General features: G+C 46.9%; 6 protein-coding genes across 16 annotated transcripts in view; 2 read left to right on the top strand and 4 right to left on the bottom strand.

Annotated features, from left to right (window-relative positions):
- Window positions 1-2,714: 2,714 nt before the first annotated feature.
- Window positions 2,715-14,158, bottom strand: LOC135258849 (MOB kinase activator 2-like). Its single transcript, XM_064342491.1, has 5 exons — window positions 13,702-14,158; window positions 8,061-8,212; window positions 7,088-7,184; window positions 6,383-6,507; window positions 2,715-6,243 (listed from the first exon to the last, which is right to left on the bottom strand). Exons 1-5 carry the CDS (start codon window positions 13,788-13,790, stop codon window positions 5,999-6,001), a joined length of 708 nt encoding a protein of 235 aa, XP_064198561.1. The 5' UTR covers window positions 13,791-14,158; the 3' UTR covers window positions 2,715-5,998.
- Window positions 14,159-22,600: 8,442 nt separating this feature from the next.
- Window positions 22,601-66,262, bottom strand: LOC135258565 (serine/threonine-protein phosphatase 6 regulatory subunit 2-like). The gene is made up of 27 exons (XM_064342031.1): window positions 65,999-66,262; window positions 50,111-50,261; window positions 47,627-47,872; window positions 42,723-42,909; window positions 41,602-41,739; window positions 40,383-40,448; window positions 39,543-39,655; window positions 38,796-38,909; window positions 38,352-38,478; window positions 37,708-37,860; window positions 36,603-36,782; window positions 36,206-36,547; window positions 34,844-34,908; window positions 34,042-34,157; window positions 33,272-33,357; window positions 33,039-33,119; window positions 32,838-32,935; window positions 32,629-32,686; window positions 32,222-32,349; window positions 31,707-31,882; window positions 30,541-30,712; window positions 29,740-29,828; window positions 29,241-29,451; window positions 27,582-27,596; window positions 26,006-26,029; window positions 23,246-23,401; window positions 22,601-22,754 (listed from the first exon to the last, which is right to left on the bottom strand). The coding sequence occupies exons 3-27, from the start codon at window positions 47,851-47,853 to the stop codon at window positions 22,706-22,708; spliced, it is 3,171 nt and encodes a 1,056-aa protein (XP_064198101.1). The 5' UTR covers window positions 47,854-47,872; window positions 50,111-50,261; window positions 65,999-66,262; the 3' UTR covers window positions 22,601-22,705.
- A 691-nt stretch (window positions 66,263-66,953) lies between these two features.
- dennd6b (DENN/MADD domain containing 6B) lies at window positions 66,954-82,363 on the top strand. Its single transcript, XM_064342489.1, has 20 exons — window positions 66,954-67,215; window positions 67,532-67,570; window positions 67,701-67,743; window positions 68,509-68,621; window positions 69,019-69,099; window positions 69,510-69,615; window positions 70,047-70,126; window positions 70,858-70,920; window positions 71,986-72,041; window positions 72,857-72,979; window positions 73,898-73,993; window positions 74,684-74,778; window positions 75,097-75,162; window positions 75,717-75,781; window positions 76,519-76,608; window positions 77,924-77,977; window positions 78,362-78,471; window positions 79,086-79,188; window positions 79,292-79,366; window positions 79,493-82,363. Exons 1-20 carry the CDS (start codon window positions 67,060-67,062, stop codon window positions 79,613-79,615), a joined length of 1,737 nt encoding a protein of 578 aa, XP_064198559.1. The 5' UTR covers window positions 66,954-67,059; the 3' UTR covers window positions 79,616-82,363.
- An 826-nt stretch (window positions 82,364-83,189) lies between these two features.
- si:dkey-30c15.2 (uncharacterized protein LOC558938 homolog) lies at window positions 83,190-93,358 on the bottom strand. The gene is made up of 12 exons (XM_064342490.1): window positions 93,106-93,358; window positions 92,670-92,713; window positions 91,431-91,494; window positions 90,272-90,412; window positions 88,938-89,039; window positions 87,706-87,755; window positions 87,467-87,598; window positions 86,744-86,789; window positions 86,438-86,509; window positions 85,693-85,846; window positions 84,866-84,939; window positions 83,190-84,024 (listed from the first exon to the last, which is right to left on the bottom strand). The coding sequence occupies exons 1-12, from the start codon at window positions 93,226-93,228 to the stop codon at window positions 83,875-83,877; spliced, it is 1,152 nt and encodes a 383-aa protein (XP_064198560.1). The 5' UTR covers window positions 93,229-93,358; the 3' UTR covers window positions 83,190-83,874.
- Window positions 93,359-102,109: 8,751 nt separating this feature from the next.
- On the bottom strand, window positions 102,110-114,186 carry tymp (thymidine phosphorylase). Of its 8 annotated transcripts, none has more exons than XM_064342471.1 (14): window positions 114,122-114,185; window positions 112,181-112,357; window positions 111,477-111,615; window positions 110,694-110,823; window positions 110,302-110,539; window positions 109,923-110,072; window positions 109,267-109,469; window positions 108,678-108,776; window positions 107,424-107,553; window positions 106,848-106,966; window positions 106,575-106,737; window positions 105,289-105,516; window positions 103,833-103,973; window positions 102,110-102,404 (listed from the first exon to the last, which is right to left on the bottom strand). In XM_064342471.1, the coding sequence occupies exons 6-14, from the start codon at window positions 110,059-110,061 to the stop codon at window positions 102,256-102,258; spliced, it is 1,371 nt and encodes a 456-aa protein (XP_064198541.1). In that variant the 5' UTR covers window positions 110,062-110,072; window positions 110,302-110,539; window positions 110,694-110,823; window positions 111,477-111,615; window positions 112,181-112,357; window positions 114,122-114,185; the 3' UTR covers window positions 102,110-102,255. The 8 variants fall into 8 exon arrangements, with proteins under 8 accessions (XP_064198541.1, XP_064198540.1, XP_064198538.1 ...); XM_064342470.1 differs by having other exon boundaries at window positions 110,708-110,823; XM_064342468.1 differs by having other exon boundaries at window positions 110,302-110,823; window positions 111,477-111,679.
- Window positions 112,835-114,594, top strand: part of cimap1b (ciliary microtubule associated protein 1B) — a 3,950-nt gene continuing 2,190 nt past the window's right edge. The window contains exons 1-4 of one of the 4 annotated variants that reach the window (XM_064342477.1): window positions 112,835-112,926; window positions 113,608-113,683; window positions 113,943-114,066; window positions 114,385-114,588. In XM_064342477.1, coding sequence (XP_064198547.1) covers window positions 113,949-114,066; window positions 114,385-114,588 — 322 coding nt within the window. In that variant the 5' untranslated portion in view covers window positions 112,835-112,926; window positions 113,608-113,683; window positions 113,943-113,948. Of the gene's footprint in view, window positions 112,927-113,607; window positions 113,699-113,725; window positions 113,851-113,942; window positions 114,067-114,384; window positions 114,589-114,594 lie in introns of those variants that run through there. The other 3 variants (XM_064342478.1, XM_064342480.1, XM_064342479.1) reach the window with 3 other exon arrangements.

Raw genomic sequence — 114,594 nt, 5'->3', positions numbered from 1 at the left:
CCTACATGTATGCAGCCTTCAGCTGAGTACCCCAATATTACACTCCCCCCCCTCAGGGCATTTCCTCAGTAGTCCTGGAGTGGGCATGCAACTAGAACTGGAAGTTCCCCCCTAAGCTATTCATGAAGGATATAAAGCGAGCCTTGCTTTTGGTCATCTTAATTATATGACAAAACAATCGTTTCCCTTTCTCGTTTTGAAAATCCCTTTTATCGCATAACCTGTCACTCACGCCAGTTTGGAGAGAGCGATGAAGACAACTTTCGGACATCGATTGGATTGTTTACAAAAGAGCTGTCGTCAGTTCCCATGTTATTCTGCCTGTTTTTTTTTTCTTTTATATATAAAAAAAATGGAAACCACTATTAATATTCAAAGGGAGCATGAGGGATATTTTGGTGGGATCAATTTGTACACGTGAACAAAAGGTTATGCAGCAATCGTAAAGGAAAGTATGGATGTTTGTGACTGGGAGCACAGCGTAGTTACACTTTCACATGCTAAGCTCTCGAGAGCCACTCTTCAGGTGAACATCTGTCTTGGTAAAGGGTGACCGACGGATTTCGACATGTGATGAGCGCCAGGCTTTGTGGGAGTCTTGCTGAGACTGCTCTGGTCCATAACCCAGCCACCATACCTCCCCTTCTCACCCCCCCCACCCCCACCACCCCCACCCCCCGGCCCTCCCGCTGTGCTTTTATTCACAGCCAGTGTTTTAGTTTAGATGCTGTTACATTACCCGTGTAATGCTTGTGTATAGATGAATCAGTGTCGTTTTCCTTTCTTTTGAAAGGGGGGGAGGGAAGGGGCTGTTCACGGATGCAGGAATCAGGCGCTCCCTGTCACTTGTTCAGGTGTCACGCTTGTACAGACAATGTTTTAGCCCTGCCCTGTTTTTTTTTTTTTTGTTTTTTTTTTTTTCAAACCGTACTTTCCAGTGCTGTCTGCCTCTGTCTCCCCGTCGATGTGAATCTGAAATGCCGTTTACAGAGAACTTAGAGAAAAGAGCCGTGTTTTAAATTTGATATACTATTCTGAGGCCAAAATCCGAATCTGCAGCCAACGTGAAAAGAAAACAAGCCCATCCACTGGCGTCTGTAGTTTAGCTAAAACATACTGCACCTATCAGCGAACTGATAGTGAGCTGAAGGGGGATGAAAACTACTTTAATCCCCGTTCCGCCAGCAGGGGGCAGTCTTTCCTCTCGACCGACTGGAAACCAGTGGCTCCGGTGCAGTAGGCCTATCGCGTCTAATGAATGAGACTGAGATCCTGAACCGCTCTGGTCCGCTAAGACCCCCCCGCGGCTTTTGTCCTGAAGGGCCGTGGGTTCCCAGTGGTTCTGACCCAAAGTCTCTGTTTGGCTCTTGCCCGTTCATCCCCTGCTTAACTGACCGATTTCGTTGACCACTAAATTCACAAATTCATTTCTGAATGAAGCAGGGCTGCTGAATGGCTAGCGTGCATCACTCTGGTGGGCGCCGCACATCGATGGCGATGGAGGCGAGTCCTCTCTCCCCTTCTCTTCACCGTGAAGCCCGTTAGGATCCTTAAAAGATGCTGTATAAATGCCACAGTCGTAGCCTCTAGTCGTTCTCTCTACTGTACACTCCATTTTACGGTTCGTACACACGGTTTTCCTTCCTGTCATTGACAGAGCTGGCGACGCAGACTCTTTCATCTGCAACGTGGGGAATTTATTTTCTCCCTGCGGTGTCCCAGTGACGAAATCCTACCCTGTGTGTCTTTCACATCGCATACTGTAGTAGGCATGGCGCAGCGTCATTGATTGGTGTAGAGCTGCGTCGATGCGTGTGCCCCATCTGTTGAGGTGTTGGGTGGGGGGGTGGGGGGGACCGCTCTGCTAGGAGACCGCCAAGGAGAATGGCCCCTTTCACTACCCACAGCAAAACCGTTTCCCTGACGACGGAGGAGGCTTTTTACATCTGGAAACACGCATACGACGCGCTTCTGTCTCTCGCGTAAAAAATCCAGTCAGTTAGCGATGGCCAGGGCTCTGTTTAGAATTTCCTCAGGATGAAGTCACCGGAAAACGTGGCATTGGTTTTCTAACCCAGATCGATGTACAGTCCCGCAGCGTGTTCGCGTGCACCCCCAACACATCGTCACCGTGACGACCTCCAGTCACCGAACGCAGATGTTCATCCCGACCGCCACCGCTTGTATATACAATTCAGATTTTTATGTAACGTATGGTATTAATTTATTTAACTTCGTTTCAAGTGTAAGAAGGTTGGAGAGAGGTAGAAGGTCATCGCCCTCTTAACTTCACTTTGTTTTTTGAAGTAGAAATCCAACATGTGCCATTGTTTACTTCTGTAATTAACACTGCTACTTTTTGTTTGTTTAAAAAAAAAGTAAAACCTGCTTAAAGAATGATAATTAACACAGTAGTCCATTTATACACGTTCATGTGAAAGTGAGGCAGTAGTGTTGGGTGGGGTTTGGGGTGGGGGTGGGGGGGTGTTAGCATTCTGTGACGTAGCGATAACTGGGTGCTGCTGAGGAACCGGGTGATCCCGTGACTGGGGCGGGTCCAAGGGTTCGATCTCATTTATAAATGTCTCAAAATGTCCTGCAGTTTTATCTGCTACCGTTAATATTAGAGAATCCAATTATTCCCATTCTTATAACATTCAACAGCAAAGTCAGAGTATCATTTCCAGCTTTTTAGGTTTTTTTTGTTTAGTTCATATTTCTTGTGTTCTTTCTTTTTTTTTTTTTTTTTGTACATTTGTTTTTTCTTGTTTTTTTTTTTTCCAGAAATCTCCTGAACCGGGTTATGTTGTCAATCATGTAATATATATTTTTTTTAGGATTAAACAACAAACATCCTGGGTTTAAATATCTCCAGTGTTGCCGTGATTTTGTGTGAACCTGTGTGCGGACAGTGTTAGGTGCATGATGCGCATGTGCTAGTGTGTGTACGCTTGTGGCCGTGTGAGTGTGTGTACATTTCTGGGCGTGTGAGTGTGTGTGCGTTTGTGGGCGTGTAAGTGTGTGTACTTTTGTGGGCGTGTGTGTGTGTACATTTGTGGGCGTGTGAGCGTGTGTAAGTTTCTGGGCGTGTGAGTGTGTGTGCGTTTGTGGGCGTGTAAGTGTGTGTACTTTTGTGGGCGTGTGTGTGTGTACATTTGTGGGCGAGCGTCTGCCTGTCTGTGTGTTTCTGTGTGAGGTTCTGCTTGTCTGCCACCCACACGCGTGCTCGTCTGCATGCGGTTGGCTCATGTTTTTAAACCTGGGTTTGTGATGCATGGTATGCATTCAGAAAAAAAACTAACACATTGCTGTGGCATTAAAACATCCCTCTGACCTTTAAACTGAGACCGTAAGAGTTCACACTGGGGGGAGACGCGACCACTGGATGGGATTCTTTGCGTGCTTTCCAGTGGCATGAAGGAGCATTAATGTGGAGTTTCACTTTCAGTTGCATTCATTCCATTAGTGGCTTGTAAAATTTTAATGAAATGTCCAAAGATATATAATATATAAGAACCATAATTATATATTTTCACCTTGAAAGGTGAGATTTGACCTTGTTTTTTGGGGAGCAGAACACATACTCAACGAGTTATTTACTTTGCGCATGAATCCTTATCTCACTAGGATAGGTTGGGGACAAGCACAGCACAAGAGATCAGCCCGTCCGGATAGTTTAAAAGGTCAGAGGACCACAAAGCAACAGGGAATGTCTAAGGGTTACCTTTTACTTAACCATTCAGGAAATAACTAATATGTGAATATTTCACAGAAATAGAAAATAATCTCTCTTTTATTTAATAGTTCCCCCCCCCCCCCCCAAGTTCAACATGGTAAAATTGCATTTGGGATCAGTGGTTATGGGTACATTCGGTTGGTGGCTGATGCACTCAAAGATCAGAATCCAGTTCAGAGGTCACATGCTTCGCTCATACTTCTTCTTCATGTCCCTCACTGACATCTCCTGTATCATTCAGACCCAGATATTAAAATAAAAAAATGCCTCACATATGGAAACATTCATCTGCATGGCCTCTGGGGTCAGAAATTCCACTGCGATTGGATTTTGATTATGAATGCGTGAAAATATGACGTGCTAAGTCGTGCTAAAGCAGTTGGATCGCTAGGTATTACTGCGATGTAAAAACTGACAGAAAACAAGATGTATGCTCTGTCTGTCAGACCATTTTAAATGGCATGCAGTTACAGCTCAAAGCAATGTGGTTTCCAAGGAAGTGGACGGCCACGGGGTCATCTGCTGCGAGATCAACTGTGAAATTACTTCGCACACTTCAGAAGTAATTAAAAGCAACGGCAAATTAAAAGTTAACCTTGCTGTGGCTGACCACATTTCATTCAGCTCCTGATATAGATATAGATATGATGATACAGATATTATGAAATGGTACAGTATAGAAACCAAACTTTTTTTTTTTTTTTGTTGCTGCCTGTGTACTATTGTTGTACAATTTTAAAAGATACTGTGATACTGTACATACTGTATTAGGTGTTCATTTATGACATGGTTCTTAACATTCAAATGCTCAGACTTCAAACGCCTGCTGAAAAAGCACTATACATGGTAATAACTTAATTCACATACGACGGTACGGGTGTGGTGCTAGGGGTCGGGTTTCTGGTTTGGGCCACGCGCAGGAGCAGGCCATGGGATGGTTCTGGGTCTGGAGTATGTGACTTGTCAGGACCTGAGAGAACGGAGATGGGCGTTTCTTTTTTTGTTGTTTTTCACCTGGAACCAGAAAAAAAGGAAGAGGAGCGAATTGCGTCGCGGCAGGAGAATCCAGTTGGGTCAGCTGTGGCATTCGGTGTCGACACACGCTGTAATCTTCCGATCTGCTGCCTGTCACCTCCTTACCTCCCTCCTCACTGGCGGGAGACTGTAGTGGATGCGCCAGAGAGATGGGACTCCCACAGTGCTTAGCAGGAAACACTGTGGTCTGCGCAAACTAATGTAACCTTCTTATTGCAAAACTTGGAGTGACTCAAGCTGCTGTGAGCAGGGGGGTTCCATCTCCTTCCCCGCCTTGGTACAGTCCAAGGTACAATCCAAATTCCTTTCACTTTGTGGCCAACCACGGAACTGCAGTTCTGAATCACCCTTCCCCACTGACGCAGTCCACCAACGCGCTTGTTGTCCTTCGGTTGGCTGACCACCCCCGTCGCTAAGATACCTCGGGTCTACGTGTCGGGGACGTGTCATCAGTGTGGCATGACTCTGTGAAGGTATGTATGAATGCATGAGTGAACATGAATGGCTACGCACAGCCAGTATCGCCGGGTGTGTTGGGAGTTTAAAATGTGGTAAGTGACACGTAACCACCACGGCTTTCTTTGAGGTCCTGTAGATGTGTGTGATCTCTCAGGTCTTTCTGGGGTAGGCTTTCAGACCAGAATGAACCGTGGCCTGCATGCAGTTCAGTCAGACCAGAATGAACCGTGGCCTGCATGCAGTTCAGTCAGACCAGAATGAACTGTGGCCTGCATGCAGTTCAGTCAGACCAGAATGAACCGTGGCCTGCTTGCAGTTCAGTCAGACCAGAATGAACTGTGGCCTGCTTGCAGTTCAGTCAGACCAGAATGAACCGTGGCCTGCTTGCAGTTCAGTCAGACCAGAATGAACCGTGGCCTGCTTGTAGTTCAGTCAGACCAGAATGAACCGTGGCCTGCTTGCAGTTCAGTCTTCTGGTTCCTCTCGTTTTGGCTATGCAGAGTGAAGGCGCGTGATCAAGTTCTGGAATGGCCATCTCTCTCCTTCCTCAAATCACGTTCTCCTGACGGGAGGGAGAAGACGGGCGTGGGGGAGAGGCCGAACCAATCGACCGACGAGTTCAGATCCAGCTCTCTGGGTAGGTAGAGAGAGAGAGAGGGAGAGGGATTCTGGGCCAGGCTCAACAGTCCTGCCCCTTTTTCAGTCTGCGGTAGGGGAGGCGCTCGGACCCCCGTACCCCCCCCCCCTGCTCTCCGTGGGGGGTGTGGTTCAGAACCGGTGATGCGAGCAGAGGGCGGAGATGAGGTCCTCCAGCGGGGCGGTCTCGGCCGGCTCCAGCAGCCGGAACTCGCGGCCGAACGTGACGAAGTGCGCAAAGAGCGTGTTGAGGTGCGGGTGCATGTCCATCCGCACCACGTCCCGGAAGTGCGCCCAGTACAGGTGCGCCAGCGTGCGGAACAGGTACTGGAAGATCCTCTGCACCAGGAACACGTGGCCTTTGGGGAAAGCGGTACCTGAGAACCACACGAGAGAACCTCAGTGCATACAGTCACAACTATACACAATATAAATAATGTATAAATAACTCATCATAAATAATACTCGTAGATGAGAGGCGTTGTGGATGTCCGCTTAACTAGAACTGTCACCCACCTGCACCTGTGGGGAACACGTCCTCATCCGTCAGCAGCTCGTGGATGTAGGACATGGTGTAGTCGGTGTAGAGCGGGGCAGAACACCTCACTTTCTTCCCCTGTTCGTCGCTCCAGTAGTACGTCCTGCGTGCGAAACGTAAAATGCGTCATCTCAACATGACAAAGATCGTTCTAAATGAAACGACCGTTTCTTTGGACGTGCCAATCGCTTATAGATCACCCTCAGAATTACTAAGTGGACTTCTTACTTGAAGTCTGCTTAGTAAGTTTGACTTCCACGTGGTTTCATTTTCAAATGCGTATCGTCTTTTTACAAACGCTTTAAATTAATTTCAAGCTTGGAACTATGAACTGATGCACATAGATCCTCACAATTGTTACTGCACAGATATCAGGACGTTTTGTTTTTTGTTGCAATTGACAGTGCATTGGACAGCTTGCCAGGCTAATAGAGACCCTCAGGTGTATTCAGGCGTTCAGGTCCAGGGCTGAAGCAGTGCTGGATGCCCTCTGGGCATGCAGATATGTAGATCATTTCGAGCAGATCATTCCCATCCTGGACTCACGGAGAGGTTTTCAGGCCAGAGCAGGTCACATAGACGACTTAATGGTGTCCTCGACAAGGGGCCGATTCAGTTGGGCTCCTATCAGAGCTGTGTGTGAGGGACCAGGGCCAATGTTCCCGCAGGAAGACGATACTCACACATCACCGGGGCCCCTGGTGGTGGGGCAGGTCTTGGTGGTGCAAAATTCCGACACGGCGCCGGAGAAGAGGTTGATGTTCTTGAAGAAGGCGATGGCTGAAAGGACAGAGGAAAAATAAATGAGATTTTTCAAAATGGAAATGTGCATTACAGCAGCGGTTCCCAATGCTGCTCATGGAGATCTGTCGTCCGGTAGGTCTTCACTCCGACCCTAACAGAGCACACCTCATTCAACAGTCCTCCTTGGGCTGCTAATTCAACGATGGAATCAAGTCTGTCAAATTGGGGTTGGGGTGAAAACCTTCAGGATGGTAAATCTCCAGGAACAGGGGGTTGAGAACCACTACTTTACAGCATTCCAGTATCCCAATGTCCACTCTCGCCAGTGTACAATGTAACGCTGTGCTTGTCCAAAAAGACCTTGTGCTTCAGCAATAAGCAACACCGTTCCACGAGATACACAGTATCTCATTTTATCGATTTAGAACGCAGAATGTTCTCTCTCTCTTCTGAATCGAAAACCCTAGGAGGGTAGCTACATATGTCAATAAACTACCACTAGTTATATGGATTAGCTGAGCAGCTCTAAGGGGATACTTATCTCTGCAGATTATGTGTGTCCTCATTTAAAGTGTGTTCATGAATATCACAGATCCTTTTTTTCCCCCGTTCTACCCAAACCCTTCTCCCTTTGTTATAAGCCCCCAATTTTGTACATTAATAAGGTAAAATGTTGTGTTACCCTGAGTATAAATGAATCTACACAACCTTTTTAAGGAGAAATCTATAAGTAAAGCCAAACATTGATACATCAGTTGGATATATTTAGCAGGTCGATTGGGGTAGCGGGGAGTTAGACATTTCTACTAGCTCTCTGGCACTGACCACTGACACCCCCCCCAGTACAGAGCTCTGCTTCCTTGTTTACTACTGGAGACATGGACACATAGCCTAATAGCACTGCACGCTCACTGTTGGTGGCCATCCACTCCGCCTCATCGAGTCCAACTGGAAGCGCGGAGAGGGTCTCTATGTCCATGTCGGCGATGCCCTCCGAAACGTATCCCTGCAGCAGGTACGGTTTCTCCACCAGGTAAGGGACAGTCTGGGTATTGTTGTTTTTTCTAGGGGGAGAAGGAAGGAAGTCAGATCACCATGTGTTGGGGTCAGGCATCTTGGATGTGTGGATACTGTACTTCAATATGCAATGTGGAACTTCAACTATTATGACCTCACAACAGTCAGGTGGCCCATTGGAGCAGGGTTTCATTTGAAATCCTCCTTTTCCTATTACAGCTAACTTCAGGTACCTACAGCCTGAGGCTTCGTTGCTCTACGCCAGTAAAATTTGAAGGCTTCACATGATGTACGATGAGCAGTATGAGGTAACGGATTTATTAAATCAGGTAAAAACTAAGGTGTGTGTTCCGTCCATATCCGACCAGCCCCACTATAACAGAAGCTGTCAGGCACCAGAAAGCTGTTCATAAAAATAGTACTATATAAATAGTGCTGTAGTACTTGTGAATTATGTGAAGTATTGGCTTGTACAGAGGTATTGTGGAACTAGAACACAATGCAACACAATAGGCTACACTGCTGAGATATACAGGTCAGGGAGCAACAATATAAGGACACCACGTCAGAAAGAAAAAAACAAAAAGCCGGAAAAAGTATCACCGTCACCATGAGCACTCGATGGTTATGATGATTCAGCACCTTGCGAGTAAGTCGCGGTGCAATTATTGACCGAACGCCAAGGACACAGTCAGCGCCAAAGTGAAAGGTTGAAGCAAAAAAACGTAGTAAAAAAGGGGAAAATCTCGCTTGCAAAACCCACGGCCTCCCTCTGTTCCGTGTAGTCATTGTAGTTATGTTTGAAGGCCGTGCGGAAAATGCCCTTGTGCAGCGTTACTGAACGAGAGCAGAATGTATTCTGCCCTGCTCTGTTCGCAGTGAGATGAGGAACACGTTGTGCTCCTGTCTGCTTGTTGTGCATTGGTTCATGTCCCCCTTTTTACAAAAAAAGTTTACTTCTGTAAATGAATTATCGTCGGCTGCCTGTTTATCTCTGTGATAGCAAAGGGAGTTAATGTTTTTGATAACAATTTTGATAATCCATGAAAACTAATAGAATCACCTTTTGGTGGTTTGTTCCATTATGTAGAAATAAAAAATAACAGCACTTTTTATACGTAGCTCATCCCCCCCCCCCTCCCCCAACCGACCCATTTCTGGACGCCAAGACGTTTGGGACTAAAGGCTTCACAGGTGTTTATGATTAGTCTGGCATCTTCAATTGTTTTTTTTGTTTTTTTTTTACTGCAAGCATAAACGTGTTTTCCAGTTTCTAGTCCTGATTCTAAGCTTTTTACTGCATTTGGGGTCTGTTTTTAGCATTTGTTAGCATAAGGACCAGCGTTGTGCCAATGAAAGTCAAGGAAGCCATTATGAGGCTGAGAAATATGAGCTGAGCAATCATACAGGGCCAAGGAAGTCCTCTACTGTTTATGACCAAATAATTCTCACCACAATGAAGAAGAGCACCCAATCGCTTGTCCCATTCTTTCTGCTGCTGCTGTCAGCAGTTACACCATCACTTGATGTAATTGAGTCAGTACATGTAGCAGCCATACATGCCCAAATGGTAACACCCCCGCCACCTTGTTTGCATTGGATCTTTGGCAGTTCCTTTTGGCCTCAGCTCTTGTTATCACTCTGATACAAGGGAATCTTGGTCTCATCCAGAATCAAGACTAGATACTGAAAGATACTAGGTCTCATCTAGAATCAAGACTAGATACTGAAAGATCTCACTCTTTCACTAAAGCAATTAAACACATCTGACTAATCAGAAACTCCTCTGAAGCCATTTGTCCTAAACAATATGGCACCCCGAAATATGTATAAAAGTTATTTCTACATGGCAAAACCAAAATATATTAAAATAACCCTTAATAAAAGCTGAGAATCTGCACCTGAACCACATTGTTTAATTGCTTTGTCCCAGACGTTATGGAACTCACTGTATATGATTCTTTTCTGTATACTAAATATTTATAAATTAATACATGCAGGACCAAATTAAGCTTCCTTCCTTTCCTGAGGCTCAGATACTTTGAATTCAACAGGCAACGCTAGGCTAGTCATCCAGCGCATAATAGCGCATTCCGCGAGGCCAGAAATCACGTAAATGGAGGTAATTTGCGTCGTCTGCGAAGCGGTATTTCAAAGCACCCGGTTCTCCATAAATGCGTTCGGATCACGACTCCAAAATGTCAGCGCACTCGAGGCAACGTAAAAAGCGCCCAGCTGGCTGTGCAGATAAGGCTCGCGCGCACATCGAGCCATAACGCTCCATCTCCACAAACGGCTTTCTACACCGTTTAATGCTCGTACGCGAGCGCCCCACCCACACATTCACTCTGATTTATCCACCTTTTGTCGTTATTTATGATAATTCTTCGGTTATCTTTATAGGAGAGATGATAGTTAGCTAAATTAACCTTTTTGTTGCATAGAGGGCAGTTTTTCTCAAAGAAAGCTTGGTCAGCAGGTAGCACTGTGATAAGCAATCTTACTAAAGCACTAAAGAGGTTTCAGTGTTCAGAGCAGCCTACACATGAATGAAAAGTTCTTGTTTATAGTTGTCAGGTATATATATATATATATATATATATATAGTGTGTTGGCCTGAACTCGTAATCTGACATTTGAAGAGAGTGTGTGGAAGTTATATTTTACTTTGCTGTTTTATTTCAACTGGCACCCGCCGTCACAATAAAAATATTAGTATTTATTTTGCAGTTTATCCCACAAAAAAAAATCTAGAATCTCCTCAGCCAAAGGAAGACCCTGGCCTTTTCCATGCTGAAGCAGGTTTGATTGTGATTGTATTTGCGGTGCACGGATGCTATTTCAGGATCGTTGTGGAAAAGATTCCGTGCACGCCGTCCGCCCTCTCCCTCCATCGGCAGTTCAAAGACGGGGGTAGCGGTGAGTTTTGGGGAGGTTCTGTCATGGAAGTCTGAGGTGTTTACATTCTAAAGCTGCCTGCCAGATGGAATGCAGCTCGGCTGTATCAAAGCTGTGGTCCAAGCGCAGTGTGTGAGTACTGAGTGTGTTTTGTATTTCTACTATTTTAAAATGTTACCCTTTTCTCCAGATTGGCCTGGTATATTTATACTCATGCAGCAAGTCTCAGTGCTCAGTTTCCCCCTGTGGGTATCAGGTCAAGAATTCACAGGCTTCGTATTCATAACTGTACTGCTATAAAATAATACGACTAAAAAAATATCTCAGTGCTTCTTCCTCGTTTGTTTCTCCTGCATGCCAGGTGGTTTCTGAAGCGGGTAAACAAGGACGCACTGCCCTCTGAAACATGAACAAACAGACCGTTTTCCCCCGAATGACCAGCTTTTGACAAAACACAGTCACCCCGGCCAACTGAACCCCACCCCCCCCCCCCCTTCCCCCCACCACTTGGTGATGCTACTGGCAATTATGTGTCGCCCTGCAGAAGCTGCTGGCACAGTCCGGATTCGATAACAGACCACAGGGATCATCTATGCACCATGAGGATGAGCCATAGCCACCCAGCAGCCCTATGTGTATTCCATTGTGCTGTAATAAATTATTGTTTTTCCCTACATGGGGATGACCGGGCTTGTGCAGAATTCCTGCGGGATAGCAGTACTGAGTGGAGAAACAAGCTCACACTGTTTACACAGCAGTGGATGCCATTCCTAGAAATGCAAATTTCTGGAGCCACACTGCATTAACGCTTCGCAGCACTTTATCTGTGCGTGTGTGTGTTCCTTTCCATCCTCGAAAGCACTGCCATACTGGGATGCTTTTTCCACACGCAGGGATATCTCGAGCGGATTTGCATTCCATGCAAACTGAGGAAGGCACTCTCCTCCACGTTCACCAGGGGATAAGCGATGCCGTGTCTGAACTGGTGGGGAGCGGTTGGGTGAAAACACCTGCCACAGTGATGGATTGTGGAACCCGCTCATGGCGTGGAAGGTTACGGTGGCTGCTGATGACAACAGCACTTTCACGCCTCGTCTGTCCTGTCTGTCTGTCTGTCTGTCTGTCATTCCCATGGAGATGAAGGATACCCCTGTCGTTCCGTGCCCCCCAGCCCCCGGCCCCCCAGTCTCTCCCCCCCCGGCCTCTCACGTCAAGCTGTGGCCTCTTTCCTGGAGCTCTCCCGAACGTGGAAAAAAATAAACACCAGCACATGCAAACTACCCGACGTGTGAAGTTGCGCAACATTTCCACAGGTGCCTGTCCTGCACAGACACACACTCGCACACACACACTGTCAGCTGGGAGGGTTTTTGAATTACGACTTGGGAGACAGACCAAAAAAAAAAAAAAAAAAACCCAAAAAAACATGGAGGCTGATCCCAATTTCATTTATTCTTCAGAAAACACACACACACACACACACACTAGGACCTCTCCACCCTCCCTTATGTAAGGCTATAATCATGTGTGATTTACAGTTCCTTTGAACCCAATAGCATTCTAAGAACTGGGGGAAGGCGAAGCTAAATTGGTTCACAGACAAAGATTCCCTGAATCAGGTTATTAAAAAGCCCCTCCTGACAGAAAGCCACAGTCATAGTCCCAGCACATATCTGAGCAGCCCTGAGATCCGGAGAGAGGATTGTGGGTGTTGGATGCTGTGCGTTTCTGTACTGGCTGTTCTAGCGTTCCTCGACCCCTCAGTCCAGCGTCCCTCCCCAGTCCACCCCCCAGGTCCCCTGCATGGGCCACCCCAGTGCGTGCACTCCCCCGCCCCCCCCCCCACCTCCAGCCTCAGCCAGCACTCCCATGCATCGCAGCCGAAAAACAATTCGCCAGGGCTGATGCGATCGGACAAATATGCGCCCTTCGCTGGAACCCGGGAGGTTGGGGGGGTGGGGGGGGGGGCGAGCCGGCCTTATCTAAACCGCAGGGAGCTCGTTAATCAGTCATCCGCGCGAGCGAGCGAGCGGGCGCTCCGCGTTTCTACCCTTCCGCCTCGCGGAGATACGGCGGAAAGCGGCGGAAAAAAAAACAGGAGCGGGGGAAGTTTGGCGCAAACCTGGATCGATGTCGCTTTTGACGTCTGAAGGACTGCCTGGCCTTTTTGCGTTTAGTGTTTTGTTTTCCCGCCCCTCCCCGTTTGGTTTCCGACCCCTAGCCGAGTGCAGAAAGCACGGCGCTGCGAGGTTCCCCCCCCCCCCGGTCAGGCGCTCGGTGAGAGCCCCGGGGGTACGAGCGCGCTCTCCCTGGAAACGCCGGGGCGTCGCGGAGCTTGTTTTCTCCGTTGTTGTGCAACACAGAATGTTTGAGGGAAGCAGAAGCTGCCAAGCGAAATCCAGCTCGCCAAAAAAAAAACACAAAGTAGCGCAGAGAGAGCAGAGCTTCTGCACGCTGCCTCACAGGGAGACAGAGTTTCTAACCGATAAGGCGCTGAAGTATTAAATGTCCTGCCGTTAAGCGGAACGTTTGTACCCTGTAAGTTCTGAGAAACAGACCCCAGGACAAGCCTTTGCTTGCGTCGCTGGGAGCGGAGAGAGAGAGCGCTTTCGCTGGGGAGGCGGCGGCCGCTACTCACAGTTTGTGCGCGTCGACGTCGGAGAACTCCACTCTCTTTTTGGAGGGGACTGCCTTCCTGGTGCGACCATAGCTGTGGCAGCCACCCATGACCAGGGGAGAAGTGGAACACCGGGAGCAGGGAGGCTTCTCTCCCCATCAGAGGGAGAGGGGGGTGGGGTGGGGTGGGGTGGGGGGGAGGGGGCGCGGTTTGCAGGCTTACGCAGATCTCCCCCGTGTCCCCGTTCGGGCCGAACCGAAATGAAACCGTCAGCCGAGTTCAGAGTCCTCCAGGATGGGCCGAGGCGGTGAGAAGGCGGGTGCTGAGCAGTCCTCTTCCTGAGCTCCGTGTGCCTGTGTGAGAGTGCGCGTGTGTGTGTGTGTGAGTGAGTGAGAGAGTGAGAGAGAGAGAGAGAGAGAGAGAGAGCACATGTGTTGCTACTCTCCTCTTCTATTTGTGTCTCCCTGTCGGTGGGGTGGAGGGGGGGGGTGGTGGAAGTAGAGCCCAGCCAAAAAAAAAAATCAGCTCCTGCACTTCACCATTGGATCTGCGCTCCAGAGCTGTAGAGCGGAAAGGCAGGTCCGACCGGTAGGTTGGGCTTGGGAAAATATTTGTCTTTGCTTGGGAGGGCTGGCCAATCGGAGAGCAGAGGCGTGGCAAAGGCCCGCCCCCTTCACACACCAGGAGAAAGCCCAGAAGCCAGGTGTTCATGACAGGAGGAGATTGACTGGAGTTGAGGGAAAATTCAGACCTTCTTGACTGCAGGAGCTGAGAGAGCTGGGTATGACTGCGTCAGGATCAAGCCATAAGGCTAAACGTGGCTGGGGAAAAATGGAAATCTATATGTAATTTAAAGGTCACCACAGAGCATGTATCTCACTAACCTAAAATTTAAGTTCATTAGGAAAAACCTTTTATTTTTATTTTTTAAATTTGAATCCAAGTAAAAGTGTTAGTTGAGCATGTCAGTAATACATTGTTAATGGCTCTCATTAGGCAGAAAATACTTTTCCCTGCATTTTATTTTCTTACAATACAATTATAGACCCCCCTGGTGCTAGGCAGTATGCATATACAGACTCAGACTGTGTGTAGAAACTCTTATCAGCGCAGTTGGTGTGTGCCCTTGTCCCTGCCAAACGGGCGCTCAGTCAGACCAGCAGCGTGTCTGCAGTCAGGTGATCGGCGTGGCAAACATGTCCCCTCGGTAACAGCGATGCGCCCTCTGCGCTCGCCGGCCTTCTCGCTGTCAGACGACGTCTGAAGGCTGCAGCGCGCAGCCATCCAGGGCCAGGGGGGCTGGGAGCTCACCGGTCAGCACAATACGGGAGGGAATGAATGAAAGAGAGCTGTTATCCGTGTGTCAGGGTTCTATACATTGAACCCCGAAGCCTCATCAGTATGTACAGGACGTGGTGGAATGAGCTTCCCGTGCACAGAAGACACGTTGGCCTTCTTCCAACGCGGACTTCAGACTGTAGCAATGACTTCTATACCCTAACCCTTCTCTAACACTTTTAACCTAGCCCTAACTGTGAGCCTCTTCCTTACTGTTGTTCGTGTAAGGTAATTTAATGCCCATCTGGGTAGTTTTGCTCACGTACATATACCTTCTTTTAATGTTCAACGGGATAGCTGTCAGTCAAGTCTGCACTTGTTCCATTTACTCTTAGAACTATACCTTCCCCCCCTGGAAAATTTCTAGTTTTTTTATTTTATTTTTTTAAATCCCTGAACATTGCGCTTGCGTAAGCTGCTCTGGTTACGGGTGTCTGCTAAATGCGTACGTATAAAGCACGTATCCCACACCTCGGATGTATTTTGGGTGGGGGCACCATTTGAACTTCTGCTACTGGGATTTAAATATAAGCACAGCAAACAGCAGCAATCAGTCAGGCGTTGGTTTCACAAAGTCCTCATTTAAATTAAGACAGTTTTCATATGAATTATGAGGAGTCTTTTTATATGTATATATATATATATATATATCCTTTATTTAACCAGGTAGAAGTCTCACTGAGATTAAAATCTCTTTTTAAAGAGTGACCTGGCCAAGAAAGCACCATAAACATTGTTACAAATATTGTTTTTGAGACACCTATAACCTCAGTTATAAAATAAAATGTCTATATGAATTTTAAACACAAAAGATTTAAGTAGAAAAGTCTAAACTTTCGTGAGAGACTGGATGTAGTCTCGGAATTAGCGGTAATTACTGCACATGTCCTTGCCTGCAATGAAAAGATGAAAGAAAGCAGCCGTTTAAAAAAAAAAAAAGATCAACCCATGTGACCTCATTTCCACCTCTAGCGCTCAGTGGGGAAGGTGCAGGTAGGTGTAACAGGTCCTTTCCGGAGTGATGCAGAAACAGCAGGTGTAGCGCAAGTGCTAAAAGAGAACTGGCCTTGCGGCTCTGATGCAATTGGCTCGACTCCCAGGCCGGGCCATTGTTGTTGTTTCCTTGAGCGAGATACTCAACCTGAACGCGAGCCCTGCAAGGCGCTCTGATAAGAGGCCGCCAAATCTGCTGAAACACAGAACGATTATTTTTAAACTGGCAGGAAGGACTGCCAGGGTATCTGCGATTCATCTTAATGTTCCGGAACTCTGAAAAGAGCTTCGGACCTGGGGTCAAGTACGATTGGATTTCGTACTTTTGTATTCCAATATCGATATTTAGGCAATGGGAGAATCTCTATCTCCTGCATGATCTCACTTTGCTTCTGAACTGTCCGTTGAACCTTATTAAGGCCAAGTCTGATCCCAGCGATCTTCATGCGCCCTACAACAGTACCATGAGAGGGTCTACCATGCCAACTGTACACATGTAATCTTGGAGCATTGAGGAAAATCCACCGTGCAGCTCTTCCGTCATTAATCTTAATAAAGTTTAAAGAAAAAAAAGTTATAATGTGTAATCAAACCACTCTGTGCTTAGGTGTCCTTCCTGTCATATATAGTGGATGATATATATTGATTAATAATAAAAATTATATAATAAAATTCTTTCAAACTTCAGTCAAAAGTAAATATATTCTTTCATCTCCCAAAAGGAGGCGGTGTTGTTTCGGGCCTTTCGTTGGACCCTGGTGTGATGAGAAGGACAGGCTTAATAGTTTGAAATATTTTATTCGTTTAATATTCGAATTTACAGCCTAGATTGACAACAAATAACAGGGTACAGTATTGTATTTATACAAAAAGGAAACCACCAGCATCAGTTTTACAATACAAAAAAAGGCTTTTTGACCAAGTAACAGAAACCTTGGATTCAGAAATCATAAAATGCACAGACTTTGAAGGCAGTACATATGAATGTTAATTCATTTAGATTTTTTCCAACACTTTTTTTTGTACCTCATATACATAAATACATACATACAGTACTTACAAAGATAAAATGGGACTCTAAAGCTACTACTTGGGTTTCTCTGCAAAATGGCCGACCGTGACCTTCCACTGTGTCCCAGATCCAGTCCGTATGAACAGAAAGGCCACAGAATAATAATATGATATGAATCTGTTGTCAGGGTTTGTACTGCTTTGCGTGACACAACAATGTAACAAAATAATGTTGCATTATGGGCCGGATCTCTAGAACACACACATCATTCAGCACTGATGATCAGAGAAGAACAGCTGGCAAAGGGGGGAAACAAAAGAAACAAAAAACAAAAGCCGAGTGGTAAAAACTGTCCATCTAATTTCCCTGTGGGATGATTAGCACGTACCATAGGGAAAGGATCTCAGTGTAGAGACAGGACTCTTTATATAACCTGTGGCTCTTGTGGTCAAGCGTTCCATACAAACTTGAGATTACCCCCCCAAAAAAAAACAAAAAAAACCCAACAGCGTCAGTCACAGAGGTTTCATTAATTTTTTTTTTTTTTTTCTTAAAGGAACCGGACAACTGACGTATTTTCAGCAACTGTGGATTCTCAGTTCCACCTGTGACGTGTCCGACAGCAAAAGCCGGCATCTGTTTTAACACCAAAGGATTAGAATGAGAATGTCCTGCAAGCTCCCTCTTTGGTTAAGCGTGTTTCACCAATACGTACTGCGAGCTGAGCTGTCATCCAGAGTAAGAATAGAACCTGAAGTCAGCAGGCATTGTCACTGTCAGTGTGTAGAGGCTCAAACGAGACTCCTAAAGTACATGTACAGGTGCTAGCCTTAGTCTGAACTCGTCTCTCGATTGGCTGGCTGATCTTGGATCAGCAATTGGGGGGGTTTAAAAAAAATAAAAAAGAAAAAAAGAAAAACTGTTTCTACTGAGCGTCTGTTGCCCTTGAGCTTCTATTGCCCTTACTTGCTCAAACACATTTCAACAGAAATTGCTAAAGCAAAAACGGTGGCCATACGGTGCCAATTATGACTTTTCCACATAACAAAAAAAGGGCTGTTTATCCCAAAATAGTGTGTGAGGGGAAATGTGTTCTGACACAATTTATCAAAAAAAAAAAAAAAAAAGGTCGCATTTTATCCCCTCGTTTCCTATGACTCCAAAGGCAAACGTTATAATCCACAGGAGTGCGAGAGATCTGTTTCTGTACAGCTCTCAGCCCTTTCCAGTCAGAAATGGCAGTGTTGTCAAGAGTCCCAAGATGGAGAAAAGCAGTGATTCCCTAATTCTGACTAATACCCTCTATTGAACCGAATCTCACAGGAGGAGGGACAGAGCAATGCTAGCATGAGGCTTTATGAGGAACTGACTGGACTAAGGCAGGGGCCAGAAACCCTGGTCTTGAGCCCCGGGGTCTGCTGGTGTCTACCGCTGCTCAGCACTCGTTCAGTAAAAGCAGCTGAATATGTCGTTAACTCACCTAATTTCAGGGGCCTCAACAGGTTGCTGATTTTTAAAGTGAAAAGAAAAACCCAGCAGAACCCGTGGTTCTCCAAGACCAGGGCTGCACACCCGCGATTCGGGCCCACCCGACCCGAGAAACAAAAACGGCTAACTTCAAGGAAGACATTGAGCTTGTTTTAAGGGGTTCTGCATTTAGAAAGAAGGCTAAACTTCAGTCAAAAAAAAAAAAAAAAAGAAAGAGTCACCTAATGACTGTACAGGACAAAACAAAATGGCCGAATCACGGATGAAAGCACGGAAAATGACCGTGTTCTGACAAGATGGAGGACATTTGAGAAAGCCAATCCACACAGTGATGAAACAGCGTGCGATGGATTCCGATTTTTAAATCTTTAAATCTTGGGATTGTCCAAACCTTTGAGAAGATAAAACTTCCCCACAATAAACGGACAGCAGACAAAGACAACGGGGAAAATGTGCATTTAAAGGCAAACCCATTCACCCTAGAAAAATAAATCATCTGGATTCACTATCTTTGCCATTAAGCACTCACTCCGACAATTCACAACCTACTGCAAGGACAGAGTTCCGGACGTAACCCCGCAAACCCCGTCCCTCTGTGTGCGTACTGAGACAAAGCCGCCGTCGGCTCCTTGCTTTGGGTCACTGTGTAATAAAGTAGAAATGTCAAGTTTTAAAAGTGCCACTACCGTAGTAAAACACACGTGCATAATCCAAATTAAAAATCTGTCGCTTGAATGCAGTTTTTTTTTTTTTTTGTCGTTTTGTTTTTTGTCTTTTTTGAGACAATCACCCCATCCGCAGCATATGAAACCGTGAGGGGGGGGGGTGTGTGAGAACGAGCGATCGTGTTGCGTAATGCACTTCACGCCTGCGATTACATCACCATTTCGGAGACACACGGTACAAACAGAGGCAGGGTTATTGAAAGGAAGCAAGTCTGAGGTAACTGATGCTGGGGTGATCCAAAATAACAAAAATATCATTATTGCCTTTGATTCAAACATATTTCATCGCAACCTGCAAAATAACATTTTTTATTTTATTTTATTTTTTTTTTGCCCATAAATTCGGTTTTCATCAAAAAATATATATTACGTTACATTACATTTTACCAAGGAGAAAAGCCACAGCCAAATGCACTCCAGTCTCACAGCATACAGGTATGAATTCCACATCGGCGTATGGGAAAGGGGGGGGGTGGGGGGCGGGGGGCGGGGTTAAGGTGAGGATGCGTGAAGTGTGATGTCATCACAATTGGGTGGCTGGCGATGAGGCATAGCCAACCAGAGTCACCGTCCTTCCCAAAAGCTTTCAGAACAGGGACGTCCCACTGAGGCATCGATTCGAACCCGTGCGATCGGGATCAGCCCTTCAAGAGCGGTCTGTTCTCATGAGTGCACTGTACAGACACTGACAGCTCACATCCATTCCACACACTCTATCAGGGACTGGATGTGCGCTGTGTTCTGGCCCAAATGCTGTGCTTTTGGGGGTGGGGGTGGGGGTTAGGGTTAGGGTCACCCGGGATACAATTCTACTGTTGTTCCCAAAAGGGGGAAGGGGGGTGGGGGGTGAAACTGTCAAATACTAAACGGAGAAAAAACCTGCAGCCCAGCTTTCGAACGCTTGGCATCGGGGGGAAGTGTGGCATCACAGAGACGGGCGGGTCCATTCCCCTGAGAATAATGCTCAGCAGCTAACTAAACCCTAACTGAAGACCTAAAACACAACGGGATTCACGCATTACAGCAAACAAGCAAACAGAAAGCCCGCTGCAGGCAGCCGCTCTGGTGTGGAGAGAAAGATTTGGCTTTCCAACAAGAGAAATTAAGATTACACGTTTCCTAAGGTGCACAAACAAAATGTGTTGTTTTTGGCTTTAAAATTAAGGAAAAAAAAAAAAGAAACAGATGAGAAAATGGGCCCACAGGTGAGACTCCTCCGGGGGCGGGCTGTCGTGTTCTCCCAGCTTCGCGGGCCAATCAAACGGCTCCAGGAAGAGAGCGCAGTGTGAACGAGCGTCCTCAGGTCCAATCACGCGCTCCGGACCGCAGCTCCGTCAAAACCACGCCGGTCAGCCAATGCTGGAGGTCCGTGAGGTCACATGACCTGCCCGCCGTCTGAGGAGGCAGGGCGTGTTGCTCTGACCAGCGTGGCGGAGGATAGCGGGGGAAAAAAACGGTGGACAGTTTTGACACGTCACACCCGGCCCAGAATTCTGTGCAAAAGTGTCGAACGTCAACACTCGCCTGAAAGCTAATGGCTTTGGTACACACTGAGGAGGTGGAAACGTGATAAATGATACTGAACAGGAAGCAGGTTGAGCCCCCTATCACACACAAATGGGTGCGTTCACACACACACACACACGCACACAGTGATTCCCTCTCTCTCTCACACACACACACACACACACAGTGATTCCCTCTCTCTCTCTCTCTCTCACACACACACACACACACTGATTCCCTCTTTCTCTCTCACACACACACACACAGCGATTCTCTCTCTCTCTCACACACACACACACACACACATTCCCACTATAAACAACACCATCAACACTTGGTTTATGCATAAATAATGGCATTCCATTATAACATAACCAGGCAACAGTGAATATTCTCTATCCCCCCCCTATAAGAATACACCACCATGATGTGTCCACCTCATTTGCAATGACATTGATTCTCTCTCTCTCACTCAGCGTTTTTGTTTTGACAGAAAAATAATTCACTTAAGAAGGTCGAACGGCAGTCACTCAAAGAGATTTAAGAATCACCCCGCCCCCCTTCTTAATGACTGAACACATTATAATTACAGCTTGGGGAACGGCAATGGTCAACATTCTAGTAACATTCTGTCATCGCTTAACAAAGCCATGTGAATCCTCACACTTTTTCATCAAGGTAAACCTATTGTTAAGCACGCCACTTTGTTATTGGGGGGGTGTGGGGGGTGGAGGAACAAGTGACTAATTTTATAAACATTTCACTTAACCCATCGAGAAACACTGAATTGCTATTTATCTGGTGCTAATAACCAAGGTCATCCATTGTAGTCATTTCCCCAATAACACTTCACTTACAACAAACAAGTGCAGAAGATTGTCCACCACCCCCCCCCAACACAGAGGCTAAACAGCATTATTGCACATAGGCAGAGAACTCTGCCTGTCGAGCTACCCTGTATGGGTTTCCATGACATCCCTAACCTCTCGGGTGATTGGCTGAGGCTCCTCCTGGGGGTTTTACCTGACGAACGCATCGACGGAGAGCAGCAGCCCAACACTGTTTCCAGCGGGAAAGAATCAGCTGATCAAACCGCTCATGAACTCGATTTTAAATCTGTGACTACAAATTCAGAAATCTCGACCGTCGTCTTCATGAGCACAGCCTCCCTGCAATCTGTGTGTGCTTCCCCAAACCCCTCCCCCCGCCCCCCAGCCTGCCCCCCGCCCGCCCCCCCCCCCCACGGTCTATTAGCCCGAGCTCTGCTTCGCAATACTGAGAGCCTCTGTGGATTCCGAACGGAATCTGACAGCACGACACCGAGGAGTTCCGCGTCCCGTCGCCGTAGAGACGGGTGGGCGGGTCCGGGACACGAGGGGGGCGGGGCATTTCAGCGACGGCAGAAGCTCCTCCCGCTGGCGTGGCTTGCGAGGCGAAGTCTGTCCTGTGTCCTCAAGCGCCACCTGTCACTCACACGCAGCCAATACTGTTTGGGGCGGGGCGGGGTAGGGGATGGGGGGGGGGTGTATATATAGATGGAAAGGGCTGGTCCAATCCTCCAGGAAATTATGAAAAAACCAAAAAAAAAAAAAAAAAAAAACGCGGAATCCTTTGAGACTGTAATCATAAATGTCCACTGCTACATTAAAACAGTACAATTTCAACATCGGCTAAAAAGACATTTTCCGTTAGATGTGTTTGTTTATTTGTATTTTTGTTTTTTTGTTTGTTTTTTTTCAATCCTGCCCCTACCACCACCACCACCCACCCCCCCCAACCCCCAAAACCCCCAACCCCTGCCCCCCTCCCCCCCAAAGTCCCCCTCTTGATTGGCAGGGTCCAGGAACATCGCAGCATATTTAATTGCAAACACGAGAAAGTTGCATGGAGGAGGTTGTTTTTTTTTTTGGAGTAAAATGGAAGCGGTACAGAGAGGGTCCGACCTGTCCTGGTCCCGGCAGCGTCAGGCCGGCCCGTTGAGAGTGGGCTCCACAGGTGAGGGCGCCTCCTCTCTGCGGGACAGGCAGAGAAACCGTCAGCCACCACCAGGGGGCGGCAGAGCACATCACACCGCAGCGCATCACAGGCACTCGCCTGCAAGCAGCACTTTCACACACTTGCAGAGAAACAAGCCTCTCCTGCTCTTGATCTCTCCCCTGACTGACCCAGCACAAGGGCTGTTTGAACAGGAATGCGAGTGGCTGTTATGAATGGAAGGTAACCCAAAGCAACCCCGCCAGGGAGGGGGGCGGGGGACAGGAGGCAGCCCTGTGATTGGACGGAGGCCTGCTCTCCGTTTGGAGCCCCGCGTCCAGATGTGTAACTTGGCTGTACCTATGGGTTTGGGCCTGTATATTTAGCTCTGACCTGCCTGGATTTCCTTGTATGGGGAGCGTGGAGACCTGGCTCACCACATCCCTCCCTCCCTCTCTCTACCTCCCCCTCTCTCTCTCTCACTCTCTCTACACGCCACAGTGAAGATGGGAAGGGGGGCGGGGCTTACTTCTTGTCCGTCACAGTGAGGTCTGTGGCAGGGCTGGCGGTCGCCGTGGCGTTGAGCGGGTCGCCCGCTGCCTCCGTTTTCTCGGGGAGCTCCGCCCCCTTCTGGGGTCCGTCGGCGATGCTGAGCTTGGCCATGAGCGCGGTCTCCGCCTCCTCGCTGCGGACAGACGGAGGGGAGGGGCATCTGAGTCCCGGTCACCAGGGCCCCACCAATCACGTGCCCCGGGAAGGGCGCCACGGGCGTCGGCTCATCAGACACCAGTGGGCCCCCCCTCCAGGGCTGCTCTGGGACGCTACGTTAGTGGCCTAATCCTCAAACCACGCTGCCACAGCAACACACCTGCTCAATCGCTACAGGTGCCGGCCTTAAACTGGCATGTAAAATGCTGAGAAACTCTCACTGGCCAGCAAGGAACAGATGGTCAATGCAGAGGGGAATTTGGAGCATTATGCATGGAAATAATAAGCTCCCACTAATGGTGAGAGGAATAATTTCAGAAAACACTCGAGCCTTACTTCAATATTAGTTCAGTGCTGTCTGTCTTTAACTGTAGGTGCATTGTTCTTTAACTTGGTGACTGTGACCGCTACTAACGTTTTGGAAGATTGATGAGACTCGCTTAAATTAAAGGCTCAAGGCCTAAATAAGCACATGGGACTGAAAAAGGCCTCTAAGTGTGCCCCGTTTCTGAGTTAAATGGTATCGCAGTATAGCTTATGATGCTTTTCTAAGAGATTTAAGACCGTTCTACATCAAAAAAATATACAAAATGGTGGACAGCGTGACCTGAGGTGGCAGAGGTTAGGGGGGTAACTATGGCTGTTAGGATCATGGGTAATTTTAAGGGAAACAGCAAGACGTTAAGGGAAGTTAGCATGTAATGGCTGACCCACAGCAACCCAACACAGTGCAATGGCACTGCGTTGTGCATCCGACTGCCACTGGGGTGTGTATTCGGAGTGGCAGTTCCGTGCAGTACTGGCCTCCACCAGCAGGGTGTGCTGTGCACGGCCAGGCCCCAAGCCGGCGGGACGGTAATGTGCTCTTGAGCTGCACGAGCGTGTGGACACAACAGGGACTGGCGAGGCAGTGGATCCCAAGCCTGCATATATTTATGGACAGTAGCATTCATGTGTGGAGTTCGAACTGAAGTCTACAGCCCACTAGAAGCCAAGCAATACCAGATGCCTGGCCATAGCACTCTAAAGCCCTCCGTGAATACCTCCAGTGTAATACTAGTCCAGCTAAGAAACCCTTGGTGCAGAATACTGAAGGCCCAAAGCACACTAAAAACTACCTAGTTACAGCACACTAAAAACATAGCAACTGTATACTAAACGTTTACCTACAGCACATTAAAAGACCAGCTGCAGCACACTGAAAAACCTAGCAAGTGCACACTAAAGACCAAGCTACATCACACTAAAATCCTAGATACAGCAGACTAACACAAGCCTAGATACAGCACACTAAATGTCTAGATACAGTGCACTACTACAAGCCTAGATACAGCACACTAAAGGTCTAGATACAGCACACTACTTCAAGCCTAGATACAGCACACAAAACGCCTATATACAGCACTCTACAATCCTAGATACAGCACAGTAAAGCCTAGATACAGCACACTAAAAGCCTGGACACAGTACACTACGAGCCAAGATACAGCACACTACAAGCCTAGATATAGCACAGTAAAGCCTATATACAGCACACTAAAATCCTAGATACAGCACACTAAAAGCCCAGGTATAGCACACTAAAAGCCTGCATACAGCACACTAAAAGCCTAGATACAGCACACTAAAATCCTAGATACAGCACACTAAAAGCCCAGGTATAGCACACTAAAAGCCCACATACAGCACACTAAAAGCCTAGATACAGCACACTAAAAGCCTAGATACAGCATACTAAAAGCCTGGACACAGTACACTACGAGCCAAAATACAGCACACTACAAGCCTAGATATAGCACACTAAAAGCCAAAATACAGCATACTAAAAGCCCAGGTATAGCGCACTAAAAGCCCAGATATAACGCACTAAAAGACCACAGAACTGAAAATGCAGCTACAGAGCAACGGATCCAACAGCACACTGAAAGCTAAGCTTGCAGTATGGTACACTGAGCCACAGTCAGAAAACACTGACAGCACAGCTACCAAACACCGACAGCCCAGTGTGCGGAGAAAGCCTGGCCACAGTGTGCGGAGAAAGCCTGGCCACAGCGTGCCGAAATCCTACAGTCCAATGAAAGCCAACAGCACACTGAAAAAAGGTTAAAGGTCACACCTGTGACAACTGTGGCACCAGTTAAATGGGTTGCATTACCTTAACCGTTCGAGGTGTACAAATATGTGATTAGAATGTTCTTAAATGAACATTCTAATGCTGAGGTCACAATCACTACTGGGTGACTCAAAGCAGCATTCTAAAACACTGACTTAGAATTTTGGAGAAAAAAAAAATATTTCAAAAAACCTACACTTCAAAGGGTAATGATTAACCAATTTGCTTGTGAATCTTGATTGATAAGATCAGATTCCATTTGCACTTAGCTTAATTAAACTGCTCAGGCATCTTGTCCTGTATGACATTTTTTCCTTTAAGAAAGTTAAGAAAATGCAGGCATTTGAGACCTTGTTTGCTCAAATGAATGAAAGGCCTGTGCATGCTCCCGTACAGAGGCAATGCCCTGTAGGTGTGCATTATTCAGTGTGCCATCGCAAACACAGCAGTCCCTCCTTCTCTACATACCCTCTGTCTGCAGGCCTAAAAACTCTGAGCCCCGCAGCAGGGAGGGAAAGAGGGGGAAAGAGAGAAAGAGAAGAAGGAGAGAAAGAGAGAGAGCACTGTAAGAACAGCTCACACCAAATGCATGTAGAGTACAGTAAAGCACCCCCGCTCTCTGACGTTTCCCCTACCCACGTGTGTGTGTGTGTGTGTGTGTGTGTGTATATACATAGAGCAGGTGAGAAAAGTGTGTGCATTTGTGACAGGATGACCATGTGTGTGCACAACAGCTCCATGGCAACGTGTGGACCTCCCACACATGGTGCAGCATGCTGACAGATAGATAGTGGAGACGCATGCAGATTCATCCCCTCCCCCCAGAGGTCAGAGGTCAGAGGTGAGGGGTCAAGAGCTGAGTCTGAAAACGTACAGTTGGCAATGCACTGTGATAAAACAACAAAAAGGGCCCTTTTCATTTCTATGCTCCGTCATTCTCGTTTCTCCCCCCGTCGCTCGGCAACAGTCCCGCCCCTTTTCTCATAAACCAGGAAATCTGATCTGTGGTTCACACAACTCTGTCCAGCTGTGGGCCATAATTACAGGCCAGCTTCCTCTTGTGCCAGGATATAATTACGTATGAAAATAGACACACAGGCTTTATTTACACACGGGCTACATCTGAAGGATTCTGTGATGGTGAAGACCAGCTATCCTCCTAAGAGTGTGCTCTGCGCTTTGTTGTGTGCTCTGTAATGTATTCCGACTAAGTGCACAAGCCAAGCAAACAACACACTTCCCCCTCCAGAGCTTTCCCCTGTGATTCCCCACACAAATCACTGAGTGTTCACTTCAAAACACAGTAACAAATACAGCAGCGAGAACTGGCTTACCGGCGTAACTGAAATACAGTAATGACGGCATGAGCGGAAGCAGGGCGAGCTAATGCCAGCATTAAGGGTTTGTACTCTTGTGCTGTAACTGCACGTGCCACGCTCAACGCGAATGTCAAGCTGCAAGGCGGTCACCTTCTCAGTGACACGCAAGCCTCTGATTGGTTAGAGACTACGGAGCCGAGGTATCCAATCGGTCACTTTTTTTAGGGTTTTTGCAGCGTTCCCCTTGGCTCCTCGGTGACACGGAGCATTAGAGTACATTTAGAGGTGCTTTACTGTAAAGTGAACGGAGCCAGTGCTGGCTATCGCCGTGGCGATTGGCGAGCAATTTCTCCGTTACTTTCAGTTTCTGAAACAGAAAAACAGGACAAGACTGTGCGAGGTGAACAGCTCTGTCCCTCCGTCCCTCAAGACGTTCAGCCGAAGGTGCGCAGGCCGGCCAATGTCAAGTAATAAACTTAAGAGATTCCAATCAATCCTTCGTTGCCTCTTTTCAAAGGGTGGTGAGCGACTGAAGGAGACGACGGGACAGAGGACAATTCACAAGTGAACTGAAAAGCATCTACGTGCTCCTACAACAACATCTACTCTACTGATGTGGGGATCGAGCCAAATACACATCACTGAGAAACAAAAAAAAAAGAGGCGGGAAAACAAAATCAAGAGAGATGACCGAGCTTCTCTACGAAGGTCTACAGTCTGAGTACCTGTGCGTGTCCGGCCTGCTAGAGTAGGAGCCAAGCCCACGGGCGGTGCCAGAAATATTAATGAACACAGTCAACATTCACACTGTCATGAAACACACACATCATTAATGCTCAGTGACCAATTAAACTGGGTCCTGACTACATTAGCATTTAAGTGCCCTTCAATGACCAAAGGGCAGTTTCCTCCTGAGCAGTACATAGCAGCACTACACATAAAGGCAATAGTTAACAGGGAAATTTCAACCAATCGTGTAACTACTGATAATACACTAACCAATAACATGGCTTACGACTTTTTAAAAAGACAGTCAGAGTAAATACGCAAATGACAGTTGTCCTAGAAGGGGGCACTTACAGATATTAACAGGAGCAAAAGGCAGTAGTTTTTTTTTGTTGTTTTTTTTAAAAAGCACGAAGGCTCTTTGCAAAACGGGCAAGAAAAAACAACATAATTCACGGCTGGAAGAATGCTGTCCCAGTGCTGCGACAGCAGAATGCGGTTCACTCCCAGTTCACATTCTGAGACTGAACTCTCACGCAGCCCGAAGGCAAAGGCAAGTCAGCCGTTGGGAACGTGAAGGGGAGCCTCCACCGTGGAGCCTCGAGGGGCTCAGCCCTAAAGGAGGAGCTACCGAGCTTGAGGCTCCAGGTGTTTTTCCTTTCAAAGTATTTTCTTTTTGTTCAAATTTTTTTGTTCCACCCAATCTGAGACGATTAACTATGAACACAGGCCGACCCAACTGCCACCTCTGTCAGCTGGGGGGACCTTGGTAGCACGCCCATCCTCGGTAGAGGTGGACATTCCAGGGGTCAGAAAGTAAAAGTCCTGCCGTGTATTTCATCCACCCCTGAACTCAGCCAGCTGATTTAGCTCCACCTCCTGCCCTGAAGAATGGTGCTCCTTAGCAAATCCAGGTGACTGGAACAAAATCCTGGGATGAACTTTTACTTTCTGAACCTGGATTGTCCGCCTCTGATCCTCGATAGCCAGCGCCGCTAGCCGTGGCTTCTTTTTAGTGAGGATCTGATTCTGGGCTGGGGGTACATCACTGGGACAGCGGAGAGTGCAGTAGCTGAACATATGGCCTGAGGTCCCTTGGGACCAGACGGCTTTATGCAGTTTCATTTTAGGAGAGGACTTCATCCCTTTCGGCTCACCCTTGGGTGACTGTGACTCTATTCTAGGAACAGGTCACTTGACGTTACGTCGTAGATCTGACCATCGACTGTACTACAGCCAGCTGTTGCTGTCTGGGCTGGCCTACACAAGAAATGAGGGACTAAGTCATTTCTAGAACAGTCGCTTAGTCCTGCAGGGCCATAGAGTCTGAAGGCTTTCAATCTGGTCAGGCATTTAACCAGCTGATTCAACCCACTGTCTTGGTGGAACCATTTTTTTGGGTCTCCCCCATTTGAGGTCATTGGTGGTTTACAGAGAGCCTGGAAGAGGCCGGGCTCATGAATTACGGTGCTTGCTGGCTCAAAGCTGATTGGCCCGATCGAGCCTTTGAGGCAAAACAAAATCGTACGAGCGCGTCTCAATCTGGCGCCTGATTGGATGACTAAACTGGCGGCAGCGACCTCTCGGGCGTCTCTTTCTCGGGGGTTACCCGCGACCCACTCAGGGGCTGCGGGTGGCCTCCACCCGGCCGGCCGTACCTCGTGAAGACCGCCTTCTCGTTCTTGGCGTCCATGGTGAGCTTGATGGTCTCCTTGCCGGCGCCCGTGGTGATGGTCTCCGTGACGATGTCGGCTTTGTCCTCCTCGTCCTCCTCGCTGTCGGAGCCGCCGGAGGAGCTGCTGTCCGAGGCCACCAGCGGCGCCTTCCTGGCCACGCACACGTTCCACGCGCACGGCGACGAGCCCTTCACTGCACGCACACACACACACACACACACACACACAAATGTTGCTACACACTCCTGCACAAAAGCACCGTGGAAACATTTCTTTTTTTGTCGGAAGTAAATATTCTCCAACGTACATGATGTGATCAAAAATCATTTGCTCGTAAATTAGTCGTTTTATCATAAATGATTCGTTTAGACACCCGGTCTCCCGGGAGACGGCAGCGCTTCACTGCAGAGCTACCGAGCGCGCTTTCCCGGGCCCCCGGGCCCCCAGGCCCCCTGGCCCCTGGGACGGGACCTCTACTCACAGCTCTTATCCTGGCTCTGTTTGGGACGCCCTTCCGAATCGGTGCTCTCGGAATCCACCGGGGAGCTGCACCTGGGGCCGGACTCTGAGCTGCAGAAACCCAAAATAAGAGCCCCAGAAGACACAGCTTACACCCCCGCCCCGGCCACTCACATGAATTAACCTACATGAATGAAAAACAGCATTTAATAAGGTAGTAGTGAAGCTGCTGGGTATGTGCACTAGGAACCAGAAGGTTATAGGTTCGACTCCAATAGGTTCGGATGTTGCCACTGTACCCATAAGGAAGGTATATCCAAACATGCAAACGGACGAAATGCATCACGCAAGCTAGCACAAGTGGCTCATTGAGCAATAGGAGTGTCCAATAGCAAAGAGGCTGGACAGGAACTGCGTCTTGCAGGCCCATATCATTCATGATGAAATGGTAAATGGACTGCATTTATAAGGCATTTATATACTGCACTTATAGAGAGCTTTTTCCAGCAACTACAGCTGCACAAAGCACTTTACAATGAATGCCTCTCATTCACCCGCTCACCCATTTACACACACACACAAACACACACACACACACACTCACACACCAACAGCGAGAAGCAGCCAAGCAAAGCGCCAACCAGCTCGTAGGGAGCAGTCAGGGGCTGGGCGTCGGGCTCAAGGACACCGTGACCAGAGGGCCAGGGATGGAGCCGGCCGCTGGAACCGCCCGCTCCACCCTTCAGAGCCAGGCCTGCCTTCTAGAAGGATCCGGCCCCCCCCCCCGAGCCGCCATTGCGCTTCTGAGTCATTCCTGACTCACCAGCAGAAAGGCTGGAAGTCGGTGAACTTGGCCCACCCTTTGTCCTCGATGTGGGCGGAGTCTCGCTGCGGGGAGGCGGAGTCCCACAGTCCGGCACCCACGTCCACCGCCGTGCCGGGGGCGGGGGCCTTCGAGTTCACCGCGTCCTCGAAGCTGGCCGTCCATCCTGGGCCTGTGCAAAAACACAGCATATTACATTACCGATAATAAAGACATTAGGGATATTGTGCTAGCAAAGCATTAAATGTTGTCTTGAAGCAGATGAGGTTTACATACAGCTTCATACAGAGATATGCCGCTAACTCACCCTCCCATATCATTTAATGTGCAGTGTGTGTGTGTGTGTGTGTGCACGTGCGTGTGTTTCTGTAACAGAGAGAGTGTGTGAGAGACAGAGTATGTGAAAGCATGTGTGTGCGTCACAGAGAGAGTATATGAAAGAGTGTATGAGAGAGACGGAATATGTGAGAGAGCTTGTGTTTCTGTGTGTTTCTGAGTTCCGTGTTTGGGTGCAGCAGGCTTCTCCAAGGTCATTTTTTAACAAACTAGTGAATTACAGCAGTGGTGCATTGTGGGTAGGGCCAGCATTTGTTTTCAAAGCAGTTTTCTCACATGCATTACAGCCATGCCTCTGTATGAGGCCAGTCTTCTCTGATTTCAGGTGTCAGACAGTTACCAAATCACACCTCCCACGTCAACAAGCCAACTACTACTTAATGATTAAAAGCAATGTCCCCACACAGCCACAAGCTCTCAGTTTTATTACAACAAAATAATATGTGGCGGAAGCAGATTTTTGTGCTATTTCATTCTGTTTTAATTTGTGGGAGGTAGCTCACACACACATAAAGTGCAGTTATATCACTTGCACAAGCATGTTAAGTAGAAGGCCTTTCATAAAAATGAAATGGTTTGCAGCAAGGGTATAATTATAAAGACAAGATTAGAATAGATTAACTGAAATTCAAATGAAAAGAGATGAACTGAAATTTAATTAAAATGTAAGGCTTAAAATTTGTAACTCAGTTTTTTTTTGAACAGTGTACTCTGTCACTGTGTGAAGATGTTCAGTGTAAGTTTGTGATCATATATAAAGGCAGATTTTTTGTGGGAGATGCATTAAAAGAACATACGATAAAGAAGGCAGACGGTCCGCTGTCACTCACTTCCTGTGGAATCCGCCTCTTTGGCCTCAGTCTGGCTGGCGTTTTTGCTGTTTTCTGTGTGGGTGGAGCTCTCTTTGGACTCCGCCTCCTCCTCGCCCGAACCGGCGCCTCGACCCCGCTCCCCGTTCTCCATGTCAGTCCTGGAGGAGCCCTCGGAGGTGCGCGAGACCCCAAACCTGCAGGAGGGGAGCCGGAGTAACCAGGGCAAAAGAATTAGGCCAACAAAGAGAGTAGGGTGTGCAAGGGCTTCTGGGAAATGAAGTTTGGCGTTTCATAGTATTGTAGTTTCTTTTTAAACTATATGTGAGTGGTGTGTACTCTCATTGCTTTCTGTCAGCAGCCTTATTCTATAACGAATGATGGTTTGGTTGAGGAACACGCCGGTTTTCAAATTCATGAGAGTAACACTGATGTTCTCTGCTTTTGTAAGTTGCTCTGGATCAGACTGCAATGTAATGTGCATATTCAATGTATTAAAACACATTTAACCGACTAAGGTGAAACGCTCAGTCTACCTTGTTCTGGATCTGACTTGTGTTGCATAGTTAATTTCCTTTTCCTCCCAGATGTCCTCCTCTTCCTCGTTGTCGTCGAACTGCTGTATCCTCTCCTTGCAGCAGGCCTCGAACACGGCGGAATTCGCCTGCGTTTGCGAAAAGAAAAACTGTCGGCATCCGGAAGGTTCTACGCACCGTCACACGGCCGACCCTGGCCATTCTCTGCCCTACCAACGGCATGGCAACCCTACTAGAGAGCAGCCAATCAGAAGTGTTCTGTGTGGGACCAGCCAATCACATTCTGAGGGGGCTCTGTGTATCTGTATTCAGGAGGCCGATGTCTGGATTCAAAATGTCTGGTTCTTCAGAGCGGCAAATCGCCTGCAGCCGCAGCAGATGTTATTTAATGACAGAAAGGGACTTACGCTGTCGTCATCCGCATCCAAACTGAAGTTGATCTCTGCAATCCTATCAAACGTGGCACTGGAAAAAAGAAAAACATGCAATTTACTGTTTAAGCAGAGGATATCCTTCCAACTAAACATAATAAAGCGGAAATACTCATGTTACTAGGAACTCTGTATGTATTAGGACCTACAACGAATCAATGCACAGCAGTAGAATAAAATCTCACTTGATGTTGTCGTCGTGCTCTGCGAATTCCTCGTCGTTAAACCCGAACTGATCCACAAAGTTTGCCGTCATCTGTTGGATCTGATAATCCGAAAACGCCTACGGAATAAAAAAAAAAGGGAAAACGATTCCATTGGCTGAAACAAGATCCAAAACTGGAATACAGGACTTTTAAAAAATTCAGCCCTGAAGCTCCGCCCACCTGCTGGAGTGACAGCTCGTTGGGGAAGGGGCCCTCCATGTCGTCGTCCTCGCTGGAGGAGTGCAGGTGGTGCGAGCTCACCTGAGAACACAAAGGCCCCGATTCAGCGGATGCTCCCTTTGCATTTCACTTCCAGCTGTTCTCACGTGCGTTGAGTCAGAGTACAAGATATACAAAACATACTCAAAGGTGCAAAACACGTGAAATGCATGAAATGCGCGTTCGAGGCTCACCAGGTCCACAGTGTTCCTCCTGTTGGTTTCTGTCAGCGTCTCGTCCACAAAACTTTCCCAGCGTCCTCTGCAGTCCTCTGGCAGCTCTGTAACACCAGAGCGGTGATTAGTGCATGCCAGCGACTGAGGGGACTCCTCCGACTGCCCACACAACACCTGAACACTGACGCACTGTCATATATGAACCCTGTGCTCAGAGCCAAATACCACAGATAATACAAACTAACAGCTAATCAACTGTATGTTGAGTACCGTAATTTTTTTAAAATTAGGAGTTATTTTTGCTGTAAATGCAAATGGCCAGCATGCTGGCAGCCTCAGAAAGACCCCTCGAAGTGTTCACAGCTGCTTTCCCTGGTGCTATGCGCCCCCTGCAGGCAGGTCAAAGCAACTACATGGATATTACTGCACTGCACTGTCGGGTGGGTCAGGTGTACGTTAATAATTCCCCAAAAATCCAAAACTTTGTCTCGAATGAGCTTAAATGGTATGCTCCACCCACATCTGAATTTGAACAATGAAAACAGGCCTAAAAAATGTGCAAGGAGATAAAGTGAGAGACAGCATGGGAAACGGGTGAGATCAGAAGGTTCAGCGACACATAAACATGGCTCCCACGCGCACACAGGTACATGCAAACTTAAAAATGACCAAAAAGAGAGTAGATCCTCAAACAAGGATGTGTCCTGGTTTAAAACATAATCCCTACCTCCCCCACACAGACAGACACACACACACACACACACGCAGACAGACGCACACGCTCGCACCTTTGATGAGGTCGGCGACCTGGGCCTGCACGGGGCCCTTCTCCATGTTCTGCACCACGGCGTTGGCTATCCTGGTCAGGTGCCCCATGTTCCCCCTCCTCATCCCCCCCTCAGCCCTGTAAGTTGGGACAGCAAACGCAGAAACCTCACTCGCAAACAGCCAAAAAAAAAAAAAAAAAACCAACAGCCAGCCAGGTAACAAAAATCAACATGCTGTCAGCACGGTGACAGTGGAGCGTGGTGGGGGGGGGCGGGGCAATTTTACAGAAGGGAGAGTTTCAGCAGAGAACATTTATCACCAGAGACAGGTCCCCTTCACGGTTCAGCAAAAAAAAGAGGTTCCTGCCGCTGTTTGAAAATTGTTAAATCGAATGAGCTCCCCGTGATGTCACTTCAGGAGGAGGGTTTTCCCACACACGGCCCAGAGGGTGAGGCATCTTGGTTCTATAGAGAGTCTTTAGTGATATTATTAGTGCTGGATGTGGTCTCTGTGTTTGGCCTGCTGCTGCTGGCTCTCTGATACTGCCTGCCTATTTATGGAGAGAGAGGTTTCTCTTCTGACCTCCTGAGCTGAACGCAATGGGGCCGACTCTGACTCTGACACGCTAATACTGGATTAGCCCGCAGATACCTGAGTAACTATAACAGTGTACAGGGTTAGCGTTAGCATTAGCATATGGCTGTTCTTAATGCAGATTCCTGTGTAACTGTAACAGTGTACAGTGTTAGCGTTTGGTTGTTCTTACTGCAGATACCTGTGTAACAGAGTACAGGGTTAGCGTTAGCGTTTGGTTGTTCTTACTGAATTTTGTCGTTTTCCTCCCAGGCGTCCAGTATCCGCTGCACCAATCGACACTTCTGGAAGAGCTGCAGATACAGAACGCACACACGCGCACACACACACACACACACACACACACACACACACACACACACAGATCAGATTGAAGAGTAGCGTAAGCGAGCTCAACACCACCCACATGGGATAACGGATAAACTCTCCCCATCTCACAGGAGGAATGTCAGCCCTGAACAACGGCCAGCGCAGTGAAAATCTGAGGCTAACCGAGTGGCTAACACACAATAGCCCTGACGCGCTTACGGCCCTTACCGTTCATCCTGGGTCCCCCCCCACCCCCTGCCCCCCCCCGGCCCACCGAGGGGACGGACACGCCCCATTAACCGGCAGCAAGAGGGGGCCATTACACCACGGAGACGCACACGAATCTCAGTCATTTTCTGCAGCATATCTCTCATAATCGCGCTGGTTTCACAAAGTGAAACATGAAAGGATGGTAGCATAAGAGGAGGCGGGTTTCGGTGCAAGATGATGAGTTCATGGTGATGGCTCTTTCTGTGGTTTCAACGGGGCCAGTTTCAGTGCAGGTGACATTTTCACCGCCCGCGTTCGTGAAAACGCGCGTTCGCGAAAGACGGGTCGACCGCCGAGGTCGGTCTAACGCGGTCGTCATCCACTGCCGTCTGTGCGCGCGCGGGCGGCCATGTTGACGTGGGAGGGCCCGGCCACAGGCTCCTCATGCGCGGCGGACTCAGGTTACAGGCGCCAGGGGGAACCGCTTCCAGCGAAAACACAATCAAACAAAACAGGGTGATACAGACACGAGACGAGGCCTGGAGGCCCTGTGAAAGCTGCTCTGGAGAGACTCAAAGTCTGTTTCCTTCATTTAGACCATGTCCCCAAAAGCCCCTACATCAACCACTGTTCGGTCAGCAGGAACTCATCAAAAAATGATATGATAGTATAGAGTGCGTGAGTGAATGGTGAGCGAATGGTGTGTGTGTGTGCCCTGCGACAGATTGGCGGCCTGTCCAAGGGTGTAATCCTGCCTCTTGCCCCAAAGCACGCTGGGATAGGCTCCAGCACCCCCCGCGACCCTGCCCAGGATAAGTGGGTATAGATAATGGATGGATGGATTCCTTGCATGACAAAGAGTTTAAAATGGTGGGAGGAGTTTAAAGCGAGAGGGGGAGTGGTTTAGTACGAGGGAGGAGATTTGAAAACGAAAGGATGGAGTTACACACGCGAGAGGGAGGATATTGGCACAAGAGTGGGTGGAGTTTAGTGTGAGAGGGAGGAGTTTATCATGAGAAAGGGAGGAGCTTTTGCAGGCAGAGGACAGGAAAGGGAGTCTCGTTCTCTTACGTGAGCAACCAGGACGTTGTGTCCGGAAGCGTCGGGCGTGTCCGGGCCGGTCATCTGGCTGGCCCCACCCTCGCCCTGCTCCTGCCCCTGCTCCTGCCCGTGCTTCTGCCCCTGCCCCTCCCCCTTCCCCTGCTCCTGCCCCTGCTCCTGCCCATGCTCCTGCCCATGCTCCTGCCCCTTATCCTGCTCCTGCCCCTGCTTCTGCCCCTTATCCTGCTCCTGCCCCTGCTTCTGCCCCTGCTCCTGCCCCTTCCCCTGCTCCGGCCCCTTACCCTGCTCCTGCCCCGCCCCCTGCCCCTCCCCTTCCCTGCTCTTGCCCCACCCCCACCCCTGCTCCTGCCCCTGTGCCGGCCCCTGTGCCTGCCCGCCAACTGCATCTGCTCCAACCCCTGCCCGCCCCCTGCGTCTGCTCCTGCCCCGCCCCCTGTCCCTGCCCCTGCCCCTGCACCCCCCCCTGTTCCTGCCCCAGGGTGCCCATGGCCTTCTCCTCCTGGGACGCGTGGTTCAGGATGGCAGCGACGCACAGCTCCACTTGTAAGTGCAAAAAGTTGTTCCAGGTGTATTTAAAAAACAAATCCTGCCGAGAGAAAGAAGAGAGGGAGGGGGGAAGGGGTAGAGGGGGAGGAAGGGGGGGAGGAGGGAGAGGGAGAGGGGAGGGGGGAGAGGCAGATGTGACTGTGCCAGAGACACACGGTGTCCTCTTGCCTTAAAAAGGCACCTGGGGTGCTCCCATCACATAACGAAGCCTGACATTCGCCTGCGCATCAAGCGTTCATAACTCAGCCCCGCGAAGACCGCTGCTGTTCTTGGCACGTCCAAATAAACACTTTCCCAGGGTTGCTTTCCAAATGCCCAAAAGAGCCCGGTCGATTCCAGGCCCCAATCAGCTAAGCACGTAAAGAAAATACAGTAAGAGTAATTAAATGACTCGGGAGACCACCGTAAGACGGTTCCACATTAAACTGTGGGCATTGGGACTACATTTCCCATGCAGACCTGCGTCATGCACTAGGCCAGAGGATCGTGCCTTGCGCTTACACATCCACACGCGACGCTGCTCCACGCCACCGTTCTGGCATCCGCGGTCTGCAGCGATGCCAGTTATTCATAGTTGCGGTCATTCGTCACACCCACCTCAGAAGTGGCTTTGGAACGAGTAAACCAGCGGTGTCCGATCTTACCAGAAAAGGGCCGGTGTGGTTTTTGCTTTAGCCCAACACTCCGACGCTCGATTTAACTAGTTAGCTACTAAAGGTCTTCAATCGAGAGAAATGGTACAGTTGAATCAGGTGTCTTGGGCTCAAGTCCTGGGTTAAAAGAACAACCAGCACCCAGACCCGCCCTCTTCTGGCAAGACCAGACACCCCTGGAGCGAACAAACGTACTAAAACAGAAACCGGCACCTGCACCCTTTTCGGGTAGGACCGGACACGCCTGGAGCGTACGCGCGCGCGCACACACACACACACACACACACACACCGCGAGGCTCCGGGGACTCACCAGCAGCAGGTCGACGGTGTCCAGGCGGCAGAGCTCCTGGCTGACGCTGGGCGTGCTGGCCTGCAGCAGGGAGGCCACCATGCGCGCCACGTGCAGCCGCGAGTTCCCCAGCGGCTCCTCCAGCAGGCCGATCGTCGTCAGCATCGCCGCTTTCTGTTAGCGAAGGGGGGGGGGGGCATTAGAGAGGACGTCTGCCAACTCAAAACGAAGACCTCTGTGAGGTCCTCTATGCAGTGCAGGAGAAACGATATGTTTGAAGTGCAGGGTCCACACAGGGATTTTCTCTTCGATTCAAGCACACTGTAGTCACAGAACTAGTCTGTCTATAAAAGCCATAAAGTCAGCACAGCTGGCAGAGACTGACAGAGATATCTCTGCTGGGCGCTTTGAAGTGTAATCGCCATCTCCTCTGCTTCCGGTTAAGAGAGAAAGGAAAGCTCCATGTCCTCTGGGACAGGGAGCGAGGGAGAGAAGAGGGGGAGATTGAAACAGGAAGTGAAACAGGAAGAGGGGGAGATTGAAACAGGAAGTGAAACAGGAAGAGGGGGAAAGAGTGAAATAGGAAGAGGGGGAAAGAGTGAAACAGGAAGGGGGAAGAGTGAAACAGGAAGAGGGGGAAGATTGGCTCTGCTAAAAGGTCTTGCCTTGGGGGGCTGGAGGAGCAGCTGGTGGAAGTCCTTTAGATGAGGCTGGATGCCCTGTAGTATGCTGCTGTTGACAGTGTAAGACCTTTCATATCCCTGAGAACACAGGTCCATCAGCCCTTCCAACCTACAGGAGGAAAGGAGATAAACACAATGAGTGAGAGAGTCAGCCAGTCACTCACTCACTCACTCACTCACTCACTCACTCACAGACACGAGTGCATGCACGCACACACAGACTCACACAGATAAGAGCCCCCTCCCCAGACCGCCATTAAATTATTCACTGAGAGAGATTAAATTAGGCTAAGTGCCTCTACAATGGGATTCAAACTCTTACCCTCCTGACCCTGAGCCCAGCTCCATGTGACCTAGTGCCCCCGTACCCGCCCCGGTGCCCACCCTCGCGCGGGAACCCCAAAGCGGGCGAGGCGGGCGACTCACCCCGGCCTCCTGGTTTCCAGTAAGGTAAGCAGCACTTGAGTTCCGTTGACGATGCAGGCCTCGCTCTTCTCCTCCGGGAACATGTTCTTCAGCAGCTCCTCCACGCTCTCCTGCCTGGAGTGAGGGGACAGGACTCTGAGCTGGTGGGCGGGGGGGAGAGGACCCTGCCGGCCGCTCGGGCCGTCCAAATTCAAGCTCGGGCTGTCCTCCAATCAGCTCGTTACTGATGGAGCACCGAGCAGCCGAAGAGCTCATTATTATCACTGTAATTAATCTCAATCCCATGATTAAATGTGGGTAATTAAAACAGGAAGAAAGTATAAGTACAGCCTCCAGGCAACAAGGCTTTTCTGAAAAAGCAGCACTTTAGTGGGAAAAGCCACCTGTGGGTCCTCAGGTCCCTTCCGCAGTACGCAGCTGTTTAAAGGAGGCTCCCTAACTGCCTTACTGTATATCAGTGCAGGTCAGGCTGGTACACAGCCAGTGTATGTGAGTGGATCAGAACAGTTTAGGTTGGTAAATAGCCAGTGTATAGGGTTTAGGGTTTAGGGTTTAAGGTTTAAGGGTGGACTTACGACTCCAGCACGGCGAGCAGGGGGTTAGGGGTTAGGGTTTAGGGGTGAGGCGTTACAGTGTAGGGGTTAGGGTTTAGGGTTTAGGGGTTATGGTGTAGGGTTAGGGTTTAGGGTTTAGGGGTTAGGGGTTAGGGGTTATGGTGTAGGGTTTAGGGGTTAGGGGTGGACTCACGACTCCAGCACAGCGAGCAGGGGGTCCGGCTCCATGCTCTCCTGCAGCTGTGTGGCCTGGTCTCTGCTCAGACGGATGATGTCACACAGGGTCTGTGAAGCGTTGGATTGCCTCTGCAGAGCAAACACACACACATGCACACATTTACATTCATTTATTGTACACTCGTAATTTAGGTTGTTTTAGGAACATAAAATAAGCATTAAAGAACATCAATAAAGACAATAAAATGGAAAAAAACAGGAAACAAAGGAGAGTGCACACAACTACACACACACAGGCACACCGATATCAATCCTCTTTGCAGACTCCCTTCACAAAGCACATGGCACCAACGCACATCACACACATCATCATATCGACAGGAGACGAGGAAAACAAAGAAAACAAAAACAGAAGGGAGGCTGCCCTTCAACACGCGGTCATATCACAGGGATGTCTGGTCACTGCGGAGCGTGCGACACACACACACACACACACACACACATGCGTCCCTATCACCGCGTGTCACGGGTTACATCACCGCTGCACCGCAAACACGGCACCAACGCGCCTCGCTCCACACGCGACTGGGACTGTGTGTGTGTGTGTGTGTGTGTGTGTGTGAACGAGCATGTGCCAATGAGCTTGTGCGAACTAGCGTGCGCGAACGAGCGTGTGTGAATGAGCACAGCGACTCTCCGGGTGGGTTTGCCAGTAACCTTTGGGCAGTAACAGAGCCTTCAGCTGCGGTCCTCCACGTGCAGGGAGTCCTGTGTCCTGCTGGGGACAGACGCGGGGCAGGGTAACCCTATGAATGTGCACTGTGTTATTACGAGCTGCGGGACGTCCCAGACTCACCTCCTCGTCCTGGCCCGTGTGAATGAGCCCAACGAGCCTCTGAACCAGCTTCTCCTCGTTCAGCCACTGAGGAGGACAGACCATAAAAAACACTGAGTAACACACACCTTACAGCTCATCACATTTCAGTAATAACAATAACAGTGGCCACATTTACACCAGATGTTTCGTCCTGTTAAAAAATGGATTAGGAAATGTGCCGATACCAATACATGACTAAGTACATTCATTAATATCTAAAATGCAAATAAATGGATTATTCAAACTGTGCATAAATTCAAATACGGATGCAACGATTCAAATAGTATCTTAACACACGTATTAATTTCCCTATTAGCCGATCCGCGCAGTTTTTGCTCCCGTGTGTGTTTTTCTCGGCTATCAATGAAACGGACGGGTGTCTGGAGGGCTAATGGCGTTTACAGCTGGTCCGTTAGGCCAGCCTGACATGTGTAACCGACAGAGAGATCACTGGCGTTTTGGCGCATGATGCACCGATGACTAGTCGATCAGAAGAGCATTGGCTTTTTTTTTCTCAGAGAATTAAAAAAAAAAAAAAAAAAAACACATTTGGGAGGCATGCATGTCAGCATTTGCAAGCCAAAACAACACCTGCGTGGCTACAGCACAGGAGCGCGTGACGCTCGCTCCAGGTGGATTCCTCGGATTCCGGAATGTTTTCTGAACGCACGCGAGGCTTCCGTTCCTCTCGCCGAACTAAGTCACCTCTTTCTCACCTGCTGAAAGCCGAGCGTCATACTTCTGCCTTACTCAAAGCCCCTGGTCCACAATGTTTAGAGACGTGTAGGTGCCCATTAAATCATTACCCATCGCCCTGCAGAAGGGGTGCTCAACTCGACCCCTGCAGGAGCGCTGCGGGCACATTCAAGGGCACCCAAAGTTTAACATTTTAAAACAGACACGGGGCAAAACCAAGCCTCCAGTCACAGAGCGTCCCGTAACGTTGCCTCAAATAAAACAAATAAAAAAGCCATTAAATACCTAAACAAGACTGCAAAATATGTAGTTAATCCAACAAATGAAGCACAATGCTCTAACTTCACCCTGTGCTATTACAGTGTATCTACCCGACGCCAGTCCGGATGTGTGATATCGAAGCGCTTCTAGAACCTTCTGCCCGGGGTGGGGCGCCTCTTTAAGGCTTCGCAAACCCAGGGCAGCGCCTGTGCGTGAGCCTCAGAGGTAGCGGGGGACTTACAGCGAGGACCTCCTGCCTCAAGGGGGCAGGCTCCACGCAGCTGATGAGCCGGAGCAGCAGGTCCATCATGGCGGAGGTGTCGATGTGCTTCAGCACCAGGCCGATGAAGCCCTCTTTCTTCCTCAGGAAGGTGATGACCTGGAGGAGGGAAACGTGGATTTGGCAAAAGCTTTCTCAACGACTGTATCACTGAAACAGCACAGAAGGTCACCACCCAACCCCCAGACTTGGGGGGGGTCAAACTGAATCCAAAGGGGGCCGCAGTGTTTTCCTTTCAATCAGCAGCCAATGAAGGCGTTGAAAACATGGGGTGTGGATTCCTGAGCCAATCAATGACTTCAATGGAACACTTGTGCCGAGAATCAGCCCCAAAGAATCAGCAGACGCTGCGGCCCTCCAAGACTGGAGTTTGACACCTGTGACCTCGGCAGTTTGAATTCAAAAAGTGGCCTTCCATGGAAGATACTAGATCTTCGATAACAACCCAATGGCCAGCTTCTGCATCACTTCTATTTCTGGAGGTTCCACTTGGAAACCATTTCTAGTGCAATGTTAGTTTCTGGTGCAACACTGCAGCTTAGAAATATTCACAAAGAGGGATGAATGATGACAGAACATCAATTACCAACGCTAGAGTCTTTGGCAATGCTCCTTTGTTGAATTAAACCGGAACATTTTGGGTTCAGTGTTAAGAGAGACCGAGAATAAGTGTAGAGAATCTGTAGCAGTAGTACCCACCATAAGTCACAGCAGCCCCAACCACAATAAACGTGTAAACACTCATCTCGCGTCAGAAGTGAGCTCCGTCCTAATGCCCTTCCGCGAACTCACGTACGGATGATTCATGCGAGTCACGAGGGAGATGAAAAGAACAGGAAATTATGGTCGGCTGGATTTACGACAAGCTGTGGGGAGCACAGCCGCGTCTAATATATTTTGGCCTCTGACAGTTTACGGCGTTTGGGTTTTTCCATGCTCATGCTACTTTCATCTTTAATTATTTTTGAAACGTGTGGTGAAGCGCTTGGGGTGCACGCTAGGGTTTTGCGGGGGACCCCACGGGGGTCCCCCGGGCCCCGGAGTGGAGCGCAGGCTCGGCCCCGGGCCCCGCGGGCCCTCACCTGTTCGGTCTTGCGGGCGATGAGGTTGCCGATGGTCTTGCTGAAGAAGCTGGCCAGCAGGGGGTTGAGCGGGGGCTGCTGCTCCAGGAAGCCGTACAGCGTCTCCAGCAGAGACTCGTCCCCGCCCAGCTTGTCGTTGATGTGGTTCACGTCCGAGGTCAGGAGCTCGCAGGCGATGTTGGGGTACCTATGGGGGGTTGGGAGGGAGGGGGGAGCACAGTGAGAAAGGGCGAACACACAGCACGCTCCACAAACCCGGACCGAAGGTCCTGAAGAAACGAGAAGCCACACCGTGCCTGGAAACATCACCGCCTTTGGTGCATGAAACATGAGGAGGGGGATGTTCGGACGCTACAACCCTGCGTGATGAATAACCGCGGCTGACCCAATCCCCCGCCCCCCGCCACCCCCCTATCTGATACTGCAGTCAAAGAGCCGTAAACGGGGAGGGGAGGGAAGGGAAAATCGACTGGGGGGGGGGGGGGGCAGAAAAATAAATGATCTGCAGCATGTTTCCGGCTCTAATTATTTGAGATTGCCCGACTGCAAAGAGATCCCAGCCAGATAAGAAGGTAACGACCCCGACGGGCTCGGCCGCTTTGAACCGACGGCTCAGATCCTGGCGGCTCCGTCTTCATTAGCGCCCCGCTAACGAGCTCTCTCTGCTAACGAACCCGGTGGGCGGAGCCTGTTAAAGGGTCACAGCGATCCCCATGTCCCTCTTCACTGGGGGACGGCCCTGGTTCCCCAGGCCTCTGTGGAGAGCAGGGAGACGGAGGTGTTCCAGGTAAGACGGGCACGGTTCCGCCCATGGGAGCTGCAGGACTGTGAATGAGCACCACGGTACTGGAGGGAGGGGGAGTAACTGGCGTACAAATACAATTCAAACCACAAACACCCACGCACACACACAGACACAGACACACACACGCATGCACACAGACACAGACACACACACGCATGCACACAGACAGACACAGACACACACGCTTGCACACAGAGACACAGACATGCACGCATGGACTCTCACTCACTCTCTCACTCTCTCACACGCGCACGCATACACACAGACACAGACACGCATGGCCACACACCCAAGCACACACACACACACACACACACAGAGCCAGCTGCACCCCCTGGCACAGGTCCGGCGTCTCACTCTCTCAGTAGACGGAACCAAACTGAATTAGAACAAATCCCCCAGAGCTAATCACCCCCCCAGCCACAGCGCAGTACTGGACTGGGCTAGCAGAGGGTCAGGGAGAGGACAGGAAGTGTGCGCAGGAGAGGCCTGTTCGGAAGGGAAAGAAGATCAATGGCCCTTCTTCTGAGGCCTGGCATGCTCGCCTGTGTGTGTGGCAGGGCGTGGGCAAGCTTTCCTCTGTGCCAGCTGCACCCCCTCCCCTCCCCCACTGCCCCCCCCAGAAGGAGCCCCACCACCTGACCCGCAAAAGTCAAGCCGCTAAATCACTGAGCTGTAGTGCAGGCTGAGCCAGAGTCCGTTACAGCCCTCAAAGTGCTGCAGGCATCGTGTTGGCCACCTATATCTGGAGTGCAAAAGGATGGGAAAGCTTGAAAAACCCAGAGGTTACCAGTTGGTCTGAAGCAAAAAAAACTAAAACCTTACGTTTCTATTCTAGATCGGTTCCTTCAAAATTGCTGACACCACACACGTAATTAAAAGCCAGAGCTTTCTGGTTATTTAAAACGCACCGTGGACTTCTAGAATGCACGGGACAAGCTGGAAAGGCCCCATCAAGCTGCCAGATTAGTTTTTCGGTTAAGGACAAAGCAAAGGTCGTATTCCATATCCCGTGAACTCAGAATGACCTGCCTCGACTTTTGATCCACTGTTGTCACCCACAAGAAAACTTTGGAAATGTTTTTTCTTTTAATTTATCTCTGAGGACCAGAAGCTGATGAAATGACAAAGTGAAAACCGTAATGGTATTTCCTGATGATGCCACTAATAATGAAGAGTACAAATTCCCTTCGGGGGGGGGGGGGGATCCTCGTGCTTCAGAGTTTCATGGCGTTTCTGGCCCGGATGCTGAACTATCTCCCAAGGGAACGCTAGCTCTCTGCTGCAGAATTTGATCAGGCTCCAAACTCAAAAAACATTTTTTTTTTTTAAAAGCCACATCTAAAACAGAGCTGACTAATGGCCTGGCTCCGGGGCTGCCTTTCTGACCGCCATCCTCCCCCGTGCGGTTATGTCATCAGTGCGAGACGCCGCCCAGGGGTCAGGGGTCATCGGGGGGGGAAGGGGGGGTCACACACACGCGAGAGGTCAAACGCTAAATGAGAACCGGCATGTGCGGCAGGGCCAACTCCCCCGTGAAAGAGCGGAGCGGCTACCAAACCCGGCTCAGTGTGTTCCACAGGGCTCAGTGTGCTCCACAAGGCTCAGTGTGTTCCACACGGCTCAGTGTGTTCGCAAGGCTCAGTGTGTTCCGCAAGGCTCAGTGTGTTCCACACGGCTCAGTGTGTTCCACAAGGCTCAGTGTGTTCCACAAGGCTCAGTGTGTTCCACAGGGCTCAGTGTGTTCCACAAGGCTCAGTGTGTTCCACAAGGCTCAGTGTGTCCCACAGGGCTCAGTGTGTTCCACAGGGCTCGTGTGACGGCTCGGTGTTCACGGGCTGGTGTCACCAGGGCTCAGTGTGTTCCAAGGGTCAGTGTGCCACAAGGCTCAGTGTGTTCCACAAGGCTCAGGTGCCACAGGCTGCAGTGTGTCCACAGGGCAGGTTTCCACAAGGCCCCAGGCTCAGTGTGTTCCACAAGGCTCAGTGTGTTCCACAAGGCTCAGTGTGTCCCACAGGGCTCAGTGTGTTCCACAGGGCTCAGTGTGTTCCACAAGGCTCAGTGTGTTCCACAAGGCTCAGTGTGTTCCACAAGGCTCAGTGTGTTCCGCAAGGCTCAGTGTGTTCCGCAAGGCTCAGTGTGTTCCACAAGGCTCAGTGTGTTCCACAAGGCTCAGTGTGTACCGCAAGGCTCAGTGTGTTCCACAAGGCTCAGTGTGTTCCACAAGGCTCCGGTTGAGGCTTCTGCCCTGAACTTCGTAAGGACAACCTGAACGCAGGGATATCAGAGCCGTTCATGTCTACCCTGCGGCTACTCGGCTGGTTAGTCATAGTTTCCCGATCGGGGGAGGGGAGCCAATATGTCTGCCACCTTCGGGGTGTAGGTCTGAGGGGAGGACAGCGTCCCACTTCAAGGACCGCTATGACGAAGCGCGTTTGAAGACCACTGTGGCTAAGGTAGCCGTGGCAACACAACCAAACTCTGAAAATGCAAACATCCCCCACCCCCTCCCCCCCTGGACTGCGTGGTATATTTTCAATTTTTGAAGAGACGACTTCAAAAGATCTTCCACTCATTTCCCCTCCTGGAGAAAATGAGTGCAAGATCTGAGTGAAATTGATTTTGCACGGTGCAGTGCACACAGCGCAGTCTCATTCTCTAATGTACCTCCTGAGCACCAGCAGGATACCCTCGCCCCCGACCCCCCCCAAGAAAAAACCAGCCGACTCCCCCCATATTACCCCACCAGCTCAAGTTCTAAATCACAGCGGAGAGGCTGATCACCTGCTTGGTTTGAGCCGTCTCTGCTCCTGTAGTGCCCTGCTCAGGAAGTTAAAAGAGGTGTGAAATTTAAGCTACGACGCAACACAAGTCACCCAGAAAGATGCGCACACCCCTCGAGGGTCACGAGGCTCGGCTTCACGGTCTTCAAACGGAAAGAATGCGCGCGGAGAAGACGGTACAGGCGGTACAGGGTCCGAGCGCCTGAACCCCTCATCTGAGAGATCACGTCAAAGTAACAAAGTCCGCAGCGTTCAGGGGTCAGGGGTCAGGGGTCAGGTGCTCAGTTCTCTGTTCGGCGAGACAGAGGGGTCGTTGCCGCCGGAGACGGGGGCCGGTTCACGGGCTGACGGACGCCTCGGAGGCCCCCGGGCCTAGAATCGGGCCCCGTGGTCCCCTGGGACGCGCCCCCACCTGCGAGGGCATTGAGTCTGGGGTGGGGGGGGGGTTCGTCCTCACGAGGTGGACAGAAGCTGAGCGACCGCAGATTCAGCGAAGCGCAGGACGGACTCAGTCCTGTTCGGTTCTGCAGTTGCACGAGTCCCGGGTCACGTGACCAGACACGTTGGGAGTCGATGGGGCGTGCGCTTCTGGGGACCTGGGTTGGGCTTCCAGCTGTGGTAACGGAGTCCTTAACATTGCCAAAACCATGGGTGTGCTCTCTTTTGGTTGGCAGGCCGTCGTAGCATCAAAATAATAACACAGTTACTAATAATGACAGCGCTCGAAAGCAGCGACCTGAACGCACTCACGTTCTGAGGAGCTAATCTGCGAAGATGCCATTTTTATGATTCTGTGACCAATATTCCACTAGAACAGCAACACAGTTCCGTTTTTGAGAATTAAATTTGTGTTGTGTTGATGTGGTTATTAATTGATTTTTTAAATTCTGTGGTGTGTACTGTCATCACGTTTTAAGGCACAGTAATGGAAACCAAATTTTCCCAGATGGGATGGTAAAGCATCCCTTAACTTGGAGATTCACACTGCTTACTCAGTTACAAAACAGTAACTGCTCCAGTGCGTGTAATAAATGGACATAAGCCAGCCAGATGTCATAGGCCATAAAGCAGTTGTATAAATAACACAGTTGGCTCGTCAGTGTCTTTTCTTAATTCAGAGAAACAACAATACAACTATTCTGAATCTGTTAATGTCCAAAACAAAAAAAGATCTGATTGGTCTGCATGATTGGTCTATGTGTACACACATTCCTCGTCCTGTCCCCACATTCTCTAACACCCCCCTTCCTTTGCCCCCCCTCGATGCACCTCGTCGGCCCCCTTCCTCCCCCTGCCTCCCTCCCCTCGGGCCTCACTTGAAGCGGATCTTCTCCTCCATGTCCTCGGGCGGCTCCCGGGTGATGAGGGTGACCAGCTCCTGCATGCAGTGGTCCTGGCTGAGGAAGAGGAGCAGCCTGCGGTTCTGGGCCTTGCACTCCTGCAGCACGTCCTCCTCCTCCATCAGCTCCTGCAGGGTCACATCCTCCTTGTCCAGCAGCTTGTCGATGTGGGAGGTGGTGTGCAGGTCAAACTTCCAGAACATGGTGGCAGGGCACACAGGTCTGGGAGGGGGGGAAAGGCAGTGTCAGCGGAGGGCGTAGGGAGAGGGGAGTGTGTACACACACACACACACACACACACACACACACACACACACACACACACCACGCACACACACGCCCTAGCTCTCCCCACAGCACAGCACCAGGCCACACTTCTCACCTTCGCCTTTTTTTTTTTTTTTGGGTGACATACAAAAAATGACTTCTCCCACCAGTGGTTTTTCTTTGTTGGATTTAGTCATTATTTCATTAAGCTCTGCACTTTTCTTAAGGTAGATTATCAGTTAAATATTTAGCCTGTGCTGAAGAGGTGCTGTGCTCACATTAATAATAGGAGTGAAGGGAAGTCCTCTAATGAATGAGCACCTGAGGGCCCGGAGCACTGAAGGCAGGCGGGCAGGCGGGCATGACGTTTTTAATTTTATCATGGGCGTGGAGCGCTCCAGGGCTCAATGCCGGCCACTGGACGTCCCGGTGCGGAATAAAAGCCTGAGTCAGCCCACCCAACCTAACGCCCCCCCATAAAGACAAGCGCTTCCTGTGACCTTCTCGACAAGGTGGAAAGCTCAGCAAAAAACGTATGCTAACGTGCTAATGGACTAATTAAATTACCAGCAAGAGGAGGCATGTGCACACCAAGAGCCACCGCAGTGGGACCGTTAGTTCTTAAATTCAGAGTTCATATGTTGTTTGCTCTAAAGCTGAGCACCCAGCGCGGCGGGGGGGGGAGGCAGGCATTCCTACACTGAAAAGCAGAGGCACACACCACCTGACTCATGATGCAAGAATAGGTCGAGGTGTGCAATGCACTCTGGCACGCACTTTGCATCAGGAAAGCAGAGGCAGCAGCAGGGCAAGCAGGATGCAAGATCATTCTGGACAGATGACTTTTATTGTAATTACATAACTGGCAGTAATATAATGATTATATCTGTGTAATATACGTGATATAATATATATGTGTAATATATCGGTGACTATACTAAACTGAGCTGAGAGCTAACCAGCACCTGTGTGTAAAACCCACCCAGCAGGTGACTGCACTGGCCAGGGACCCTATCTACAGACACACTGGCGGTAAAGAGGCGGGGCTTGTGCCCTCACACTGGCTGAGCGCGTTAGGCCAGTCCAGGGGAAGGTTTTTAGGATATTGTCCCGCCATGTGTTTAGAGAGGAACATTAGGTTTAAGGAAAACAAAGGGCACATCTGTGTTATCCAGTGCATGTGTTTACCAACACTTGCTCTGTATTTAACCTTCAGAGCACCAGCCATAATCATATACTGCAGGGTTTATACCCTGGAGGGCGTAGACAGCAGAGTGTGTGTGTGTGTGTGCGTGTGTGTGTGTGTTGCTTGTGTAGCCCATGCTAGTTGGCGAATGTATGTATGTTAAAGTGTGTGTGATGGGGAGTTCGTGGGGTGCTAAAGATGATGGGGGGTGTAACTCCTTGTTCTCCACACCAGCACTATGCTCTCAAATGCCAAATCTAAAACCATTTCTGGGGGAGGGGTTTGGGGGCAGGGCTTGCGGGAGCATATCCTACCAAAGAGCCATGTGACCATGTTTATCAGGAGCCTCTGCTGTTCAGCAAATTCAATTTTGGGGCTTGAGTTCCTGTTTCTGGAGAGAATGCCCGTTTATCCCATTGGCTTTTGAATGCTACTTTTGTTCCTGCTCTGGAGCGGGTTCAAACCAGACATCTTTTTTTTTTTCCTTTGACACACAAACAATTCTGCGAGCTCATAACGCGATACGAATAAATGACGCGAAACAAATTTGTCGATTTGTCGACTTTGCTGAGTTCAGTGAGAAGATGGCGGGGAAAAGCACTCCTCCACCTTTCAGTCCTCGTAAAGCCACCCTCTCCCTCACACAAACGGACTACGCTCCCAAGAGAGGCTCAGCGCTAATCGCGGGTTCCTCAGCGCTAATCTTCCACACACTTGCAAACCGGCAATTTCACACGCTCCATCACGTGAACGCGCGCGCGTAATCCTGATGCTATTTCAGACGGGCCACACCTGGACCGCAGCCAACCGCGAGCTGCCGTCCAGCCGCTCCTCACCCAATCACTTCCTTTCCCCTTCACGTGGACCAGCGTCACGATTTAGGAGTCCCCCCCCCTACAAGCTGGAGAGTCCGGGTCGCGCCCAGAGGAAGTGCCTTCTTTACAACTTTCATTTATTTATTTTTCTGTTCTCCCCAAAAAAAGATGAAAGGCTTTTTCGCGTGTTACCTGTTGGTAAAATGTGTGTATCCTTAATGAAACCTCTCTCGCAGGCAGGCAAACATTGGGCTTGTAGACTGCAGGGTGCACGGCAGACACTTGCTTTCATCCGCATGGAACTGGACCTCCGTGGCACCGGCACCTAGTCACTGTCCTCAACCTGGGAAGAAAAGGGGGAGGGGGAGAGCAGGAGGTTAGATCGGGTCATAGAGGCTGAGCCAGTTAAAAAAACAGCGGGAGACAGTGGAAGTGAAAGACCAGCACAGCAGCGCTCCCATTTTGGGAGCATTTGCTCCTGGAAATCGACCGGAAAGATTATTAAGGAGCACATCTACCACCTGGGATGCGTTAGTGCGCTCCAATATACTTCCCCACTCAGGAGCTCACGCGCTCCTTGGACGGAATGTTAGCGCGAAAAAAGCCCTGCACAGCGTAGGGAGCGGCGGGCTCGACGTCGTCCCGAGGCTAACGGCAGAAACGCTGCGGCACCGAGGCGGCCGCGGGACATCCTCCGCCTCGTCCCGGGGACGTTTGGGTCGCCGCCACGCGGGCAGAGTCGAAAATCAGCGCAGCGCACCGTTTGAGAAGAACCGCACCCCGTCCGGTGGCCTGGGTGTAAAACTCAGGAGAGAATTCCCGTTTGGAATAATGAGCGCTATTAACAGCATTACCGCTGTTTGTTTTTGCAGCTGCACTGGTCCCGGGTCACTGGCAAAGGCTCAGTTCACACGGTGTCCGTTTGAACGGCTCGGAGGCGGGACGCTCGAGTCCCGGGGCGGGGGGGGGGTGCTGCCGCCGTTTGTGCCCCTGAGGCAGGCACAAACCTCACCTGACCTGCCCCAGCGGGAACGCAGCTGTGTGAACGGTGGCGGGTAAAGCCCGGCGGCCGGGGGAGACGCTCGCGATGAAAGCGTCCCGCCAATGCAGAGATGTAAATGCGACCGGTGTCACAAAGCCTCTTCTCTGCTAACGCTGAGCACATGAGAACCGGCTGCCACCAGAGCAGAGTCTGAGCTACGGATCACAAAGGGTCCCTGAGGACTCCCCTCTATTAACATGAATAAAGAGCAATTCTGCAACCTCAACATCAATTTCTAGGTAACAGAGGGAAAAAAAAACAGAATCGCAGTGCAGGGTTTTTCTATAGAAATTCAGGCAGAATAATGAGATGTGACATTAAAAAACAAAAACAAATAAAAACAGACATGTAGCCTACATAGTGTATCAAACTGACCTTCTTTAAAAGGTCAAAGTAGTAAAGGTACGGAAACTACAACCCATGTATTCATATAAATATAATGAATAGAAACCAAGGAAACCAGAGTAATCGCCCACAGCACAGATCTGTATGATCAACATTTCAGGAACACTGGCCCAGGATTCCTAGTAGCATTCGCTGCAACTGTTGTGGGGCTAAAAGGATCCTGTAGATCCAGCTGGAACAGACTCTGAAGTCCCGGTGCAATCACTTTTCTTTGAGCATTTAAAATGATCATTTAGCCACAAGATAAAGAAGAGCACCAGAACTCAAAATTCCGAATGGTTCAAACGGTAGAACCCAGAAATAAAAAATCTGGAGCAAAGGTTTAGCTCCACAAAAGGCATCTGCATAAGGAAACAGCCACGAACAAACACAGACAAGAAAGAAAAAAGACGAATACCGAAATGTTCTTGGAAACGCTCTCACCCACAGTTTCCGATCAGATGCGATCGCCACGCGTGTTTCGTGGAACGAGGCCCAGCGTCTGCCGCCGTTCCCAAGTACGTCCTGCGTCGTCACAGGAGGGAAAGGAAGGAAGGAAACAGCCGAAGTTTCTTATGGCTGTAAGTTTAAACACGGATCCACGCGCTGGGCCTAGGCCCGCAGCATCGCGAGCACAGAAAAGGAATGCCATTGGCCAACGTGCTCGAGTGCTGACGCAACGCTGGAAACGGGCTCGGGCCTCCGAGCGGCTGCTGCCAAAACAAACGCGTTCAACGCCTGAAATCGGTCCAAGACACAGAAGACGCCTTTCAGATAAAGCTGAGCTCGTCTGTTTTTTTTCTTTTTTCTTCTTCATCCAAATATCTCGACCGCGAGTCATCAATCGCAATCAACCGCAACCGTTAACCGCCGGGCGGGGAGGAGGGACCGCGAAACAGGAGGTTACGAGGGCGACGCCAACGCCAAGCCATTACACTCCGAGACGCATCCGCGCTGGCATGCGAGCGAGCGAGCGAGCGAGCGAGCGAGCTGCTGGAGGTTTGCCACCGGTGTACCTTGCAAGTCTGGATGTGTCCTCTCCTCAACCTCTTTTCCATTTTTCTTTCTGTGCTTTTTTTTTTTCCAACGACATGGAAATGAGAGCATTCAAAGTCACCCGAAACCCCATCAGAACTGCATGTGCTCGTTCACGGTTCAGAATATTTGTTTAAAAGAAATCACAAATTTTGATCTCAGTACATGCTGAATTTGCTCAGAATTTCTTTCCTTCATTAACATTGTATTCTTTGTTAGCCTACAAGTCAATACGCTAAATTGACTCTATACATTCCACTCTTCCTCTACCACAATAGTAATTCCTACAGACGTGAGAAAGGAGCCAAAATCAACGCTAATACTGAACCTCATGTTTGTCAAATATGGCTTGACAGTCTAGTGAGCTAGTACTGCCGCATGCTGCAGAGCAATAGCTAAGGATCTGTCACATCGAAGAAGAGTCAGCATCAACCCGATTTCCTTAACTCTGCAGGCGAAGGGCTTTGCGCACGCACTGCCAGGCACCTCAGGTCACGAAGACTCTTTCAGGCATAGAAAATTCATTTCTCAGGCAACCTCAGAGAAAATGTTAAAAACTAGGCAAACATGGCCGCACGGTAGGCGAGGCCATCTTGGCAGCGGTAGGGCGCAGAGGTACAAGAAAGTCCAGAGTATTCACCCGTCGGTCGAAGATAGCAGTGGAATATTTTTTACAGCAATTTAATTTTCTTCCTTTTTTTAAAACTTTCAGCACATTTTATAACAGGCTAGGCCAACAGCAGACGGGCATTACAAAGCAGCAAAATGCAACCCGACCCTAGTGTTGAGCCCACACAATTCCTAGACAACACCGCAGATCCTATTCCCGTTCCATTATTATAGCTCACAATGTTTGTTTTCATAACAACCCGTTGCTGACCGAATTCTCTCTCTCTCCAGGAACGCCTCTCTCTCCCTTTGTTCACGTCAGTGGACACGACACGCCCGATTAACGGAATTTTTGCCGTGCGGCACGTTTCTTAGAAACACAACCGCGAGTGCAGCCAGCCCCAGGCGGGTAGTACACGAGCACTGAGGCTAGAAACTCAGGTGCGTATGAATCGAACTTTTTTTTAAAAGGCGGGTGAAATTGATGACGGCCACAGAAAACGGAGGAGGAGTTGCGATTTCTCACATCCTTATGCAATCACATCGAAACACGCAACTGATTTACATGTATAACACGAGAGACGGCGAAGTGTGGACCGCCTATGCTTGTGCTCTCTTCCCACAGCTGTGTGCTAGAAGAACACAGGCTAAGCGACTTGCCCTTAAGTTTCGGTATTACTGGTTTAACATTCAATGAACTCCTTTCACACCTAAAGATGATTAGGGGTGACATAACAACATAACATAACATAATATAACATAATGACGAGAGCAGGCCGTTCAGCCTAACAATGCTCGCCATTTTCCTGACTAAATGAGAGCTCTGATTACCTAAAGACTAGACAGTATGTAACACCGCATCAAGCCTAGTCTTGAAAATCCCCAGAGTTTCTGCCTCTGCTACGTGACCTGACAGGCTATTCCACACATTGACTGCTCTCTGCCTAACTGACTGCTCTTCCTAACGCCTGTACGGAATTTACCTTTTGCTAATTTCCATTTAGGTCCCCCTCGTTCTGCCAACAGGGCACGAACAGAAATATACTGAAATATGCTCTTCAGAGCCCTGCGGCCAAACACCGCGCATCACTTTGCATCTGAACACGTAGCTCAATGAATGGAAAATTACTGGGTGTATCAAGCACTTATAAATTAGTCTTTCATTTACAGCAGCGTGAACACAGTACGTCTGCCTTATTAAACACTCCGGTCTTATAAACTTGCTCTCGTGCTGTAAACTAAGACAGCTATGAAGAGGCGAATCCACTGTTTGACCGTACACATTTTTTTCCACATAGCGGGCCTGGCCCTTTAAACGTAACTCACCGCAACCGAGAATACAAGGATAAATCCGAATTTCTCCAAGAGCCTAATTGCTCCATTTATCTGAAGTGGTGGTCCTCCCCTCCCCCTCTCCCTTTCCCCTGCGAAATCCCAAAAGATCCCAACATCCGTTTCTGTTCCGATATATAGGCTACACCCCGCGCAAAACGAAAGACATGTTGACGGATGCATCGCCGACAGCATCAATTTCCCAGCGACCCTGCGGCGGGGGTGTAATTACCGCAGAGAAAAGCGAGCGGATTCTGTGTTTACATCGGCGGAGGGAGCTGAGTGTTTAATAATGTTCGTTCTTCAGCTGCATACGTGTGCAGGCTATCATCACGGGCTACCAACTACACACCGGTTCTACATGCACACTGCACCCAGGCTATAGAAACAAGCATGCGTTCGAGCCAAAACAAACCCCAGAAAATACGTCACGACACTGGGGAAACACCCGACCTCCTAGAAAGTATTAATTTATGTGCGCTGCACTGGGCGTGCTCGTTTATACCGGTCTCAGCCGACGGCCTGAAAACCTTCACAAACACTCTGCCGTGTTTGTGCGCACGTTTGCCACCACAGCTGATAATGTAGAGGTTCACTCCATCCAACGACGGCTAGTTTTGTTAGCATCTAGCTATAGATGGCTTGGGAGGAGACAAAGCTTCATAATTGGACTGTGTTCAAGACAAAGAAATTATTTCACGTCTGGTTTACTATCATGAATGTAAATACTGTACTTTCCTACATAGTTTATGTAAACGGTGAGTGGCAGTGAATTCATTGCCATTGCTAATATTAGCGATGTGGACAATGTTAAAAAATTTAAACTTCCTGATGCTCATATTTCTCTCTGGTCCTTCTATTTACTCATGTCTCTGTAACGCTCACTGAAAATATGTGGATTAAGACTCCAAACAGACTGAAGAATAAGAACAGATAATTACGCTTCAATTAGAGATGCATGACAGTTTTTCAGCAAACTTTCCTCAACTATCAAATTGTTAAACAAATAATCTCATTATTTGATTAATTATGTTTGTACATAGCAGCTGAGGCTATGTACCAACTCCTCCTACATAATATCAGTGTTTAATAGCAGTCCCGTGTATTTAAAAAGTTCGCTCTCACCACCGTCTGTGTCTGTGTGTGCCAGCTTTGTGGCTACAGTCCATATTAAAATGAAATAATTTTGCATCTCTTTGACTCCCACGCACGTTCTCGGTACAGCTGTGCGAACGTTTCCCTTAGAATCCCCCCCCCCCCCCCCCCCCCCCCCCCCCCCCCTCCCATCATTCCACTCCCATTCACTCCCGTCCACTCACGCTCCTGAGCAGCAGCCTGCTGCACAGTGTTCCTCTCTTTCCCTTTCCTTTCTGCAGAGCACAAGTTCAGGGCTGAACTACACTATATCTCCAGCGGCCAATCAGAATCCTCCCTGCCCTGAAGGAAGAGTCCATGAATTGGTGTCCCTGGCACTGATGGGAAACAGGTGGCAACATTGTGTGTTTTTTTTTTTACTGCGGAAAATTGGTCCTCCACACACGAAGAAATGCAAATTTGAAGGAGCATTTTAATAACTCTGCTACCTAGATGGTCATGTTTTTGCAAAAAAATAAAAAATAAAAAAAAACGTTTCAAGCCAAGGCCGTATTTCGGGCAGTGAGAAGAGCCAACGCTGCTCCATACGATGGAAATCTGACACCCTGTTGCCTTTGACTTTTCCCACACAGCCTAACGGCGGTCATAAAGGTTTCAGGCCCGTTTTATGTTGACGATGTGAAACGTCTTCAGTGTGATAGAGTACTGGGGGAGGGGCAATGGGAGTCAGTCACGGGACAGGCGATCAGTATCTGGTGTGTGTGCCGGCTGAACTGTCAGAAGGAGCCGGTAACCCCCACAGAACCATAGACAACTTCGCCCCCCCGTAGCCCAGGGGCGTCGATTTTATTTTAACATCGGTGGGAACGCACGCAACCGCCGTCCCGCAGACCACAGAGACCGCCACAAACGTTTACGTTCAGTTTTTCTCTTATGCTTTCTGGATGATAGGCAAGGGTGGGAGGGCCGGGGTTTACGGCACTGTTAAAAACGGCTCATTGGTCGGAAAATCGTTTGCGGTCGCTGCACATTGGTGGGGACGTGCGCCCCGTTTCCCCACACAAAACTCTGCTTATCGAAGCACGGGGTCTCCCACAGGGCATCTCAGGACAGGCCGGACCATATATTTGGTGCTCACAACACCATTTCACATTCTGTCAAACAGAAGATCCTTTCACTGGAGGGAAAGGATCATGACTTTCCACACTGTGACTGGACGGAGGATGCCCTCCTCAGAACATCCCTTTCTGTCAAGCCTTCTCCTTTGTGTAACACCTCTAAATCTGAAATGCACTGAAACTAAAACTGCACTGGGTGTGGTTTTGCAACGCGGTTACGGAGGTGGAGAGACGGCGCTGGCACGACGTCACAGAAGCACAGGTACCTAAAGGGGAACTTCACTTCCTGGATATTTTAAAGCATTGCGTCATTTTTAGCGTGCAGTTTTAACGTGCGGCGAAGTGTATTCTGGATACTTACAGACGTTTCAGAGGACCTGTCGGCTGTTATGATGGCGGGCGCTGGGGCACTGACGAGTCTGTGGTTTAGAGCGAGCCGTAGCTTGCACAGAGACGCTATGTCTACACAGCGGCCGTACAGAAGAACGTGTTCATTTTATTGTGTTTATTCACCAATAAGAAATACAAATCTGTTTTAATTCATTTAATTCATAATGGAACGCCAGTGCTTCCTGGTTCATAAGCAGCGTGAGGTCTTCCCTGCCAGGACCCGGGAGGCGTGGCTTAGAGGCAGCTGGCCAGGCTAAAGAGGTAGCTACTGCACTGCCTGTTCCTGCACGCCTACTGTGGCATTTGCAAAGCCACTGACAAACAGAAACTGAAGCCACAATTACATCCAACTGCTGAAAAACGTTGAAGGGTTCCAGCTATGTGCCGAACGTCATTTATTCAAGCCTGATCAGAAAGGCAGTGGAGGTGAACTGGCACGCTGACATCCCACTGGAGGACAACTAGTCACATGTTCAATAGATCTGGGTTACCTAAACTTAGTTGGTGACAAGTAAAAAAAAAATGTTTTTTTAAACAAGTTTATTTTAAAAATAGCAGCTTTTTAACAGCTTCTCTTGTGTAGCACGGCTGACACTGGAGGCCTCCGGCTGCATGCGTCACAGGAAACCACGCCAACCAAAGACAAAATTATATTACTTTTTTTTTTCTTTTTTTTTTTAAACGATGAGGTAACACGCACATGTATGATTTCTGGAGGCATAATGCTGTTGTACAAGCTGCTCTGCAGTTAGCAGAAGTGGATTTTCTTGCCCTACACCACTCACCTGTTGACACCAGCCATTCTGAAGCCAGCAGCTAATTAGAAAATTCTGGAAATATTTTTTTGAATCCTCCATTGCACAAAAAAAAAAGAAAACTATCGGCCAATAAGAAACATACACTAAAACTGAAATTATATTTTATAACTGCGGGAAGTGAACTATCCTTCCAAATGTGTCATTTGTGACATCCGATGATTAGGTTGTGGAATTGACTTAAACATACCTAGATTTGGCACAAACAAGGACATGATGAGGGGACCGTTTTGTGCCATCATGTATTTTAGTAATTTGAGTATTAATTTAGTAGGCAGACTTAGTCGACTTAAAAGGCAAATACAGACTCGATTTTTGGCTTAAAACTTCAACAGTTGGACATTTTTAACTGGTAGTTCAACTGAAGCCGTACATCTATGAAGGGAGTAGAAATGACTGGAAGCTCTCGGTACTCCATCTCTCTCCAGTCGCTGGCCATCGTGCCATGGGGCTTTCGCGAGTGGCTGTCAACGTTCAGCGGTAAGCAAATCAGCCGCCGCTCACAGAAGCGCTTACTCATCCCACGACAGAATAAAAAAAACCTTCTCAATTTTGGCAACATCCCGTTTTGCTTTGTTTAAAGTTGCGCGACTGCTCTCCCATCATTCAAAATTCTGCAGATGTTTTCGATTACATCATACGTGCATACATTTCGAGTTCTGATTACATTCGCCTCCCTGCTGTATCCCGATGGCAGTTCATCTGTACTGGGCCAAGGCAGGGAGACAGGATGATTGACGGCAACGCCCTCAATAACATCTGACTCTTGTCACGTTTCCCAAACCCTGGTCAGGTAGAGGTCATGTCTCTGAGCTGCAATGGTCGTCCCCCACTCCATCTCCAGACCCTTACTACAGTACCCAGACCAGCAGCCCCCAACCCTGTTCCTGGAGACCTACCCTCCTGTAGGGTTTCACTCAAACCCCTACAAAGAACATTCAACAGCTAGAGATCTTGCTGAGCTGCCAATTAGGAGAATCGGGTGCTCCAAATTAGGGTTGCAGGGATGGTAGATCTGCAGGAACAGGGTCTGGAACCACTAAACTAGATAAACTAATGTCTTGGATGACACTCCGCAGGGTAAATACAGCCGTATTGCACTGCCGTGGACTCCAGGACTCAGGGAGCCAATGACACAGCCCGACATCCCATCTGTGATGTCACAGCTCTTGGGGACCGGCCTGAGTGTGTGACAAACGCCTTCACATCTGAGCCCAAACTCTCCCCCAAACTGAGCGCGCGTGACGGAGGGCCCCATATACTCCCAGCCCCGACGTTACGCGCCATCTCGTCCGGAGCTGAAGCTGCTCCTTTAAAAACGACTTTCTTTCAAAGCGAACGGTGCGGTTTCTGGAAAAGCCTTAAATACCCCAGGCGCGGCTGACATTTAGTCAGAGATACAAATGAGCGAGGGTAAAACCCTGGCACCCGACCACGCTGTCGCAAGCTCCTGAGTGCGGCTTTGGGCCTTTTCCCTGACAGTAAACATCCATCAAAGTGCATAATCTGCTACACACACACAAAAAAAGAGATCTTCTGACTATCAGAAGATGCTCTCCGCCCTGTGAGGACAACAGTGGGAGGACCGTGGATCCATGTTTCCTCAGTTCCGATGCGCACATTCAAATACTATTTGTCAGAAGGATGACTAGATTCTCTGAATGTTCCTGACTATTTAGTTTACTGGTAAAACCAGTACGGCGTTTTGATGATAACTAATAATGCACATCCATCCCTCTAGACAGTGATGCAAGTCTCTTCCTAAGGTGACTCTTTCAACACTACAACTACAAGAGCTGGAACAGCCCATTCACAGTGTCAGAAAAAGGAAGATGGAATTCGAGAAGAAGTCTTTCCATTCTTTCCCCTCTTCCCAATCTCTTGCCTGCCGTTTCACTCCAATTTCAAACCAACAGGTCGAAGGAACTGACACAGGCGCCTGAGTCAGCAGCACAACTTGATGGTTAATTACAAACGTGCGGCAGAGGCCGAGGGAAGCCATTTTGTCTTCACGGGCGTGAAGCACCCAAACTTCACGTGCCTTTCGTCCGCGTACGAGACGGCAGTATCAACACAACGGACGCGGTTGGGCACTTAGGCCTACACACTGACTAAATGAACAGTGTTAACACCGACCACCAAAACACAGTTTGAATATTTTTTTTAATGTCAGTTTGGGGAAGGAAATCCCTCTCGATCTTCGCCGCTGACCTCTAGATGGTGCAGAGGCAGGATTTCGTAACTGACAGCGGGGAGGCTACACCTTGCTAGGCTAACAGCTCCTGTTGACGCCCTGCGTGGCGCGCGCTGACAGACAGGATGTGCACGCGTCCTCATAAGCGCCCCACCGCACGCTCCTCCCAAAGCAATCTGCTCCATTCATCTCCAGTATCCCGGTTTATTTACACCGCAACAGAACCAAAACAGCCCTGGCAGACTGCACAACCAAGCAACCGAGGACAGACGAAAGCATCTTAATGTGTGTGTGTGTGTGTGTGTGTGGAGGGGAGGGAGGGGGTTTCTACTGCCAACATACTTCAGAAGCCGGCACAAAATCATTTCTACCCCCCAGAGCAAACCAGCAGCGTGACTGTACTCCAATTCATACTAACCCGTGTGTAGGCAAAATGCTGGCATCTCACAAATTAGGAAATTGGCAGGACCCTTAATGGGTAATCCAACACCGTATTTACTTCGTAATGAATGGCAGGCGTCCTGGCTCAACTTTACGCTCACGGTTTACGACAGGATTCCGAACGCCGCTTTCCACCCGAAGCCCCGCTCGCAGGGCCGCGAGGCTCCACTCTGCAAGGGCCTCGTGGCTCAGCCCGCTTTCCTCCACCCTCCGCTCTAAAAGCGAGGGCTCAGCCAAATCGCTCGCACGGTCTGATACTCTCGCACACTGGACGCACTCTGTCACGGTGTGCACTTTGGGGAAAAAATGCAGCCGCATCCAATGAGCCAAATGGACAAATTAAGCCCGGGTAATTAAGTGGAAATGATAATTAACACATGCAGCCCTCGGGGGAACTGACTTCTACTCCCCCGATGTGGACGCGAGCCCTCTGTCCTGGGAAATGGCTGCACCAGCAGAACGGAGGTGGGGGGGTATGTGGGGAGGGTTATGGTTAGGCAGTGGGGGTGGGGGTAATACGGGGGGGGGGGTTAGGGATGGCAGTGGGTGGGGTACGTGGGGAGGGTTAGGGTTAGGCAGCGGGGGGGGTGGGGTTAGGCGTGGGGGTTAGGTTTGGCAGTGGGGGGGTGTTAGGCGGGGGGGGTGGTGGGGGGTTGGTTAGGCGTGGGGGGGGGTTAGGTTAGGCGGGGGGGGGGGGGGGTGTTAGGGCTAGGCAGCGAGGGGTACGTGAGGAGGGTCAGGAATAGGCAGCAGTGGGGTACGTGCCCATGGGCAGTGACAGCCAGGGGTGACGGGTGCAGTCTGGTACCTGAAGGAAACCGCATTACCTGATTAGGAAGGAGAACTGCCCCACTGCAGGCTCATTCAGTGAGTGGGAGTATTTTTAGAATCCGGCCTCATATACAAACTCAGCTTCCTCAAACTAGGCTTATGTTCAGACACAGTCTCTTTCTGTGTGTCCAAAAGTAAGGCGACCCATATGCTTGCAAGAAAAACTGGATCATTCAAAACCCAAAAAGAAAATGTATTTTATTTTTTATTTATTTTTTTTTGCTTCCAATAGCTACATCTAAAACAACCGAAAGTAGCCTCTTCCAGAAGGAAAATGTAAGAGCTGCTCTTCCCTTAAGTCGAAAACTTAATCTGGTTGTAGTGGTGAACGATTCATTGTGCTCTCAATTTTGGTTTTCTCGGGGACTTTTGTCCAGTTGGTTTGTTTTCTTGGGCATGGGCTAAATGATGCATCTGTTTTGAGTATGACTGTGCAAAATGTGTTATTGATAGGACACAATGACACAAATGCTCGAGTTCACATGCAATTTGGAAACTGCCCACACCCAGAGATAACACTGTGTCGCCAACCATATGTATAAGAGATTGTTTTTGTATTTTGGACTCTTATTGTGCCAAGCTTTCTATTCTTTGCAATTAAAACTGCATATTGTTACACTGCATGTCTCCTACACCGATTTCAAGGGAAGTGCTCATCTATGACTTATTCCATGTCTGAATTCTGCCATTCTGCCCACTAATCCATCAACTCAGATTCCACAGGGCCAAACCAACTCAATGAATCCTTTAAGGTGTAAGACCACAAATACGTGATCAGAATGTTCTTAACTGAACATTCCAACGCTGATGTAACAATGACCACTGGCAAAAGAAAGCACTGGAGTTCTAGAACACCGACTAAGGCTGTTTGGAAAAACATTCCAAAAAACCTACTCTTCAAAGGATTAATGGATCCATTTTGTTGTTTTAATGATAAAAAAAAAACCATTAACCGTTCTCTCCCTTTATCTTGTGGCCTGCGCCGGGACTGAAAACACCAATTTCATTGCAGCTTTGCCTGCCTCCAGCTCCAGTGGTGTTTGCTCACCGTGTTAATCACACAATTTGTAAGCCGCTTTGAACGAAAACATCAGCCAAAATGCCCACACTGTAATTGTGAACTGATTTGCACCTGGGTAGGTAAGGAACACCAAGTCCTGTGTTTGATGGGCCGATGGCCTGCAGGGTTCATTCAATGTTAAGGATTTCCATTCAGGCAAGTTTATAAGACATGTACTTGCCCAAAATAAATGTATACTTTCCCAATTAAGTTTACCTGTGACTTGATGTGCATAAAAAAAGACTTTCCAATAACACTAAAATTCATATTTATTATCAAGTAGCCTATCATTTGATACTGAACAAATGTTAAAAATAAATATATTAGATTAATCATTAGATTAAATAGAGATTTTTCTTCAATTAAACATTAGCTAGCTTTTGGAATGTCACACAGTTTGCCATAAAAAAGTACCAGTGTCACTGTGATGCAGCAAACACAAACCACAAATGTCAGCATGGCTACTTGCTTTGCTGTCAATAAACTTACCAAAACAACTGGGAAAGCTGTGTTGTCATCTGCTCTATTTAGTCTTCATTAATGTTATTTATGCAATGTATTTAACATGTGCAATGTAAACAGTTCGATTTTAACCTTCATGTGAATGTGTAAATTTAGCTACTGAGCTACATCTTTACCCGTAGTCCCTGCGCTGGTTCAAACAGAAATGACTAGTGATGGTTACCGTGCACCAACAAGCTTGCTAGCCAGATTAACAACGTTATTATTTTAGCCAAGTGGCCTACACGTATTACATTAACATTAGCTCAGTTGATGCAACAACTCAAAGACAGTAACAAATGTTAATGAACTCACGCGAAACTGAAATGAAAAGAAAAGCATTACTGTGGTCTAAACTGCCAGTTCACTAGGCTTTATTAGCCTAACCTCAGCTTTAAAAAGTGATGATGTCATAAGAAATGACTTGAGGCACTGTTGCACTGCTGAACTGTTGCATCGTTTGTTACTTGTCAGTTGCTATGCTCGTTACTATGCTGATGACTCCGCATGCTTTAATGGCCTGTTGGTCTAGAGTTGACCGTACTAATGTTCTCATCCCATAAGCGATCAGAGGTCTCAGGAACCAAATACACCTCTTTTCCTTCTCACACACAGACACACACACACACACACACACACACGCACAACTCGGCTTCAAAGTTAGCTTAGTGGCGCCAAAACGGATGCTTGAACCAACTAAATTCGGACATGCCCCAGAAACATCACTCATGCAGTCAGTTGTACCTGTCCCACACCTGTTTTCGCCGGCTGTAATCAAGCAGCCAAACGTTACTGCTGAACCCTGCACACACTAAAGCTGCACACAGCCCAGCAGGAGGCAGAGCCTTAAGCAGCAGGCCATAAATCACCGCGGACAGGCCTGCCTCACTCCGTCAAGGGACGACAGAACGTAACGTTGAAACCCGTGCAAGGTCAACGCGTATTTCACGCCATACGCCAAGTCGAGATCACGGGAAGCATCCTCTCTCCTCTCTCTCTCGCGGCCGTCAGCTACCTGCGTGAGAGCCGACCGGAAAAAGGGAAGCAAAAAAAAAGCGTCCACGCGTGTCCTTTTCTGCGCTGCCTTTTCTCACACGCACGCTGCGCCGTCCCTCTGACACACGCTAACAGAGCGGCCTGCCGTACTGTCAAGGGCTTTTCCCTTGTCCTCACAAATCCTCGACAGGAAATCAGGCTGGAGAGTAATCTTTTTAAAAAAAAAAAAAGTATTTTAAAAGGAAATGATTTCATTTCTAAACAGGAGGGCAGCAGACCTGTCACAGCATGTCTGTTCTGTAGGGACATTTTACTTCAAGTCGAATTCTGATTGGCAGCCCGCTAAATGGCATCAATGCTGATGGGTTATCAGGTAAACGCTATGTTAATAGGTAGCCTAATATACAATACTAAATCGTCCTGTAGGGGACAGTAGGTAGTAAGACCTTTCAAGACAAAACGACAACTTTAATATCTTAACCGCATAAATAGGCTGAATATCGTACCAATTGTTTTCTCTGGTTCTCTATGTACTATATAGCTTAAAAATACATTATTTTGATTGCATTTAGTCTTTAATGATCCCTCACCAGGTTTTGGTCAGTGCAACTTCAATGTGCAATGTAAAACAAAGAAGAAGAACAGACCATTTTTTCGTGCTAGTATGAGTATGAACCAACAGTGGTCAGAAACAGAGCAGCAGCCACAGGCAGCAACATGTGGGGCAGTGGGTCGAGCACTAGGCTCTGGACCTACGGAGGCTGCAGTACTGAATTCCGCGTGAGGTTACGGCTATATTTCTCTTCAAGTGGTATGGCAGATGACCTCTCATCGTGAAGGGGCTTCTGCTAATAAAATGGGGTATTACAGGAGAAGATTTACTGTTAGAATAGTGGACAAGGGTGTAGGTTTGATTTAAACATTGGTCAGGACACATCTTACCATTGTCCGACCGGCTATCTCCCTATTAGCAAAGTTACTGAGTCCTCACTAATCCGTCAACATGTTTGCTACTCCCAACTAGTTACTTGTTCTTTGCAACAGTACATTCGATTTGTGATTGTTTGTTTAGCCTTGGTTGAATAACTGCCAATGTAAAGAAAGGAATTACTTGTATAAATTATTTACACAGAGTTTTAAAAAAAACATTCAATTCAAAACTAAGAAGCTATTTACCAAAGAGTATACACGTTACACTAGCTACATGTGTTATAAATACCTGAAAACTATTAAAACACAACTAGCAGTGGTACTTTACAATTATATGGCAAAATATACGATTGGAAAACAAGCCAAATGTTTCGTACCAACTCTCGACATCCATCATTAATCGTCTAGCTAAACATTTCAGCCAGCCAATGGCAATAAAAATGTAGTGTACCGAAACGGCTAGCAAAAGAGCAACCATCAAATGTACGTTAGGCTACTGTCGCAAGAAAGCCACCCATTTATGTCAGGATAGCGGTCACGTCTGGTACGTAGGTCTGTGGAAGGTACAGTAACGTTACAGGAGCCGAGTGAAGCGATTCCACGCCGAATTGTTCAGCCAAACACCTGCGTTGCGTTAGCTGGAACTAACAGCTATCCTTCACTGGTGAACATGGAGCAGCAAACTAAATAACACTCCACGGAGATCACTAACGTTAACTAAGGTTTGAGGAACAGACCAGACGTGTTCGGAGGAGAAAACAGACGTATAGGGATAGTACGAAACACATCATTTTAGTAAACTCTTCAACTTTGCAAGCTGAACACACTAGAACTATACTCGAAATGTTGAAGGTATTGCACTGATAATGTTTAATTGTTAATATCTCCATATAGCTAAATGCACCCATTAATACAATGAAACAAGCATAGACTACCTAGTTCTAGAGATAACGTTGCCAGCCAGATGCCTAACCATGTAACCAAATGTGACTGACTAGGCAGGGCCCCCAAAAGCTAGCTAGCAAGAAACTACCCAACTAACGCTCCCTAGCTGGGTATATCAATTTGTTTTTGCTGTGTAATTTTAGCCAACTCGCTAGCTAGCAACCAAACAACCTCCGGCCATGGAATACATTTCAGATAGAACACAAGCAGGCATCAACTAACGTTAGCTAACAAAGACAATGTGGTTAATGCACGGTAACTCACAATGTGCGTAGAGCCGAGACACAGTAATATGTCATGTGGCTAGCATTAGCTAGAATTCACATCTTGCTAACTAGCCAGCTAGTTCCGTAAGAACTTACCTTGAGAAAGGGGGATGAAATCTGTTTTGTTGATGTAGCCAGACAGCTAAACATCCAGGAAATCGTTTATTTACTAACCGACGGCCCTAATGCAAAACAATTTCTCGAGGATTTCGAGCACTTCGCAGTTTCACCCGCCTCTGTTTCAGTTCTGCATCAAAATACACGTAAAAATCCAAGCGCAAACCTCACAGCGCCTTCAAAGCAGGAAAAAAAATCTGTCATATTCGAATCAAAATGGCGGACATTGTCACGGGAGCGCGCAACCCGGGACAAAATCGCTCACATTATAACGAGAACGCTCATTTTTGATTTATTGATTTAACTCTTCATATGTTGCACACTCTTTATTTTTTATACGCGTTTATTTAATTTCTGCATATTGTTTAAAATCACGTGGATATTAGCCTATGTCTAAAATGAGGGAAAACATATTTACATCCAGTAGGCGATTACTTGAACATACACATATCCTGGAAGATTTCTAATGGGATTTTAACTTGCCTCTACTGTTGTTACTTAACTCTAATCTGCTAAAATGTTATATAGTCATTGAGGTATATTAAATTAAGACATACTGTGAATAATACAATAACATTTCAATGAGGAATATAGGAATATCACACACGAAATATAACTTTATTTCATGCACGTTTTACTCCAACGATAGTCAACAAGCTATAGGTTATTCTGGCCTTTGTTATTACTTCACTCGTCCCTACATAAGAGAAATTAGCCAGCATTAGGTTCCAACAATATTTTTTCTAAATGGAAAACATATCATAAAATCTTGAAACAAATGAAAACAAAAAAGACAATATTATATTAGGAGACATCTGACGGTGTAAAACATGATGTGGCCAGTGAGATTAATGTATAGTCATTTTAAAGAACTATTGCTCTTAACATGAGTCGTAACGTTCTGGAATTTTAATTTAGGGTACTGTTGTTTGTTAGTCGTCCTCGCTGGATGGCGCTGTAATTTTCCCCCCTTCATCACGACCAAGTGCTTCGACAGCGCAAACATTCTGGACGATGAGGAAATGGCTCTCTGAGACGTGATGGACCCGTTTGACACCACCGAAACACAAGGCTATGGCAAAACGGAGAAAGGGGCTGAAAACATCGCCTCGCGTCTACCGTGGGCCCGCTTCTCCTCTTGGCTGGAATGTGTTTGCGTCGTTACATTCGACCTGGAGCTGGGGCAAGCCATTGAGGTACACCGTAGCTAACACTTAGCTTGCTAGCTGTGCAGAATCGGGTTTGCTTGCTGTTTACCAATTTAGCTAATTATGTTTTAATAATATCGTTGACAAGGCAGTGTTGAATAAATGACTGTGCTATACATCATTCCTTGTTTATTGTGATTAATAACCATGTATTCTGGAGTCAAACACAGCCTAGCTAAACTACTCTGAAAGGTGTCCTGTCACCAAGATGCAACTACATATGGCTAGTAAAATACGTCGGTGTAATTACCCCCGTTACAGACCCGTGTGAGTTACTCGGTGCTCTGTGTGTTGTCTATTCCAGCTGGTGTATCCCCACGACGTAAAACTCACAGAGAAAGAGGTAAGCAAAGTTCTTATTTATTAAGTCAGCTGCTGGAGTGATGTTATAGTTTGCAGTTTTTTTTCCTAGCCATGTATTTTGTTACAAGGTTGTGGCTGTTGTTATATTTCCTCCTACGTTTGTCCCACAGAAAACAAGCATCTGCTATTTGTCCTTTCCGGATTCTTACTCTGGTAAGTGAAGCATGCAGAGAGGGTGAGAACTGTTTGCCTAATGAAGTGATGTGTCAGTTACGCTGTACTGTAATTGTGGTTTGCGTTTGTATTCATTTGAAATTGAAATATACATATGATTTACTTTTGGCTTGGCTTAGAAAGTCACAATGTTTGTCTTCTGTGGTATTTGTTTTTAATGAATGTGCCTGTTCAACCTACCTGACAGTGCATTAAACCAGGTTGCAGTGGCGCAGTAATGTCACCGTTAGGATGTCATATAGCATAATGGCTTCACTGGTGTCTTCTGTGTCCCATTTACAATGCCCATATGTACTAGCTCCACAGTGGTGGAACACACTTCCCAAAGTAGTCAGGTCAGCAGAATCATTTGCTATTTTGACCATTTGCTATTTGCTATGAAGACCCACCTCTTCAGACTGCACCTTGGTTCCCCTCCCATTCGCAAATCCATCACTTTTTTTCGCCCCATTTTGTGCTAATTTAGTTTGCGGTACTTTTATGGCTTTAGGTTATATTGTTTATGGTTTTATGTTTCTCTTCTCATGTTATGGACAGTTAAGTCTGTATGTATTTAAAATGAGTACCTAGCCTAGTTAACTTGCATTGGTGCTTTTATGATGTTACATCTTTACTTGCCAGTCTGGGAATGTTGTTGTCCAAGTCTGGCACTGTTGCTCATTTCAATCAGGTGAATGCACTTGTCCTATATTTTAAGTCATTGTAGATAAAAGGGTCTGCTGATTGACTGTGATTGTTTACCAGGTTGCCTTGGCGATACTCAGTTCAGCTTCAGAGTGCGGCAGTCGGTTGGCCAGAAGGCTTCCTGGTTCAGAGATGATGATGCGTACAACAGAGACGCCCCAGGTACACTACAGGTGAGGACCACAGCATAAATATTTATGAGGTGAAGTGGTCGAAGGATTTAACTGGATACCAGGGTTTGATTTTTGCCTCAACTGCCATACATTTCTGTAAGGAACCCAACCCGAATCGCTCTAATATGCATTCAACTGCATTCATTCATAAGTTGAATATAAGGTGTAAATCGCCTTGTACGAACCAGCAAATATGGTGGTGAAGACAAGGTATTTAACCTACTGTTTGTGTATTTGAATCAGGCCCATAGTGCACTATTTTTAAGCTATGCAGTCTCATGCAGAGTGTTCTTAGTCACTGACCCAGCTACAGTGGGCTCGTGAATGCATAGAGGCCTCACACACTTGACTGTGCATGACTGTTCTAACGTCCTTGTCTTTTCTTTTTTATTATTAGAGAGAGCCAGCCCATTACTATGGATATGTGTACTTCAGACAGGTCAAGGATGGTTCCGTGAAGAGAGGGTACTTCCAAAAGGTACGCACGGCAGAACGAACTCGCCGTGAGTTTCTGGTATGATGTACTTGCCCTCCCAGTAATGCAACACCGTTGCTCTTGGCAACCCGAGGGACATGTGTCTATGTGTTATTGATGATGGAAGTGTGTCAGCAGCTCGCCTGGGGAGCAGAGAGATGAGCGGGGATTTCTGTTACACATTTGGCCGGGGGCCCCGAGCGACCACATGATTCATTTAATCCCCTGTGGAAAATACTCCGGGACCCAGCTGTTGTTTAGCTGTCGGTGTTTCACGGTTTGAGTGCGAGTACTTTTTCCGAAATCTAGCAACTGATGATGTTTAGATGTTGATATTTACCTCTGTTTCCTCTTGTCTTCTCTCTTTGTCCCTCAATGGCCTTTCTTTTATTGTTGTTTCTCCGTCTTTCTAGTCCTTGGTCCTGGTGTCCAGGTTGCCCTATGTCAACCTCTTCCAGTCCCTGCTGAAGCTGGTAGCCCCTGAGTATTTCGAGAAGCTGGAGCCTTGTCTGGAAGCTGGTGAGGCAGAACACCATCTTCAGTTCATCATTAATTAGCCTTCTGTTTATTTTGCCTAGTAGAGATAATTGCATCCTGCATGCAGTAAGGAAAGTGCCGCACTTAACCAAATTTCAGTTATACGCCCATGGGTTCGTGCATTGTCATGTCACAAGTCTGTGGGAAGGGCCAGGGTGTGCTAAAGTACTCATTGGCTGTTTTTTTTTTAACCTTAGTCCTGGCGGGTGGCATTGATTGCCCTATATCGGTGATGGTAAAGTGCAGAGCTTGTTCTCACAGGGTTAGGTTGGGAAATTAAGGTCTTAAACGATTCAGTAAAATATCCAGATTTATAAAGTGTATACAGTCAAGCACTGAGGCAGGCTGTTTGTCTTCTGTTAAGTCATAAGCAGGTCTGTCACAGCTTTTTTTCGACTGTCTTTCCCCTGCAGTCTGTAATGAGATTGACCAGTGGCCCTCACCTGTGCCCGGCCAGACCCTCAACCTGCCCATCATGGGGGTGGTGATGCAGGTAAGCTCAGAGCCCAACATCAGCCACTGTTTGAACCTCACGACTTGCCCACGGGCTGAGGTGTGCCTGTGAGCTTCAGATAATCCCGAATTTCACTTCCTCAGCTATTCATAGACACTGCAGCCCTTCGCTGTGACGGTGAAGTTGGTGTTTGTATAGACAGACCCACGTTATAGAGGTTCTGTGATACTGGCACGGCTGTAAGTAGGCCAGGGCTCTATGCTAACATTTTAAGAAGGAGCAAATGTGCATCTAAGCTGAAAAATCTAGGAGCACACTAATGCATGCCAGTTGGTAGATGTGCTCCTGAATTATTTTTGCAGTTAGCACACATGAATTTTCGGGAGCAATTGCTCTCAAAATGGGAGCACTGTAGAGCCCTCTGCAAGGTTTGTAATGGAGAAACTGGAGCCACCAGCTCACAGTGTTAATGCTGTTCCATCCTCATATTCTTGAGAGGCGTGCAGGTATGGTGTAAAAACTTGTAATTTATTTTAGCACCAATTTGTTTTTATGCGACCTTTTGAGTGGACTGTTTTAAAGTAGTGCTTCCCCTCCCCCGGCTCCTGGGTGATGTTGAAAGTTTTGTCACTGAGAAACTAAGGATGAACCGTATTGCCTTTGGGAAGCAGACGTGCCTCAGAATGGGGTTAGACATTGTTGAAAATTCATTTGGTGTGATGGGACTGTGAAATGGAAACAGAAATAGGGCTCTCCGTTCCATTTCGCAGGTCAGGATCCCTTCAAAACACGACAAGCCAGGAGGAAGCCCTCTGAAGCAGTCACCGAAGGAGGTGTGTGTGTTTATCAGTAACAATTGCCTTATTTTATTGGATACTGGATGTCCATTTCTGGTCTGATAGAATAGTCTGACAGAATGTCCTCTTCTACTGTTGACACTTTCTGAAATAATTTAGGTTAATTACAAAGTTTTAGAGTGCAGTCACATGACCAAGCAGTAAAGCCTGCAATATAATGGTCCCAGGTTCAGGTCTGCACTGTTAGGGAGTTTCCCTAATGCCACTATAGCTTTTCAGGTAGATTTTGAGTTCAGTCTCTATTCAAAGATATGTCTTTGAAAAGCAACAGCACTTGTTACTGTTTGATTAATATCTCATTATATCTCAACAAGGCCTGTAGCTAGGGCCTGGCGGAAATGTCAGGTTGTCATTTTGCATTGCAGAGCCTCTGTTTTTAGCCAAGAGTCAGGCAATCTTACGTCAATTAGCCGTTCACTTACCGCTTAGTCAGTCACAAACGAATGACAGCATGACGCTTGTTTGCTGGTGCTTACAGCTGATGTCCGTCTCAGCGTAGTGCATTAGACGCCGCGTCAGTAAACGCCCACTAATAGTTCTGCGGCGAGGAGGTTGATTTAAAACGAGTGACCTGCTCTACGGTGTCTTCGCCCTGCCGTCTGAAGATAAATTGCAGGGCTTAAAGGATGAAGCCCATCAGTAAATCAGCAGGACACTGTATTACAGTGTCATCAGTCTTGCTTCTCCATCCTCGTTTCGCTTCCTCCGCCCTGATCCGCAGCAGACTCATACTGGCACTTCGCGCCGACGCCGCTCTGTAAATAGGCACGTCTGTCCCGATTGGCTAATGACTGCTAAACTCGGAGTGTCTGCACAGACAGCAGGTGGATAACCGCTGAAGTTCAGGCTTATATTTTGTCTGTCTGTAGCGGCAAAATGAGAGCAACCCATTTAAAAATAAAAAAAAAGTAAGGCTACAGTACCCTAAGCATATGACTTAAAACTGATCTTAAAATCTTTTCACGTCGCTTTTAAAGTCGCTCGATTTGCGTATCGGAGGTTGAGCTGTGTCGAGCGCTCTGTCTTTATGTTGGCTTCCAGAACCTTCTGCCCGCCCCGATGGTGCTGCCCACGGTGCACGAGCTGGACCTGTTTAAGTGAGTACCGCGCGCGGGGGGCGGGGGGTACCGTTCTTTGTCCAGGTGCGTTCGTGGGTCGCTCACGGCAGCAGTTTGTTCCTGGGTGTTCTGCCGGAACCTGGGGGAAGCCCTTGCCCCCCCCCCACACCCCCGTCTGGCTGCCGTTTCTCTGATCGGCTCTTGGCCTCGGTCCCTCACACCATCGCTCAAATCCGATGGGTTTTATTGACTGCAGTTTAGCCCCCGTGCACTCCTGTGGGCTGTGGGTACGAACACAGCTCTGATCCCACATGCTCCACAGCACTGCATTGGAGCCCGTTCACAGAGGTCCCTCTGTGTGGAAATGAAATAATTAGAATTACATATTGCCTCAGACTTAGCCCAAATTTGCACAATATCACTTTGAAGTGGTTGGTTTAATAGGCCAGTAATATACCAGAAGGGACTGGAAAAGATCAAATGTGTCATTCCTGAGGCAATGTGGTGTACGGTGAACTTGCATGAACCAGCGCTGACTGTTGTTGTTTGTCAAAGAGAGCAGCGAAATAGCTCTTGATCTCTACAATGAAATATGGAGTGCGTGTTTCAAATTGCAGTTAAGTGGCCTGGCTGCTCTTTCCTAGAACGCGCTCCCAGGCACTGAAACTGGACACCTTCTCTGCACGTGTTTGTGTGCAAGCAGTCGGACTTCCTTGTTATTGTTTTGTCTTCCACTGACTTTCAGAAAGATCAACCCCCCATTCCCCCCCCCCCCCTTGTCAGAAAGGGTCGCAAGGCTACAGGTGAGCGCTGTTACCAGGGTTACCAGGTGACTCGGTCCTTACCTCCCCCAGGTGTTTCCAGTCCGTGCTGATCCACATCCAGATGCTCTGGGAGCTGATGTTGCTGGGAGAGCCGGTGGTCGTCATGGCGCCCTCTCCGACCGTCTCCTCGGAAACGGTGCTGGCCCTGGTCAGGTGGGGCAATCAGGGCTGTTTGCACAGGGGACTTTTCTCAGAACCGCGGGGGGCCGGCCGGAGACGGGCACGCCTCGTTCTCTGCGGCGCTCGCCGTCGGGATTAACTGTACTGTCAACACGACCCGTGACCCGGCACGCCGCGCGGATTTATTTACACCTCCGACCCGCCGTCCGCACGCGCAAGCAAATTCTTCAAAAATAAATAAATAAATAAAAATAAATAAATGCTCGAATATTCAGGGAAACAAATCTCAGAAACAGAGCGTTGTCGTAGTGCTGTGGGGCACAGTGTTCTCTGCGTCTGTGGGTCTGTGTGTTTTTGTGTCTCGTTCTGCAAGAGGCACTCTGCAGTAGTACTGTCTCGTCTAAAGGTTCGTCCTATTCGTTGTTTCCGGAGCACCGTGTATATGTGTCTAATACGCAACATAAAGTTGTTTTACAGTCTTTGGCTCACAGCCTTGTCCAGAGCAACTGACCAACGCTACATTATTCATACCATAAGGAGACTGTAGTGTTGCAGTAGCTTTAAAATAAAAACAATATATAAATAAAAATGATAAGGAAATATACATATCAGTGGGGAAAAAGAAAAAGTCCGGTATCGTCATAGTAACTGGTATATGCATAGTAACATGAATGAAGTGTATGAGCGCAGTGTAGAAGATTATGAGGTGCATATGGCAATAAATAATTCAAAGAGATGATGCGTGCAAATAGAAGCTTGTGGTGGGCAAAGATGATGCAATGAGAGCAGAAACATAGCTGGGTGTAACACTGGGCCTCTGACAAGGCAGGATGTTTACTTTCTGACCCGTGAACTTTCCATCTCTGGGTATCAGGGCAGTAAAGTACTACTGTTGTATGTACATATTTATAATGCTAGTTTTGAACCCTCTTTTTCCCTCCCCATGTCCAGCTCCATCTCCCCGCTGAGGTACTGCTGTGACCACCGGCCGTACTTCACCATCCACGACAGCGAGTTTAAGGAGTACACCTCCAGGACTCAGGCCCCGTGAGTGGAGCCGCTCGTCTGCCTGTCGTAGCTGGGCCTGGTGTCTCACCTGCCTGTCGTAGCTGGGCCTGGTGTCTCACCTGCCTGTCGTAGCTGGGCCTAGTGTCTCACCTGCCTGTCGTAGCTGGGCCTGGTGTCTCACCTGCCTGTCGTAGCTGGGCCTGGTGTCTCACCTGCCTGTCGTAGCTGGGCCTAGTGTCTCACCTGCCTGTCTTAGCTGGGCCTAGTGTCTCACCTGCCTGTCTTAGCTGGGCCTAGCGTCTCACCTGCCTGTCTTAGCTGGGCCTAGTGTCTCACCTGCCTGTCTTAGCTGGGCCTAGTGTCTCACCTGCCTGTCTTAGCTGGGCCTAGTGTCTCACCCTGGCCCTGTTCTTAGCTGGCCCTTGTGGGTGCGTTATCCCACGGTGGCATTTTTATAGGGCAGGTCCACATCTTATCCTAAGGTCCACGCTGTGGTGCAGTGCCTCTTCTTCTAGCCAAGGCTACCACCTGATTTACTACATCCAAGGTCCTGTGCAGCATCAACACAGTTACATGATTATAAATCAGGTCTTAGCAAACTGTTGGTGTATGAACAGGTGTGCAACCGCGGTAAACTGACACCGACCTTTCTGGATAAGACTGAGGACCTCTGGTTTAATAGATTTTGACCTCTGACCCCTGCCTGACCTTGGCTGTCCTGTGTCGCAGGCCCAACGTGATCCTCGGGGTCACCAACCCGTTCTTCATCAAAACCTTCCAGCACTGGCCCCACATCGTCCGCCTGGGGGACCTGAAGATGTCGGGTAGGTCGGGGCGAGTGGCCAGTGAGCGTTCCTGGGGAGCTTCTGCAGCGGGCCGTGAATTTAAACATCGCTATGGCGACCGTGCGTTTCGCTTATTTGCGATAAGCAAAGTAGCAAAAAAAATGTTCTTGCTCAGTTCTAAGTATGGGTAATTAATCAGATTAATTATAAAAGTTAATTTAATCAGGAACTCCGGTTTTCCGTCTGTTAGCCCCAGGCTGTGGAGTGCTTTCTGAGGCCAGACGCGGCTAATCTTTTTCCCTATGCTGCTGTTTAGTCTCAGTGCGGTTTCCCTCACAACTGTGCCTCCATTTAAAGGTGATCTGCCAAAACAAGTCAAAGTGAAGAAACTGGCCAAGCTGAAAACGCTCGACACAAAACCAGGTAAGTCGCAAATCTCACTGCTTTCCCAATGGCAGTGTAATACAAAAAAACTACTCATTTAAAAAAGAAGTGGTAAGGAGAATGCATTATTAACCTGGCCATAACCTACTGCCAACATGCCAATGCATGCCTGCTTAAAATATGGCTTTCTTTATCTTGATCTACCATCAGTTTGTTATTTTTGGGCATCCTGAAATTCTGTGGGCTAAATAGTTAATGGTGGGTTTTCTATTGAGGAGCACCAAAAAGAAGAGACCTCTTGTGGCCAGTCTTGAAATTGCAAGTTAAATGGCGAAAAGCTGCAAAAATTTTAGGACAAACATGCCTTACGATTCGTAATACGTTATTTCCTTAGCAGGTTACGTCTACCCAGGGCAACATAAGTAGCTTTAATTTAGTCATTATGTTCTCTACATGGCGGAGGATGTGATGTGAAGGATGTTGCTCACGTTTGCAACACCAGGCCCCCTCCCCAACTGAGTGTTTAGTTCCAGCAGCAACAATGTCATTTTTAAAAATACTCCCTCTCTTTTTTCTTCCTGCCCTTCCCACAGGTGTTTACACTGCGTACAAAACCTTTCTTCATAAAGACAAGGCCCTCATTAAGAGGCTTTTAAAAGTAAGTTTGCCAGCGTGGGGGGGGGGAACAACATCTGGTCTGTTTGTGAGCAGCAGTCACCTGACAGCTGGGGGAGCAGGTCTCTTCAGCCAGACTGTCAGCTACGGATGTTTTTTTTTGGGGGAGGGGGGGGTGGTCTGTTTGTGAGCTGCAGTCACCTGACAGCCAGGGGAGCTGGTCTCCTCGGCCAGACTGTCAGTTACGGATGTTTTTTTTTGGGGGGGGGGGTCTGTTTGTGAGCTGCAGTCACCTGATATCCGGGGGAGCAGGTCTCCTCGGCCAGACTGTCAGTTACGGATGCTGTCGGTGAATTGGGTTTAACGAGGTGAACCGAAAGTGTTGCCCGGGAACAAGATTAACGGTCTTTTGAGCGGACGTGACTGAGGGTGCCGTACCTTCAGTGGTGAAGTATGGAGCGCGTTACGCACTGAGCCCAATGAGGTGTGCTGCCGGGGGGGTAATGCTCTTACCTCCCCGCCACACTACAAACTTCCTGAGAAAATTAAGTCTCGGACAAGATGAAGTGTCATTCCCCACCCCCCTCCTCTCTTCCCAATGTATTCTATAATATTTAAAATGTCTGTGCGTACTAGTCCTTAAATATGAGAGTGTGTGTTGTTCGAACCCCCTGTACGTACGTAGGAACGCTCTCTGACGCAGACGCACACGTGTAATTCATCCTTACTCGGAGGGTGTTTTTCACGTTAAATGAACGCGCGCCCCCCCGTGTCTCTCAGGGGATCCAGAGGAAGAGGCCGTCGGAGGCGCAGAGCGCCATCTTGAGGAGACATCTGTTAGAGCTGACCCAGAGCTTCATCATACCGCTGGTGAGGACCGCGCTGTCCGCGAACCCCGTAACATTCAACCGGAACGTTCTATACCTGAACCCTATAACCTTCACACTGTCCCTTCTTATACCTGAACCCTATAACCTTCACACTGTCCCTGCTATACCTGAACCCTGCAACCTTCACACTGTCCCTTCTATACCTGAACCCTATAACCTTCACACTGTCCCTTCCATACCTGAACCCTGTAACCGTCACCTGAACATTCTATACCTGAACCCTATAACCTTCACACTGTTCCTTCTATACCTGAACCCTGTAACCGTCACCTGAACATTCTATACCTGAACCCTATAACCTTCACACTGTCCCTTCTATACCTGAACCCTGTAACCGTCACCTGAACATTCTATACCTGAACCCTATAACCTTCACACTGTCCCTTCTATACCTGAACCCTATAACCTTCACACTGTCCCTTCTATACCTGAACCCTATAACCTTCACACTGTCCCTTCTATACCTGAACCCTATAACCTTCACACTGTCCCTTCTATACCTGAACCCTATAACCTTCACACTGTCCCTTCTATACCTGAACCCTATAACCTTCACACTGTCCCTTCTTGTACCTGAACCCTATAACCTTCACACTGTCCCTTCTTATACCTGAACCCAACAACATTCCCCCTGCTTCGTCTGTACCTGTATCCCATTGCATTCACTCTTCACTGTTCCTGAAATTGCTCCAAATTCACACTGTCCCTTCACGGCCAAAATCCCATCTCTCACATCGCCCCATACCCCTCCCGTTTTCAATTTTTCACATTGTATCATGCTCCTAGTTTTCAATTTCTCTTTTTCTCTGGATTTCTCATTTTTGTGTGTAAGTGCAAGAATCACCGCTGTGCTGTCTGGGACTGGAAGAAACAATAATTTACCTTTCTGGGGTGGGGGTGGGGGGGGGGGTGATTACATTTCCCACATTCACCCAAAACCGTGAAATAGGAAAGAGGTGATGCTGTTTACCTCACGAAGACTGCTGCAGCATTCCTCATTCAACTCCACCTGTTCTTACAGTCTGAGAAACTTTAATATGCAGCAAGCACTCAAACTCAAAAACATGAACCGTTTCTGCTGAATGCTGTTTCCTGGTCTTGTTTGGAGATGCATGTCTTCTAGTCTAAGCTCCTTTGGCATAAGCGTGCTGTCACTGATACCCTGGAGCGTTTCCACCAGGAGGACGGGATTAATTCGCGTCGCAGATGTTGGTTTTGCACAAGTTATCCCCCTGCTTTTGGGCTTCTCCAGATGAGACCCCCACCTCACGCACTTCTCTACTTTACATCCTCAGGAGCGCTACTTAGCCAGCCTGATGCCCCTGCAGAAGTCTGTGACCCCATGGAAGGTAGGCCTGATAAAGGCTCTGAGGTGTAGAGCCAGAGAGGAAAGACTCGCACTCTCGCTTGATGCTCCCAATAACAAATAAGTAATTATTTAGCTGTGAGAATGGTTAACGTTTGGACCACGTTGGTCTTCCAATGAAGAGTGTGCGAGTCTTTTCCGATTCAGATATGTTCCTGTGTGTTCCTAATGTGTTTGTGTCTTCTAACCCTGACGTGTAGAGCTCCACGGTGATCTCTGTGCATAACCCAGTGCATGCATGAAGCCATTTTGAAACCTCACATTTGTCTCGCGTGTCCCAGCTATGGAATGCACTATGAGCCCAAAGTTCCTAAAGGTGGTTGCGGCCTTACCTGGCTGGAAGTGACCGGAAGGTTGTGTGTTCCAGACCCCGCCTCAGATCCGGCCCTTCAGCCAGGAGGAGTTCATGGGAACGCTGGACCACGCCGGGCCTCAGCTCACCTCCGTCCTCAAAGGGGACTGGATCGGCCTGTACAGGTATGCAGGAGACCCGGTGCATACGCCCATACCTATACCAGTGCTGCATACGCCCATACCAGTGCTGCATACGCCTATACCAGTGCTGCATACGCCCATACCAGTGCTGCATACGCCTATACCAGTGCTGCATATGCCTATACCAGTGCTGCATACGCCCACACCAGTGCTGCATACGCCCACACTAATGCTGTATGCGCCCATATCAATGCTGTATGCACTAGTACAGGTATGCAAGCGGACCCAGTATGTACTACAGGGTCTCTGTGCATTAAGGTGCAAAATTCACAGACTGCTTTCAGTGAAAGTAATAATGTTCTGATGGGATCGCTGGCCTTATATGAACTGCTTTGCGAGTTATCTTTAATGAGGCATCTTTCCCCTGTCAGCAGCCCTGGATTTCAGATTAAATGTTTGAGAGTGCAGATCTCATCTTAAGATACAATTTGTCATAAAAAATTAAATGAAAAGAAAGTACATGAGTTCACTGAGTTTGACACCCATACTCTTTTAAAATCTTAGTAACTTGATAAAGTCTCTCTTGGAGCATATTAGGGGTGAACGTTACTGTAAAAGAATTGAAGGCTTCTAGAATATTCTGCCGGTTTTCTCAGGCGATTCTTCAGGTCGCCGAACTTTGACGGATGGTATCGCCAGCGGCACAGAGAGATGACCCAGAAACTGGAATGTCTCCACCTGGAGGTCATCTGCGAGGCGGTGAGTACTCCAACATCCCATAATGCCCCTGGGTTAAGAGCACCTGCCACGCTCCTCTCGGGAAGCACAACCCTTTCACTTCATTCCCCTCCTCTCTCTCTAGGACTTGCTGGACTGGATCAAAGACAAGTCTGAAGTGGAGATCGTGGACCTGGTGCTCAAACTGAGGGAGAAGCTGGTGGGTTAATGAAACCGTTGAAATTTAAATGTCAGGTTGCGATTGAGCGCTCGCTCGTTCTGTGGAGCGTGCCGGCGGTGGGGGGAGTCGCTGATGCGTGCCTCTGTGTGCCCCCCCCCCCCCCAGACGAAGGCCAAACGACAGCAGCTCCCTGTGAAGGAGGACGTCCTGGAGAAGCTGGAGTGCTACATCCAGATGGTCATCGGTTCGCTGCCCGAGGACCTGCAGGCCGTGCTGCGCCGCCACTGACCCCCCATCTCCCCCCTCCCAAAACTGAACGCACCCCGACGCTAACAACCCACCGGCACCAGCCACCCCCCAACACTAGACAGTCCAGCATCGGCCGTTTCACTTCCAGCACCGTCCTCCCCCAGAAAGCTGACTGCCGGGGATCGCCTCTGCTCTGCGCCAGAACCCACTTACCAACCGACCATGTGACCCCCCACCCCCCCTCCACAGCGTTAGTCTCACTCGTGTATTTTTCAGCCCGGTCTTAGCCTCCTCTCATTTAAGCCACTTACCACGCCTCAGTGTGGCCATTTTTAATATTTCTTTATGTACATATTTTTGTTGGGCCAGAAAGGTTAACTCTTATTGGGTAAAAAAAATAATAATAAAATAAATCTGATTCAGAATGTACCGATGTAAATACGGAAGCTTAACGTATCTCTTAGTCTGACGTTGGTCGAGTGTAGCCAGGGACGTCCGAACCGCCTTGGAGCAGGAAAATGCCTTTGCTTGTCCTGAGGTCAGCGATCGACTTCCCGAGGCCTAGGAGCGATCGGATTGTGTACTCTACCTTCTCAATCAAACGCTGAATGTGTAGCGTAGTGTCACAGAGTCCTGTCCGCGGTGTGACCTGGGAAATGTAGTGTTGTGACTGCTCGATTCTGTGATTGGTCTGTTAACCACAGGGAAAGCCTAAGGATTTTAGGTCAATTACACTACATACAAGGTGTGCCACTAAAGACAAAAGGGAATTTAAGTTAGTTGAAGAAAATATCTAGCGCAGTCTGCACCTATTGCAAAGCAGAGTCGTATAACTGATATATATATATATATATATATATATATGGATACTCCTTGGTAGTGGGAGTTTGTGTCTTGGCCAAATGCATACATTCTTATCCAGGCCTGGATTACTGCAGCACCAGTACTTTCTGATGTTTGGTTTACTTTGAGATTGTGGCGGGCTCTGTGTTTTGCTGTGCCATAAACGTTTATCCAGAGTTCAGAGATCCAGTTTTATTCTGTCGTTTAATATCCACGGCGAGCACTGAAGTGGTATTTCTGGACCGTATAAACGTGTTTTATTTATTCAGTTATTTATTGTTATGTGAGTTTTCTTTGTACTGATTTAGTGCACTGCTGTTCCACGAGGGCCAGGTAAACCCAGGGATTTCGATTATCGGCTGTCCTCAGTTCAAAAAGTAGGGGTGCACCGTAAATGAGGTACTATCTATGGATATTCCGTGACTTAAAACAGCATGTCGTTAGAAGTGTCTACGCCGTACATTTTAAAAGGGATAAATCTCTGCAGCAAGCATGCGAGGAGGTGTGCGTACTAAAACACCGCTGACTGGCGGTGTCCCATTGGCAGTCTGATTTCACGGCGGTACCGCGTGTTCCCGTTCTCTCCGTCGAAACATTCTTGAAAATCCTTCCCAGGACGTGACACTTTCGCGTGATGCAGTGTGAGATACTGTTCCTGACGCATTATTAAATCTCCTAGGGCGAGTGTAGTTTAATGGGATCTCTAATTACAAACCGGGTCTGTCTCAGTTACGTCCTTCTAGCTTCGTCTTTAACTCTTGACATCAGGGAAGGCGCGTGGTTTTACCTGTGGAAAGACGTACGGACACGAGCTTTCCACGTAGCGTGTTATAGTCCTGACTAATGCAGTTGCACTCTGGGCATCTTCAGTACAGTGATACGACTGTCCAAATGTAGACCTAAAGTAACCAGTCTGAATTTTAGTCTCCTCTTTTACGGTTCCCCCGTGGGTTTAAATAGAGTATTACAGCCTGCTGTGGGGGCCAATCACAGTGACATAATATTTCAAGGAGACAAGCACAAACACACGATTGGTAATCGTCCCTGACTGTCGAGAGCTTCTCGGCGAATCAGCTGGGAGCTTGAAGTAATTGCCTGTGTGAAGTGAGCCAATGGGACGGAACGGACTCGTTTAAACAGTGGGTTGAGTGTTGTGTGAGTAGAAAATGTTTTGTTGAAATACGTGTGCAATGCAAGCCAGACAGGGCCTCACCAGTACTAAGCTAAAAAGCCTGACAGGTCTGAGTACTGGTCAGCACTGTTCTAGTTGGACCTGACATGTTAATCTTGACACATACACGTGAATGTGAATGCACTGAAAAAATATGAAATGTAATGTGCGACCCACCAAAAAAAAAATGTATAACCAATGTAACTTGCTGCAAACCTATGTCTATGTTTTTTGGGGGGATTTGCCACCCTAACCTCAACCCTAGCCCCCCCCCCGCGCAGTTTTAAGAGTGCATATTTGTGTTATTTTATTCAAATGTGGTGTCGTCGTGAAAAGTGATATTGGAGTAAAGCTTAGGAGTTGACATGTTAAGCCATCTCTGTTGCCAGGTTTACAGGTAGATATCCGCCCTGTCTATTTGTGATGTCAGGTGCCCGTGCAGCCGAGGCGTGTGAAAGTCGGAATGACTGTTGCTACACCGTGTGTACACAGTGTTTTAAGAGCTCCCCTCCCCAGGGCAGTCACATGACTATCAGTCACATGACTATACCTGCACTGAAACCTGTACTGTGTTAGAAAGACCTAGGTGTAAAGTAGCTTGTGGTGCATTTTCTTTATTTTTTATTTCTGTTTTGTATAGTTTTATTCATTGAAGTTCCCTGAAATTGTTAATCTTTTAAATCTGGTGGTTCTCATCTAGATTGGCACCGTCAGTACTACACTATGTGGAAAATAAAATGTGTTGCTAATAAAATTTGAAAACTTTGAAATTACATTGCTTTTTAAAAGTACTTTACTGGTTTGTCTATTAAGGACTGGACTACAAATTGAGTGGACAGAATTCTGGAATTGTACAATAGCCCTGAGCAGGGTACTTAACTTGAACGTCTTCACAAAATTCCCAACAATACGAATAGATTATTTAAAGGTAAAATCGCTCAGACTGTGCCAAGTTAATAATTACCATCCTATCCTATTATTTTTATTCATCTGGCAGACATGTTTGCCCAGAGTGACTTGCCACAATGACAGGATAAATAATAATAATAATAATAATAATAATAATAATGCAGAACACCAGGATGGTACACAAGTCGGTGGTAAATAAGATTGTGATTCATATCTGAGCACCCTTCACCCGTTAAGTATGGATCCTTGCCCCCCTGTGATCAGTCAGTCTTTTATGGACGTCTCTTAGGGTCATAAAGTTAAGTAAGCTGAGATAGTGTTCTCATCGTGTGTCACCTGACTGATGGAAAGCCCCTGTCCCATTGTGTCAGTCGCGCGGTGACTCGACAAAACTCGCCTCGCTGGGTCATATTTCCTTTGTTCCAAACGCGCTGCTTTTGTGCAAGCGGTCAGTGCTCCTTGTAAAATGAGCGCCTACGTAACTGCTCATCCAACAGCACCTTGGTCATGTGATCACTAGAGCCTTATATGAACGATACAGTGCTACTTTACTTTTCTCGGTGTTCTCATTCCACTCAATACACATTAAGGTGACAAACCAAAAAATTTTAAAAAGAAACTCAGCGGAACATTTTAAAAACTAGCAAGACCAGACCAAAGAACAACTCTGCACTGCCTAAACAACATACAGACATTTTCACATTTTTTTATTTAAATTATCAGAGATCTTCACATTCTAAGCCATGACCTCATATTCCTTCATAAACTGTCTCCTTGAGGGAGAAGTGACTCCTCTTTTAATACATTTGGGAATTTCTCTAAACGAGTACTAACAAAGGGTACAAGGACCAGAGGTACAAGCGCAAGTAAGAAGGTAGCTAGCTTTACATCACTTAAAGTTAACTCACAATCAGTAATGATTCCCATAGCTAATATATTTAACTAATTCCCCTTAAGTGAAGTTAGCATAGCCAAATGCAACATGCACCAATGTTTGCACTATGATGGTCACACTAGGCAGCTCACGAGAGACCATTTCCGATGGAACTCTCCATGCACCGTGCATGCATGCGCGCATGCGCGCATGCCCCCATAGGGTTCGATAGCCCGTGGAGCAGTGGTCAAACGCGTCCCCCACAAACGTCAAAAATCAAACCTGCGAACCCTCGGAAGTCAGTAACAATAAATAATAATCCTAAGTACACTGAGATGTGAGAAAATTCAGTCCGTGACACCAAATGTGACACCCGGGAAATTACCCACAATCCCCCACAGGTCGGCGCCTGAGTCCTCTTGCGCAGGGGATGGGGGTGGTGGGGTGGCTCGGCTCTTGCGTCCCTCCTCCCGCGCTGATGGGGCAGCGGCTCTTGAGGGCTCAGCGCGTGGGCAGAGACTCGTCGTAGAAAGCCCGGTGGCGGCCGTCCAGCAGCGGCACCCTTTCCGCCATGGCGGCCTCGCGGAAGTTCCGCCGGAGCCAGCCGTAGACCAGGCTGTCCAGCAGCCCTTGCAGCGACACCGTCAGAGCCTGAGGAGAAGACGGAAAAGATGCGTCACGTCACCACCTGATCGTTTCAGCTCCTGTCTATAGGACGGGGGCCGGCGACATCACTAAGGGCCTGCTTCTGACTTGAACTCAAGCGGCTGAGGTCTAACTGGCAACGTGCACTTCCGCAAGTCTGAAACTGGACTTTTTGTTCAGGGTTTCCCATAAAGCAGGTGACACAATTTTTTTTTTTTTGAGGTGGGTGACACAGTTACGTATGCCATCTTGGCATACACACCTTTATGACCCATAAAGTTATGTGTGCCAATTGTGACCATAATAGATGTCCATAAAAGATCGTGACTGAGCACAGGAGACAACTTTTTTCTTCCTGTAAAAAATCTGTTATTCATTAGCTAACAGGCCTGGGCGACATTTATTGTAAAATCTTATATGAGATAAAAAAGTTGGAAGCTTCAGACTCAGCTCTTACATTCTAAGGAGTTTAAGGTGCATCACATAAAGTGGATAAGGACCTTATATTAACATTATTCAAGCAATGTGAAACTTGCACAATGTTCAGTAAAATTTAACACTAAATACACTATATGACAAAAAGTATCTAGACACCGCTTGGTCCAGAGCTGTTTTCCATGGTTTGGGCTAGGCCCTTTAGTTCCAGTGAAGGCAAATCTTAATGCTACAGCATACAATCACATTTTAGATGATTCTGTGCTTCCCCAACAGTTTGGGGAAGGCCCTTTCCTGTTTTGTCGAGAACGTTGGATGTCACGTTTGTGCATTTTGTTGCGCTTAAATGTCTCGGAAAAAATGACGATGTGCAATAATCAAATGCAAATATCATTACTGCATTAAATCTTACTTGGATGACATATAGAGGAAAAAGCTTTTCCTGGGGGATTCCTTCTATGAATGACAGGCTCACAAGAACAAAAGCTGTGGGGAAGAAAGAGAGCACATGATTTTAGTATAGGATGTAGAACAGCAATAGGAAATTACCTAACATGACATTACATTTATTTGGCAGGTGTTTTTTTTATCTAAAGCAACACAGAGTAAGTTCATACCAAAGGTTATTGGAACAACTGCAAAACACAGGTCCAATAAGATACAGTTCTCATAAAGTATCAGTTGTCCATAGCCATGAACGTCAAGTCTAGTTCACACAGTAAGCACACTAAATTCACTGTCATTGAGTGACTACACATAACTATGTTCAATTTAACTAGGAAACAACTGAAACAAAATTAAGAAAACAATGCCCTTCATCTGAACGCCACTGCAAGGAGAAGTCAGAACAACTCTGAATGGATTATCACACAATCACACCAATACAGGGATACGGTTGGTACTCTCACATCTTCCATCATAAGCAGGCCCGCTTGTGCCCGGGACAAGATGATCTCAAAAGGCCCCCCCCTTGCACAAAATATGAAATACAGCAATTAAACTGAGACGTGCTATCATTCCCAACTTTAATGCTTTGAAGTTGTCCATGGATTTAGATTTCACGGATTATTCCAGCAGAATATTTAAAGGTTAGAAGGCCCTTTCGCGCCGCCCCCTCCCCCCCCCTTGACCCAGGGCTCGGGACGACTGACCCGGTGTTCCCCCCGCGTCGGCGGCCCTGATCGGAAGTGTAACAGCATAACGACAAAAACGAAAAGCGGCGGTGCTTTTTCGACGCACCCGGTGTCCAGCAGAAAATGACGACCAGCATCATATTGCGGGCCGTGGAGTAGAGGCCCCTGAGGTGTCTCCGGTCGAACCCGTCTCCTTCCACCGGGAACAGGCCTTGCTCCTTGTACCTCCGATACCAGCTGCCCACCTTACAGTACATCACCTGGGGAGAGGGAGGGAGGATTTGAGGATACGGGACGGGGGGAGAGAGAGGTTCAGCCAGGCTCAAGGTGAATGCCACTTCCTGTTGATCAGAAGGCTCTCGTCCGATTCTATTTTACACGTACAGTATGCCATCCATTAATATCAGTTAAAACTAAGCCTCCATTTTCCATGTCTGGATATAAAAAAGAGATAAAAATGTTTTTTAAATTTTACGGGTTTGTTTCATACATTTTTAATTTGTCAAAGGCAAAATCTGATCAAAATATGGGCCTTAACCATAGCTGGGATCAACCAGGTTTAGGTGAAATAAGTATTCAGTCTTCCACTTATCTGGTCTCTGGGCAATTGCTACATATCTGGTCAAAATATGTGCATCCGACACACAGTGCAAGCACTGTTTGTTCCTGTACGTATTTTCACGCTTACTACCGCATACTTCTCCAATTTTAAAAGAAACAGCACGCTTGGGTGACCTGACGTAGATTTCCTGCCTCTTTTGTACGTTTCACTGGTTCAAAAACGGTTCGTCATAAATGGTTTAATGTTTTAAAAAAAAAAGAAAAAGAATAAAAGGAACGTCAGTACTTACAGTGCAGCAAATCAGCACCGTCAGTCCGCTCACAAAGAAAAATAACCTCACAAACAGATCGTGAGCCTTGTCCTGCGGCACACACAAACAAATGTAGCCTTCAGTGAGATGATCAGCCAATGAGAACAGAGGAAACGGCGATTGACAGCCGTGATAAATTGAGCAGTATAAAGTGAACTGGGCTCGTTGCGTGGACTGGGTGCTACGAGGGCTCCTAGAAAATGTTACAGTTCTTCTTATTCTAAACAACTTCAATAAAGTCGTATGTCCAGATGTAGGACAGTATAGCGCCCCCTACAGACTCACCACATGCGGGCAGGAGTCATTCCTTATATGCAAGAGCAAAATGCAGCTGGAAAGGAAAGGAAATTATTAGTAGGTCTGCATTGAAAACCATTTTTGCTACATCTTCATCGTAACACCTAAAATTAGAACTTCTTAATTCCAAATAGACATTATAATGAGTTATACATGCTTATAACAGGGGTTATGGCCATAAAGAGACAAATACAAATAATTAAAAAAAACACATCCAAACAATCAATTAATCTTACAAGGTACTTAAAACAGGAGATACAGCTGAAGATATTCCCCCAAGATAGGGGTCAAGACAAGCCAGCAGTCGCTGTGTGGACTAGCTTGTCAGGGCATGCAGTAGAGGCATGAACTTGCAGGGTTTTCAAAAACAGGCTCGATACGGTTTTAGATACTATCTAGTTTGCAGGTGAACAGTGAGCGTTAGGTACCCTTTAGTGGTAGGAAAATGGTGAGCATTGTTGGCCTAAATGGCCTGTTCTCGTCATTATGTTATGTTATGGAAGATGTCAAATTCAGACCGACGAACATGTACTCATATCTGATCAGTCGAGGACAATGACGGAACAAAGACCCAGTCTGTGAGGAGCTTCCCAAGGCTAACATCTAGAACACGCAGCAACCCCTACATCATCCAATCAGATCTGTGACCTCTACATCATCCAATCAGATCTGTGACCCCTACATCATCCAATAACATCTTTTATAACGTACCTTGTGCAGAAAGCAGCGTTGGCTTCGCTCGTCTCTCCATCTGACGCAGAGTCATTTGAACTTGTCTGTAAACTGGCCTGCATCAAGTCCTCAGTGAACACGTACAGGAGGTAGACGGTGATGGGGGCAAACCTGGCAAATCAGACAACGTTCAAAACGGCCACAGAGAAAACGAGCGCTGCTCCAAAACCACAGCGCGACGACGCTAAATCCTCGCGCGGGCACAAAATGGCGCTCACCACACAACAGCGTACACCGAGCAGAACGCCTCGCCCCGCCTGCCGTCCGACTGCGGGTGCGGGAAAGGGGGGAAAGGGGGGGGAAAAGCCTTTCGTGAGTTTTTGTCAGTTGGTCTCAAACCGTAGTAAATTATGAAAAGTAACCTTAACCGCTAAACCAATCATGGGCTTGACTGTAAAAGGTGAAAATGGCAGTGTGATATAGGCCATCAATTTTACTCCTCGGGTACTTCAAGGTACAGTATCTCATAATTGGCTAGTTTCCATGGATTTAAGGAAGCTAAAGGAAAAGGTCCAGTTTTTCTTATGTAAGTCAGAACTCACAGCTTTTAAAGGAGTACCATGGTGGTTGAACGTGACACTTCCCAGTTGTCTTCAGGCAACAACAAAACAAATGTGCATAATTTTTTTATTCTTCAGTCATTTCAATGCACTTTAAAACGTATTTTTCTAAGCCTAAATTTCCCACTATAAAAATTCACCCGAACCGTCTGGGCGTGGTAATGAGAACTGTCAGTTAGCTATGATTGACAGACCGTGCCCCATTACCATAGCTACCCCCATGATACGCGCTCTCTTTGGGAGACTGAATTTTCATAAGCTAGCTAGCTTAGTAGTATATCAAGTATCGATAGAAGGTAAGGACGTTGACTTATATCCAATTATAATTTTTGCTATCTAGCTAGCCAAGTTAAGATAAAAGCACAACTATAACGTCCTCATAAAAGCAAACTAGCAAGCTAACGTTATCGATAACATTGCCTTATGAAAGCAAACCTCCTAGCTAGCTAACGTTAGCTAGCTAGCTAAATGAATATAACCAGAAAGAATCTAAAGGCACTCTAATTTAAGTGAACCTAACGTTAGTCAAATATTTGCATTGTCTGAACAGCAGGACGGTGTGTCCTGTCAGATTTCTTTACGGGGCGTGGAAATGGGAGTGGTTACTGTATTCGTGACGTAGAAAAATGACAACTTTCTCAACCGGTTGAAAATAGGACGATGAATTTAAAACGCATATTTCTCCAAAAATACAGAACGGACATATTTAATACTTTGCTCATTGTGTTTCTTCAATGCCTCTTGTGCAAATAGTACATAAAACTGAGAAAGTGTGAAAATCACCATGGTACTCCTTTAAAAAAAAAAAATTAAATAAAAAAAAACAGCTTTTACTCAAAAACACAAGTATAATTGTCTATCCAGATGTGTATCAGTGAGGGATGCTTCACCTGCCCGTCCCGCCCTTCTGTCCTATCTCGCCACCTTTGGACCGCCCGCTTTGATTGGCAGGCGTAAATCATGACCAGCAGGAATGAGATGCCGTAGAAGGCCTGTAAAAAAAAATAAAGTAAGAACATCTGTCCACTTCCCTCCTTTACGGGCCTCATTACGAAGTTTCCTACACAGTGGCGAAGGTTTCGTTTGAACATTGACACATTAAGCGGGGGGTCTGGGGGGTCCTCCCCCAGGACATTTTGAGCGTCAAACACGTCATTTCCAGCATTCTGGTGAATTTTTATGCACCAATTTGTGCCTTTTCTGCATCAGTTTATGGTGGAAATGCTTCTTTCATGTTTTTATTGGGGGGGGGAAAAATGCGCGTGTTCTAAATGTTGAGGGGGACGTATCCCCTGCATTCCCCCCCCCCCCCGAAATCTACGCCTATGCGCCCACATGCTGTTTCTGTCACCCGCACTGTTTCACTTTCACGGTCAATGTATTGCCTGTATTGAAAAGAAGCACACTGGGTGCTGTGGTAGCATTAAACTGTTCTCTTTTCCCCATTTTTTATGCTTTGCCTCCTTCTTCTCCCCGATTTCGAATACTCATTCACTGATAACAATGTTGTAGACCAATCGAACAGACCGTTTTCATTGAGCGCCTTCTACAGGCCACTGAACTCCTACACTTTTGCCATCCTGGCAGCGTTCTTTTTTCTCTCTTTGTTCTCCTTCACTCAGTCGTTTATTACATTACATTACATTACATTACAGGCATTTAGCAGACGCTCTTATCCAGAGCGACGTACAACAAGTGCATTAGTTCAAGGCGCAGAGGTGCAAAAGATACACACTAGAGTGAAGTAAAGATCGTAGTGCCAGAAGTGACCACATAGATCCGGACTCCAACCCTGTAGAGTAGCCTGTTCAGCAAACAACAATCTTGCCAAGTACAAACTAGCACTGAAATCACATTGCCTAATCAGAATCAGACAAAAAACAAAAACAATCCTGCCAAATATAAACTAACATAATCGTATTAGTTCATTAGTTTAGTTTAGTTTATACACCAGCGCTCATTTCTGCAACCTCCACGATGGAGTCAGGATAGCAAGGTGCTTGATGCAAGTCACCGATTGGCTAAAGGGTCTGCACACCCTGTTTCCAAGGCCCAGTGAGGCTGCAGATCGCAAGGAAATCACGAAAACCAGCGGAGGCAGCCACCACTCAGGACTTCAGTTTTGAGACTGCTGTCACAAAGAGTGATGAGGCTTATGTGCATTGTAATTCAAAGGGGGTGGGGGTGGGGGAGGGGGTCCAGGGAAGACGTGCGGAGAACGTACCACCGCCAGGGGAAGCCCGCGTTCGCACACGCCGATTCGCTGAGGGAGGCTGCTGTCCGGCACGAAGTTGACGGCGTTGGTGCTCAGCAGCACGGCCGACGCCAGGAAGTCGGCCAGGGCGAGCTGGAGCAGAGGCCAGGCCTGCGGGATCAACCACAGAGACACCCAGACACGGTCAGACGTCCCACCCGAAACACGCAGCCTGATCACCACAAAGTACGCATTATACAGTCCTCATAAACCCATAAACTGAGCGCCTCGCCCGCCAACCAAGAGGACTTTGAGATTTCCCTCCGTTTCAGGCCCGTGGTACTTTGGCACCAACTAAGGCAACCTTCCACACAAAACCTACACTACCAGAAAACCTACACACTACACTATGTAGGTGTTTTTTTATGGGAAAACCTACACTACTGGCAAGTGAACTCACTAAAGCTTTATTAGTTGAGTTCTTGCCACAGAACCACCTCCGCTCACTGATACCAATGGGTTACACAGCCAGCAAGAGCACGCATGGCTGGAATGCCTTTTCTAATAAGACTCTTTCACTGCAGCCTTTGTGCAGTCACATACCTGTGTGGCACAGGAGTGCTGATTGGTCGAAACAAAGGCCACAGGTAAACAAAGCGTAGAATTCACAGCTTTGCACACAGAGAGATACCGACTGAACTCTGAAGCAACTACAGTAAAGAAGCAAGATGTGGGAACGTTTGCAATCTTTCAATTGCATAAGGCAGCTTCAATGGAGCCTCTTCCTACTGCTGTCTAATGCACACAGCCTCACTGAGTAAGGGCTGGTAGTCAGAAGGGTGTCTCAATCCAGCTGCTTGGGAGTCAAGAAAGGACAATGTTTGCAAATCACATTAATGAAGAATCACCTAGAATTGTTCCCTCATCAAAGAATACCCTGGGAAAGTTTTTTATTGTACTTTTTAAAAAAACAACAACATCCCATTCCTGTATTGGGCCACTTGGTGTTTGGCAAGTCGCAAACACTGTACACAATGATCTTTTCGGGGTAGTCTTGAAATTATCGTTAAACCCTAACTAAATGTTTATGCAGTCCGCAAAGATAAATGGGTCCTGATCATCCTCATAGAACAATTCCTGGCGCCCTTTTATGTAATAAAGTGCCGAGTCCTGCCTTTCCTTCACCCACCTGTTCATTCAGATACCTCCGTTTGACGATGGACACCACCACAACGGAAAGGCTGCCAAGCAAGCTGCAACAGAAAGCGGAGCATTTTCGTGTGATCTCTCACAAGACGGGCAATAAAGACGATATAAAACCACGGATCGAAAGCGATGACAGCTGAAAATTTGCATTTACGATCAGTTGATACAACTTTGCCAATCGCAAAATATCACACCGCATCATAAATCTGACCTACTTACCTATTTCACGAGACAGCCAACACAGTGACTCACCTTCATAGGTAACGACGTGCTTTGTACATAATGGAATTTATAAGCACAAGAAAGGTCGGCCTGATGTTCAAAACAATGCATTTACAAATTCCCGCAATACATCTAAGACAGAGGGTACTAGAAAATCATCTAGAATCTTGGGGATGTGCGGTATGTACCCACGCAAACCCTCAAAGAGCTAAATCTTCATTAAAGGCAATAAAAACTCAATTCAGAGAACTTTCCCTTGGGCGTGTGATGTCTGAATACTTTCCCAATAATTTGCTAAGTCTTGGGGGCATGTTTTCCAGGGGCAAAACAGTTGTTTACAAACTGTATGTGGGTGCTGACTCGTTTGGAGGAGAGACTTTTGCATGAAGGCAGTCTTGCATCTTTAATGAGAGATTTATACATGCAAAGGTTGTAAATGTGTTTGAGTAGCAACAATTTCTCCAAAGCATCATCTTTACCACCAGTGTTCCTCATGTATTCACTCAAATACACAACTACCATGAAAATCAAAGGGAGCTTTTCACACTTGACCCTCACTGTCTCCTCAGTTATGAAGGCATGAAAATTTGAACGGTTTACTTAATGGTTTGGCCGTGCACAGACCTTCGGGGCCTCAAACGAGGGTAGCTACGTCATAGTCGTTACGAAAAATACAAGAAATAATTTATATCAACAGATCTGAAATACACAGAAATTCTCATGCTAGCACGATAAGAATTTTTTTTTTTTTTTTACAACCATGATATTTATGTGAAATGCTCATACGCCTCACATGAATCACGAATTCTAGTTATGTGACCCGTTCCACAAGTCTGACTCTGGTAGCTGGGGTACTACAGGACAACGAACCTCAACATTCTGCAGCGGCGACAGCAATCACCCATTAATCCCAATAAACAAAATCAATCTCCAAGATGTTGCAGGGCTGGCAGCCGATATAATGGAACTACAAAACAAACGAAGCAAAGAAGTGTCTTACCTCAATGAAAGTGACGATACATACACTACGGATAGGGTTTTGATCTAAACAAAAGAGAATAACAAAGACGAGAATAATGAATGACAAATTCGATAGGCTAAGTAACACAGACCATGTTGACGAAGGGCTGTCTATATGCATTAAAATTCCCAGTGTTAATTCAACTATAACTGTATATGAGTCCAGTGGTCGCGTGCATTTTGAAAGAGTGGATTTAACACTGGACACATTTGATCTCTCAACATAAATGCTGACATTTACATTTTAAACGAATATTGATGTTTAACTGTAGCCTACGTAGCCTAGTCTACACCACGGTTTAATTGCAATGTTTCATAATGCGCCTTTGATAATGAATATGATAGTTTCGATGGTTTCATAAACAAACATAAACAATCACGGTTCTTCGAGTATAGGTTACACATATTTGTTTTACCTGGTTGTCGTCCAGTCCGGCTTGGGATGTCCCACTTTCCTCCCGATTCATTGTGAGATTGAATTGTTTAAAGCCATTGAAATGAAAGCGGGAGACGATATCCAGACTGTATTTTCCCCCCATGTCCTTTGGGTGTTTATTAACATTACCTCCGCCCTCGACAAGCAACTTGTCAACTGCGCGTCACGTGTTGGGTGCCACCTGCTGCAGTAAAACGCGCTAAACACTTATAGTACCGATGTCTCAGGTGCCTCGTGCATGTGACAGTGCCTCAGACTTCAGTGAATCTATCACCTGTTACCTTCTTGACGGGAGAAACGTTACATAAAACGTGGAAACATGTAAAACAACCTACGTGGGACAAGAAGCCCAAAGTATTTTTACATTTGACTTTTTAAAAAACATATTTCTATATTTTTAAACAACGGCATCTGTCAAAGTTGGTGTTATTTTCACCTACAACATATTAAATATCGTTTTAAAACTGAGAGGCTTAGTAATACTACATTGTAATACGCTATTGTAAATGAGAAATAACAATAAAAGAGAAACATTTGAAATGTAAATTAGTTTGGCCATCAAATGATGAATGTTTTGTCAATTGTAAATTCAGTTAATAATAATAACAATTACATTATAGAGTTGACCACAGATAAAGACAAAGCAATATAAAAAAGAAGACATGAAGGCAGTTTACAACCGATTCAAAAGCACAAATGATTTGTGTCACATAACAGGGCAAATTATGATACGCACAATGACAAAAAAGATAACCAGAACCCACAAACCTAATCCTAATCAACACCCCTAATCTCTAGCTCTTAATTCTAATAATCACTGCAAACCATAAACTTATAACACCATGGTTCTAAAACTGAACGCAAAATATAAACCATAACCCTAGTCCTGAACCCTAGCCCAAAATCATATCCCTAAACCCTATGAATGCGCATACATCTGCATGTTTTCATGAGGCTACTCTCCTTCCATCCTAACCCTACGCCCTAAAACACTGGCTCAATATTTATATACTTATGTTAACTTACGCGGTCACTTCTTATGCACTTTCATTGCAGTTCTCATATGGCAAGTCAAATGAAATGTCAAAATTCAAAAGAGCAGAGTCATTCAATATACATAAATGTGTTGAGATGAAATGGCATGCATGTTGGTCTGAGAGAAAAAAAATTAGGGGATGAGGGGACATTTAGTTCCTGGAGGCACAAAATGTTTGAAAGGTTTTCCCACGTTATGATACATTTCACTTGTGCCAAAGATAACAGGCACTGGATCCAGACATGAGATTAGCGTGCTGTGTTACATGTGAGATTACTGCTGGGCACTGTATGTTTCTCTGGGCTGGCTATCTCTCCTGATGTTCATTAATAGCCATCTCCCTGTTCTCTCCAGCAGTTTATGCTCTAGGAAAGTGAGGAGTGCCCTCTCAAATTATTATCTGTATAACTCTATAAGGATAGTTTACAGGCAAGTCTTCTGGTCTTACTTTTCTCATTGTATGAAACTTGGTGATGGAATCTTCTGGAATGTGCAAACACAAATTTAGGTGTGATGTCAGACTGCAGGCTAAATGTTACTGGTGGGCACGTGTTGTGTTTTAGACAAGCCAGTAGGTGGCGCTCGATGCATACAAGGCAACCATGTTTTAGCGATGCAAGTGTATGGGTACTGGAGAGAACGACAAGACATTGAAAGATTCTACGCTCCATACAACAAATCAGGGGTATGGATGGAGGGGTATGGCCAGCTCCTGCCTCCCTGGAGTGGCTCGGTGGCCGATGTATGTATACTGCACACAGAAAGGCCTAGGACAGGTCAAACCCAGCGCCTTCTTGCTGTGAGGAGACAGTGCTACCCACCGCACCACCGTGTCACCGTACACAAAAATCAACACTCGTTAATTGCGCAAACTTTGGTAAATTCAACAAAATACTCTATCAGTCACACTTATAATATCTCCACTTATTATTGTGGAATCGACCCTTAAATTCACAGGCATGTAGGAGAGAAGTACACCTTGTGACAACTCGCGTAAATCACAAGAAAACTGCATTTCCAGTCCCGTGCGTCTGTTTGATATATATGACACGTGTTTCTGGGGCAGAATGCATCGTAGCCGCATCTGAAACCAGTTGCAAAAGGCTTTGTCTGGACATCAGTACTATCCAGAAAGTGGTTTTGTCCATGAAACCCCCTACATCGACTAAAGACAATGTGATGTAGAATCAATAAAAAAAGAAGCAAAGTAAAATACTGTGCTATAATATTCAAGTGATAGAAAGTGAAGTGCACGTACTTTTGTAGCTGATGTCCTGAAGTAATGTTAATGCGCACAGAGAAAAAGCGTTCTTGTTTTAAACCGGAAAATGTTGCGCTGTGCTTTACGTGTTGTATTAGATCAGCCAGCAGAGGGCACACGAGACAAGCAAGACCCCTCCATTATACTGAATCGCACGTGTGGAAACTATTTATGATAACTATTCATGAAAAAATTTATGAATCGGCCAGGGAGCTTTTTTTCTCTCTTTCACCTTAGATGCACAAACAAGCAATTTCTTAAAACTAAAGAAGGATAGACAACAATAAAATTCTGGATTTGGTTGGCATTAAATCTGCAATTTAAGTAATATTGACTTGGCTTGCACTTGATATATATTTTAATAAGTATGAATTAATGTGAAATGTCCGTTTAAAAAAAAACCGCAGCGGCCATCCTATGAATGTGAGAATACCTTTAAACTATGTAGCTTATGTAACATTCTGCCTGTGGCAGTGGTGTACTGTATGCATGGGAGGTTTATGGGTAATAGTTTAACCCTGTCGGTGCACCCTCAGCCACGTTTCTGTGCTGAGCGGTTCTCGTGTCACCGGGCGGTTCTCATGCACTCGTGCACACGGAAGATAATTCCACTACGGCCGAACCTAATCACATGCTTCTGTTTGCGGACTCAATGGCTCATTAATCCTTTGAAACAGTGGCACCACAGAAGCTCGGTGCCCCCACATTGGTGCTGCTTTTTCAAAGGATTAATGAGCTGCAGCCTCGATTGCTCAAACGGGGTTCAAGCTTTCCTAAAATAGTGCTTTATGCTGAGGAAGACACTCCGCCTTCATCACGCTAGATAAAATGCTCCTAACCGACCATCGTAAAGCCAGGCCCAGTTCAGCACATCTCACCTGCTCTATAAGGAGGGGAGCAGACGTTCTTGGTATGTGTCCACTCTAGTATAGAGATCAGAGCTTCACTTCACTTTATTCACTCAAAACTTTCAGCCCTTTTTTTTTTTATATCTCTTCAGGAATTTTTTTTCCAAGCCACTCACACATTTCCCTTATTATGTCATCCCCCTCTTAGGCTTTGGGGTAAATTCTTTAGGCGCAAAGTTTCGAAGGCTGCCCTCTGTGTTCCCTGTGATCTCATCTTAAACACTACAGACTACACCAGTGGTAACTAAATCCGTTCCTGGAGATCAACCATCCTGTAGGTTTGGCACACCGGACTCTACAAATAAGCAGCTCACCGCAGATCATTAGCAGTTGAATGCGGCGTGCTTTGTTAGGATTGGAGTGAAAACCTACAGGACGGTAGATCTCCAGGAACAGGGTTGGACAGCCCTGCTCTAGCTGTTGAATGAGGTGCGCTTTGTTATGGTTGAAGTGAAAACCTATCAATCCTGCGCTTTCCCTGCCTTCACACAGATTCCTTAAGCTCTTCCACTGCTCCTTTCAGCCATTATCCTTCCAGCTGACTTCACAAACAGACACATTTACATAATGAGCCATTTTCAGCCCCCTCTACTGATTGGTGGGGGGAAAAAAAATCACCATGTTGATGATGTCATTAATAATGTCTCCAAGTCTCGCAGGAACAGGGCGTTCCCTTGCCGTCACACCGAAAAGGGGATTGACACAGTGTAAGTGTTGCTGGGTATCACCATGGCGACCTGTGCTGAAGAGGTGGTGTACAAAACGCTGTTCTCTTGCAGGTCGCACACTCAACAAACGTTAATCTTTTCGAACACTGTCTCAGCAGTGGAAAAAAACACTTGGGCAAAGATCAAACAGAGCAAACTGGATAAGGTATACAAGTTTCTCCATGATGAATTAGTATTTATGTGCCTGGCCTTCCTCAACACTCTCTCCAGTCCATTCAGCTCACCCAGAATGCTGCAGCCAGACCCTGGGTCAAATATGTATTTATTTTGGAGTCAAATAATTTCCTGTGCTCTATTGATCTTGCCTGGTGTATTTGAGCCTGCCAATATGACCAGAAGGCGGGGTTTGCACTTTTTGAGAGTATTTCATTGGTTACAATACACCAGACAAGATCAGTAAAGCATAGAAAAGTATTTGAATCCGAAACAAATATGTATTTGACCCTGGTCTGGCTGCAGCCCATCTGGTTTTATATCTACCCAAATTTTCCCATGCCACCCCCTTCCTGTGTACCCCCCACTGGCTCCTGGTGGCTGCCCACCTCAAATTCAAAACTCTTCTGCTGGAGTTACAAGGCTTCGAAAGGAGCTTTCACCCCCCCGTACCTCCAGGCCATGTTCCAGCCCCTGCACCCCAACCCGTGCTGTATCCTCTGCTACCACTGGGCACCCAGCTCTCCCCTTCCTGCGACTGCCTGGTCATCGCTCCACGTGATCAGGTGAACATGCAATGCCCGCAGTGCCCGCAGTGCACGTTTTGCATAAGCCGCATAACGAGAAGACACGGTTCAGGTTCTCCAGGTGCCGTTATGCAATATGTGTCGCTTTTTCGGTGAGATTCACAAGCGTGATTTAAAAAAAAAAGTGTACTGGACCTGTGCCAAAGGGAAGTGCTACCAAAAGTGAGTGAGTTAGCTGTCCTCGGTTCACTGCACCGATGTTAGACAACGACCTGACCTTGCAGGGCCTCACCTTCATCGTGAACAGTAACAACAGACAAGTAGTGGCAGAATTGGCCAATGAGCTGCCTAAGATGGTCGGCTACCTATTCACACAGGGGCCAGAGGAGTAGGAGACCCTGTCCAATAACCACGTGGGATTGACTTCACGCAGCCAATTAGAGCGCAGGTGAATTCATTTCCCTCAGGCAAGTTGTCTGGCTTTGTAACGAGCCAGCTGAGACTGCTCTTAGTTCCTTCCCTCAGTTTTGTTTACTCTTTCTTGACTTCTCAGATCTGTAGGTCTGATGTTCAGAGCATGGGAAGGGTCCACACAGCTTCAGCGCATTTAAAAACGGGAGAGGAGAGGAAAATCAAATATTGTTGTAGATGTTGTGTGAATGAACCAGAGTCGTGCACCCTTCAGATCTTACATTGCAGGCATTTAGCAGACACTCTTATCCAGATTGAACCTGCGACCTTCAGGTTACGACACCGACTCCTTACCCATTATACTGCACTGCCGCCCAGATCTGAATTGTGAATGAATATGGAGACATAGGGAGGAAAGGACAGATCCAAGGACTCGGATTGTGGTGGGTTCAGGTGCTGCCGGCCACAGACCGGTTTTTCCTGTTTGCCATTAGCTCACCCTGCTCATTAAACTGCCTCGCTTCCGGCAAGTTCAAGCGTAGCTGCACCCCGAGGCCATTTGCGTTCCTTGAAACATACATCATGAGGACAGATGCGGCAGAAAGGCCTCAAGTCATTTCAAGAGACAAGACAAGTGCAATAAGAATTCCCCATCCATGGAATTTTTCACAAACACACATTTGCTTAAAAACCTCTATTTACATTTATGTCTTTTGACTTCTATTTGAAAATGTATGTGTAAATACCATAGCTGTTGCTCCAGGCTCGGACATGCAGTAGCAGTGAATGAAGCTCTTGTGGCAAGGATAGGGATGGGATTACTTTGTAGGCTACAGCGAATGAGATCGTTCCAGATCTCCTTGCCCCAACCGCTCCACTTTTCTCATGTGTGCGATTTTTAAGTTGCTGACCTTGTGAATCGTGATCTCGGTATGCGTACAGTAACAGTCAGAGGGTTGCCCTTCCTGTTTTGGAATTGAGCAATGATGTCACATCCTTTCACAAACACGGACCGCAGAGGGGCTTGGCGTTTTTTTTTTCATTTCACTCACCCGTGTTTGTTCTTTTGCAGCCACAGTTGAACAAAGTGTTGAAAGAAGAGTAAGTGCTTGGTTTAAAAATAAATAAATAAAAATTTACTTAAAGTGCATTGCAGTACAGATGAATAGAAGACACCGCAGTTTTTTGAGCTGCCACTCAGCTGACGTAAATGACGTGACAAAATTCAAAGCCATCGTACATGAAAAATGTGGCGTCTTGTAGACACTTACGCTGACTGCAGAGTGAGTTACAAATGTGACCTAGATGAAGGTTTAAGCAACAGACTGAGGCCAAGCAAAGTCCTCAATGTGTCAAAACTGATCGGAGTAGTCATTACTTATATCTACAACATGACATTACAGCGAGAATGAGCATGTATTGGTTTGAGTAGCGTATTCTCCTCCTTAAAAATGAGGTTTACAGTATATTTCAGTTTTGAACGCATTTGTAATATTTGGTCCTTAACATAAAGCCAATAATAAGTCCTTAAAGGATATATGATTTTCTATTATTTTGATTGAACATTCTCATCCAGATTATTCTTGGCCTCTTGACCTGGACCATCCATAATGCTGATGAACAAGCCCTGACTGGATCATTTACTAGTTACGGTATGCACCAGGACAATGTCATGGGTTGAGCTTTGAGCTCTGTGCACCTTCCTGGAAATTTTTAACATTTTTTACATTCTCTTTAACTTGTGCATCACAGCCCTGTCCAAACATCAACACCCAGCGACTGAGCATTCACCAGGGTTTTAACAATCAGAGAAAGCCCAGCAAACTGACATGTGTTTCAAAAAAAAAAAATTCACCTTACACAGAACTTGGAACATGGTTCCCGTTAAAGTTAAAAAAAAACCCATTATGGAAGACGTACTTTTCTTTTCAAATGCATTACTCAACGAAGAGTTATGAGAATGTAAAGCAGTCGTTCTCAAACCTTTCCTTGCATGTTGATGGTTGCTTAATGATGCCAAATATGGCTGAAGAAGACCTTGGTGTTAACCTTTGACTCTGTATTAAAAACATGACTAGAGCAGCCTTCTTTCATTTATGACGGGGGGGGGGGGTCTGATCTTACCTGCAATGGGCCGGCGTTCTTTGGTTTTAGCCCCGCACTACGACACCTGATTAGACTAATTGACAAACCGTGGTCTTCAATCACATCATTGATAAGTAGACTCAGGTGTGTTAGAGCTGGACTAAAACAAAGACCAGTACGTACGTACAGCGGCCCTTTCGAGATAAGATTGGACACCCCTGGTTTATGGAAACTCTGATAAAAACCTATCATTATGGGATGCCGGGGAACTCAGACACCTCAGGGATAGATTACTTCAAGGCCCTGTTATCTGGCTGCTGCAACGCTTCACTGAAGAATATCCAGCTTGTTCAGACTGCAGCTGCATATGCGTTTGGACTAAAGATGTGCATGAATCCCTACGGGGTGGGATCGAATCCAAAGGGGGACGCAGAGTCCGTGGGGTTTCCTCACGTAAATGAAACGCTTGTGCTGAGAACCAAAAACCATTAGACCCTGTAGCCCTCCAGGACTGGAGTTTGACACCTGTGATCTAAACCACGCCATTTTGGTCCTTACCCTCGGAAGTGTAGTGAAGAGCTTTCATTATTTTTGAACAGAGAAGAAATTAATTAATTAACTGTGAATAAATTCTGTACAATTGATGTGTTTACATGTAAACAGGAAGCATAACATTACTGTACAATCTGCTAACATAAAACAAAAACTCCAGAAAGCGAACTAACTATCCCTTTAAGGTTCTGCCCTTGACCTTCCAAAGCTTTACAATAGATACACCGGTGTGTCAGTCAGATATGGTTTCACCTTACCAGCCAACAAGGTCACTTTGTGTTCAAGATAGAGGCCAGTAATCCTGGGAATATCAATGAACATTTTCCTACAGAGCCCTGGAACAACCTAACAAAGCATCAAAGGGGGTCGAACACAGTCAAGCAATATTTATGTCAACAACAAATCTTCCCAGTCAGGCTTATAATCAGTTGACGTCAGGATACGGAGCTGGAGAAGCCTGTGGCCGTACAGAATCTTAACTACCACCTCTCGACAGCCTAAGCCCCATTTTTTCCAGGCAGGTTCTTGGGTTGGAGGGGGATGTTTATTGCCCCATTCGCATGACTACACGCACACATTCTCTTGTCCCAACAGTTGCACTGCTGTAGAAAACCGTGGTGGGCCGGGTCAAATCTTTAACCCGTGTCCCTGTTGCTACCCGTGGGGTTTTCCCCCTAATTGCCCCTTTCTTTTCTCATCTCCCTCTCCCACCACTGGGATGTTTTCCATCTCCGGAACCTTCCGGCTCCCCTGGCCCCCTGCTCGTCTATCCCACCCCCACCACGCTATTCAGGAACTGTCACCTCCATGCGCCCGCTTTCAATCAGCCTGGCAACGAAATTCAATTCGGAAACCTGATTGCTTATTGGTCACTACGAAGCCACACCCACAGCGGGCCACGGAGAAGGATGGGCTCCCCCTGTCAAGCATATTTCCTTTCAAGGCTGCTTCCGATTAGCCGATTGAGGAGGGCTTTCCTTGTCACTGCTACCTTTCGCTTGCTTTGGCTTGAATTTTCTTGTGGGGGGTGGGGGAGGGGGTGGTTTTCTAGCTAACTAGGACATAGTCAGGCTATATCCAGGTAGAGCCTGAGCTATGCTGGTGTTAACCTAGTCTGTTCACATCAAAAAGGTCTCTCAACCTAGATTTTATGCACCCTCTATGTACATGTCTAAAGTCCAGGTTTTGCTCACTAGGTAACCCACCACATCAAATGTGCTCCTGGGACAAGAGCAGTCACTTTCATCCCAAACAGTGAATGGGTGAACATCATATTAACTGATTCTCATTGGCTTTCCAGTACTTAGTCAAAATACTAGCAGCGACTGTCAGTGAATATCCATTTAATTAGCTGTCAGATTACAGATTACAGATTATTGGTTTGCGATTTTCGTTGCATTGAGGCCTTGGTTTGATTGTCCCACGGCAGAGAGAGAGGACGGCGGCTGTTCCACACCAGACCAGGTGCGTCATTCCGGAGGGATGAACTCAGAGACTAGAGGGGTGTCCTGGGCACGGTCACAGTCCAAGCTCCCGATCACCAGCGCCTCCTGAAAGCGGGCCTGGAGCTCCGCACCGAACGGCCGCCTGTCGAAGTGGACCCTGGCCCAGCGGTCACCTAAAACCCAGGGAGACCAAGTCAGCGAGCGACCCCGACGTCACACGATGCAGAAATCAACCCCGGTAGGCCAGGGGTGCGTTCAAACTGAACCCCGAGGGGGCCGCAGCGTCAGCTGGGTTTTTTGTTTTTTTGGTTTCCTTTCAATCAGCTGCCAATTGAGGCCTTGAGCACAAAGGGCCTGGGTTCATAAAGATTTTAGAGTACTGTTATGGGATCAGTTTCGCTTTTAGCTCGTACTGGATAAGGCTAGGCTGCGGGCCAGGGGAAGCTGATCCGAGATCAGTACTTTTTTTTCCTCTGAGAGGTTTTTATGACTACGGCCCAAGGTGCGTGGATTCCTCGGCCAGTCAATGACTCAAATGTGCCGAGAACACCCCCAGTCCATCTCCAGGACTGGAGTTTGCCACCTACGGTGTAGACTCCACCGAGGTGACTCTAGCACAGTTAGTCATCCAGCCGACTGAGCAATCCTGCTTAATGACACAGACCCCCCCCCCCCCCGGACTCTCTCTCCAGTCTTTCAAAACAGGGATTGAAAGCCCATCTGTTCAGACTTGCCCACAACTTCGCGCCATTGTTGTACTGTTTATACTGTAAGTATCTCTGACTGTACTGTACTCTCCACCCCTTGGATGTACTTCTGCTTTTGCTTCTCCTATTTTAATCTGTGCTGTATGGTGTCTTTGGGTTTTCGTGAAAGGTGCATTCCAAATAAAATGTATTTATTATAATTATTATTATTACCACCATACTTCCCTGTAGGGATGGTGTTTCTTGGGGCACGTGCAATGTTGGGTGTGCAGCCAAAAGCTCTGTCTTGGTCTCGTGTGACCACAGGCTGGGACACTCTTTGGCAAACTTCAGACACCTCTTGAGATGGTTCTTGTTTTCAGGTAATGGCTTTCTGCCACCCTCCCACACGGGCCAGTTTTCTGAAGAGCTTTCTAGATTTTTGAGTAGTGCCCCTTTACTCCACTTTCAGTCAGTGTACTCTGTAGCTCCTTCAGAGTGATTGTTGGCCTATCGGTGGCTTCCCTCGCGAGTTTCCTTCTTGCTTGGATGCTGAGTTTTTGAGGGACAGCCTTTTCTTAGATATTATTTTGTACCGAATATTTAAATTTATTACTAATTTATTCATTTGTATTATTTTACCTCTAACACATTCATTCACTGAACCAATAGAAGCAATCTTATTCATTTATATATATTTTTTTATTTCAATAAGTGATTTAAGGTCAAGGTTAAGGTTTACTTTATTGTCTCCCAAAGGAGAAAATAGTCTTTGTTTATTCTTTATTCACAAGCGTTAAAAGTTTACTTTTAAACGTTTACTTTCAATGCACAAATAAGGACTTCACAGACATTGCTAATGCACTCAAATCGTGATACTCACGAGAAAGTTGTAGCCTGTCAAACAAAGCTTACCTTTCTTTACCTTCATCCCCGCGGTGACCAGAAGCTCCGCCCCGACACTGTGATTGATTGGCTCTCCTGCCTTTGTGCGCCCTGCCCCCAACTTGTGAAGCACTTTGGCGATTATAATGGCATTTACCTCTAAAACTGTACCTGCAACACAAGATGCAAAGAGGGCTAAATACAAGAATGTACAAACAAAGGGCAAACTAGAACGAACTCCAGGAACTGCGTAGCTCTGATTCTGGATAGTTCCTGCCCTCTTCTAGCTCCTACAACCAGCTGGAAAAGGGTCGTTAGAATGAAATATGTTTCACCCTTTAACTGAAGAAAACTGTGGGTCAAACTGTCTTATAAGCTGAGCTTAAGTAATAATGCGGTTGTTGTGTGTTCCGTGTGTGTAAACGGGAATGTAACTATTTTTAAAAAAAACAACAACTTTTAAACACTGAGCAGGGATTTAATTGCGGAGGAGTGCTTTTGGAGTGACGTCTGGATTTAAAAAATTCAATTCGATAATGCTGCCAACTGTTGCTGTTTGTTATCCATTTTGATTGGTTACAGACAGTCCTTTCTCCCTCCGGGTTTGGGTGCGCCGCACTTGGCATTCAGGGCGGTTGAATGGTAATGGGTGGTGCATGGGCGTGCTTTGTGAATGGTAAAATGGTAAATGGACTGCGTTTATATAGCGCTTTCATCCAAAGAGCTTTACAATTGATGCCTCTCATTCGCCAGAGCAGTTAGGGATTAGGTGTCTTGCTGAAGGACACTTCGACACGCCCAGGGCGGGGTGGCTGGTGATTGGTAAAATGGCACAGAGTCAGTTGGGTGGCACCGCTCTGCACCAGCGACGTCTGCGTGAACTGGCAGGCACACGAGACACCGCCTGTATTTGAGCGGCACTGCTGTTTTTTTAATTGATATTCACCAGGTGCACTTAATCCCCCTGTAGCTATGCAAGTTGCTGTCTGTTTGTGTATTTTAAGGAACGCCCACTACACAAGGTTTACCACAGGTCCAACTGCTTTGACTATTTATTCTAATTGTGTGTTCTGTGAGAGTGGTTTATTGGTTTTATTATATATATATATATATATATATATATATATATATATATATATATATATATATATATATATATATATATATATATATATATATATATATATATATAAAGGTACCTACTTTATTAAATTGTTTGCCAAATCTGTCGGGTCTATACTTCTGTTACTGAGGTCCCATATCAGATTGTGTTGTGTGTATTACATGTATATACTGCATAGTTCTTTGAGTACCAATAGGTCCTTAGTTGTGCTTCTTGCAAAAAATGTCAGGAAAATTGGGTAAAGATCCTGCTCTTTTTATGAGCACGTTTCCTGTAGCTTCTGTATTGTGAATAAAGACGTTTAAGTCTAATAAAATACAGATGCTTTCAATAGGGTGGTTAGTGCTGAAACTGGATGTATACCTTCCGCCTGTGCTTCTAGCTCCACCTCCAACTGGGCCCGTCTCAAGACTCGGAAGTAGTCCGCGTCCGTGGAGCACAGGATTTGGGCGTTCTCTGCGGACACCCCCTGGGCCTCCAGCATGGCCTGGAACTTGCGCAAGGCCGTCCCGTCCGCCAAGGCCCGGCCGATCTCCTGCTCCCCGCTCTCTGGGGTGGGAGCCTTCCCACTAATCCACAGCAGGCGTCCTCCTGGGGAGGGACATGAGCGTGTAGACATGAGTGACGACCAGTAAGCATGATAACCAGTAAGCATGACGACCTGGAAGCATATCGACCTGTAAGCATGACAACCTATAAGCATGATAACCTGTAAGTATGACGACCTGTAAGCATGACGATCAGTAAGCATGACGACCTGGAAGCATATCGACCTGGAAGCATATCGACTTGTAAGCATGACCACCTGTAAGCATGATAACCTGCAAGCATGATGATCAGTAAGCATGACCACCTGTAAGCATGATAACCTGCAAGCATGACGATCAGTAAGCATGACGACCTGGAAGCATGATTACAAAGACTAACAGAGGTTAATCATGTCTGTGGCGCTATGTTTATACATCTTTCAGATGTTCTACTTTCTGGACATTTCTGTCCAGAAAATAGAACATCCACTAAAAGCTCTTTTTGCTTTGTTTTTCTTTATTTATTCTTTTGGTAAATTTCATGATTGATTGGTTTGCAGGAAATAAACTGCAGATTTATTTCGGGCACTCTCACAGGGTCCCTCGGCATTATTCACATTCCAAGGTCTGGGTCCAAAGCTGACCAATCAGAAGCCTGAATCCCACTTCCCTCCTCCCTTACCAGACCAGGGTCAAATACGTATTTGTTTTGGATTCAAATACTTTTCTACACTTTATTGGTCTTGTCTGGAAGCAATGAAGTAGCCTCAAAAACTCCGGTCATATTGGTCATATTGGCATGCTCAATCATACCATGCAAGAGTTTTTGAGGGACAGCCTTTTCTTAGATATTATTTTGTACCGAATATTTAAATTTATTACTAATTTATTCATTTGTATTATTTTACCTCTAACACATTCATTCACTGAACCAATAGAAGCAATCTTATTCATTAATATATATTTTTTTATTTCAGTAAGTGATTTAAGGTCAAGGTGAAGGTTTACTTTATTGTCTCCCAAAGGAGAAAATAGTCTTTGTTTATTCTGCAAGATCAACAGAGCACAGAAAAGTATTTGAATCCAAAACAAATCCGTATTTGACCCCGGTCTGTTCCTTACCCAGACAGGTGACCAGCCCCTGCAGGTCAGGAGGTCCACGGCCCTTCAGGCACTCCAGGGACTCCAGCACCTCCAGGGAGTTTCCGATGCACAGCCCGATGGGGTTGTCCATCCTGCTGAGGGCGGCTCCAGTGCGGACGCCCAGTTTGTTCCCCACTGCCACCTGCAGCGAGGGGGGGTGGGCGGGGATTGAGGGTCAGAGAAGTTAGTCAGAAATGTGACTTCATGCCCTACGGTTGTACCCGACGTCTGCGGCAGCGGGTTCCACTTTACCAGGGACTGCGCCATCTTCCTGGCGCTGGCGATGTCCTTGAACACAGCGGCCTTCCCGTACTTCACGTCCAGAATCAGGGCGCACAGAGACTCAGCCCCTTTCTTTGAGATAATCGACGCTGCGAACGGATAGGCACACAAACGGTTAGCATGCGCCATTCTGTGACTGGCAACAAAAAAAAGAAAAAACATTCCTGTGTGACAAACCAAAAGTAAAGAAAATCTGTGACTGGATTAAAACAACGCACTGCTACAGAGTACAACACACAGGGTATTGGGTTCATTGTTTCCTCAAATGTTCTCAAAGAGAAGCTAAGTTTTAATATAGTCTTTAACACGGGTAATATGTCTCTTCGATTGCTGAGGTGGCAGGTAGTGGCATCTCCATATTCTCCAACACGGGCAAGATGTTACATTACATTGCAGGCATTTGGCAGACGCTCTTATCCAGAGCAACGTACAACAAAGTATATAACCATAACCAGGAACAAGTGTGTCGGAAAAACCCTAGAGAGAAGTACCGTTCCAAGATGTGGCAGGTATGTGGAGTTTGAGCGTACCTGACCTGCTCCTCACCTGTAACGAGTGGCATGCTGTCCACAGTGGCGGTGGCATCCCTAATGGCGTACAGCACCTTATCGGCCGGGACCAGGTTCTCCGTCTGACCCACAATGCAACAGCCGACTTCCTCTAAAATCTTCTTCATCTGCAGTTGTCAAAGGAAGGAGCTGAGAGACAGCAATGTGCCGGATGACAAGCTGAGATCTGGCTGTGTTTAGGGTCGTATTTACGCGTTCACGCGTTAGTTAGAAAGCAAACGAATGCAGGAGAAAATAACCCGGGAACTACGAAGTGCAGGAGCAAGAAACAAGCCTGAGGATTCGTAAGAAAGCAACGAAAACCGAGCAAAGACTGAGCAAACACAGCAAACTAAAATACAGCCCAGGTGAGGCTAATGGCTAACGACAAACAGGTGGGGAAAACTAATCAACCAAAAAAACAATAATAGAAAAACTAACGAGGGAACAAGCTAAACAACCAGACACACTCAGGAAATAGGTGTGGACACATCATAAAGAGAAGCCAAGCAGGGGAGAGCATGGGCAGGCCTAAGAAGTTCAGAAGTTCACCGGCCTCCAGGAACCATGACGCTAACCCACTGTATGTACTGTCACTGAAGCAACAGGGAAAACAAGATAAAATGGGTGCAGCAGCTCTGCAAAAACCCAGACAGGGAACAATGTGAACTTTAGAAAGGCATCCTAAACAGAAGAGCTGATCTTTCTAGCAGCGTTCAGCAAAAGGTACCTTCTGACTTTCATGGCTCAGACAAAGCAGCTCCGTATTTGGCCGAGATTACTATTACATAAGCTGGTGTTCATCATAAGACAAAGGAGTATGGGTGACATGAATGCCCAAATTCGTCCCTCACTGTCATGCACCTATGAATGAAATTATTCTGTTCTCCTGCATGTATTGTATTAAAATAACACTTAAGGGCAGAGTAGAGCCCAGCTGCAGACCTGTTTTGGATGATTTCTTTTTGTTTTTGTTTTGCCAGATGTAGACTGTGTGAGCCTGTTTCACTGCAAGCTCTTCATTCCTCCTGAAGGTGCAATCAACTGTCAGGTCAATGTCCGCACAGCCCTCAGTTCAGACAGACGTGTTGGGCACATCAGATTAGATTTAAGGTTAACCGGTGTGGTGTGCGTGTGTGTGTGTGTGTTTATTTTGTTTGCTTGAGGCATATCAAACATTGAAAGCAAAATCGCTAACGCCATCCACTCCCGTGACTCAGTGTTGAGATGTACCACGCGTGTTTGCGCTTACCTGGCCAACGGATTGATCGATGCTGAACCCCGGAATGGACTCCAGCTTGTCCAGCGTTCCACCTGTGTGAGCCAAGCCTCTGCCACTGATCATGGGCACCTGCCAAACACGCCTCACGTTGCCAAGACTACATGGGACAACACACTTCTGGCCAGTCACAGCTTGAAGCATAGCCAATACAGCCAGGTCAACGTACAACGTCGTTGATCCTTGTTTTTTTGGAATTTGTAATATGTACCAAGAATGAGTATTGAGATCGAAACCAGTTTTTATGTTACGAAAGTAATGCTTTTAATTAATTACACATAATTAGAAATAGCTGATTTTTAATTTTTTTTAATAAAAGCCATGGTGTGGAGGTAAGTTTCAGCTGTCTGCAATACCTTGATACGTCCTTGGACCTTTAGGCAAGTAATTTCTAATTCTAGTCAACATTCTCCTTTGGGCACAAAGACCACTTTCATGCAACTGGGCCACATGTTACAAAACTGCATGAAGCCGTGCTAAGAGAAACGTAGCTCACCACGAGCAGGCACGAGCTCTGATTGGCTATCAGCAGCAGCAAATGGGCTCCAGCTACGATACCCACCTTATAGCCGCAGGCCGCTAGTGCCGGGGCCAGGGGTAGGCTGACCTTGTCTCCCACCCCACCCGTGGAATGCTTGTCCATCACGAGCCCCGCCCACTCCGCCGGCCAGGCGAGCACCTCTCCGGACAGCATCATCTCGCGCGTCAGTGCCAGCGTCTCCTCGGCAACCATGCCCTTCTGCCAAATTGCCATCAGCATGGCCCCTAGGGGGCAGTACACAGCTCTCGATCGGCCTGCCTCCAGTCCTGCCCCAAGCTTGAGCAGGCTAATCCAAACACTGACATTTATATATAAATATATATATATATATATATATATATATATATATATCCAAGTTACCAACAAGGATCAACAGATCTTAATGGCACGTAAACAAATACATTTCGTGAGAATGTAAATGAGGAAAAGCTAGGCTGAGCCTTTATGTTTACTGGTGAAGGTGGTGTGTCTGCCTCAATAAACAGAGAGAGAGAGGGCATACAGCAGCTCAATGAGATCTCTAGCTGTTGAATGAGATGTGCTTTGCTAGGGTTGTAGCGAAAACCTACGGACGGTAAATCTCCAGAAACAGGGTCGGCCAGTCCTGTCCTAGACACAACAGGGCAGTAAATCCACAACAGTGTGTTCATTACTATAAAATGATAATTGTACCTTACCTATCTGGGCTTCTTGAATTGTCCTGTTTTTGACGGCCAGCACGAACGCTCGAATCTCCTCCGAGGTGAACTGTTCCCCATCCCTCTTCTTCCGGATCAGCTCGGGGAAGCTAACCGCATTCTCCATATGATTCTCCATTTGATTTAGACCTGCCAGTCACAGATTTCATAAACATGCATACGGTACACAGTAATTTACCTCTTTTATATGCACTTCTGATGATAGTAACTTAAAATAAATTAATGTTTGATACCGGGGCGTGAATAATTATTAATTTCATTTTGCTGTTATATGTATATATTTGGATTTGTACTCCACACTTTTAGATATGTTAAAGTGTCGATTCTAAGTTTTTATTAAAGGGTATTTTTTAGGCACCTTGGTTTCACCGTGTAGAAATGACAGAACTTTTTACACACAGGCCCTCATTTCAGGGCACCGTAATGTTTGGGACAAATGGCTTCACGGGCGTTTCTGGAAGAGTGAGATGCATTCAGTTGTCTTCTTAATGCAGATATAAGAGAGCCTTTAGTATCCAGTAGTTCTAGGCCTTTGATCGCCTTTGGAGTATGTTATTGGCATTTGCCAACATGAGGACCAGAGTTGTGCCAATCCACTATGAGAATGAGAAATAAGAAAACAACTGTCAGAGGCAAAGGCTAAACCTTAAGCTAACCAAAATGATTTTTTTGAAACATCATTAAGAGAGCACTGGTGAGTTCAATCACAAAGGGCCTGGTAAGCCAAGGAAGAGCTCTACAGGTGATGACTGAAGAACTCTCACCATATTGAGGAAAAACCTCCAAACACCTGTCAGACAGATCAGAAATACTCTTCAGGAAGCTGGCGTTGCTCTGTCAGTGAGTACTGTCCACAGAAGACAGAACTACAGAGGCTACACTGCAGGATGCAAACCACTAGTTAGATGCAAAAACAGGATGGGCAGGTTGCACAAACAGCCAGCGGCATTATGTTAAAAAAAAAAAAAAAAATCTTGTGGATAAATGAGATCAAGATTCACTTTTACAAGTGTCATGGCAAGTGTTAAGTGTGGAAGCAACTTCCAGAGATCAAAGCACCCCCCCCCCCCCACCACCAACAATTTTAAATAATTGTTATTCATTTTGATTATCTTAATGCAATTCTGTACTACTAGTACTGTATTACTATTATAACTGATGTTTTTCTTGTTTGAAATCCAAATCTATAACTTCAAAAACAAACTGTTAAATGAACTCTTTGCAATAAATTTACAATTTTGCATTTGCGAAATTTGCCATCCTATGGTGTGAAACAACATCATCTTTGTGATGTCAAGTTGATTTGTTGCCTAGTCTTGAACCTCGCACTTCTTGTCTAAATCAAGCCTAGTTTCTAATTCCCCTTACCCCGATTCTCAGTACCTTCCTTGTTTCCTTTAGATAGAACAGTTCTCCTAGTCACTTTTAGTTTTTGTTTCATGCACTTTGTTTCAGTGCTGCCCTGTTTGTCGAGTCTTTCGTGTTTGTCTTAATCGCGTCTCGTTTTGTGTTCTCTCTTTCTCCCCAGTTTACCTCCCCAGCTCCAACCTTCCGGTCCAGCCGGAGCCAAAGGAATCCCTTCCAGCGCCACGCCAAGCCGGATTCCGGACCACCTCCTCACCAACCCTCAGGGTCCCTGCTTCAATCCTGCCCTGGTTCCTACCACCCCCTGCTGTTTAATCAAAGATCTCTTTCTGAATTCCATACACCGCTGTCTCTGTCCTGCATTTTGGGTCCTGCCAAGCACGGAACGTAACATTAAACCCTTAATATAATTAATTTTCTGTCACACCACATGAGTATGTTAGGATACAGTATTGAAAATTAAGAAAAGCTGAGATTAAAACTATTAAATTTTATCATCATAATTATAATTTATCATGTAGGCAACACTTTTCAGCAGCCAAGTCTGCGCAACACAACTAAATTTTTCGCATGACTTCCATTTGAAGATAATTTTTTAAAAATGCTTTAACATCAACCACCTGTGTGCGTGTGTGTGCCTGTGTGAGTGTAATGCATATGATCATATGATCACAAAAATAACGAAAAATTGTTCATGCCCTGTGTCAAGTTTTTAGTTTGTTATACATTGCCACATTTGTAGATCTAAAACTTTATCAACATGTTGCCGGGTTTACAGTTGGTTGACTGGGCTATGCTTCTAGCCATGACACCAACGAATTTTAGCAGTTGAGTACAAAAAAACCAAGGTATTCGGGTGTAATTAATCTTACCTGCGCGTTTCTTACAGTAGAAACCGAAAGTCACAGTGTACAGACGACAGTCCCGGATCCACCTGGATACCGCTATTTATCCAGTCTACTCTGGCCAATCAGGATTCACGGGCGACAGTTTCTGTTTTTGTTATTTCCATCAATGAGCTGTTAAACAAAACCCTTTAGCATCGTATCCTGCAAAAAGAAATACATTAATTAAAATAATATAAAATACAAAAAAGAAGAAAATTAATTAAAATAATATAAAATACAAAAAAGAAGAAAAATTACTGCCTTTACTTTATTATTTGTAGTATGTTGACAGTAAGAAAACGTTTTAAAAATTTCTTATGCTTTATTTTCTTACTTCACTTGCTCCGATTTTACGCGGATTAGCTTTCTAAAATGTTGAATCGCAGTGCCCTCTGTCAGATTTCTGTAGCAAGTGTTCTGAATATTTTACCCCTGAACACTTTTCAAGCACCACTACCAAGAGTATCAGCATTAAATTACATCGGATGAATATAACTATATAGAATCTTGTAATAATTTGTTACAAGATAAATGTAACAAATAAGAAACACTTAGGACTTATTTTTTAAAAGTCACTGAGCAGGATATCCCGCACGTCACTCAAAGCTATCGCCATGGTAACTGTGCGCGTTCATCACCAAGAAACAAGTTATAAACAATCAGAGCATTGTGTGGGGCCAGCTCGGCATGCTGCAACCTCCAGAGTGCTGAGCCGAAGATATTTTTGACAGGTTTTCCATGATTTTTTAAAAATTATGAATAGACGGTTCTATTGTTTCTGGAAGATAAATAAATGCATATAGTAAATATATTGATTAGATTAAATTGAATGATTTATACGTTTTACTATCTAGCTAGCATGATAAATAGGTATTTTGACTGTAGCTAGTAGTCTAATTTAGCTAGATTAAACATATGCTGAGCGGACATTTGTGGATGTTAAACTCATTATTAATTTCATTGAATTGTATTGCCTAGTCTTGAGATTATGTCAATTTTGTGATCCAGCTAGCTAGCGAGTTAACGTTAGCTTTCCACGAGCATCGTTAATCAACCGTAAACAAAACTTAAAAACTTGTGTTATCGAAGTAATGAGCAGTTAAGATGTTAAGTTTTCACTGAGATTTGGTTTCAGATTTGATGCTCAACTTTTAAACGACTGTTAATGAAGGAAACGTAAAAATCTTAACATGTGCTGTGTTCAACTATTCAACTAGGCTGGAATACTAATTAGCAAACGACCTGAAGCCTGTTTATTGTAGGTCTATTCCACTGTTTAATACCCCATCCCATATGCTTGCAAGTGACGTTATATTCTATAGCAATTACCATGAAGCATAACTTAAAAAATTTTTTTTAGCCACGTGTTATTTATATAAAAGAATCACGGGGTGCTTTTTTCGGTTCACCAGGTGTTCACATGGGGCGGCGTTGACTTGTGCTATTGGTTTGCTGGACCCGTTTTACTCCATTGTTACGTCTGAAACGGTAGAGTACATCACAGTAGATACACACCTTGAAAAGTGTCAGTCATACTGTTTATCAGAACAGTAATACTTTTTCTTTCATTAGTACACGTCTACCTGTGAAGACAGCATTTACAGGGATTGGGAAATGTTATTTTAAAACTTATTTGTTCTCGTTTGAATTCAAAGGTAAAACTTAAAAATAATTTTAAAATGTGTGACTTTATTGACAATTAGTGCATTGTCAGTGTAACTTTATTATTTTCCTGTTCCACTTTCAGGACAAAATGTCAGATGGTGAGACGGATGCGTGGGTAGGCGTATGGAGGCCTCACAAGCCAAAAGGACCCATTGCTGCCCTTTACAGCAGTCCTGGACCAAAATACGCCCTTCCTGGTAGCACAGGTATAATGAGCGATGGTGTCATGCTGTCGATTGATCTTGAAGTCAAATAATTTACCTTTTAGTTGACTGACAATATTCCGCATTGTGATGGCATTGGGATCCCAGGCAACTATATGGTCCACTTTATGGCTCCCTGCAACAAGAAAACAATACAGAAAATAATGAAATTACTTTAAAATTGATGGGTTAGTAAATGAGACAAATCCCTGCAGTGATTTTGGACTATTGCACATGAATCCCCAATTTACCTTTCAAGCTTTATGTGATTGCTGTTGTGCTTTTTCTTCATTTTTCTTTTAAAAAAAAAAAAAAAAAAAGGAAATGATTTTCATGATCCGAGGAAACTAAAAGCACCGGCATTCAGTTTTGGCATTCGTCGCAGTCAGCTATCATCAGACCTCTCCCCTGGGCCGGGCTACCTTGTCCCAGCCAACATCACCAGGATAGGACGAAGTGGAACACCAGCCTACTCACTTTATAGCCGTCCCAAAGATTCCCTCCGCTTCCAGACTCCTGGGCCAGGCCAGT

The sequence above is a fragment of the Anguilla rostrata genome, chromosome 7, assembly GCF_018555375.3.
Source record: "Anguilla rostrata isolate EN2019 chromosome 7, ASM1855537v3, whole genome shotgun sequence".
Taxonomy (NCBI): Eukaryota; Metazoa; Chordata; class Actinopteri; order Anguilliformes; family Anguillidae; genus Anguilla; species Anguilla rostrata.
This window is presented reverse-complemented; position numbering and strand designations above follow the sequence as displayed.

Coding starts and splice junctions, on each gene's coding strand:
- LOC135258849 (XM_064342491.1), bottom strand. CDS start 13,790: ATGGGTGGCTGCCACAGCTATGGTCGCACCAGGAAGGCAGTCCCCTCC. Junction 7,185..8,060: donor GGAGTGGATGGCCACCAACA/GTGAGCGTGCAG, acceptor CTGTCCTTTCAG/CCATCGCCTTCTTCAAGAAC. Junction 6,508..7,087: donor ACCAGGGGCCCCGGTGATGT/GTGAGTATCGTC, acceptor TTTCGCACGCAG/GACGTACTACTGGAGCGACG.
- LOC135258565 (XM_064342031.1), bottom strand. CDS start 47,853: ATGTTCTGGAAGTTTGACCTGCACACCACCTCCCACATCGACAAGCTG. Junction 41,740..42,722: donor TCGCCCGCAAGACCGAACAG/GTGAGGGCCCGC, acceptor TCCCTCCTCCAG/GTCATCACCTTCCTGAGGAA. Junction 31,883..32,221: donor CAAGTCAGATCCAGAACAAG/GTAGACTGAGCG, acceptor CCCCTCCTGCAG/GTTTGGGGTCTCGCGCACCT.
- dennd6b (XM_064342489.1), top strand. CDS start 67,060: ATGGACCCGTTTGACACCACCGAAACACAAGGCTATGGCAAAACGGAG. Junction 69,616..70,046: donor GGAGCCTTGTCTGGAAGCTG/GTGAGGCAGAAC, acceptor TTTCCCCTGCAG/TCTGTAATGAGATTGACCAG. Junction 72,980..73,897: donor ACGGTGCTGGCCCTGGTCAG/GTGGGGCAATCA, acceptor CCCCATGTCCAG/CTCCATCTCCCCGCTGAGGT.
- tymp (XM_064342475.1), bottom strand. CDS start 110,061: ATGGAGAATCATATGGAGAATGCGGTTAGCTTCCCCGAGCTGATCCGG. Junction 107,554..108,677: donor TCGATCAATCCGTTGGCCAG/GTAAGCGCAAAC, acceptor TGACAACTGCAG/ATGAAGAAGATTTTAGAGGA. Junction 106,967..107,423: donor CAGCATGCCACTCGTTACAG/GTGAGGAGCAGG, acceptor ATCCGTTCGCAG/CGTCGATTATCTCAAAGAAA.
- si:dkey-30c15.2 (XM_064342490.1), bottom strand. CDS start 93,228: ATGGGGGGAAAATACAGTCTGGATATCGTCTCCCGCTTTCATTTCAAT. Junction 90,413..91,430: donor GGAGGTATCTGAATGAACAG/GTGGGTGAAGGA, acceptor TTGATCCCGCAG/GCCTGGCCTCTGCTCCAGCT. Junction 84,940..85,692: donor CATTTTCTGCTGGACACCGG/GTGCGTCGAAAA, acceptor TCTTCCCCACAG/CTTTTGTTCTTGTGAGCCTG.